The sequence below is a fragment of the Budorcas taxicolor genome, chromosome 1 (genome assembly GCF_023091745.1).
Source record: "Budorcas taxicolor isolate Tak-1 chromosome 1, Takin1.1, whole genome shotgun sequence".
Classification (NCBI taxonomy): domain Eukaryota; kingdom Metazoa; phylum Chordata; class Mammalia; order Artiodactyla; family Bovidae; genus Budorcas; species Budorcas taxicolor.
In genome coordinates, this window is record NC_068910.1 from 198757905 (window position 1) to 198902083 (window position 144179).

Genomic DNA, 144179 nt, shown 5'->3' on the forward strand with positions numbered 1-144179 from the left:
ATGACAGGCAGCAGACACAACAGAGAGGTGCAAGTACCTGACCATTGCTGGCTAAAACGTTTGCTTTGTCTATAGGATTTAATTTTAGGCCAAGGGTCCAAAATGAATGTCTTGAGATTCAGAGACAACTGGATTATTTTGTGAAGACAGATTCAGGCCTGCCATCTAGAGTGGTATCCACAGGAACATCAACTGGCTTCTCTGTTACCAACCAGAGCTCTTGGCCTCCTTAATCAGTAGAAATTGATCAGAGGCCAGAGGAGACATTCAGGAAAGGCTTTACTGTGGCCCCTGCTGCAGGAGGGAGGAGCGAGAAGTCCCCTTGCTTGTTGGAGTGGGCAGGGGTGCCCAGGGTGGGGGTTAGGGCCAGCTGGATCTTATATCCTTATACTGGGTGAGGGTAGGGCCAGATGGGTGGTTTAGGTGGTCTGCCTGCCCCTTGGTGGTGCTGTGTGGGGTTTTGGTCTTTTTGTATTTTGTTGTTAGTAATTTGCCCCAGTTGAGCATGCACACTCTTTTTTTTAGTCCTTTACAGTTTCTTTGTATTTTGGTGTTTGAGGAGACTTGTCCAGGTGCAAGCCCTGCAGCAAAGGGTCCCAGGTGTCTCACTCAGCCTGTCTCACCTGCACCAACTACCCTCCCTTTGTCCCCTGCCCCGCAGTCCCCAGGTGGCTGCACTTGAGCCACGCAATTCTCCTTGCATGCACAGAGCCGCAGCTCCCCCATGTGTCTAGGCTCCTCATCCATCCTCTGCAGCTCTGTTGGAGGAGACATCTGAGTGGTCCAGCTTCTCCTTGATCTCCCACTGGGCTTGTCACCTATAGTGACCATGGGCCGCTTGACCAAGCCTAGTTTCCCCCCAAGTAGCCCCAGGTCAGGAGCTCTGACCCTCCCAGGCTTGACCTGGCTGTCCTAAATTCTGAGGGCAGCCAAGGGCCCAGGGTCCCCCACAACTCGGGTGGAATGATCTGACCTGTTGAGTGATGACACTAGCTCTCCAAGATTCCCAAAAAGGGCTCCCCTTGCACAAGTCAGTTTGTGATCTCATTCATTTAAGGACTGAGTTCTTAGAATCACAGGTGACACTAAGCACAAATATTGCCACCACCACACAAGTGAATGTTCACAGGTAACCAGACTGACCAGGGACAAGGGGAAGCATGAGTGAACTCTAAGCCTCTAAATTCTTAACCCAGAGTCCATGGACTCCCTGCCAAGGGATCCAAGGAGAGAATTTAAGTTTCTATGAACTTGGATGGAAAAAACTTGACGTCCTTATTCTCAACTTAAGCTCTAATTGAAATTTAGTTTCCATTCTATTAGGAACCTTAGCAATAAACTACAGCAGTGTTAGCAGTACCTGCAGCTTTATTCCAAGAGAAATTAAGATACGTCCACGTCTTACAGCAATTGTTGCAGACACTCAGAATAGTGTGTTCATGCATCATTGCTTCAAAACCTAGTGGGCAATGGACCTGACCTCAGTCTCGTCATTTAATGAGTTAATAAAGAGGTGCATGTCATACCTTATCACAAATTTATTTCTTATTTGATTTTGAGAACTGAATGTCAATGTAATTGGTTTTCTTTTTAACACTATATATTTTATTTTGTGGACTTGGTCACTATTTTGAGGAATCCATAGGCTTCATCACTCTGCCAGAGAAGTCCCTGGCACACAAAGGCTAAGGACCTTAAGTGTCTAAGGCCCAGTGGCCTGGGAAGGAGAGGGGGCCCATCAAGGGACGGGAGAGCCAGCAGGCGGAAGAGAGGCTGCTCCCTCACTCCATCCCGGCACTGAGCGGATGCTATGCAGCCTTTCCCGTTCTGCTTTGGTACATGTCTAAGGAACATTTATCAACACTTTGAGGACTTTCAGATCTCTAGAAAACAGCTGGAGAAATGTGGATTTAAGGAATGACTTAACGTGGGAACACACGGGAATTGAGTGGTAGTGTTAAACCATGTGTTGGAGTTACACCTTTTGGGAATAAAATGAAGAGCTCCGTGATGCCTTCTTCGTTCACAAATGGTAGCTCATGCAGGAGGCAGCAGTTGAATACATCATCCATCTAGAACTTTCTCCACCCTTTGCTGTTGGTCCAACACTTCCTAATATGAACGGGCTGCTGCCGTGTCTCCACGCTGGGTTGAGGGGCCTGTCACCCCAGAGGGGCATCACTGGGGAAGCCACAGGGCTCCTGCCCCAGCCACCGCTGTCAGGATACACAGGGACATACACGGCTGAGCACACGCTCCTGCTGGGCGTGAGGGCTGCGCTCAACCATGGCTGAAGGGATTAACTGGTAGAAAACACTTGCTGCCTTGTTTATGGCTTTTACTTTTAGGCTGAGGATCTGAAATGCAGGCCCTAGACTACAGAAAGATTCAGACTGGTGAGCTGTTTATATTATACATCAGGGTCAAGACAGATCGAAGAGATGGTCCAGCGAGCAGCCCTCGTGGCTTCCTCAACAAGGACAGCTCTGGGGGCTGGCGGCCAGCTCGTCCACACCGGCTACCTCCCAGAGCGCAGCCAGTCCCTAAGAGCAAAGTCTTGTGGGGCAGCGTTGCCTGATCTGCTTCCCACAGCGGAAGATATGGGCGGCTGTATGTTGTGTGGCTGGCTTTTCTTACTCTGGCCACCACGCTTGTAGAGGCCCCGGGGACTGGCCTGCTTGGGGCACAGTCCCGTACTCCCACACTTCCCGTCAGTGGTCAGGAACCACAGACATTGTGGTCAGGGCCCTCAGCTCTCCTGGAAACCAGCCCCATGGTGGACAGCATGAGCCCGCGCTCCACTGCCAGGAGAGGTGCCCTGGGTGCCCCGGCTCCTGGCAAAGCCCGTACCCATGGAGGCTCAGTGAGGCTCCACCTTTCGGCCCCACCCCCCACAAGTGACTGTTCAGGCAGAGCTGGATGTCCACCCCCTAAAGAGGGGCACCACTGTTACTCCTGAGTGTGAAAGTGGAGAATATGAAATTTTAGAATAGCATGTGTTATATGTGCTGTGATGTTTTCTGAATATAAACTTGACTTTTTTTAGGTGTTGCTGTGCATCAGAGGGTTTTTTTCTGTAAGAGCTTTACTAAAATATAATTCACGTGCCATTTAAGTTACCCATTTAAAGTGTACAATTCAGTGGTTTTCAGTTGTGCTATATTCAGAATTGTGCAGCCATCACAATCAATTTTGGAACATTTTCTTAGCTCCCAAGAAATTTGTACCCTTTCGTCTTCACCCCCGGCCCCTCCACACCCCCCAGCCCTCAGCAACCACCAACTACTGTCTCTATAGATTTCCTATCATAGATTTTTCATATAAATGAATGAAGCCACACATATGTGGTCTTTTGTGACTGGCTTCTTTTGCTTAATGCTTTCAGGTTTCATCCATATTTTAGAATCATAATTCCTTTTTATTCCCAAATAGTACTCCATTGTATAGATATACCATGTTTTGTTTATCCATCTATCACTTAGAGGACCTTTAGTTTTTTTCCATTTGGGAGCCTCTTATGAATAATCCCATGAACATTCATGTACACTTCTTTATGTGGACATGTCTTCACTGAGCTTGGGTGTATACCTAGGCTTGATATTGTTGGGTAATATGGTAAATCTAACTTTTTAAGGAACTGCCAAATTGTTTTCCAAAGTAACTGAACCATTTCACATTCCCATCAGCAATGTATGAGTGTTCCAATTTCTCCATATCCTCATCAACACTTATTTTTTATCTTTTTATTACAAGCGTGTGTGAAGTGTTTTGAGTTGCATTTCCCCGACAGCTAATGATGTAGAGCATCCTTCATGTGCTCATTAGCCATTTGTATATTGTCTTTAGAGAAGTGTCCTTCAGATCCTTTGCCCACTTTTAAATTGGGTTGTCTTTTTATTATTGAAAAGCTTGAATTTTTCATGACTATTCAACTGCACTTTAAAACTCAGCCCCAATAGGAATTGGTTAGACGTCTCCAATTTTGTATCTCTCCCCAGGAAACAGAACGCCATTCTGGGAGAATTCCAGCCCCTAAAATTGTGGTTCTTAATCTCTTTTTGGCTCACAGATATCTCTGAGAGTCTGGGAGGAATTATGGATCTTCTCCCTGCATTTAATATCAGGGAGTTCCTGGACCTTCCACTATTCAAGCTTCGCCTTAACTAGTTTCTTTTCATAAGAAGAGTATAAACCTACTTCTGATTGGGTTTTCAAATCATTTGAACTTGGCCTTAATGGGCAATGTTAGTTTCCCAAATTCTAGGTTCCCACAGAAAGAAAGAGTGAACTGTTGTTCAAATGATTAAAACTGCACAGTGGAGAAATAGCTTTTTATAGGAGATTGCTTTTATAGATGATTGCAGTCCATCATGCCTCTAAATTTTCCCTTTTCATCAAGCCAGGCTACAAGAGCTTCATGCTGTCATGTTGGTGACTTCTGAAAACTGGTTCCTCAGTTGCACTCCAGCATTATGCCAACAGCCTGCACTGAAGCCCCCTGTAAGGAAGCTGTACTGATCCTCTTATTATTCAGTTACAAAAATGCTGTGGCCCACTCCCACTGCTCAGATACACATAGAGTACTTCTCTTGAACCCATGGCGTGTTTCAATTTTGTAATAATTAATAAATAATAATTTAATTATGTACTTAAGTAATAAATAATAATGTTTTCTCTTCAGCTTTGGCCTTTAAGAAGCTCAGAGGTAGTGTTGCTGCCTGCCTCTACCAACCAGGCTGGACTAGCTGTTCCTCTGTGACCAGCATTTACGGCCCTCACTTGTCCTCTGGCCCAGGCCCACCATTTGTTCCTTTTAGATGCATTTTTGTACACTATTTCAATCTGTTGCTAGAACAAGTCAACACGTTTCTTTTTCTAACCTTGCCATTCTGCACCTTATGTCGTGCACTTCATGAAGTGCTGTGCATGACAACTGTTTACTCAGTGTATGTTCTCAATGACAGAGCTGCTTCTGTAGTTATTTTTCTTACCTGTAACTTTTAGGTTTTGGTCTCAAGGGCATTTTGCAAACAGACTACCATCACCTATAGTTTGCCTGGTGTCACACGTCTGTGTATGAAAAGGAAGACAGACTTTTTTGCAGCTAAACCGACATAATCGAAATACAGAGCATGTATTGTTTCTATTCAACAAGATACTTCCATAATTTTTACTGGATCAGGCACTGTTCTAAGTGCTTCACAAACACTATGAGGTAGATATGATTTTTATCTCCCCCACTTTACAGATAAGAAAACTAAGGCCTTTGAGAGGTTATTAATTTGCTCAAGGTCATGGGGCTAGTAAGTGGCAGAGCAAGGATTCAGAACAGGGTTGTGTGCCTGCAGAGGCCACACTCTCTACCCCCAGGCGCTGTTAGAAAGCCAAGCCACTTAAATCCTTCCTGGCACATGGGGACAACGACACCCACTGCCTCCTAGACTTGTTGAAATCAAAAGAGACTCCATGGAAAGGTCATGTCCAACCCATAGTGGGAATTCATCTTTGTCTTCTTCAGCTAAAATCTGCATAGAAATCCAGACACAACTTCACTAGGATCCAGGCCAAGAAGAATAACTCACCCAAGAAAATGTCATCTGAAAACCCACAACCAGACGACAACACCCTTATCTTTTCAGCTAATTCGGGCACCCCACTCACTGGGAGGTTTTATAAAATGTATATGAAGAAACTAACTCAAATTTAATTTTGACACATTTTAATATTTGGCATATCTTTTTGAAGAATAAAGTTAAGAGATTAAATTACAATTAAATGTTCTGACAAACTCAATCAGTTAATGATTTCAACTTAAAATAACACAGTACTGTATAAATTTAAGAAAATACATAGCACCTCATGACTCCTTATTTCCAGCAACTACAGTCTGCCATCGTTTCTCCTAGTCAACAGGTTGTATGAACATTCCATAAGCTTGGGACAAGCTTAAGACTCAGGATCCCCTCATAATAGTCCATATTGGTACAGTATTTTCAGAGTCTACAAAGCCCTTTCAGAAATATCTTTTCAGTAAATCGACTCAACCCCCTGAAGTACGATTCATTTTACAATGAAACCTAGAATGGTGGTGATTTTCATCCACCTAGTACTTGCTTAGTATGTACTATGTTAGGCAACCTGCGGACTGAGGACGGCCCCTGCTTTTGAGGTTTCAGTTCAGTGGGAGACACAGAAATTGAAGAGGAAACACAGGGCGGTTTGAGCTTGGAGAGATGCACATACAGAGCACCGTGAGAAACAAGGAGGCCCCTTCCCCGGGATGTGTGTGGGAAAGCTTTGCCAAGCAAGGTACTGGGGCATGGGGCGGGAGTTATGTGGGAAGAGAGGCTGGCTGAAGGGTTGGCACCATGTACAAAGGAAAAAAAGTGTGGCATCTCAAGAAAGACATGTATTCCCTGGTTTCTGAACTACTTGAGTAGCTCCAAGTGCTGGGCTTGTGTGGAGAGGTGAGGGCCCCATCAGACAGCAAAGTCCTTCCCCTCAAGGAGCTTAATTCTAAAGGCAGAAGTGACAATAAAAACGCAAATCAAGTGACAAAAGGATTGCAGAGTGCTAAGTACTATGAAAGCAATAACTCTGGGCAGGGAGCAAGAGAAACTGGGAGAAGTGGATTTTGGAGACGGCAGTCAGGGAGGATGTGGAGAAAGCACCTATCATGGGTGAAAGAATGGGACTCCTGGTAAACAGCAAGTGCAACGACCTGCACAGGCTAAGGCTGGCAGCACTCAAGAACAGAAAGGAGGCCAGGGAGGCTGGAGCACAGGGAAGGACAGTGATAGAGTGGGTGATGGAGGTGGGCATGGAACGTTGCGGGTCTTATGGGAGATGACAAGCAACTCACATTTAAACGGTGGAATACGGGGCCTTTGCAGGATTGGAAGGGAGGTAGCAGGGACACTGTTTAATTCACATTTCTAAAGGATAACTTAGGAGGCATTACGGAGAATGAATTATTGAGTCAGGAATAGGAGTAATAGCAATTACGAGGCTACTGCTGGAATCTAGGTGAGAGACTGGGGGTCAGGCATGAGGAGAGAAATGGTTGGGTCTGAGACAGCAGGCAGAACTGACAGGACCTCCCAAAGGCTTGGATTCGGAGGTGTGGGTAAGGAAGGAATGAAGGAATAACTCCTAGCAACTGGCACACATGACGCCACCCTGACATGGAATCTAAGCAACAGGGAGATTCAAGAGCTCTCGGAAATCTTCAGCCTAAGGTTCTAATCAGACATTCAAGTGGAGATATGCTAAGGCAGGAGCTCTGAGGAGAGGTCAAAGAGGTCACTGGCCTACAGACAGAATTAAAAGCTTAAAAGCTGAATGCAATAGTCTAGGGAAAGAGCATGTTGAGTGAGAAAACTCACATCGAAGTCCTAGCGGGGTCCTTTAGCAGAGGAAAATTCAGAAGAGTAGAATCAGACGGAATGAGTAGGAGTGTCAGGTCAGGGAAACCAAGAGACGGTGAGGGGGAGACCAAGCGTGTGAAATGATGCTCAGAACTGACAAAGTCACTGGCGACCTCCAGGCCAGGAGAGCAGTTTCATGGCGGGGAGGCAGGTGGGGTTAGAGAGGATTAAGTTAAGAAAATAATGGGACACATCTATTACCTTTGACAAAGGAAGCAAGAAAATACAATGGAGAAAAGATAGCCTCTTCAATAAGTGGTGCTGGGAAAACTGGACAGCTACATGCAAAAGAATGAAATTAGATGCGCTCATTTAACATGCTAGTAAAGTTGTGTTCAAAATTCTTCAAGTGAGGCTTCAACAGTACATGAATCGAGAACTTCCAGATGTACAAGCTGGATTTAGAAAAGGCAGAGGAACCAGAGATCAAATTGCCAACATCTGTTGGATCATAGAAAAACCAAGGGAATTCCAGAAAAACATCTACTTTTGCTTCACTGACTATGCTAAAGCCTTAGATGTCTGGATTACAACAAACTGTGGAAAATTCTTCACGAGATGGGACTAACAGATCACCTTATCTGCCTCCTGAGAAACCTATATGCAGGTCAAGAAGTTAGAATCAGACATGGAACAATGGACTGGTTCCAAACTGGGAAAGGAGTACATCAAGGCTGTATATTGTCACCCTGCTTATTTAACTGATATGCAGAGTACATCATGTGAAATGCCAGGTTGGATGAAGCACAAGCTGGAATCAAAATTTCCAGGAGAAATATCAACAACCTCAGATACACAGATGGTACCACTCTAGTGGCAGAAGGTAAAGAGGAACTAATGAGCTTCCTGATGAGAGTCAAAGAGGAGTGAAAAAGCTGGCTTAAAACTCAACATTCAAACAACGAAGTTCATGGCATCCAGTCCCATCACTTCATGGTGAATAGATGGGGAAACAGTGGAAACAGTGACAAACTTTATTTTCTTGGGCTCCAAAACCACTGTAGATGATGACGCAGTCATGAAATTAAGAGATGCTTGCTCCCTGGAAGAAAAGCTATGCAAACCTAGACAGTGTATTAAAAAGCAGAAACATCACTTTGCTGACAAACGTCCATATAGTCAAAGCTATATGGAGGTGAGAACTGGACCATAAAGAAGGCTGAGCACTGAAGAATTGATGCTTTTGAATTGTTGTGCTGGAGAACTCTTGGGAGTCCCTTGGACAGCAAAGAGATCAAACCAGTCAACCCTAAAGGAAATCAACCCTGAATATTCATTGGAAGCACTGATGCTGAAGCTCCAATACCCTGGCAACCTGATGCGAAGAGTCAACTCATTGGAAGAAATGCCAATGATGGGAAAGACTGAGGACAGAAAGAGAAGGGAAAAACAGAGGATAAGATCGTTGGACGGCATCACTGACTCAATGGACACGAATCTGAGCAAATTCTGGGAGATAGTTAAAGACAGGGAAGCCTGGCATGCTGTAGTCTATGGGGTCACAAAAAGCCGGACACGACTTAAAGTCTCTGAACAACAATAACAGAACACTTCCTAATACCATATACAAAAATAAACTCAAAATGGATTAAAGACCTAAATGTAAGGCCAGAAACTATAAAACTCTTAGAGGAAAACATGGGCAGAACACTCTTTGACATAAATCACAGCAATATCCTTTTTGACCTAGAGTAATAGAAATAAAAACAAAAATAAACAAGTGGGTCCTAATTAAACTTAAAAGCTTTTGCACAGCAAAGGAAACTATAAACAAGATGAAAACAACAACCCTCAGAATGGGAGAAAATAATTGCAAATGAAAACAACTGACAAAGCATTAATCTCTAAAATCTATAAGCAGCTCATGCAGCTCAATAACAGAAAAAATAAACAACCCATGAAAAAATGGGCAGAAGACCCAAACAGACATTTCTCCACAGAAGACATACAGACGGCTAACAAATACATGAAAAGATGACCAACAGCACTCATTACTAGAGAAACGCAAATCAAAACCACAGTGAAGTTATCACCTCACACTGGTCAGAGTGGCCATCATCAAAAATGTCTACAAACAATAAATGCTGCAGAGGGTGTGGAGAAAAGGAACACTCTTGCACTGTTGGTGGGAATGCAAACTGATACAGCTACTATGGAGAACAGTATGGAGATTCCTTTAAAAACTAGGAATAAAACTACCATGCATGTATGCGTGCAAAGTCACTTCAGTCGTGTCCAACTCTGCAACCCTATGGACTGTCACCTGCCAGGCTCCTCTGTCCATGGGGATTCTCTGGGCAAGAGTACAGGAGTGGGTTGCCATGGTCGCCTCCAGGGGATCTTCCTTACCCAGGAATCAAACCCACATCTCTTATATCTCCTGCATTGGCAGGCAGGTTCTTTACAACTAGCACCACCTGGGAAGCCCAAACTACCATATGACCCAGCAATCCCACTACCTGGGCATATACCCTGAGGAAACCATAACTGAAAAATACAGGTACCCCAGTGTTCATTGCAGCACTATTTACAATAGCTAGGTAGGATAAGGAGCCAACCTAGGTGTCCACTGACAGATGAATGGATAAAGAAGTTGTGGTACATATAAACAATGGAACATTACACAGCCACAAAAAGGAACGCATTTGAGTTAGCTGCAGTGAGGTAGATGAATCTATAGCCTGCTATACAGAGTGAAGTCAGTCAGAAAGAGAAAAACAAATATAGTATATTAACACATATATATGGAACTAGAAAAATGGTGCTGATGAATCCTTTTGCAGGACAGGAACAGAGACACAGATGAAGAGAATGCACTTGAGGACACAGTTTGGGGGAGGAGAGGGTAGGATGAATTGAGAGAGTAGCACTGAAACATATGCATTACCACGTATAAAACAGGCGGCTAATGGGAAGTTGCTGTGTAACACAGGGAGCTCAGCTCTGTACTCTGCAACAGCCTAGAGGGGTGGGATGAGGTGGGGGATGGGAGAAAGGTTCAAGAGGGAGGGGACACAGGTAGACTTATGGTTGACTCACTCTGTTGTATGACAGAAACCAACACAACATTTTGAAGCCATTATCCTCCAATTAAAAATAAATTAAAAAAGATGACAGTGGCAACAGTCACTGCAGACAATTCTCGCCAGAGACATCTGTGTGAAGAGGACAAGTGTGTGGAGCAGTAGGGAGGATGCGGAACTGAGGTTTTGTTTTGCTTTAAAGAAAGGAGAAACAACAGGATGTTTGCTTGCTGATAGGAAAGATCCACAGAGAGGGCTGGATCATAGGAGCCCCATCTTGGGTGAAAGAGCCCTCCACCTCGCCTTCTGGTCTCTGGTTGCACATTCTAGCTCCTCTGCTGGATCTAACCACACAATGCTCATGTGCTGGTGTCCTTCGGGCCCCAGGTTCTGCTCTTCTCTCTCCTTGCCCTCCTCCTCCAGATTTCCACAGCTTCAAATGCCTCTGCACCTTGACATCTTTGTCTCCCCTTCAAACCTCTCCTCAGAAATGCAGATGCCGAGATATCTACTGAGTGTCCCCAGGTTCCCACGCTAGCCCAGTCCCAGGCCCTGCGCCCACCTCTTTCCCACATCTGTCTTTTGAATAGGAGAGGGCTTCCTGTCAAACTTCTCCAGCCCCTTCACATAATTCTGCCTAGCCTTGCACATTACCAGCCCAACTGGCTAATGAGAAGCAAAACCAGTACAAAACCCAGCAAAATCTGGATCACTCTGTGATCCATGCTTCCACTACAGACACTGCTCCCAAAGGAAGTTCCTACAGTTACTTTATTTCCAACATGTATCATAAAATCTTTAATTAGTCTACAGCTATTACATTTAAGTCAGCAAGAGAAAGTACTACTTTATGATAATAAATATTAATGTGAGAAAAAAGTCTAGCAAAGTGGTTTATTTACATGTTATTGCTGGAAAAAGTCCTTTAAACAAGACAGTGCAGAGAAAACACCTTAGAGCTAAGTATCAGCTTCTCAGATTCCTCACGGCAGCTTTAGTACATCTCATTTTTGTGGCTTCTATATAGTCGTATGTTCAGGTTTTCAAAGAGCTGCTGCTTCATGATGACAGTAACTCTTCAGAGTTTATTTTTATTTCCAAGTCTGTGATTTTTAAGAGGCTACTTTAGGACTGTGAATTGTTTCACTGTCTTTTCACTTTCTCGCTTTAGTTCTTCGATGTGGGCATCTAGGCGCTCTAGAATGTGATGAGACCTCAGCTCTTCCTCTTCCAAAAATCTTGTGGCTATTGAACCAAGAGGAGACAGAGGCAAGGGACACTAGAAGAGAAACAAATTTTGACATATGTAAGTTGAACAGTATATTTCTAAGACACAGTATTCATGATATTTTCTAACTACCAATATCAAAAGGGGAATGTTTTCCTCTGACAAGATATTGTCTTTATCCTAATGATAATAATAGTTTTTTTTTAAAAAAAAGTTCCACAAAAATTAACACAGATCTCTTCCTTTCTGACACAGTTATGTAAGTGTGAAGTGTCATATAAATATATTAGTTACTCGTTTAAAGACTTTCAGAGCCTTCTATACACTAGAAGAGATATACTTACTGCCTGTTTATTTCAAACTCACTTATAAAAATCTGAATGTTACTTTTTAAAGCATAGAAAATCTACCGGTAATAAATTAGATACCAGTTAAAAATCAATATTTTCTTTCCTCCAAAATTTGAGTCTACAGCCCCTTGTCTGAGATCACTGGTTTCAGAATTTAGATGTACCATATTCAGTTGATCCTTATCTGCAGTAGTTATTTTCTATAACATCATCTCAAACACTGAATTAATGAATATTGAAACACTGCTCTTATGGGAAACACAAACACATACACACAAACTTCAAAAAGATTATAATCCCAACTCCTAAAAATAACTCACCAGGTAGATTCTGTTTGCTTTATTTCACAAAAAAACAAGGTTCACAGTGTTTAGTGACTTTCCTGAGGCCACCCCATTAATGGGTGCCAAAGTTGGGGTTCAAACCCTGTTCAAGCCCAGCATCTGAGCTTCGTGCACTGTACTGCCCCTGAGTGACTCTATCTTCTGGGCCTCTCAGCACAAGAGCTGAAACAAGAGGGTAACGTACCACCTTGGCTGACCTTAGCTGTAAACGTGCAAGTCCAGTGATACATTTTGTCCAGCTCTGCCATGTTCAAGAATAACTGTGGAAGTGCTTATGAGTTCTGTTTACAGGTAACTAATAGTTTAGCAAGTAGATGAATTCACAAATATAGAATACAGGACCTATGATGAGTCTGAGGTAACATCCCATCATCAAACACATTGGTTTTTCTGACATAAAATGTTCAGTGGGATCAATCAACATTTTATCACATCATATCGGTTCAGGCCAGGTCAGGTCTTAGTGCCAAACTTAAAAAGAAAGTTAGTCATCAGGTCTTTTTTGGATTTCAGAATTACATATATAGCACATTTATTTCAACAACTAAAAGAGAACTCCTATGGACTTGTTGGCACATTAAAAAGTCAAAAATACTGAACTTTCACAGATACAGGACCATTACGGCGATGAGAATGAATGGCCAGATGTGAGTGCTTCAGCACAAAAGGCAAAAACAAGGGTGGAGAGGAGTCCTCACATCTGCAGGAACAAGGGGCCAGCCCTGTCGAAGGGCAGCGTCTGCCACCAGGGCCCCGTGGGGCGGCCCAGTCTATGGTCTATAACAGACACATCAGCTGCCATTACTTCCTCTGCCTTGACCCACTCTTTCCCTTTCCAGCCATTCCTTTTCTCCTTCACCACTGTCTACGCCCCAGGACTATCTTGGCAGGCAGAGATATTCTTTGAACCAATCATTTCCAATACAAAGGTGACCCTCTCTGAAAAAAGGCAGGAAGGGAATTTTCAATTTTGGCTAAAAATAAATGAGTCCCTATAACTTATATTTAATAAGACACATTTTGAAAAGTACTTGTGGCTGAAGTCTTCACAAGCAAAATCTTAGGACAGAAATACATGAGAATAACAAAGGGTACTTAAGAGAAAGAACCAGTAAGGAGACAAAAAGAAAAAAAAAATCCTCTGCCTTAAAATTTAAAAAAAATCAAACTACACACACTTAATAAACTAGTAAGATCAGAAAGTTTCCATACCAAAGATGTAAAGTCTTCTGGGTCATTTATACTCTCAGAGATAGTGTCAGAAAAGTTGGCTTCATTTGTATCTAGCACTGAAGGCAGAGAGTTAGTTTTGCACAGAAAGTTAGATGGCAGGGAGACAGTGGAGCAGCAAGAGCTGATCTGATGGCTCGGGGGGCTGAAGCCCCTGGACAGGGACACAGGCTCTATGCTATCCGACGCTTGTCCTTGCGGAGAATGAAGACCTGCTTTGTAGGGCTCAGCCTTCATCCCATCATGCCTGTGCTGGCCATGGGCTGAACTGGATAGCAGATTAGAAAATAAAGCAGATAAACATTGTAGCAATTTTCCTCCTTTAAAGAAACAGACTTATTGTTGGAAGTTCAATAAAAATACAGAACCAGACTAAGGAGAAGGCTATAACTTACAAAATTTCAGAAGCCCATTCATCACCCTGGCCCCAAATACCCAATCCCCATGACCACGTCCCTGCCCCCACAGACTTACACAACAGCAAGGAAGACACTTAAGCTATCTAAGTGCCCTAGTGGGGTTGGTGGTAGGAGAGAGGGAAGTACTGTGCAGAGAGAAGTCCCTTATCTTCATCTGGGGGTGAGGTGGGAGTGGCAGAGAGGGTGTCAGCAAAGGTTCCTGGTAGGAAAACATGTAAGAGCTGAAGTCGGGTGGTTCTTCATTGAATGCTGATGTTTTAGGTAACAATCTATTATTAGTTCACCAAAAATACAAAAGAAGCTTTTTATAAAAAGCTAACTTCCACTTCTTATGGGACAAGTGAAGCTAGAAAGGTGGGAAGCAGCATGACAAAACTCAGGGGAATTAGGCTGTTATTCTCACCTACATCTAGAAGTTTACTTGAAAGTAATATATAACCCCCTGTACTTTTTAACCTAACAGCTTTACTTGTACATACTGTACTTCAGAATTAAACATACGGTCCTTTGATAAGGATTTAATTTCTATAAATTGGAAATTATTCTCAAAGAAATGAGCATTACATAATAAAGATACATATTTTAAATAAACTATGAAGAAAATTTACTTGAACTCTGTATTCTTGAACTCAGGTACTCTGCTGTGTGTTGGTTTAAAGATCCTGTCCCGGTTTTTTTTGCATATCTGAGTAGAAATCTCCAGCTGACCTTTGGTATCCATCAAATCTTTTTGTAGTTGTTGATTTTCAGATACTAATTTATTTAATGCCTCAATATAATTTTCCTGGAGGTCTGCTAGTGAAATCTCTTTTGCCTAACAAAAAAGAACAGAGGCACTTAATTTGTAAAAGAATACTTGTGATCTGTGATACTTCTGGTGGAAAATTACTTTTAGCTGTGACTAGTTAATCTATGGTTTTACTTAGTAAAAAGTATAGATCTGGTTTTGGCACCTTAAAAAAAAAAAGGATGTGTTTCTTACAGTAAATGGGGTAGGAGCACAATGGGCTTCCCTGATGTGTGAAGGAATATCCAAGGAGCTGGAGGAAGGCTGGAACTAGGATGGAAGAAAGCTACAAATGAAAATCAAATACAGACAAAAAGAAAGAAAATAGTAACCATGAATTCTTTTTTAAGAAAAGAGAAAAGTTGAGCTTAGTGAAATAAATCAGACAGAGAAATACAAAGACTATATGTTATCACTTATATGTGGAAACCAAAAAATAAAACAAATGGATAATACAAAACAGAAACAGACTCACAGACACCGAATGCTTACCAATGGGGAGAGGGAAGGGGGGTGCGGCTAGACAGGGGAAGGGAATTAAGAGGCACGAACTACTATGTATAAAATAAATAAGCTACAAGGATATATTCCACAGCAGACAATATAGCCATTATTTTACAATAACTTTAAACAGTATAACCTATAAAAATATTGAATAACTATGTTGTACACTTTGATATAATATTGTAACTATGCAATTATACTACTATAGTTTAACTTAAAAAAAAAAAGAAAGAAAAGAGGGAGACAGGAGGTTGAATAGCCCCACAATACCTGTGGAAGAAAATCAAGAGACCTATTTCAAATAAAGAAATCTGTATATAAGGTTCTGAAAAGGAATTCTGACTGGCATGGACAACTTTTAAATAAATAACTCTCTGGTCTTAAAAACTTTTACATAATGTTGTACCTATTCTGGTATGTGAGATTGATTTTGACATAAGTCAGTATTCAACAAGGATAAGGTACAAATTACTACTCTGATATGGTTTGAATTCTGTAATTACAGATTTTACTGCTCTTCAATTCTAGATGTTTCCTAGTAATACAGTACCTAAACAAACAGAAGGCTGGACCATTTTTTCCTAATGACAAAATAGTTTCATTAGCATTCTGAAAAATTATGGTTATCATCTTTGGAATTTAATATGATGTTTAGCTTACCCTTTTCTATAAAGAATTTTTTGAAAATAAGTTGGTCAAGTAGTTTGACAAACACAATTTACCTAACAAAAAAATAAAGCTTAAGATACAACCATTTAACTATCTGTACTAGTAGTGACAATAAGTTATAAAATCTTTCAGCAAGTTGTTGACAGGTAAAATCTCAAAAAAAAAAAAAATGCAGGACATAGGAGTTAAAACTATGAACTACTGGAGACTTTTATTTTCACTGTGGTAAATAATTTATCAGAGCTATTGCTCTCATTACAAAGCTAATTAGATACTTTTATTAAGAGTTATTTAGCCAAAATTATTCATTTGTAAAAGTAATATCACCTTCCTAGGAAGGTAAATGCAAAATGGAACTTTCTAATAATTGTTCTTAATACATACATCATGTTTATACTGTAACTTCAAAATCAGAGGAAGTCTAAACTGCTGACACGATCCTCAACAGCCAGAGTTTGATATCTGATATCATTAAAGATATCTTTTAGAAGAAGATAATGTTTGCTTTTTCCAGGCAGGCATCATTTAAATTTTTCTCGAATTTACTATTTTATTAATAACAATTACAAACAAATGAATGTGAAAAGTAATATAAAAAGTGCATAGGAAGCACACACCTGGCTGTGTGAAGAATGGACATCACTACCACTGTTAAGAGGTTTCAGGAGAAATTGAGCTGAACAGAATCTCTGGCCATAGTCTGGGTTAAGCACCTCTGAGAGTTCCCAACTCTTAAATATGAACATTACATAAGATGGAAGTCTCAATCAGCTATTTCCAAATCCTGAGCAGTGACAGACTTTATTTTCTTGGGCTCCAAAATCACTGCAGATGGTGACTGCAGCCATGAAATTAAAAGACTTTTGAAAGAATAGTTATGACCAACCAAGACAGCATATCAAAAAGCAGAGACATTATTTTGCCAACAAAGGTTCATCTAGTCAAAGCTATGGTTTTTCCAGAAGTCATGCACAGATGTGAGAGCTGGACCATAAAGAAAGCTGAGCACCAAAGAAATGATGCTTTTGAACTGTGGTGCTGGAGACTCTTGAGAGTCCCCTGGACTGCAAGGAGATTCAATCAGTCAACCCTAAAGGAAATCAGTCCTGAATATTCACTGGAAGGACTGCTGCTGAAGCTGAAGCTCCAATACTTTGACCACCTGATGTGAAGAACTGACTCACTGGAAAAGACCCTGGGAAAGATGCTGGGAAAGATTGAAGGCAAGAGGAGAAAGGGACAACAGAGGATGAGATGGTTGGATGGCATCACCGACTCGATGGACATGACTTTGAGCAAGCTCTGGGAATTGGTGATGGACAGGGAAGACTGGTATGCTGCAGTGCATGGGATCGCACAGAATCAGCCACAACTGAACTGAACTGAAATCCTGAGCCTTTTGAAGACTCTGTGGTGCAAACCAGGTTCTTGGTTTTCTCCACCACTAGCTTAGTATTGCTTATCAAGGTGTATAAAGTTGTTTTCCTTCCTTCCGTCTATGCATCCTTCCTTCCTTCTTTCCTTCCTTCCATCCACCTTCCCCCTTACAAAATATTTAGCTGTTGTCTCCTCTCCTACTTTTTCCATCCTTGTTGGTTTGCTTTAAAAAACAAAGTCCTTTCACTTTAGTTTTAGAGGCATTTGGCGAGGGAGCATATGTTCATCTGCCACATAAATGACGGCATAACATTTTCCTAGTAAAGAAAATCAAGAAACCATCCCTCTACAGACTAACATTTACATTTTTAAAAAATTTTGGATACTGCAAACAACACTGAAATGACCGTTTTCATGCATTTGCTTCCCCGGGATGGGTTCTTTGGGAATGCAAACTGATGACAAAAGGAGAACAATTCAGCAACGACAACCAAAATCAGAAATGCACATGACTCAGGACTTTATAGACTGCATGTATTTACATTCGGTTTAATGGACATTGCTAAACTGCCCTCCAGAATAGCTGTGTCAATTTACTTTCTCATTAACAGAGCACTAAAGAGCCTGTTGCTCTATATCCCTGCCAACACTGGTTATATCAGTTTTTAAAAAATCATTGTCATGTCAATAAACCAAAGAATATTTATTTCTTTTGACTATTAAAGGGATGTAACTGCTTTTCTTCTTGCCGAATTTCTGCATTACTTCTATGATGATCTATTTATGGACTATGTAGATCACAACAAACTGTGGAAAATTCTTCAAGAGATGGGAATACCAGATCACCTTACCTGTCCCCTGAGAAATCTGTATGCAGGTCAAGAAGCAACAGTTAGAACTGGACATGGAACAACAAACTGGTTCCAAATTGGGAAAGGAGTATGTCAAGGCTACATATTGTCACCCTGCTTATTTAACTTACATGCAGAGTACATCATGAGAAATGCTGGGCTGGATGAAGCACAAGGTGGAATCAAGATTGCTGGGAGAAATATCAATAACCTCAGATATGCAGGCTTAAAATTCAACATTCAAAAAACTAAGATCATGGCATCCGGTCCCATCACTTCATGGCAAAGAGATGGGGAAACAATGGAAACAGTGAGAGATTTTATTTTTTGGGCTCCAAAATCACTGCAGATGGTGACCGCAGCCATGAAATTAAAATACACTTGCTCCTTGGGAGAAAAGCTATGACCAGCCTAAATAGTATATTAAAAAGCAGAGACATTACTTTGCTGACAAAAGTCCATGTAGTCTAAGCTACGGTATTTCCAATAGCTGTGTATGGATGTGAGAATTGGACTATAAAGAAAGCTGAGTGCCGAAGAACTGATGCTTTTGAACTGTGGTGCTGGAGAAGACTCTTGAGAGTCCCTTGGACTGCAAGGAGATCCAACCAGTCAACCCTAAAGGAAATCACTCCTGAATATTCACTGGCAGGATTGATGCTGAAGCTGAAGCTCCGATACTTTGGCCACCTGATGCGAAGAACTGACTCACTTGAAAAGACCCTGATGCTGGGAAAGATGGAAGGCAGGAAGAGAAAGGGATGACAGAGGATGAGATGGTTGGATGGCATCACAGACTCGATGCACATTAGTTTGAGCAAGCTCTGGGAATTGGTAATAGACAGGGAAGCCTGGCCTGCTGCAGTCCATGGGGTCTCAAAGAGTCGGACACGACTGAGTGACTGAACTGTACTGAACTGAACCTATTTTCCTACTAGATCCCAATGACTGTATTATCTTTATAAGGCCTTATATATTAATATTTTATATTAACCTTTTGTCTGTTAACAGATTGTTTTCCTCTAGTCTATCAGTCTTTTAAATGGGGCCTTTTGTAGTCCAAAAATTTTATATTTTTATGTTGTAGAATTCTTTATGTTGTAAAATTCTTTGTGGTTTCAAGATGCTAAGGGAGTCTCACCCTCTCAAAAGATTATAAAAATGGTTCCCTGTATTTTCCTTTAGCTGAAATAAAGTATTCATGTAGTGTTTTGCATGTTCTTACACCCCAGCCTCCACAATCCTTGAGAGTGAAACTAAAACTACTTAGGAGCCAACAGGGCCATTGTATAACCATGAATTTTCAGAGGTATAGACTCTCCAGAAAAACAGAAAAGAAGAATTTCTAAAATCTCTGGGCATTTGACCCATATCAAGAAAAGAGGGGTAAGAAACGGATGGGTCATTTTGCAAAACTAACAATTTTATAACAAAATAGTTAAAAGAGCACCCACACAGTTGGTAACTCTCTGTTAGCTAATCCTGTTCTCTGGTTTCATAGACGCTTGCTTACATTTCTTATCCTCCCTACTGGATTACCCTCAGTCTTGTAAAGACAAGAATCATTCATCCTTGTATCTATTACACCATTTACTAAATACTTAGAGCATAAAAGATTCTAGAATATTTGATTAAATGAAGTGTATTTTCTCTAGTGGCTCAGATGGTAAAGAATCTGCCTGCAATGCAGGAGATACGGGTTTGATCTCTGAGTTGGGAAGATCCCCTGGAGAAGGGAATGGCTACCCATTCCAGTATTTTTGCCTGGAGAATCCCATGGACAGAGGAGCCTGGAGGGCTATAGTCCATGGGGTCGCAGAGTCAGATACAACCGAGCAACTAAACCTTTCACTTAACACTTTTACCTTGTAGATATATATTTAAAACAAAAATACTTAAAAGATGACATACTTTATAATGAAAAGACTGTGCAAATAGTCATTACAGTAATAATAACAGCATTAAATATTTATTATATACCTACTAAATGCCAGACATTATGCTAAACCCTTTATATATATTCTCTCTATTTTACATGTATTTTTATCACACATAGTATTTTTTAAAATCTTCCAGTTGCTGGAGTGAAGAGTGATATTTTGCTCACTCCTATCACTGTCTTGACTTCTTTCTGAGAAAGTTTTTGCAGAAGGATCACATCATAGTTTGATCTTAGCTTTCTCTTTACAATATCAGTATTTACAAAGTAATTTCTTGTACAGCAGAAAAGCTATACAAGAGGCTTGTATAGCAGAAAAGCAAGTTTCTATATATGTACCTCATGTAAACCCAATTCCAATTTCATCACCATTTCAGAAAGATGACGATTTTCTAACTTCAGTGATTCCAGCTGACCCAACATCTCCTGAGAAGGGAAAAGTAGAAAAAACTAAATAAGTGTAATGAATAAATCAAATGCATCTTAAAAATTTTTTCTATATATAGTTTTCATTAGGTGAAGTTACATTCTTCATTCATATATACAAATACTTTCTAAAACATTTTTTGAAGAGGTGTTTCAATATGAATTTGTACGCATGCAATTAAGAGTATTATTCTGAACAGATCAATCCAGGCACTGGTGACGCCCTGGCACTCCTCTTCCTGGCCTCTGCCTCCAGCATCTTGTAGTCTGTACTCCTTTCAAGGGTAGTAGCTTATTCCTACTTGAAGGTTCCTGCCTTCCTTGGCTTCCTGCTTCTTTTGTGAAAACTATCTGGTTTTCTTCCTTATTGTCTCTTTCCTTTTTAGCATCATTCTGGCACTTTTTTACCCTAGTAGTTTCCTAAGTTGGGTTCAAGTCTCTCCTCTTCACACTCTATGCCTTCTCCTTACAATATCTAAGTCTCTTGGGGTTTCAAATGCCAGCTTCATGTAAAGACTTCCATGGCTAAATGTCTTACCTTGATTTTAATCTTGCACTCCAGGCCTTCTGTGGAACTATTAGATATTTCCATATGAAAGTCCAGCTTTTATCTCAAACCAGTGTCCCATCTGCCAGCTTCCCCATTTTTTTGTCCCTTTCATACAAATTCATTATCCTCCCCAAACCTGCTCCTTATCTTTTCTATATTTCATTAAAGAGCACCACTCTCTCTAATCAGTTGCCCAAGCCGGAATCCTAGTGACATTCTTCCCTAACTCTAACTCACTCTCCCTGTCCAGTCAAATACAAAGTCTAGTCAATCTTACCAAGCAAGTATCTCCAGAATGCATCCATTTCCCTGGGTCTCCCCTGCGCAGTGCTCAGGCCACCATCTCACTGCTGTGACAGCATCTGAGTGGTCCCTCTGCCTCCTTGCTTATTCTCCATGCAACCACAGAAACTTTTTACTCCTGTTTAACCCATTCTCTACAGACCCCAAGATAACATGAAAACTCCTGCACAGGGCAGGCAGGCCCTTCGGGAACTAATCCCTGCTTTCCCATTTCATCCCTTACCACCTGTCCCACCTGCCACAGTGAACAGGGTAACCGTCACCACTCACCATAGAAATAGTCTTTTCACTTGTCTGAACTACTCTTAACTCCTGCCAATCTTCACTAGACTGCTTGTTAACCAGCCTAAAGAAGAGGGTTGATAAAAATTTACTGAATTAAACACTATGGAAATTATACCTTTAATAAATTGAACCTTCAAAAACAAACTTCAAATAAAGAAAATTTTTGTTCAAGTTTCACCTTATGCTCGACTGCTTTTTCTTCCGCCTTCTGTATCTCTGCTCTGAGTCGCTTTTCCATGTCAGAGGAAGAACTTTTGGTGGAAGCAATGGTGATATCTCGCTGATGTAACTCTCGAGTTAGCTGGGAGATCTCCATCTTCATTCCTTCTAGTACAGAACTGTAACTCTGTTCAGCCTGTAAAATCTGTTCTTTCAACTGCAAAAAAACAGAAAGCATTACAAATTGAGAGAAGACATGTTAGATAGAAAAATATAATATTTATAATAGAGTAATTTTTACCTTGCCTCAAGTCATAAATTTTTCCCTAATTAAATCTGCAAAAAATTAGCAATTTACCAAGCTGCATATCTGTACTGAAGGTCAGGTAGTTATGCCCACAATTATTTATTAGATCTCCAAACAGTGAGAAATGGCTGACTCAAATGCTGAGAACCAGCATCAAAGAGCTGAAGCACACATTGTTTCAGTTCAGTTCAGTTCAGTCATTCAGTCGTGTGAGCTGTTTCAAATCCTGAAAGATGATGCTGTGAAAGTGCTGCACTCAATATGCCAGCAAGTTTGGAAAACTCAGCAGTGGCCACAGGGCTGGAAAAGGTCAGTTTTCATTCCAATTCCAAAGAAAGGCAATGCCAAAGAATGCTCAAACTACCGCACAATTGCAGTCATCTCACATGCTAGTGAAGTAATGCTCAAAATTCTCCAAGCCAGGCTTCAGCAATACGTGAACCGTGAACTCCCTGATGTTCAAGCTGGTTTTAGAAAAGGCAGAGCAACCAGAGATCAAATTGCCAACATCCTCTGGATCACGGAAAAAGCAAGAGAGTTCCAGAAAAACATCTATTTCTGCTTTACTGACTATGCCAAAGCCTTTGACTGTGTCGAACACACATTGTTTAGAGGACATTTGTTACCTTCACTCTTTCTGGTTGCAAATCTAAAAATTTTGCATATATGGTTTCCTGGTCCACAGAAGATAACAGAAAGAGAAAAAGAAAGGAGCTAGAAGTAATCTCAAAGAAGTAATAATAAAAAAAAACAAAACTGACTCAACAAATAGGACAGCTAGGGCCCACTAAAACAGAGACAAATTCCACAAATTTCAAATACCAATGAGGATATAACTACCCACAGTACAGAAGAGAATACACGTCCATCACCACCTTCCGTCAGTAAGAAAATACTAAATGCTATCTCAATTAATATGTTCATGTGTTCATGCAAGCAAGAAGGTGTGTTATCTTTTAGAAAATTTTTCATCAAGACATATTTAAAAAAAAGTTGTAGAGTTCAAAGGGAGCAGGCTTCAATTATCTTGAAAATACTTAAACGGCATCCCTGAGGATGACACAGAAAGATATTCTCCTAAGCACCTTATAGGTGCTCTACTCATGAGCATCACATGGCCTCTGGATGAGATTTTTCTCTCATTAAAATTCAGTACTATAACCTCCCAACCCACTGCTCAGTCTACAAACACAGCGGGGTTTGCATCTCTCACCTTCTTGATCTCAGCCCTGTACTCATTGTTGTGCACTTCCATCTTCTTCAGCTCTCCATATTTTTCCATTAGCTCTTGGCTCAGCTGTTTACATGTTGCACTCACAGATTCTAAGCTTTATGACAAAAATAAGGTCACATAATTAAAACAAAACAAAACCCTGAATCCCACAAGTTGAGTTATCTAACTACCCTCTTAATGTCCAAGAAATAAACATCACTTTGCACCCCAAAATAAAACTCATTTCCAATTTCCATATCAGTGGAGTCAGCAAAATCCAATCCACACTTCTGGGGAGATACTTTTGACTTCTGTGTTCACCTATATACCTTCTATCTGCTTAAAATACTACTGGTTACAAAATTCTAAATGTTATAGCAACTCAGGCAATTTTTTCTCTCTAGTCATACACGAACTGCCATCATAATGTCAGTCTTCACCACGCTTAATTACAATCCCATCCTACACACAGCTGCCAAAATAATCATGAGTTTCCAACCTGTCACCTTTATTTATCCCTCATCAGATATAAGAACCTCAGGGACACCATACCTCTCTTATCTCACAGCTCATACCCACTATAAAGTCGTTTTGCTCCTAAAGTGCTAGGCTTTACAGTCTGCCTTGTGCCATGTGCTAAGCCTGACTTCTTTCCTTTTCACATACCACCCGCTTGGCCACACAGCACCTCCCCCTACCACCTGACAATGCACAGTCAACATCCTTTCAAGAATCGAATCAGCATTTACCTGGATGGAGCCACCCAGACTCTCATTCCCCTGCTGCTGCTGCTAAGTTACTTCGGTCATGTCTGACTCTGTGTGACCCCAGAGACGGCAGCCCACCAGGCTCCCCTGTCCCTGGGATTCTCCAGGCAAGAACACTGGAGTGGGTTGCCATTTCCTTCTCCAATGCATGAAAGAAGTTGCTCAGTCATGTCTGACCCTCAGCGACCCTATGGACTGCAGCCTTCCAAGCTCCTCCGTCCATGGGATTTTCCAGGCAAGAGTACTGGAGTGGGGTGCCATTGACTTCTCCTAAATCATCTTAAAAACAGTCTACTTTCAATTGTTAGAGTTTGAATGTAGACACTTTCTAGAACTTTCACTTTAAATTGCTCTTAGGTCTTTTAATGTACATATTCTGTCTCTCAAACTACAAATTCTATAATTAAAATAATATCTTTAACTTCTCACCTCCCTTTAACCTTGTCCACCATACTCTAGGGCCCTTCATCATTCGGTTCCAGACTGTTCAATAAAGGCTTAATAACTGTTAGACTGTTCCCCCACACAGTCAATTTACCAGATAAGCTATCGTTCAAAATATCACCTTGGCAATACAATAACACAAAACAATCATGTACATTCCTCCAGTTCCTGTTTCAGGGAGTATTCTGTTCAAACTGAACAATACAAATAAGCTGTCTAAAAGGGTTCCTTTTTCTACCTGTCTTTTGCTATATAAAAATAATGTTTAAAGTCATTCAGTTTTATTACTGAACAGGGGTATTTGTATCCATTTATTCCAACCTTATTTCTAAAAATCCTAGAATGCTTATTATGTGGTACTTAGTACATGGCTATAATATGTCAAATAAAACACTGAGGTAGAGAGAGAAGAAAAATCAGAAATAATCTTGTCCTATCTAAAGATGGGAAAATTGAGGCCTAAAGAGAATAAGGTGTTCCAAGTGGGCAGTGTGTCAGAAGCAAGACACAAGTCTTCAGAGTCTGCTGAAAGCATAGCAAAACATGTAAAAGACCACTAAAAACTTAATCAATGGAAAATCTATGATAAAAAATATAAATATTAGCTCTAATATCAATAACAATTTGTCATTATTGTTTAGCCACTAAGTCGTGTCCACCTCTTTTGTGATCCCATGGATCCCCACCAGGCTCCTCTGTCTGTGGGATTTCCCAGGCAAGAATTCTAGAGTGGGTTCCCATACCTTCTCCAGGGCATCTTCCCAACTCAAGGATTTAACTGTGTCTTCTTCACTGGTACAAATAGATTCTTTACCTGCGGAGCCACTAGGGAAGCCATGTCAATAAGAATGTGCTGCGTCCAGCTCTTTGCGACCCCATGGATTGTAGCCCACCAGGCTCCTCTGTCTATCGGGATTCTCTAGCCAAGAATACCTGAGTGGGTTGCCAAGCCCTCCTCCAGGGGATCTTCCCAACCCAGGGATTGAACCCAGGTCTGCCGCACTGCAGGCGGATTCTTTACTGTCTGAGCCACCAGGGAAGCCCATCAAAAGAATGCTAAACTTTATTTTATTCAATCTACAGTGTGCAAATATACTTCAGTAATGAGAGTTAAGAATATCTTAAGTATTTCAAGGTGAGAAAGAAAGCAAAAACTCTGTGGATGCATGTCTATTTACTATGCAAAGAAAATACTTAGTGGTTTCCAAAAACAGAAATAAAAGATACATAAGTTAGAGTAGGGATAAAAGTTTGTTACTTAAAAAGGCAAAATGGAAATTTTTTGGTTGTTTGTTTCCCTCCAGGCTAACAGTTTATATATTTTTATCTACTACATGCAGAAAACATTAGCGTACAAATGACTGTGATTTATGTTTAAAATAAAATATCACACTGCTCCCAATCAAAAAGTTCTGCAGTATGACCAAAAAAAAAGTTCACTGTATTGCAATACAAGTGATCTGGGCATAGTACAGCATACATAAGGATTCAATCAACACACAAGGACATATCAACAGCATTTCAGAACAGAAGGAAGGAGCACCACATGTCCAGTGAGACCTCCCCAAGAGAAGCTACAGTGAGGTAGCTGGTAGAGGGAAAGTCAGTCTAACTGAAGGCCTTCTGCATGGGACAAATGTGAAGACATACAGAGAGTTAATGCAGACACTTCTTGAAGAATTGGGTTTTGAAGAAGAGCAGAGCTATATGGAAGTAACTTGATAGGGATGTAGGATTAAAGGAGGGTTTTCATCTTTTTCCCAAGATGAGGAATATTAAAACATATTTTATACCAGGGGAAATGATTTAGCAGATATTAAGAATTGACAATGTAAAAAAGAAAAGAAAAAACTGTAGAAACTATACATAAGTGGAATCTTAGAAGCACAGACATGTCATCCATTGATTCATCCACTCTTAACAGATTAAGGGCGCAGACAGGTGCAGGCTGACTGGTTTGTGGTCAAAGATTTGTTTGGTGGTAAAAAGATGAGGAAGTTCTACTTTAATTGAAATCAAAGTTCTCCTTTAATCTCAATGAAATCAGAAGTTAGGCCAATTTGTGAAAACTGGAGGAAAACACATGTTTTCATTTGTTATATTCGCTTACTTTATCAATACAACGATTGAAATAGTTTCTAACAATTTGAACATTGCTGAAATGCATGTAATTATCTACCTGCCTTCCAGACGCGTCACCTCTGCCTGCAGAAGCTCTTCACTAGTGTGGGTAAAATCCAGTTGGCAGAGCACGTTCTGCAAGTCCCCCTGCCCTTGAGAGGCATACCTCCTTTCCGCCAGAGGTTCCTCCAGTGATCTAAGGGAAGACACAGAAGGACTGTTAAAGGCCTGCATCTTTGCAAACAAAAACAACACAGAGGCAGTTCATATTTTCCCAACTCTTTAGTAATGAAACTCTTCAGAATTCTTTAGTCTGTTTCCTGGTTTACCAAAAAAAAAAAGTTAGCTGACTGTACAGAGCTTCTTCATCTTTGGCTGCAAAGAATATAATCAATCTGATTTCGATACTGAACATCTGGTGACGTCCATGTGTAGAGTCTTCTCTTGTGTTGTTGGAAGAGGGTGTTTGCATTCTCTTGACAAAACTGTTAGCCTCTGACCTGCTGTTTGTACTCCAAGGCCAAATTTGTCTGTTACCCCAGGGGTTTCTTGACTTCCTACTTTTGCATTCCAGTGCCCTATAATGAAAAGGACATCTTTGAGTGTTACTTCTAGAAGGTCTTGTAGGTCTTCACAGAACCGTTCAGCTTCTTCAGCATTACTGGTCGGGGCATAGACTTGGATTACTGTGATAGTGAATGGCTTGCCTTGGAAACGAACAGAGATCATTCTATTGTCTTTGAGATTACATCCAAGTACTGCATTTCAGACTCTTTCGTTGACTATGATGGCTACTCCATTTCTTCTAAGGGATTCCTGCCCACAGTAGTAAATATAATGGTCATCTGAGTTAAATTGACCCATTCCAGTCTATTTTAGTTCATTGATTCCTAAAATGTTGATGTTCACTCTTGCCATCTCCTGTTTGATCGCTTCAAATTTGCCTTGATTCATGGACTTAACATTCCAGGTTGCTATGCAATATTGCTCTTTACAGCATCAGACTTTACTTCCATCACCAGCCACAACCACAACTGGGTGCTGTTTTTGCTTTGGTTCCGTCTCTTCGTTCTTTCTGGAGTTATCTCTCCACTGATCTCCAGTAGCATATTGGACACCTACTGACCTGGGGATTGCCTTTTCATACTGTTCATGGGGTTCTCAAGGTGAGAATACTGAAGTGGTTTGCCATTCCCTTCTCCAGTGGAACATGTTTTGTTAGAACTCTCCATCATGACCCATCCATCTTGGGTGGCCCTACACAGCATGGCTCATAGTTTCATCGAGTTAGACGAGGCTGTGGTCCATGTGATCAGTTTGGTTAGTTTTCTGTGATTGTGGTTTTCAATCTGTCTGCCCTCTGATGTATAAGAGGCTTATGGAAGCTTCCTGATGGAAGAGACTGACTGAGGGGGAAACTGGGTCTTGGTCTGATGGGCGAGGCCATGTTCAATAAATCTTTAATCCAATTTTCTGTTGATGGGGGGGGGGGGCTATGTTTCCTCCCTGTTGTTTGACCTGAGGGCAAACTATGGCGGAGGTAATGAAGATAATGATGACCTCCTTCAAAAGGTTCCATGCACACACTGCTGCAGTCAGTGCCTCTGACCCTGTAGCAGGCCACTGCTGACCCATGCCTCTGCCAGAGACTCCTGGACACTCACAAGCAAGTCTGGGTCAGTCTCTTGTGGGGTCACTGCTCCTTTCTCCTGGATCCTGCTATACACAAAGTTCTGTTTGGGCCCTCCAAGAGTCCATTTCCCAGTCCTGTGTAAGTTCTGGCTGCTCTATGGTGGGGTTAATGGTGACCTCCTCAAGAGGGCTTATGCCATACCCAGGTCTACTGCACCCAGAGCCCTTGCCTCTGCGGCAGGCCACTGCTGACCCATACCTCTGCAGGAGACACTCAAACACAGTTCTGGCTCAGTCTCTGTGGGGTCTCTGGGTCCCAGTGGCACAAGGTTTGTTTGAGCCCTCCGAGCATCTCTGGCCGGTATAGGGTTTGATTCTAAAGGTGATTGTGCCCCTCCTACCATCTTGCTAGGGCTTCTTCTTTGCCCTTGGAAGTGGGGTATCTTTTTGGTGGGAGCCAACATTCTTCTGTTCATGGTTGTTCAGCAGCAAGTCATAATTTTGGAGTTCTCATAGAAGATAAGCACATGTCCTTACCAGCTACTAATCATGATTTATCTTACCAGAGAAGGTAAGCCTCCCAGGAGACATAAGACTATAATTCCTTTCACGTTTGGAGTTTCAACAAGGGTACAAATTAACAGGAGACAGAGAGAGAAGAGTCGCTAAGTCATGTCTGACTCTTTGCAACCCCATGGACTGTAGCCTGCCAGGCTCCTCTGTCCACTGGATCACCCTGGCAAGAATAATGGCGTGGGTTGTCATTTCCTCCTTCTGAGGATCTTCCCAACCCAGGGGATTGAACCCACGTCTCTTGCATTGGTAGGTGGATTCTTTACCACTGCACCACCTGGGAAGTCCATACAGATTGACAAAAGGGTTTCTAACTTTCTAAACATCAGAATTTCTTGGTTAGGGGACCCAAACTGAAGGTAGAAAAAAATAACCATACATTATTATCTAATACCCTAAAAATTTAACTCAGAAATTAAAACTAAGAAAACCTATAATATGATCAAGCACAAAATTATGAATATGTAATATTAAGTTCAGTTCAGTTCAGTCGCTCAGTCGTGTCTGACTCTTTGTGACCCCATGAATCACAGCACATCAGGCCTCCCTGTCCATCAACCAACTCCCAGAGTTCACTCAGATTCACGTCCATCGAGTCCGTGATGCCATCCAGCCATCTCATCCTCTGTCGTCCCCTTCTCCTCCTGCCCCCAATCCCTCCCAGCATCAGAGTCTTTTCAATGAGTCAACTCTTCTCATGAGATGGCCAAAGTACTGGAGCTTCAGCTTTAGCATCATTCCTTCCAAAGAAATCCCAGGGTTGATCTCCTTCAGAATGGACTGGCTGGATATCCTTGCAGTCCAAGGGACTCTCAACAGTCTTCTCCAACACCACAGTTCAAAAGCATCAACTCTTCAGCGCTCAGCCTTCTTCACAGTCCAACTCTCATATCCATACATGACCACTGGAAAAACCATAGCCTTGACTAGATGGACCTTAGTCAGCAAAGTAATGTCTCTCTCTACTTTTGAATATGTTATCTAGGTTGGTCATAACTTTTCTCCCAAGCAGTAAGCATCTTTTAATTTCATGGCTGCAGTCACCATCTGCAGTGATTTTGGAGCCCCCCAAAATAAAGTCTGACACTGTTTCCCCATCTATTTCCCATGGAGTGATGGGACCGGATGCCATGATCTTCATTTTCTGAATGTTGAGCTTTAAGCCAACTTTTTCACTCTCCTCTTTCCCTTTCATCAAGAGGCTTTTTAGTTCCTCTTCACTTTGTGCCATAAGGGTGGTGTCATCTGCATATCTGAGGTTATTGATATTTCTCCCGGCAATCTTGATTCCAGCTTGTGCCTCTTCCAGTCCAGCATTTCTCATGATGTACTCTGCATATAAGTTAAATAAGCAGGGTGACAATATACAGGCCTTGACGTACTCATGCTTAATGCCAAACCACCCTGTGGCTAAGACTAATAATATTTAAGGTTATACCTTATGGTCTCTACTGTGTGTTGAGTATCAGCTGCCTTTAATTTTGCTTGCAGCTTCTCCTTTTGTATTCTTGCATCATGGATAAAATTTTCTTGATTCTGAAGAGCTGCCTTCAATCCTCTCTTTTCTTCTTGAAGAACCTGTAAAAATACTCAGAAAAAAAGTCAGATGTTATTACACTTTTTCTATTTCACGAGAAAAGGAAGCCAGGAGTCAAACTGTAAATTATATAACAGATACAGTATTAATAGGCCCAATATCAATATCTGATCCATTGGCTAGAGAGTAGGTAAGAAACTGCAGATTTTGGAACCTAGTTGTAGGTTAATTAGTTTCTCTTAAAACAGACAGACACACATTTCCTCAGTTATAGTATATAAAAATTTAAAAATATACCTCTAGTAGTTTTTCAGATTCCCTCAATTTTTCTTCTTTCTGCCGCTGCTCTTGCATAATAGTCATATTGGTTCCAACCAAGTCATTGACTCTCATGGTGAGGCGCTCTATTTCCAACTCATTGGCACAGATAGTATCATTGGCCCGCTCCAGCTTACTGCTCAGGTGCTGAATTTCTGACTGGCTGGACAGTTCCACAGACTCTAATTTTTGTTTCCGATTGGCAAGCTGAGCCTAAAAATACACAAATTATCAATTGGTAAAAGTAAAAGAACAATCAATGAACAAGGAAGACTAAAATGAAACTGAATTTTACCTCCATAAAAACATACAGTAATAGATCATTAAAAATATATAATTCATTCACCAGTCCAGTCAAAAAATGAACAAATATTTAAGCAGACATTTCTCCAAAGAAGACATACAGATGGCCAATCAACACATGAAAAGATGCTCACATCACTCATTATTAGAGAAATAAAAATCAAAACTACAATGAGGTATCACTTCATACCAATCAGAATGGTCATCAGCAAAAAAAACTACAAACAATAAATGCTAGAGAGGATGTAGAGAAAACAGAACCCTGCTGCACTGCTGGTGGGAACGTGAACTGGTACTGCCACTACAGTATGGAGATTCACAACAAGCTAGGAATAAAACCACCATATGGTTTAGTCACTAAGTCATGTCTGGTTCTTGCGACCCCATGGACTGTAGCCCATGGGGCTAGAATATTAGAATGGGTTGCCATTTTCTTCTACAGGCGATATTCCCAATCCAGGGATCAAACCCATGTCCCTTGCGTAGAAGGTGATCTCCTGAATTGCAGGCAGATTCTTTATCACTTACCCACTAGGGAAGCCCCCAAACTATGATATGACCCAGTAATCCTACTACTGGGCATATACCCTGAGAAAGTCACAATTCAAAATGACACATGTACCCCAATGTTCATCACAGCACTATTTACAATAGCCAGGACATGGAAGGAACCTAGATGTCCATCAACAAATGAATGGATAAAGAAGTTGTAGTACAATGGAATATATTCAGTCATAAAAAGGAATAAATTTGAGTCAGTTGTAGTGAGGTAGATGAACCTAGAGCCTCTTATATAAAGTGAAGTAAGTCAGAAAAAAAAAAACAAGTATTATATATTAACACACATATATGGAATCCAGAAAAATGGTACTGATGAAACTAGGAGAGAACAAACTTGACACAGTGGGGGAAGGTGAGAGTGAGATGAATTGAGCAAGTACCACTGACATACATACACTATCATGTGTAAAACAGACAGTCAGTGGAAAGCTGCTATATAATACAGGGAGCCCAGTCTGGTGCTCTGTGATGACCTAGAGGGGTGGGATGCGGGGAGGGGAGGAAGGCTCAACACGGAGGGGATATATATAAAATTATGACTGATTCACACTGTTGTATGGCAGAAACTGATGCAACATTGTAAAGCAATTTTCACCAATTAAAAACAAATTGTATAAAGCTAGAAATAAAAATAAAGTAGTTGTGGTACATATATACAATGGAATATTACTCAGCCATAAAAAGGAATGAATTTGAGTAGTTTTAGTGAGGTGGATGAACCTAGAGCCTATTATACTGAGTGAAGTAAGCCAGAAAGAGAAAAACAAATATCATATATTAATGCATATATATGGAATCTAGAAAAATAGTACTGATGAACCTATTTACAGATAAATGGAAATGCAGATGTAAAGAACAAACTGGTAGCCATGGCGTGGGAAGGAGAGGGTAGGACAAACTGAGAAAGTAGCACTGACATATATACACTATCATGTGTAAAACAGGTAACCTTCCTAGTGGAAGCTGCTGCATAACACAGGGAGCCCAGTCTGGCATTCTATGACAACTCAGAGGAGTGGAATGCGGCAGGTAGGGAGGCTCAAGAGAGAGGTGATATATACATAATTATGACTGATTCACACTGATGTACTACAGAGACCACCACAACATTGTAAAGCAACTGTTCTCCAATTTAAAATACATATATATACATACATATATATATGTATATAATATATTCATGATAGAAAAAAAAAAACTCCATGATAAAAACTAGGAATAGAGAGGAACGTTCTCAACTTGACAAAGACTTTCTACAGAAACCATACAGCTAACATTATACTTAATATTGGGAAACTTGATAGTTTTCTACAAAGATCAGATATAAGGCAACAATCTATCCTCACGTCACTCCTTTTCAACCATCACAGTGGATGTCCTAGTTAATGCAGTAAGAAAAGGAAATAAAAGGTATACAGATCAGGAAAGAAGTCATAAAACTACCTTTATCCACAGATGATATGATCATCTATGTAGAAAATCTGAAAGAATCAATCAAAAAAAAGAAAAATCCCTAAGTTAATAATCAGCTATAGTAAGGTTGCAAGATATAAAGTTAATATATAAAAGTCAACCATTTTCCTATATGCCAAAAGTAAACATGTGGAATTTAAATTAAAAACAAAACACAGGACTTTCCCAGTAGCCCAGTGGTAAGAATCTGCCTTGCAACGCAAAGGACACAGGTTCAATCCCTGGTCAGGCAGCCAAGATCCCACATGCCCTGGAGCAACTAAGCCCGCGCACCACAACTACAGAAGCCGATATGATGCTGCAACTAAGACCCACTGCAGCCAAATGAATAAAATAAAAATTAAAAAACAAAAAAACACAGCACTATTTATATTAACACCTAAAGAAATTACTTAAGTATAAATCTAATAAAATATGTACAAGATCTATAAAAGAAGAACTACAGATCTCTGATAAACGATATCAAAGAATAAATGAAGAGATAGTCCATGTTCATGGAAAGGAAGAATCAATACTGTCAAAATGTCAGTTCTTCCCAATATTATCTATGATTCAATACAATCCTAATCAAAATATCAGCAAGTTATCAATATTTTGTGAATATCAACAAAACTGATCCTAAAGTTTATAGGGAGAGGCAAAGAATAAGAATAGCCAATACAATATCAAAAGAGAAGAACAAAGCTGGCTGTCTGATGTTACCTAACTTCAAGATTTACAATAAAGCTACAGTAATCAACAGTGTAGTATCAGCAAGAGAACAGACATATAGATTAAGGGAACAGAATACAGAGCCCAGAAATTGACCCTTATAAATGTAGTCAACTGATCTTTGATAAAAGAACAAAGGTAGTAAGATGGAGCAAAGATAGTCTCTTCAACAAATGGTGCTGGAATAACTGGACATCCATATACAAGGGAAAAAAATGACATGTCTGACAAAGGCTTTACACTCTCCACAAAAATTAATTAAAATGGATCATAGACCTAAATGTAAAATGCAAAACTTACAAAACTCTTGGAAGATAATATAGGAGAAAATGTAGCTAACTTTGGGTATAGTGGTATCTTTGTAAATACAACACCAAAGACATGATCCCTGAAAGCAATAACTGGTAAGCTGAAATTCATCAAAATTTAAAACTTTTGCTCTGTAAAAGACAATGTCAAGAGAATGAGAAGACAAGCCACTTTAGCAACTGTCTCATGGACCTGTAGTACCCAATTCCTATAGATTTGGATGATTTTTTAGGCTTTGTACCCCAGCTATACTTTTGTTTTTTATATACTGGTTTTTAGCTCCCAACTTTCTAGTTTTTCACAAGTTTAATTCCAGCATCCTGAAAGGTACTTCATCTTCACACTGAAGATAGACATAAAGCATTTGTGTAAGTAAAACTTCCCATATTCTAAGTATTTTTAAAAGGTAAAGCACACAATTTTATTTTAGAAATTTAAGTCTCTGGGAAATCTATCTGCTGCGTATTTAAAGATTTTTATTGTATATAGTACAGGGCAAAAATCCTACTATGGTCACAAAAGTAGATGTTCAATGATGCCCATAAGCCAGAGAGAGGCGGGGAGGAGAAAGGTAAAGAGGCAGAAAAACATTGTTTATATAAATTACAGACCAAGATTCCAGCATAAAGAATCAAAAACTTTTTACCAGATTCCTACAATAGTGTGAAAAAAAGAACATCAAATATGTTTAGATGCACAGGAATAACTGCCAGGATGCAACTGGCTCCAAACTTTTAAAATACCACATAAACAACCCACCTCAACAAGGGGAAACCTTACACAGAATTCTGCACAGAATTAAACACTGAAGATACTGGATGATGGTGGTAAGAGAAAGAGCCCAGCTTACTGAACCTCCCAATCCTATTTTAAATTGCACAGTAGCCCTGGGGCTTGGCAGAACACAGCTAGAAAACCACTGCTCAACTGGATGCTCAGAATGAAAGACAATACGTGATTGCAAAACATTAGCATTGTCTTTTTAACACTGTAATAGCTATTTAACATTCAGTTCAAATCTGTGATCTTAAAGTAAACTGGTGTTGAAATTAATAGTTTAACTAAGCTATAGTTTAACCAGCGAGTCTAGATTTCATACATAAAAACTAACCAACATCTTAGTCCTATAGCATCAAAAATACAGCCTTTTTTCCCTTTTATTTACATTGAAGAAAGGAGATCAGCCCTGGGATTTCTTTGGAAGGAATGATGCTAAAGCTGAAACTCCAGTACTTTGGACACCTCATGCGAAGAGTTGACTCATTGGAAAAGACTGATGCTGGGAGGGATTGGGGGCAGGAGGAGAAGGGGACAACAGAGGATGAGATGGCTGGATGGCATCACTGACTTGATGGATGTGAGTCTGAGTGAACTCCGGGAGTTGGTGATGGACAGGGAGGCCTGGCGTGCTACGATTCATGGGGTTGCAAAGAGTTGGACACGGCTGAGGGACTGGACTGAACTGAACTGACAGATGACATACAGTATGTTAGTTTCAGGTGTAAACATAGTGATTCGACACATATACATTATTACTGATCACCATGACAAGCCTAATAGCCATATGTCACTATACAAAGCTATTACAATATTATAGACTATATTTCCTATGCTGCACATCACATCCCATGACTTATTTTATAACTAGAAATTTAAATTAATTTCCTTCACCTATTTTGCCCAACTCCCCTTATCCTCTCCTCCATGACAGCTACCAGATTGTTCTCTGGATCTATGAGTCTGTTTCTGTTTTGTTTCATCTCTTAGATTCCACATGTAAGTGAAGTCATATGGAATTTGTTTTTCTCTGTCTTATTTCATTTAGCATAATATCCTCTAGGGACATCCATATTGCTGCAAATGGTAAAATTTCATTCTTTTTTATGACTCATATATCACATTTTCTTTATCCATTCATCTATCAATGGGCACTTGGGTTGCCTCTGTATCTTTATTACTGTGAATAATGATGCAAAGAACATCAGTTCAGTTCAGTCGCTCAGTCGTGTCCGACTCTTGGCGACCCCATGAATCGCAGCACGCCAGGCCTCCCTGTCCATCACCAACTCCCGGAGTTCACTCAGACTCATGTCCATCGAGTCAGTGATGCCGTCCAGCCATCTTATCCTCTGTCGTCCCCTTCACCTCCTGCCCCCAATCCCTCCAGCATCAGAGTCTTTTCCAATGAGTCAACTCTTCGCATGAGGTGTCCAAAGTACTGGAGTTTCAGCTTTAGCATCATTCCTTCCAAAGAAATCCCAGAAGGGCTGATCTCCTTCAGAATGGACTGGTTGGATCTCCTTGCAGTCCAAGGGACTCTCAAGAGTCTTCTCCAACACCACAGTTCAAAAGCATCAACTCTTCGGCGCTCAGCCTTCTTCACAGTCCAACACTCACATCCATACATGACCACAGGAAAAACCATAGCCTTGACTAGACGGACGTTAGGGGTGCACACATCCTTTTGAATTAGTCTTTTTTTGTTGTTGTTGCAAAAAATGGACAGAATTTCAATTGTTAGATCATATGATAGTTCTTTTTTTTTAATTTTTAAGGAATCTCTATGCTGTGCTCCCAATTTATATTCCCACCAACATTGCTTGGGGGCTTCCCAGATGGCACAATGATAAAGAATCCGCCTGCCAATGCAGGAGATGCAAGAGACTTAGGTTCAATTCCTGGGTCAGGAAGATCTCCCAGAGTAGGAAATGGCAACCCACTCCAGTATTGTTGCCTGGAAAATTCCACAGACAGAGGAGCCTGGTGGGCTACAATCCATGGGGTTGCAAGAGTTGGACATGACAGAGTACATACACACAACAGTGCATGAGGGTTTCCCCCCTCTCTTCATCTTCTTCAACACTTGTTACCTTTGGATAATAGCCATTCTGACACATGTGAGATGGTATCTCACCATGGTTTTGAATTGCATTTTCCTGATGATTAGTGATGCTGAATATCTTTTCTCAAGTCTGTATGTCTCCTTTGGAAAAATGTCTATTCAAGTCCTCTGCCAATTTTTAAAAATCAGGTTTTTTTTTGACCTTGACCTCTTTAAGTTCTTTGTATATTTTAGATATTAAACTCCTTACAAAATAAATCATTTGCAAATATGTTCTTCAATTCAATTTTCTTGGACACCAAAATCATTGCAGATGATGACTGCAGCCATGAAATTAAAAGATGCTTGCTCCTTGGAAGAAAAGCTATGACCAACCTAGACAGCATATTAAAAAGCAGACACATTATTTGCTGACAAAGGTTCGTCTAGTCAAAGCTATGTTTTTTCCAGTAGTCTTGTATGGATGTGAGAGTTGGACCATAAAGAAAGCTGAGTGCCCAAGAAGTGATGCTTTTGAACTGTGGTGTTGGAGAAGACTCTTGAGAGTCCCTTGGACTGCAAGGAAATGAAACCAGTCAATCATAAAGGAAATCAATCCTGAATATTCACTGGAAGGACTGATGCTGAAGCTGAAACTCCAATACTTCGGCCACCTGATGTAAAGAACTGACTCTTCTTCTGACACTGGGAACGATTGAAGGCAGGAGGAGAAACGGACGACAGAGGATGTGATGGTTGGATGGCATCGCCAACTCAATGGACATGAGTCTGAGCGAGCTCCAGAAGCTGGTGATGGACAGGGAAGCCTGGTGTGCTGCAGTCCATGGGGTTGCAGAGTTGGATACGACTGAGCGACTGAACGTAACTGATTCAGCAGTAGACCTTTTCATTTTGTTGATAGTTCCTCTGCCATCAGTTCCTGTGCAAGGCTTTTAAGTTTGATATAGTTCCACTTGTTTATTCTTGCTTTTGTTTTCCTTGCCTGAAGACACAGATCCAAATATATATAGATATAGCTAAGAACAACGCTAAAGAACATATTGCCTATGTTTTCTTCTAGGAGTTTTATGCTTTCAGGTTTCACATTTATGTGTCATCTATTTTGAGTTTATTTTTATATAAGGTATAAAAAGCTGTCGTTTCATTCTTTTTTCCCAGCACCATTTTTTTAAGAGACTGTTTTCTTCCCCATTGTATATTTTTGGCTTCCTTGTCGTAAATTAGTTCACTTCAGTTCAGCCACTCAGTCATGTCCAACTCTTTGCAACCCCATGGACTGCAGCACACCAGGCTTCCCTGTCTATCACCAACTCTCGGGGCTTGCTCAAACTCATGTCCATCGAGTTAGTGATGCATCCAACCATCTTATCCTCTATTGTCCCCTTCTCTTCCTGCCGTCAATCTTTCCTAGCATCAGGGTCTTTTTAATGAGTCAGTTCTTCGCATCAGGTGGCCAAAGTATTGGAGCCTCAGCTTCAGCATCAGTCCTTCCAATGAATATTCAAGACTGATTTCCTTTAGGATGGACTGGTTGGATCTCCTTGCAGCTCAAGAGATTCTCAAAGAGTCTTCTCCAACACCACAGTTCAAAAGCATCAATTCTTCGGTGCTCAGCTTTATGATCCAACTCTTATATCCATACATAACTACTGGAAAAACCATAGCTGTGACTAAACTGACCTTTGTCAGCAAAGTAATGTCTCTGCTTTTTAATATGCTGTCTAGGTTGGTCATAGCTTTTCTTCCAAGGAGCAAGCATCTTTTAATTTCATGGCTGCAGTCACCATCTGCAGTGATTCTGGAGCCCAAGAAAATGAAGTCTGTCACTGTTTCCATTGTTTCCCCATCTATTTCCCATGAAGTGATGGGACCAGATGCCATGATCAGATTTCTGAATGTTGAGTTTTAAGCCAACTCTTTCACTCTCCTCTTTCACTTTCATCAAGAGGCTCTTTAGTTCCTCTTCACTTTCTCCCATAAGAGTGGGGTCATCTGCATATCTGAGGTTATTAATATTTCTCCTGTCAATCTTGATTCTAGCTTGTGTTTCATCAAGCCTATCATTTCGCATGATGTACTTTGCATCTAAGTTAAATAAAGAGGGCGACAAGATACAGTCCTGACATACTCCTTTCCCAATTTATAGGGTCATAAGTTAATGACCATATAAATGTAAATTTATTTCTGGGCTCTCTATTTGGTCCATTGATCTGTGTCTGTTTTTATGCCAGCACCTTCCTTATACTTTTGATTACTATAGATCTGTACAATAGCTTGAAATCAGGGAATATGATCATTACAACTTTCTTCTTCTTTCTTAAGATCGCTTTAGCTCTTTGGGGTTTGGTTTCATGTGTGTGTGATTCTATACAAACTTTAGATTTATCTGTTCCAGTTCTGTGCCAAGTATCATTAGAATTTTGATAGGGACTGCACTGAATGTGTAAACTGCTTTAGGTAGTATGGACATTTTAACAGTATTAATTCTTCTAATCCACGAGCATGGTATATCTTTCAGTTAATTTGTGTCATCTCCATCTGCAATTTCTCTTAACATCTTAGTTTTCAAAGTACAGGTGTTTCACATTTTTTTGTATTTTAAATTTTTAAACTTTCTGATGCAGTTGTAAATGGGCTTGAAACCTTAATTTCTCTGATAGTACATGATTAGTGTACAAAAAAGCAACAAATTTCTGTGTACTGATTTTTGAAGACATCAACTTCACTGAATTCATTAGTAGCCATTTTTTGTTTTTATTATTGTAGAGGCTTTAGGGTTTTCTGTATGTAGTAACATATCACCTGCAACAGTTTTACTTCTTCCTTTCCAGTCTGGGTGCCTTTTATCTTTTTCTTGCCTGACTGCAATGGTCAGGATTCCTAATACTATGGTGAATAAAACTGGTGAGGATGGGCATCCTTGTGTGTTTCCTAATCTTAGTAGAAAAGCTTTCAGCCTTTCACAGTTGAATATTATTCTAGCTGTGGGTTTCTCATATATTGTTGTTGTTCAGTCGCTAAGTCATGTCCTGCTCTTTGCGACCCCATGAACTGCAGCATGCCAAGTTTCTCTGTCCATTACTATATCCCCAAGGTTCTTCAAACCCATGTCCATTGAGTCAGTGATGCCATCCAACCATCTCATCCTCTGTCACCCCCTTCTCTTGTTGCCCTCAATTTTCCCCAGCATCAGGGTCTTTTCCATGAGTTAGCTCTTTGCATCAGGTGGCCAAAATATTGAACCTCTGTCAGCAAAATGATGTGTGTGCTTCTTTATACACTGTCTAGGTTTGTCAAAGCTTCTCTTCCAAGGAGCGTCTTTTAATTTCACGGCTGCAGTCACCATCTGCAGTGATTTTGGGGCGTAAGAAAACAAAATGTCACTGCTTTCACTTTGTCCCCTTCTATTTGCCCTGAAGTGATGGGACTGGATGCCACGATCTTAATTTTTTGAATGTTGAGTTTTAAGTCAGATTTTTCACTCTCCTCTTCCACCTTCATCATGAGGTTTTTTAGTTCCTCTTCACTTTCTGCCATTAGATGGTGTCATCTGCATATTTGAGGTTGCTTATGTTTCTCCTGGCAATCTTGATTCCAGCTTGTGACTCACCCAGCCTGGAATTTCACATGATGTACTCTGCGTAGAAGTGAAATAAGCAGGTGACAACATACAGCCTTGACGTGCTTTCTCCCCCAATTTTGAACCAGCCCATTGTTTCGTGTCAGGTTCTGTTGCTTCTTGACCTGCATACAGGTTTCTCAGGAGGCAGGTAAGGTGGTCTAGTATGCTCATCTCTTTAAGAATCTTCCACAGTTTGTTGTTATCCACGCCATCGAAGACTTCAGTGTAGTCAATGAAGCAGAAGCGGATGTTTGGGGGAATTCCCTTGCTTTCTCTACAATCCAGCAGATGTTGGCAATTGGATCCCTAGTTCCATTGCCTTTTCTAAACCCAGCTTGTACATCTGGAAGTTCTCGGCTCATGTACTACTGAAGCCTATCTTGAAGGATTTTGAGCATTATCATGCTAACATGTGAAATGAGCACAAGTGTATGGTAGTCTGAACATTCTTTGGCCTTGTCTTTCTTTGGGATGGGAATGAAAACTGACCTTTTTCAGTCCTGTGGCCACTGCTGAGTTTTCCAAATTTGCTGGCATATTGAGTGCAGCACTTTAACAGCGTCGTCTTTAAGGACTGTGAAGAACTGAGCTAGAAGAATTCCATCACTTCCACCAGTTTTGTTCGTAGTGATGCTTCCTAAGGCCCACTTGACTTCACAGTCCAGGATGTCTGGCTCTAGAGAGTGACCACACCATCATAGTTATCTGCGTCATTAAGACCTTTTTGTACAGTTCTTGTGTATTCTTGCCACCTCTTCTTAATCTCTTCTGTGTCTGTTAGGTCCTTACCATTTCTGCCCTTTATTGTGTCCACCTTTGCAGGAAATGTTCCCTTGGTGTCTTTAAATTCCTTAAAGAGACCTCTAGTCTTTATCATTCTATTATTTTCCTCTATTTATTTGCATTGTTCACTTAAGAAGGCTTTCTTTTCTCTCCTTGCTATTCTTCAGAACTCTGCATTCAGTTGGGTTTACCTTTTCCTTTCTCCTTTGCCCTTTGTGTCTCTTCTTTTCTCAGCTATCAGAACGGCCTCCTCAGAGAACCATTTTGCCTGACTGCGTTTCTTTTTCTCTGGGATGGTTTCGGTCACTACCTCCCTCTGGGGTGGGTGCGTGGGTGGGTGGGAGTGTGTGGGAGTGTGTGTGTGTGTGTGTGTGTGTGTGTGTGTGCCACATCTTTAATTTTTAAAGTTATTTATATTTTTAACTGAAGGATAATTGCTTTACTGAATTTTGTTGGTTTCTGCCAAACATCAACAAGACTCAACCATAGATATACGTATGTCCCCTCCCTCTTTAATCTCCCTCCCGTCGCAACCCTCTAGGTTGATACAGAACCTCTGTATGAGTTCCCTGAGATATACAGCAAATTCCCATTGGCTATCTATTTTACATATGATAATATAAGTTTCCATGTTACTCTCTCCATACATCTCACCCTCTCCTCCCCCTCCCTCTCTCTTCCCTGCTCCCCGTGTCCAAAACTCTGTTCTCTATGTCTGTTTCTCTGCTGTTGCCCTGCAAATAAAATCTTTGGTACCATCTTTCTAGATTCTGTATATATGCATTAGTACAGGATATTTATCTTTCTCTTTCTGACTTATTTCACTCTGTATAATAGGCTCTAGGGTCATCCACCTCATTAGAACTGATTCAAATGTGTTCCTTTTTATGGCTGAGTAATATCCTATGTACCACAACTTTTACTCATTCATCTGGTGATGGACATCTAGGTTGTTTCCACGTTCTAGCTATTGTAAATAGTGCTGCGATGAACATTGGGGTACACTGTCTTTTTCAATTTTGGTTTCCTCAGGATATATACCTAGGCGTGGGATTGCTGGGTCATATAGTGGTTTTATTTCTAGTTTTTTAAGGAATCTCCATGTCTTCCATAGTGGCTGTATCAATTTACATTCCCACCAACAGTGCAAGAGTGCTCCCTTTTCTCCACACCCTCTCCAGCATTTATTGTTTGTAGACTTTTTGATGATGGCCATTCTGACCAGTGTGAGCTGATATCTCACTGTAGTTTTGATTTGCATTTCTCTAATAACGAGCGATGTTGAGCATCTTTTCATGTGTTTGTTAGCCATCTGTATGTCTTATCTAGAGAAATGTCTGTTTAGGTCTTTTCCCCACTTTTGTTGTTTTTCTGTTATTGAGCTGTATAAGCTGCTTGTATTTTCTGGAAATTAATCCTTTGTCAGTTGTTTCATTTGCTATTGTTTTCTCCCATTCTTAGGGTTGTCTCTTCACCTTCTTATAGCTTCCTTTATATATATATATATATATATATATATATATATATATATATATATATATGTATATATATGCCACATCTTCTTTACCCACTCATCTGCCAACGGACACTTACGTTGCTTCCATGTCTTGGCTATTGTAATCAGTGCTGTTATGAACATTGGGTGGAGGGCATGTATCTTTTAGAATTACAGCTATCTGTTGATATACGCCCAGGAACAGGATAAAGCTGAGTCATATGGTAACTCTCTTTTTAAAGAAACCTCCATACTACTTTCCATAACAGCTACACCAATTCACACTACCTGCCAACAATAGTGTAGGAAGGTCCCTATTTCTCCACATCCTCTCCAACATTTACTATTTGGAGATTTTTTAATGACGGCCATTCTGACTAGTGTGAGGTACAACCTTGTTTTGATTTGCATTTCTCTAATAATCAGTGGTGTTTAGCATCTTCTCATGTGCTTATTGGCCATCTGTATGTCTTCTTTGGAAAAATGTCTACTTGTGCCCATTTTTTATTACATTATCTTTTTGTTATTGAGTTCTATGTACTCTTTCTATATTTTAGAAATTAAGGCCTTGTCAATTACATTGTTTGCTAATATTTTCTCCCTGTTTGTAGTTGTCTTTTCATTTTGTTTATGGTTTCCTTAAAAGCATCTAAGTTTGATTAGGTCTCATTTGATTTTTTAAAAATTTTATTACTTTGGGAGGCTGACCTAAGAAAACATTGCCACAATTTATGTCACACCATGTTTTGCCTACGTTCTCCTCTAGGAGTTTTGTGTTGTTTAGTATTTTCATTACCTCCTTTTTGAACTCAGGATGTGGTAGACTGGAGAGATCTGTCTCACTGTTTATTCTTTCAGGAGACTTCTCTTGTTCTTTTAATTAGGAATGGTTCCTCTGCTTCTTTATACTTATATTTCTAACTCTATAAATTTAGGAGAAACAGTTACCTACTTGTGGCTGTTTTTGTGTAGGAGCATCTGTGTGTGGCCTGCATGTGTCTAATATTTTTGGTGCAAGGGCTTTTAGTATAGAAGCCTCCCATGTCTTTCCTCAGGGTTTGCCAGCTGTTAGCCCCTTGATACAGGGTGTGAATGGTGGTGTAACCAGAGCCTGCACTGCATGTTGAGCAGGGCCTCCTCTTTGCTCTGTGGCTGTCAAAGCCCTGCCAGGAGCAGGATCTGCTCCCCAGTTGCTGGAGCAGATGCCCCTAGGTCTGTTCATGAGCTACAGTGTGGGGTAGGTGTATGGTGCACTTCCACTGGGAGAGGAGTCGCTGATTATTCCTCCGCAGGAGCTATCCACCAGAAAGCACTCTCTTCGGTGTCAGCTTTCACCCCATGTGCATGCTCACAAAGTACACTGCTGTTACACTGCTGCTGGCACTGCTTTCAGCTGTGAAAATGTAGGAACTGGATGTCCCTCAGGCGCTGTGCTCACAAAGTCATCAGCAGAGATCCACTGGCACAGATCTACTTACGTCAGGCACTGCAACCCGCCACAGTCATGAGTAGTTGCACACCTGGACCCACTATGGGAGATACAGTATCATCCTGGCCCTGGCTCCACGTGTCCCTGCCCACAATGCCCACAGCCACTACCTCCAGACCCACCTCAACCAGTAACTGGAAATCTGCTCGGATGTCCCACCACCACTGAGCTTACAAAGACACTCCAGGTGTAAATCTGCTTAAGTTGCAAAGTCACCAGATAAAGTTCAGATTTCAGCCCTGCTTCCAAAGTCATGTGGCCCCTGGGGACCTGCTCTGATTTCAGCCTTGCTTCTGTGTTGGACAACCCTTCTGTGTTTGCATGCTCCCAAAGCTCATAGAGGCAGAGCCATACCCACTGCAAGCATGCCAAAAGTGAGGCTCCTATAGTGAGGCCCCACCTCCTCCTCTGCATGCTTGTTAACCATGCAGCTTCTATGTGGACCTCAGCTCTGTCCTGCATACACTCCCAGTTCTGGCCCACACTCCCAACTCCTTCAGGGTATCTCCATGCAGCCAACTCCAGTCCTATAGTTTGACCTCTGAAGCCCGAGTTTTAGCACCCAGCCCCTGCATGCACCATCAGATATGTATCACAGGCTGGGGAGTGCAGTGAGGTGGCCCAGATCATCTATCTGTGGTTTTGGTTTCTGTTCTGCCTGCCGTAAGATATCTTCTCCACTCTCCTCCTCTGAGTCTTTGAAGCTCCCTTTCTGTCCTGCCTGACCTCCTAGCTGATGAATGGGAGTTCCCAAGATGAGGGAATCTTTCCCCTTTCACAGCTCCCTCCCAGGGGCACTTCAGATACTTCCACCTCATTTTTTCCATCCTACTCAAGTACATGGTGATCATTCTTGCAACTATGGTTGTATGAGATCCTCTGTCACCATTCAGTAGGTATTCTACGAGAACTGTTTCACACGTTAATTATTTGTGATGTATTTATGGGAGTAGGTGAGCTCTATATCCTCTATTTCTGCCACCTTCATCGCTCCATCTTAATTATTTTAGATATAATTTTACTACTTTTATTTTTTAACCTTTATACTAGTTTTATAGGTGGATGATCTACTACCTTTACTGTATGTTTGTCTTTACCAGTAAGTTTTTTTTTCTTTCATAATTTTCTTGTTTCTAGAAATTGGCTTTTGGTTTCCACTTATAGGAGTTCCTTTAACTTTCTTTCAAGGCTAGTTTAGGGGTGGTGAACTTTAGCTTTTGCTCTCTAGAAAATTATCTTTCCCTCCTTCAATTCTAAATGATAACATTGCCAGTTAGACTACTCTTGGTTGTAAGTTTTTTTTTTCTTTCATCACTTTGAATATATCATGCCAGCAGCCTATAGTTTCTGTTGATAAAGTTGCAGAGAGATTTATGGGAATTCCTTTTTACGCAACTAGTTTCTCTGTGTGTGTGCGCGTGCATTTGTGTGTGCATGCGTGTATATTTTTAAGATCCTCTTTAACTTTTAACCTTTAATTATACTTTGTCTTTATGGGTTCATATATGTGTGTCTCTCTGGATTCATCTTGTTTGGAACTCTTTCTGTGCTTCCTGGACTTGCATGCCTACTTCCTTTGCCAGATTACAGAAGTTTTCACCCATTATTTCTTCAAATAGGTAATCTGTCCCTTCCTCTTTCTCCTTCTTCCAGGAACCCTATAATGCCAATGATAGCATGCTTAATGTTATCTTGTGCATGCCTGCCCAGTCGCTCAGTTGTGTCCAACTCTTTGCAACCCAATGGACTGTAGCATGCCAGACTTCTCTGTCCATGGGATTGGCCTGGCAAGAATACTGGGGTGGGTTGCCATTTCCTACTCAAGGGGCTCTCCCTGACCCGTGGGTCAAACCTGCATCTCCTGCATTGGCAGGTGGATTATTTACTACTGAACCACCTGGGAAGCCCCCACTCAGGAATCTCTTAAACTATCCTAACTTTTTAAAAATCTTTTTCTTTGTGCTGTTTTGCTGGAGTAATTTCTACTACCCTGTCTTCCAGATTGCTGATCGATTCTTTTACCTCCTCTAATCTGCTGTTGATTCCCTCTAGTGCATTTTCATTTCAGTTATTGTATAAACATATATATATTTATCACTTTGAGTTCTGAGTTCATCCATTCGTATGCCAAGTTTGGAGAATCTCTATGACTATTACTTTGAATCCTTTATCTGGTAAATTGCAGTATCTCTGCTTTATAGATACATTTTTTTTTCTTTTTCCTGAAGTTTGGTCTTAGCTTTCATTTGGAAGCTATTTCTTTGTCTCCTCATTTTCCTTAACTCTCATTGTTTGTTTCTATGTATGAGGTATATCAGCTACATCTCCAGCCAAGTGCTCCAGCGGTATCCCCCATGTGGGTATGTGTGCTCTCCTGTTTTTATTGAGCCATGATTACTGCAGGCACATTGGTAGATGGGACTGGTCCCCAAGCCAGCTGGCTGTAAAGCTTGGCTATGACTGCTGCAGGCAGGCATAGCCTATCTTTAATTGATTCGGTATTTCCATTACATACAAATACAGTTTTTAAGCATAGTGAAAATCTAAATTTTCATTAACCAGAATTAATTAGTCTTAGTGAAAGTCATTCAGTCGTGTCCGACTCTTTGTGACCCCATGGACTATGTATATGAACATACATATACATGAATATGTATATGTATATGTATATGAATTCTCCAGGCCACAATACTGAAGTGGGTAGCTATTCCCTTCTCCAGGGGATCTTCCTAACCTAGGAATCAAACCCAGGTCTCCTACATTGCTGGCAGATTTGTTACCAGCTGAGCCATCAGGGAAAGCCAAACCAGAATAAATACACTAGACCAATACGGCAGTCACAGCCATGCGGGGCCACTGAGCACCTGAATTGTGGCTAATTGAGATGTACTCAAGCATAATGGGTCAAAGATTCATTCTTTTTAAAATTGTGAATGCTATAATAATACTTTCATAACGTGAGATAATGCACTCAAGATGGCAGAGTAGAAGGATGTATGCTCATCTTCTCCTGTGAGAACACCAAAACTGCAACTAGCTGCTGAACAACCATTGACAGGACAATGTTGGATTCCACCAAAACAAGGCCGTTCAGGTATGACCTAAATGATTATACAGTGGAAATGACAAACAGATTCAAGGGACTAGATCTGATAGACAGTCCCTGAAGAACTATGAATGGAGGTTTGTAACACTTACAGGTGAACACTGAGGCTGAACAGTGATCAAAACCATCCCCAAGAAAAAGAAATGCAAAAAGGCAAAACGATTGTCTGAGGAGGCCTTACAAATAGCTGAGAAAAGAAGAGAAGCTAAAGGCAAATGAGAAAAGGAAAAATATACCTATCATAACAACTGCAGAGTTCCAAAGAATAGCAAGAAGAGATAAGAAGGCCTTTCTAAGTGAACAGTGCAATAGAGGAAAACAATAGAATAGGGAAAACTAGAGATCTCTTCAAGAAAATCAGAGATACCAAGGGAACATTTCATGCAAAGATGGGCTCAATAAAGGACAGAAATGGTATGGACCTAACAGAAGCAGAAGATGTTAAGAAGACATGGCAAGAATATACAGAAGAACTATACAAAAAGATCTTCATGACTCAGATAACCAAAATGGTGTGATCACTTACCTAGAGCCAGACATCTTGGACTGCAAAGTCAAGTGGGTCTTTAGGAAGCATCACTATGAACAAAACTAGTGGAGGTGATGGAAATCCAGGTGAGCTATTTCAAATCCTAAAAGATAATGCTATTCTAGTGCTGCACTCAGTAAGCAAATTTGGAAAACAGCAGTGGCCACAGGACCGGAAAAGGTCAGTTTTCATTCCAATCCCAAAGAAGGGCAATGCCAAAGAATGTTCAAACTACCGCACACTTGCACTCATTTCACATGTTGGCAAAGTAATACTCAAAATTCTCCAAGCTAGACTTCAACAGTACCTGAACCGTGAACTTCTAGATGTTCCAGCTGGATTTTAAAAAGTCAAAGGAACTGGAGATCAAATTGCCAACATCTGCTGGATCACAGAAAAATCAAAAGAATTCCAGAAAAACATCTACTTCTACTTCATTGACTATACTGTGTGGATCACAACAAACTGTGGAAAATTCTTCAAGAGATGGGAATACCAGACCACCTATCTGCCTCCTGTGAAACTTATATGCAGGTCAAGAAACAACAGTTAGAACTGGACATGGAAAAATGGACTGGTTCAAAATTGAAAAGGAGTACGTCAAGGCTGTATATTGTCACCCTGCTTATTTAACTGATATGCAGAGTGCCTCATGCAAAATCCTGGGCTGGATGAAACAAAAGCTGGAATGAAGATTACCAGAAGTATCAATAACCTCAGATATGCAGATGACACCACCCTTATGGCAGAAAGCAAAGAATAACCAAAGAGCCTCTTGATAAAAGCGAAAGAGGAGAGTGAAAATGTTGGCTTAAAACTCAACAGTCAAAAAACCAAGATCATTGCATCCAGTCCAATAACTTCAATAGATGGGGAAACAATGGAAACAGTGATTTTCTTGCCCTCCAAAGTCACTACAGATGGTAAATGCAATCACGAAATTAAAAGATGCTTGCTCCTTGGAAGAAAAGCTATGACCAACCTATACAGCATAATAAAAAGCAGAAACATCAGTTTGCTGACAAAGATCCATATAGTCAACGCTATGGTTTTTCCAGTAGTTATTTATGATGGATGTGAGAGCTGGATCATAAGGAAGGCTGAGTGATGAAGAATTGATGCTTTTGAACTGTAGTGTTGGAGAAGACTCTTGAGAATTCCTTGGGCTGCAAGGAGATCAAACCAGTCAATCCTAAAGGAAATCAATCCTAAATATTCACTGGAAGGACTGATGTTGAAGCTGAAACTCCAATCCTTTGGCCACCTGATGCAAAGATCTGACTCTTTAGAAAAGACCCTGATGCTGGGAAAGATTGAAAGCAGGAGGAGAAGGGGACGAGAGAGGATGAGATGGTTGGATGGCATCTAGACTCAATGGACATGAGTTTGAGCAAGTTATGGGAGATAGTGGGAAGCTGTAGGAGGACAGGGAAGCCTGGTGTGCTGCAGTCCATGGGGCCTCAAAGAGTCAGGCACGACTGAGCAAATGAACAACAAAACAGAGATAAATAGAATATATTATCTGTTTCTTTTTACTTTATTAATGTGACTTCCAGAAAATTTTACACATAGGTGGTTCATATAATATTTCTATGGGACAGAGCTACACTAGAATATCTTAAGACTACCTCTTCCAATATGAGAAGTCAGAAAGAAAAATATAAACTTTTATAAAATGATTACTTCTCTTAAATATCTAGTGTTAGATGTATCTTAAAGCCAATATATTTTTAAGCCTTTTTTTCCCCACTAGCCATTGCCACTAATCTTTTTGAAAACCAGAGCTTTCTCTTATTAATATAACATATAGCATTTTAACTATTCTAGTGGAGCATGTGTGTGTATTATTTGCTCAGTCGTGTCTGACTCTTTGCAACCCACCAGGCTCTTTTATTCATGAAATTCTCCAGGCAAGAACAATGGAATGGGTAGCCATTCCCTTCTCTAGGGGAATCTTCTCGACCCAGAGATCAAATATGGGTCTCTTGCATTGTAGGCAGATTCTTTACCATTCTAATAGAGTGGGTGGAATTACTTCAACAATACAAATCACAACAGAGGTGATTAAAAATAAAGAAATAATTAAGAAAGTAATTTATGTCATGGGGATAAAAATAACAGCCAAGGGTGGGCAGCTAATGTGTGAGAATAGGGAAAAGGCTGGGGATTGGGGTCTGAACTCAAATCCTCCTTTGGCTTTGTGGTATATAATCCTTGGGCTTCAAGAAAATAACTTTTCCATATAGCGAGATTACTGAGAAGAATATGATACAAAGCAACAAGTGTTCTTTTTTTAATTTTCCAAAGAACCCCAAAATGAAGTTATGCCACTGTAGGCTTCAGTTTTTACCACACTCTCCATTAGAGTAAACTCCAAACATGTCAGTGCAGACAACAGCTCTGCAGCATTTACACTAAAGAAACATCTTGAAAGACAGCCCATCAGAGGTATAGCTCCCAGTAAGACCGTATCACTACTGTGTCTCTGTCATCATAAACTTTTAAACAGTAAATCTGAGCCAATTCAATCAAGTATATGATAATTCTACCAAGACAGTAGATTAACATTTGTGTTAAGATCATCTTTTTTTCATAAGGAAAATGGTGCCTTTAAAAATATAATATATATTCAAATCTGAACAATATCACATAGCCCATCTAAATACTTCAAAAGGAAAACATATACAATGCAGGCTTTACTTTTCTCACATACCATGTATAAGCTAAATATTTTACGTTCTGAGCTGGCTTAAAATTTTAATTTTTTTCAAATGTTCTTAATGTTCTCTAAGACTTCCCTGAATGTTTCCTTTTCACTCACTGTATTATTTGGACAGGAGGGAAAGTGGCAAGTGATTATTTGCCCTCTAAACAGAAATGACCTTATGTTTTAGTGATTATTCTGATGTTTTCCTACGCTTATATAACCATCACTCTGTCTTTGCATCTAATAAAGTACTTACAACTGTTTAACAACTGTACTTTTAAATTTAATATATTTTAATGTTTGATAGAATAAACATCACCCTTATAAAAAAATGTTCCCTGGTACCATTCATTTATCCTTCCACATGAATTTTAGAATCATTCTGCAAAGTTTTCAAAATGTTAACAGACAACAAATTATATGGATAACCATTTGGAAAAAAATATAGATCTCTATCAAATTCCTTGTACCAAAAGAATTTTCAGATCAACTATATTAACAAGAAGTTATAAAGCATTAGAAGAAATCTTGGCTTATGTAAGTCTTTATGCTATGACAGCAAAGATAAAAACTTTAAAGAAAAATTAATAGACTTAACCCATTCTAAAAATTGTCTGTAAAACAACTGTATTTCCATGAAAATTACTAGGCAAAATTAAGGTAAACTGGGAAAACACACACAATTGCAACAAAACAGCAAAGAGTTAATATATTCAGTGTATATATTAAGAGCTCTTTCATAGTATAATATAAATATTCTTTAAAAATAAGCAAGGGACAGAAATAATTTACAAAAGAATGGAAAGTCATAGGTAGATAAAAAATGCTCAGCCTCATTCATAATTAAAGATGCAAATTAAAACAAATAATCAGACACCATTTTTTTCCACCTATCAGATTGGCAAAGACAAGCCTAAAAGTAGGGGAAATTAAAATAAATATTTAAATAAGTAATAGTGCTCAATAATGAGAAAGTGTGAGGAAACATACATTCTCAAACACTGCTGGTGAAAGTGTGCATCAGTACATCTTTGAAGAGTACTTTGACAATATGCATTAGAATCTTTAAGAATGTATGACTACTTTGATGCAGTAATCTTATTTCTAGGGCCATTTCCTAAGAAAATAAATGGACATAAACACCTAAATATTTAAATAAGGATGTTCACCCAAGCTCTACTTAAGAGTGAAAAAAATAAAAACCTAAAACTTCTACAACAAAATATTGGTTATATGAATTAAGGCATTTAATGGTAGACTAAGCTTCTATACAATCATTATGACTCATATTTGCTGACATGTCTTATTTAAAGAGAAAAATTTTTAACTGGTAAAAATTAAATAAAATGTTGTAAAATGCTTAGCATACTACCTGTCACATTGTAAGCAAATAATTCGCATTTTTACATTATGTTCATGGAAAATTTCATAGGTATATAAATATGGGAAAAATAAGATGAACCCTTAAACATTCATCACCTAGCTTCAACAGTTATCAACTTTTTGCTATTTTCAGTAATTTTTTAAGTTTGCAACTATTCCTCCATTCCCATACACACATATAGTTTCTCCTATCAAATGTACGTGAATGCAATGTACATTGCATACAAGAACAGAAAAAGTAAGAAATTTACATGCAAATGCTAATTATGGTAAATCTCTAAAGGATGGAATTATGAGTGATTTTATTTCATTCTCATTTTCTCAGTTTTCTAAAATGAACATGTTTTATGTCATTTTAATAGCTGACAAAAACAAAAAAACTCAAGCAAATATATGACTCAAAGGGTGAAAAGTTATTTGGAACTCCACTTTTCCTTTTATTTTTTTCACCAGGCAGCTTGTGGGATCTTAGTTATCGAACCAGGGTTGAACCCAGGCCCACAGCAGTGAAAACACTGAGTACTAGCCATTGGACTGCCAGGGAATTCCCTGAACTCCAATTTTAGATGTTAAAAAATATAAAAGAAAAAATTTTTTTTATCATTTTTTTTTTTTAATTTGCGGGTAAGTGTGGCTGTTAAGGGCTTCCCAGGTGGCGCTAGTGGTAAAGAACCTGCCTGCCAAACACAGGAGACATTAGAAACACGGGTTCAATCCCTAGGTCAGGAAGATCCCCTGGAGAAGGGCATGGCAATCCACTCCAGTATTCTTGCCTGGAGAACCCCATGGGCAGGGCAGCCTGGTGGGCTACAGTCCATAGAGTCACAACGAGTCAGACAGGACTAAAGCCACTTAGCATGCATTTGGCTATTGATACCCATTTATCCAATCTACAAAGTTTTCTACTCTTATTGTTCAATGATGATTCACTTATCAACAAAATACAATGTTTCAACCTTAAGTGGAGTTCAAAACATTATTTCACACAACTTGGGAAATTTGAAAAGATTAGATATTAAATTATTTAAGAAGTGTTTTAGTCTGTTAACATGACAGTGGTATGTTTAATTTTTTTAAGTCCTAACCTGCTGGGAAATAAGATAATATCTATAATTTGCTTTGCAATATTTCAGCCAAAAAAAGTAGAGAAGAATGAAATAAAATTGGCAAAATGAGTTGCTGTTCAATGAATATAGAGTCTTACTCTTGTAAGTTGCAAAGTTTTAGAGATTTGTTACACAAAAATGGACATATAGTTAATACTGTACTGTACTCTTTAAAATGGTTAAAACTGTATGTTTTAATACTTTTTACCACCAATTTTTAAGATTGGCAAAATGGTAACTATTAATGCTGGGTAATGGGTATATAGAAATTTCTTTTAAGAACTTTTTTTAAAATGAGGACCAGCGAGTACTGCTAAGGGAGAAAGACATAAAAGTAACAGTTCTTCCTTAATCAGAGCAGTTTTAGTTTGAACAAAACTGTCAGAAGAGCTCAAATACAGAAAACAAATGTTGGCTTTTTAAAGGCTTCTTACTCTAGCTCTAGCTGAATTAGGGTAAATAAAAATCTCATTTTTTCCAACAACGACGCCTTAATTATGTTCAGTAATCACAATAGCCAATTAAAAAAAGGATCTACGACCAACAATAAGCATACTACATAGAAGAAGAATTGAGAACTTAAAAACTAGGACTCAGTTTTCTTTTTTGCCAATCTGAAGCCTATAATATCTTATAGCTATTTATGTTTGTACAGTGCTTTAGCATTCAGGTAAAAATAAAGAAAACTCTGGTCTACACTTCCAGGGTTTTATTGGCCCACGCTGGCTGCACAGCTTGCTGCAGCCTAGTAAATAATTTTGATCCTTTAGATTGCTGTGGGCCCCTTGCGCCATTCTGAGTGGAGTCACTAGCAGCAGAGCCATTCATGGCAGTTTATTAGCCCACTGATATTTCAGGGTAGATGATTAAAAGCCAATGTATTACTAAGACTTGGAGCAGCAAATAATGCAGATTGTTTTTTACCTTTTTTAATTCGTCCCTCTAGCTCTTCTTAATTTCTCTGGTAATTCCCTCTTCTATAAAACTGAGATTTCTACCAACCTTGACAAATTATCATGATATTAAACAGACAACATATAATTACATATTCTAGATAACTACACTTAGAAGAAGCATTGAGACAGTGTCTAGCACATCGCTGCTGCTGTTCAGTCACTAAGTCATATCTGACTCTCTCTAACCCCATGGTCATAAATATTCATTACCTTCTATGTTCACTTCCCTTTTGATCTTGGTTTTTAATTGAAAAAGCAAACAAACTGAATATGCTCCAAGAAGAAAATTCCTAAATTAGGTAGCTAATTTTTTGTTTTGCTTAAGCCATCAATTCTTCATTAAAAAAGTTTCTAGTAATGTTGTAAAAAGTGTTTCTGTTCCCACAAAGATACTGCTTTTTGTTAGCGTAAATCTTTCAGCATTTGTGTTCAAACAGGCTGACTGGCCGAAGCTCCCTGGCTGAGAACCTCAGCTAAGGCACACCCAGCTATCAGAGATGGAACAAGACACAGACAGAAGTGGGGCCAAGGCAAGAGCAAGAAACAGCCAGAATAAGTCAGAGCCAGAAAGAAATGGAAAAGGAGATGGAGAGCAGAGGTAGAAAGAGAAAGGAAGGGAGAGTGAAATGAAAGCGTGGAGTGAGCAGGAAAATGCAACTCAGTGACAGACTGAGAGAACAAGAGTGAGCCCGAGTGGGGGAGGAAGGAACCAGTGAAGGAAAGCAGCGAGCAAAGAGCAGCGGGCGTGAGGATGGGGTGAGCACGGTGAGCACACGGCGCTGCATTTTTTAAGCTGGTTCAAATTTAACTGAAACCTCTCCGCCTCTCATTATTCCAAAGATGTCTTAAACTTACCTGAATTATCTCTGATTGTTCAGCTAGAGCCTTTCTTTGTGCCTCCAGAGAAGACACCTGTTGCTGATAAATCAAGCGCTGCTTCTCCCAGTCCAGTGATTTCTGACGAAATTCCTGAAGAGGCAATTAAGGTACTTAACTTCTAAGTGCTTCCCCTTGCTGTCACCACCTTCCAGATTCACTTTTACTTTAATTTTTCCCCAGGTCCCTGGGTACACATGCACCTTTCTCCACAGCAGGAGCCCCATTACTCACTTAACTGATAGAACTATAGAGTAATACTAAATTCCTTACATACTGTGCCTCTGGATATCTGTCTTTCTAAATTTAACACACTAATGGTGAAGAGTACGAAACACAGATACTAAACACTGGATTCGAGATGATTTTCAAAGATCTGCTGCCACCTAAGGGTTGTTATAATTTTTAGTGATTTTTCAGAAAACTGATGTTAAGATAATGAAAATTTCAAAATATGATTATACTTATCACTCACTACCCAAATTCTTGATATCCAAACCCAGGAACTGAACAGATTCAAACAAATGTTCATATAAATCCCTGGGGAGCCCAATTCTCATCAGAGCCTAAAACTCAGGAACCAGACAGATTCAGTTAACACAGTATCCTTTGATATCCAAATTTTTATTATCTCAACAGAGCTATAAAGACATGAATAATAAAAAAATCTGTATTAAATTTTAACAGATATCTATAACCCAAAGCCAAAGAGTTCAAAATTAATGATGGATCAATAATAACTTCAAGTTGCACGATCAAGAAAATAAGCCCAATATTCATGAAAATGAGGCATATCAAAGGGAAAGGAAACTCAGCCTTTCTATCACTGTCCTCCAAGAGTCTCAACCCCAGAAGCATGCTAGCTTAAGGTAATTACTGTTCACCAGCTGATATTCACTTACTCATTGTTTCTACCACATATAGTCCAGGTACTGTTCTAGTGCTAGGGATACAATATTTAACAAAACAAACAAAAATTCTAGCCCCACTCAACTGGAGGGAGACAGGCAACACATTATTGTACAGTAATTAGATAGCAATACGGTCATCTGTCAGTATCTGTGCAGGACTGGTTCCAGACCTCTGTGGTTACTAAATCTACAGATGTTCACGTCCCTTGTAAGAAATGGTATGTTATTCACATGTAACTAACGTGCATCCTCTCACAGACTTGAAATCATTGCTAATTACTTATAATGCCTGATACAATGTAAACGCTGTGTAAATAACTATAAATACAATATAAATGCTTGTGCATAACAAATTCAAGGTCTACTTTTTGGAACTTTCTGGAATTTGCTTTTTCCAGAATATTTTAGATCCACAGTTGGTTAAATCCACGGATGCAGAACCCATAGATACAGAGAGCCAACTGTACCCATTTTGGGGGAAATCGAGCATGGAGTACTCAGAGTTGGTTGCAGTTTGCAAAAGGAGTGATTAGATTGAGTAACATGAAAGTAAACACCAGGGAGATGGAGATGAAGTTACACTATTCTGAGAAGTACAAGGCCTTGACATGGAAGCATCTTGGCATGTTCAAGGATGAGCAAGAAGATTGGTGTGGCTGTGGGGGAGTGAGTAAAAGGGAAAAAAGGAAGGGAAAGGTCAGAGTTAACAGGCAGTAAGACTCTACAGTCATTATGATAACTTTGTCTTTTAAGAGAAACTACTGTAAATTTATGTATAGGAGAGAACATGATTTAACTTAAACTAAACAGAATCATTCTGGCTGTTTTGCTGAGAAAAGAGAAATTGTGGGTGACTCCAAGGTTTTTGGGCTTCAGCAATCTGAGGAATGGAGTTACATTAACTAAAACAGAAATGGTGCTGGAAGATGAGGAAGAAGAAAGTCAGGGCCTTTATTTTAAACATGTCAAGTTTGAGACAGCTTTAGATACTGTATGGAGATGTAAAATGGGAAGTTGGAAATTATTCTGTAGCCAAAAGTCAAGACTAGATATAGGAATATAGGAATTACCAACATGTACACAGTGCTTAAAACTATGCGACTGAATAGTATCACCAAGGGAGTAGCCTCGACAGAAAAAAGAAGAGGTACAACAGCACAGTCATAGGGTGTTCCAATGCTAAAAGGCTGGAGAGAGAAAATAATTTAGAAGGAGTGGCAAACAAGGCAGGAGAAAAGCCAGGAAAGTACAACTGTTCTCCAAGCCAAATCCAGCTGAGTCCAACGCAGCAGACAGGATACGGAAGATGAGGGTGGACACAGGCTTCAGTAATGCGAATTCACTGGTGACCTCCATGCCAATAGCTTCTGCAGAGGAGAGAAAGGCCTACTGAGTGAGTGTAAGAAAAATGGAAGGAAAGGAACTAGAGACAAATATAGGTACCTAAAGTCATTTAGTTAAATGACTAGTTAAACAACTTTAGTTAAACAACTTCATTTTTTATAAAATAAAGGAGAAAACTGAGACAGTATCCAAAGGACAAAAATAAAGGTCAACAAAGGATATTTAAGAGGGGGAAAATTTGCATGTTGGTGGAAAATATCCAGTAGGGAGAAAGAACCTAAGGACGCAGAATGGAGGAGAATTTCTGGAGTGGCGTCGTGGAAAGGGAACAGGGAGAGCATGGACAGATCCTTCAGTAGGAAGGCAAAGTATATGGAAACAGTTGCAAATAGGAAGCCAGAAAGGCTGGAAGCTGTGAAAATTATCTTTTCATTGCCTCAGTTTTCTCAATGAAATATAAAGGTCATTACCCAGCAGTGAGGATGTGGAGCAAAGTGTTAAAAATTCAAGAAAAGAGAAAGTATGAAACAGTCATTATGGGAAAATAAGGGGAGAGTGAAGAGAAATATGATTCTGGACAGCATGAGGACCCATCTGAGGTGAGTGAACACAAATTGAAAATGAGGCCAGTCAGCAAGATCATATTTTTCTCCAGCCATGATCTGCCACAAATGACAGGTAGACAGTAGGGAGAAAGCTGGATTTAACGAAAGTTAGAGGAGGAGCCTGGTGGACCATAGTCAATGGGGTCGCAAAGAGTCAGACATGACTGAAGTGAAGTCACTAACTAAGCTATGACAAACCTGGACAGTGTATTAAAAATCAGAGACATTACTTCACAAACAAAGGTCCGTACAGTCAAAGCTCTGGTTTCCATAGTAGCCGTGTATGGATGTGAGAGCTGAACCATAAAGAAGGTTGAGCACTAAAGAATTGATGCTTTTGAACTGTGGTGCTGGAGAAGACTCTTGAGAGTCTCCTGGACAGCAAGGAGATCAAACCAGTCAATCCTAAAGGAAATGAAGCCTGAATATGTGTTGGAAGGACTGATGCTGAAGCTGAAGCTCCAATACTTTGGTCACCTGATGGAACCGATTCACTGGGAAAAAACCCTGATGCTGGGAAAGACTGAGGATAGGAGAAGGGGGCAACAGAGGATGAGATGGTTGGATGGTATCACTGACTCAATGGACATGAGTTTGAGCAAACTCAGGGAGATGGTAAAGGACAGGGAAGCCCTGCAGTGCATGGGGTCACAAAGAGTCGGACACAACTGAGCCACTGAACAGCAACAACAACAAAAAAAGAGAGGGCACAGGAACGGAAGGGGAATATAAGGAGTGTAACCATGGGATAGAAGCTGGGTAAGGAATGGTAAGTGCGGACACGAGGTAGGTATGGAGCAGTGACAAGTGGCCGGATCCAAGCACTTTAAGGAATGGGGAATCAGGTGATTATCGAGCATTAGGAATAAGAGGGAGCAAGCTGAAAAGACGGGGATAGTAGTCAGAAAGAAAGAGATGCTTAAAAATGTGATTCTTGGAGGGTTGCAAGTATTGCTAGTGACAACACCTAAGGAACTGCAATGGGAAAAGGGAAAAGAGACAGGAGATCAAAATATCTCTGGAGGAAAGAACATCAGTGAACCAAAGACCACAGTATTATAAGGATCATCCTTGTGGACACCAAAATCCTCAAGAATTATGGTAAGAGCAATGTTGGAGAGAATGACAATCAACCAGGGGAGTAATCAGGGAGCAGAAGATGACTAATTTTGCCTGTATGTACACTGTTGTTGTTGTTGTTGTTTAGTCACTATGTTGCATCTGACTCTTGAGACCCCAAGGACTGCAGTCTGCCAGTCTCCTCTGTCCATGGGATTTCCCAGGCAAGAATACTGGAATGGACTGCCATTTCCTTTTCCAAGGGATCGTCCCAACCCAGGGATGGAACCTGAGTCTCCTATGTTGACTGGCAGATTCTTCACCACTGAGCCACCAGGGATGGTGGTTTATGCTGATGACATGAAAATCAAAGGTGGAGACTCTGAGGTACAAAGAAAACAGAATGGTCTGGAAGCAGTAATGGGGAATAAGAACATGAGGGGTTTTCTGCAAAAACCCAGGTACCAGTGAAGAATGCTGGACAGAAAGCAAAATCTGATTCTAAGCTCTTCAAACATAGAAAAATATTGAGATGTAAAAAAATATTAAAAGTAGAAATTAAAATTCTAGGTAGTAATAATATAACAGTATTAGTGGGTGACAGGTCACTCTGAGTAGCAACACTGTAAGTAATGATACGAAGATGCTGAACAATGTTTCTCAAATTAACATCAGCTGGGGAAGCTAGATAAAATGCAGAGTCCTAGCTCACGTGCCTTACTACTGGATCAGAATCTCTGGGAGACTAAAGACGAGCCTGGTTAACACTTAGGTACACCTGAGAACCAAGAGCAAAGGCAGAGAGGAGTGGTGGATTCAAGGGGGAGAAAGTGACAGCCCCGTGCTGTTCTTGGCGGTGTTATCTCAACTTCCTTAACTCCTCTGTGGAATCAAGATATACAGTAATCATGGAGTTACTCAAACTTAACAAAAACTTAGCCCAGAGGGAGGCAAGTGACTTATCATATCTAACTGGGAACTAAGAATAAATAATCTGATATGCAAAGTACTGTGTACAAAAAAGCCACATGCCTTTAACACTTACTAAGCCCCTCTGTTAGGTGATAAATAAAACAAAGACAATACCCACAGAGGACAGCCAGTAGCTGCTATCAATGTTCCTTAGTATTGGCATTTGGGGTACAATAGGTCTTTCCTATGTGGAATAGGCCCAGTCATGTTAGTGTCCCTGGTTCCTGTGCCCTACTCACCAGTTTCACTCCCAGTCATTCTGACAACCAAAACAATGTCTCAAATATTTCCAGTGCCCTCAAAGGATGGCACCACCCTCTTGAGAACTACTGATAGCTAGTAACCACAGGGAACCAGATGACAACAGGACACCCTCCCACCTTTGAAACAGCTCAGTGGTAGTCCTGAAGGTGAGAGGAAATTGGCTTCATGAAATAGCACTATTAGAAACAGAGTCTTCCTACATGAAGGCTGACAATCACTACAAGCCAATCAGTACTGTGAACATACCTCTATTTTTCCAGTTAACCTCTCAATTTCAGACCGATCTTCCCTGTGATTTTTGGCATTTCCTCTGAAGTCTCTTACATGTTTTTTCTGGAGCTTTTCATAGCTTCTCTTCAGTCTGCCTAACTGTAGACACAGTTATTTCTAGACTTAGAATTTAAGAATGTGTAAACAGTGCTGATAAAACAAACTGGCATTATGAAAGCACAAGTAGAGCTAACTAGCATCCCTGAAAATAGAGAGCACATTAGATAAAACACAAAACTCAAAACTACATACAAAAAGTAAACACCAAAAGTCAAAGAAAAATAAGGAGAAAAGTTTAATAAATAAATAAAACAAAGGTCTAATTTTCTATTATAATATACAATAGCCCTGCACTTAGGGGCCCCACAACCCATCTTCACAATAAAAGCAGCAAATAAACACTCTTTTTCTTTTCTCCAGGCCTGTGGTTCTTGAACCATTCCCCAGTGGAACACTGATATTCACTATGCAGGAGGGGAATGCTTCGGAATTGAACAAAAAGTATTTTTTTGCCAATCTGAAGAATACAATTCAGTTAACTGACAGAATTTTCTTACCTTTCTAATCTATCCCAAAATGCTTCTGAAACCTTTGAATCTTCCATTATTTAAAATCTACTGACTCAACTCAAAAATTAAAACATTTAACATAAGCTTTTGGTATCAGCATTTCATGGTATTATACAAAAATAGCTCTATTTCTTTCAGATACTCAACCAAGAAACATACTTTCGAATCATTGTTGTAGAGAACATCAAATATATAAAAGGCGAAATTCTGGGTTTAAGAATAGAGAAAGATTTCTACCCCAATATCTTCCATGGAATATATACATCCATTTTATAAAGTAGAAACCAGCTCATTAACAAAATCCTCAAGGTTGAAGAGACAGAACTACACAATATATAACAGAACTAAAATCTTACCTCTTCATGCAGTTTCTTTAACTCCTGCTTATACTCCATGGCCATCTCTTGCTTGACCTTTTCATGGTTTTCTACCTGCTGACGCAACATTCCAATCTAAAAGCAGAGAGGTGGTAGTATTTCTCATTATTACCATTGAAACAATTACCCTGAAACATAAAAATAGAAAATAACCTTTGTACTCATCTGTAAAGACACATTCTCAACTGTACAACTTCTCAGGAAGTCAAATACCTAATTATTTAATCATTTATAACACTTCCAAAAAATAGAAAATAAGCAATTGTTCTAAAATTTCTAGGTTTAGATGAAAATTTGCTCTGTCTCATTCATTCTTCCTAACCCTTTTTAGCAGAAAAAAAAAAAAAACTCACAAAAAATTAACAAGTTACAAGAACCCTGGAATCTAAAAATATTGAACAAAAATCTATGAGAGTTCAAGAATAAATTCTATAAAGCAAAGCACAGAATACTAACATTAGACAGAAAGACACCAGGAGGCTGAAAGCTCTTGTTATATACAGTCAATATTCATTCAGATTTACCCACAAATTTAGTGTTGTGCTAAGTCCTTCAGTCGTGTCTGACTCTCTGCAACTCTAAGGACTGTAGCCCATCAAGCTCCTCTGTGCATGGGATTCTCCAGGCAAGAATACTGGAGTGGGCTGCCATTTCCTAATCCAGGGGATCTTCCCCACTCAGGTATTAAACCCGTATCTCCTGCATTAGCAGGTGGATTCTTTACCACTGAGCCACCTGGGAAGCCCTATTAGATAAATAGCTAAGACTGAAACTTAAGAATATGCCATAAAATGTTATTTAGAAATAAGAGGAGAATGCCAAAAGGAAAAAAAAAAAAGGAGTTAAAGATAACAAGGAGTTAAAATACTTGCTTAGAGAAGCAAGAATCCTAGGTTCAGAGGAATAGGGCAGATGATCATTGTTTTTTCTTATGAGACTTAAAGAACTATTTTTCTTTTCATTTATTATAAGAGTCAAAACATTAGTATAAAATGTGAAGAAACAATTGTTAAATTTTATTTATTAACCAGAGTCCTGTTCATAATAGTCAAGCAACAATATTTAAATTTCTTTAAGAAAGTATATTTCTTACTAGTACAAACAACTCCCTCACTCTCAGCAATAGGCATTAGGCAGAGAAAAGGAGGTCATATTTTGAAAACTGTCAGTATGGATGATATCACTGTAACTACAATTTAGAGTTTTTAAAGTGGTTTCTTAAACCGTAACTCAATCTTCACAACATGGGAACATAGGAATTATATCCTCATTTTGCACAGGATGAAACAGGCTCAGAGACATTAAATTATTTTGTCCACCACCATTCAGGTGAAAAAATGCACAGCCAGGACTCCAAACCCCTTACTTGTTTCATTAGGTCTACCTGCTCTGTAGGGCATTGGAAGGTAACAGCAGCGGCAAGGTCCATTAAAACCAATCCAATCCAAACAGTGTAATCAGAAAACAGATAAAGCATTCACTTATGAAATGAGCTGTTTATACTAGTACTGCTCCAAGTATGAGCTGCAGATGGGCTGGACCTGGTCACAACAGCAATCCAACTGAGCTAAGAACCTTGAAGCAGAATGTAAATCAATTATGTTACAAAAAACACTGTTTGGTGCAACTGACATTTTTATACAGCAAAACTTTCTGTGATGTGAAGGATGCAACGCACTGATTTACATTCTGATGCAAGTGTTACCTCACCGTGAACCTGTCATTTGAGTAGCACTGGTTTATACCATGGGGCTAACTGCTCCTAGGCCTGAAACTTACAATCAAAAATGACAAAAACTTAAAGGCCTATATTCTAGTTCTTCTATCATATGCTGTTCAAGTAGATTAATAAATATATTACTACCAATAACAGTGAAATTACAATTTCACAGATCAACTCTATGGAACAGATTCTTATCATTAGTATTTGGTAAATGCACTTTACCTCTAGAAACTTAATCAAGTTCCAGCAACCCAATCAATGAAGCAGCAAATCACTGACAGCTACATTTCTAAATATCCTTTACGTCTTGATGCCCAAACTTGTAATCTTCAAATCCTTACAAAGGAGCCCATCTGCTCAATCCCGTCAGTTTATCTTTTTAAGTGTTAAGTATGGAGATACCTCAGAAATACTGCAGGTTCCTTCCAGATCACCACAATAAAGCAAATTTTGTGATAAAATGAGTCATACAAATATTTTTGGTTTCCCAGCACATATAAATGTTATGTTTGCACTGTCCTATAGTCGACTAAATGTGCAAGAACATTATGTCTAAAAAGCAATGCATATATCTATCTTAATTTAAAAAACATTGTATTGCTAAAAAAAAAAAAAATGCTAACAATCATCAGAATAGAGGATTTAAAAATATTGCAAGAATCAAGTCTCCCTGGGGCCTCAGTGGTAAAGAATCCTCCTGCCAATGCAGGAAACACAGGTTTAATCCCATCCTGTGCACAGTACAACTAAGCCCATGGGCCACAACTATTAAGACTACCATAAGAACTGTACCAAAAAAGGTTTTAATGACCCAGATAACCCAATGGTGTGGTCACTCACTTAGAGCCAGACATCCTGGAGTGTGAAGTCAAGTGGGCCTTAGGAAGTATCACTACAAAGTTAGTGGAGGTGATGGAATTACAGCAAAGCTATTTCAAATCCTAAAAGATTATATTGTTAAGTGCAGCACTCAATATGTCAGCAAATTAGAATACCCAGCAATGGCCACAGGACTGGAAAATGTCAGTTTTCATTCCAATCCCAAAGAAAGGCAATGCCAAAGAATGTTCAAATTACTGTACAATTACACTTATTTCACAGGCTAGCAAGATTACACTCAAAATTCTTCAAGTTAGACTTCAGCAGTATGTGAACCAAGAACTTCCGGATGTTCAAGCTGGATTTAGAAAAGGCAGAATCAGAGATAAAACTGCCAACATATGCTGGATTATAGAAAAAGTAAGGGAATTTCAAAAAACATCTACTTCTGCTTCATTGACTATGCTAAAGCCTTTGACTGTATGGATCACAACAAACTGGAAAATTCTTAAAGAGATGAGAATACCAGACTACCTGACGTGTCCCCTAAGAAACCTGTGTACAGGTCAAGAAGCAACAGTTAAAACTGGACATGGAACAACAGAGGGTTCAACATTGGGAAAGGAGTATGTCAAGGCTGTATATTGTCACCTGCTTTATTTAACTTATATGCAGAGTACATCATGAGAAATGCTGGGTGATTCATGAGAAATGAATCACATATCGAATCAAGATTGCCGGGACAAATATCAACAACCTCAGATATGCAGATTACACCACCCTTATGGCAGAAAGCAAAGAAGAATTAAAGAGCCTCTTAATGAAAGTGAAAGAAAACAGTGAAAAAGCTGGCTTAAAACTCAACATTAAAAAACTAAGATCATGGCATCTTGTCCCATCACTTCATGGTAAATAGATGAAGAAAAAGTGGAAACAGTGACAGATTTCATTCTCTTGCGCTCAAAAATTACTGCAGATGGTAATTACTGCAGCCATGAAATTAAAAGATGCTTGCTCCTTGGAAGAAAAGCTATGACAAACCCAGACAGCAAATAAAAAGCAGAGACATCATTTGCTAACAAAGCTATGGCTTTTCCAGTAGTCATGTATAGTTGTGAGAGTTGGACCATAAAGATGGCTGAGCACTGAAGAATTGATGCTTTTGTACTGTGGTGCTGGACAAGACTCTTGAGGATCCCTTGGAAAGTAAGGAGATCAAACCAGTCAATCCTACAGGAAATCAACCATGAATATTTACTGGAAGGACTGATGCTGAAGCTGAAGCTCCAACACTTTGGCCACCTGATGCAACTGACTCACTGGAAAAGACTGATGCTGGGAAAGACTGAAGGCAGAAGGAGAAGGAGGCGACAGAAGATGAAATGGCTGGATGGCATCACTGACTCAATGGACATGAACAAACTCAGGGAAACAGTGAAGGACAGGGAAGCCTGGCGTGCTGCAGACCATGATGTTGCAAAGACTCAGACATGACTGAGCAACTAAACAACCACCACCACCAGAGACCAGGAGCCACAGTTACTGAGCCCATGTGCCACAACTCTTGAAGCCCATGTGCTCTGGAGCCCATGTGCTCTGGAGCCCATGCTCTGCAACAAGAGAAGTCACAACAAAGAGAAGCCATGCATTGCAACTAGAGTAGCCCTTGCTCCCTGCAACTAAAGGAAAGCAACAAAAACCCAGCACAGCCGAAAATAAATAATTTGTTTAAAAAAAGAAATACTTAAGAATTACCAAAATTAGACACAGAGACATCAAGTGAGCAAATGCTGTTAGAAAAAAGATGCCTACACACTTGAGTTCAACTCAAGGTGGCCACAAACCTTCAATCTGTAAAAAACACAGTATCTGCAAAGTGCAATAAAGTGAAGCACAATAAAATGAAGTCTGCCTGTAGTGCGGTAGTGCCTGTGACATCAAAACTGACCTACAGGAATAAATTTAAACAGCTCAGGAGTGACAAAACAGTCTCACGATTACACACAAGGGAATTTCTTTAATTCACAGAAACATACATGGGAGTTTCTAACAAAATAAACAACTTAGACATCTACATATATAGATATGACCCTTGAACAACATAGGTCTAAGCTGCACAGATCCACCTATATGGGAATTTTTTTCAATAAACATGTGTTACATACTGCACTATCCAAAGTTGATTGAATCCACAGATTCAGAACTACAGATACAAGTTACAATGTTAGTCGCTTAATCGTGCCTGACTCCTTGTGACCCCATGGACTGTAGCCTGACAGGTTCCTGTGTCCATGGGATTTTCCATGTAAGACTACTGGAGTGGGTTGCCATTCCCTTCTCCAGAGGATCATCCTGACCCAGGGACTGAACTCGGGTCTCCTGCACTGCAGGCAGATTCTTTACTATCTGAGGCACCAAGAAAGCCCCAAGATAAAAGAGTCAACTGTAAAATTGTACACAGATTTTCCACTGCATGGGGGATTGGTGCCCCCTGACTCCCAGGTTGTTCAAAGGTCAACAGTACAGTGTTTAACTAGGAAACCACTATCACCTTAACTTACTAAATGGAACTACCTGTGTTTTGCCCCAGAAGAAATAAATAAGTGGTAACTAAAGTAACTTACCAAGGAGCACTGACTCTACCTAAATTACAAAAAATATATATATATATGATTATCATTCCATGTACTTTTTCAATAACTTCAGTATCTTTTCATGAGATATAACTTTAAAATACATTCTCAAAAGTCTACCCAAATTTTAAAATAAATTCCAGTTTAGCAGGTGGCATCTCAGAACACAATCTAACACAGCCAATGTAACTATGTACAGTTGATCCTTAAACAACATGGTTGAACTTCATGGGTGCACTTATATATAGATTTTTTTTCAATAAATACTGCAGAGCTACACGAATTCATGAATGTGGACTCTCAGATAAAGAGGAAGAAAGTAAAAGTGAAAGTAGCTCAATTGTGTGGGACTCTTTGCAACCCCATGGACTGGAATTCTCCAGGCCATAATACTGGAGTGAGTAGCCTTTCCCTTCTCCAGGGGATCTTCCCAACCCAGGGATCGACCCAGATCTACTGCACTGCAGACAGATTCATTATCATTTGAGCCACCAGATAAAGAAGGCTGACTATAAAGAAGGCTGACTATACAGTTCTATGTGGATTTTTGAGTGCATTGGAGTCAATGCATCTAACGCCCACATTGTACAAGAGTCAACTGTACTGCTATGACCCAAACTGCAAAAGGCCAACCCACTGACAGATTCTCTTGACAAGGAAAAAAACACTTTATGAAGCCTAACACTTTCCTTGTGACATGAAACATTTCTAAGATATTCTTGATAAATGCAGTACCATCAACAAAATCAAAATCTCAGTGTATCACTCACAGCAGTGCCCTTAAGAACCAGAACAGCAGCACTAATGAGTGGTGATCCTACTGGTAGGAAAGCCCATCCAAGTGGGGCTTGGGACCAGTTTTACCTACAGTCCTTCCAATCCTTCTGAGATTAGTATTTATGCCAGAAATTTAGGGGACGTTCTTGCACTTATATATGCTTTCTTCTTCTCTTCCAATATTCAATGTTCTTTTTATTGTACCAGCTAAATTAAGAGAAATCAATTAGCAAATGTTATTAAACTTTTTCCAAAAATCATCAATAACACTGGGTGGTGAGATCATAAATAATATTTATTTTCTTCTTTTCTTTCTTTTCCCCTTTTCCTTTTAATTTTTATTTTAACTTTATTTTACTTTGCAATACTGTATTGGTTTTGCCATACATTGACATGAATCCACCACGGGTGTACATGCGTTCCCAAATATGAACCCCCCTCCCACCTGCCTCCCCATAACATCTCTCTGGGTCATCCCCGTGCACCAGCCCCAAGCATCCTGTATCCTGCATCGGACATAGGCTGGTTTTGGGAGAATGGCATTGAAACATGTATACTATCATATAAGAAACGAATCGCCAGTCTATGTCCCCTTTTCTTTTCAACAAGTGTAAATATACATTTTTTTTAAGTTTTCTGAATTTTATTTTAAACCTAACCAAAAGAAGCAAATTGAATTTTGTTGAATCTGGGCTTAACTTTTTACACTAATCACACAATGTGGCCAAAAACAACATTCACTAAACTCAGTGATTATTAACATGGGCATGTAATAGAATGATCATGTGACTCCCTTTACATTTTCTTAAAGAAGTTACATATGTACTACATGTGACCAAGGTAACATGATCTCTGAAATATTAAAAACATTAACATTCTTATGCATTTTCACCAATGAATTTTTCTTCTGAAAAAAAAAAAAAACAAAACACCAGAATTTGACATACAAATACTTTCTATGCATTATAAAAAAGAGCATTAACAATTCAAGATAGCGATGTAGGAAGATTCTGAACTCACCTCCCTCCTCAGATTCACTGGATCTACAGCTAAACATGGAACAGTTTCTTCTCAGAAAAAAACTTAAAGCTTGGTTGAGGGACAACTACATGTTGGACAAAAGAAAAGAAAACCATACAAAAACCTGTAGAGGAGATGGAGACACAATCTCACCATAAATCTCACCCCTAGTGTAGCAACCATAACCAGAAGGGAACTCAAAACTCAGAGCTTCTCCTTGAGGAGCAAAGGGTTCAAACCTCACCTTGGGCACCCCAACTTTTAAGACATGCACTTGAGAGGTGAGCCCCCAAACATCTAATTTTTGAAAACCAATGGGTCTTGTGTCCCAAGATCCACAAAATGATAGCAACCTGAGAAACACCTCTTAGAGGGCTCATATGCTTGGACTTACCCATCCCAGAGTCCAGCTCAGAGGCAGCCAATTGGGGCTAGACTTAAAGTGAGTAAGGTCCACCATTAAAACCTTAGCTAAAGGGACAGGGGTCTTATTCAACACACACAGCTAGGATCCTGCTGGAACACTCTGGAAACAAAGACTGGAAGGTACCACCTTTGTCATGCTCCAGATCACCACTATCTCCTGGAAGAGAAGCTTTCTCTGATGTCCTGATTTTTACAGCTCCTGCCCAGGATATGATTCTAGATTACCTGGCTCTAGAGACCAAGGAAGCTTCGTGTTCTGGGTCCTAAGGAACTGTTATAATCAGTGTCACCCAGAAAGGAGCTGATGCTCTAGTCAGGTGCCAGGATTTTTGTGACTGCTGCTACAGAACACGTCTACATTAACTGGCTCTGGTGGTAAGTGGGGTCTTCCCTGGTGGATTTGCAAGAATCCACCTGCAATGCAGGAGACCCTGGTTCAATTCCTGGGTTGGGAAGATCCCCTGGAGAAGGGATAGGTTACCCTCTCCAGTATTCTTGGGCTTCCCTGGTGGTTCAGACAGTAAAGAATCCGCCTGCAATGAGGAAAAGACCTAGGTTCAATCCCTGGGTTGGGAAGATTCCCTGGAGGAGGGCATGGCTACCCACTCCAGTATCTTTGCCTGGAGAATCCCCACTGGTAGGCTACTGTCCATGGGGTCACAAAGAGTTGGACATGACTGAGCGACTAAGCAAAGGTGGTCAGTGGGGCTTATACTCGTGGGTCTTACAGGACTGCAACCCAAGGAGAAAGAGTTCTTAAACAGCTACTATCACAAAGGCACAGCAAAAGGCAACAGACCCTGGAGTTTCATTCTTTCTGTGAAGGGAGACTATTAAAGGATCATCATGATTGCTAAGGGACAAGCTTCTGATTAGGCATGCATCTTGGCGTTGACTGCAATCCTTTCCACCCCACTCCAGTACTCTTGCCTGGAAAATCCCATGGACGGAAGAGCCTGGTGGGCTGCAGTCCATGGGGTTGCTAAGAGTTGGACACGACTGAGTGACTTCACTTTCACTTTTCACTTTCATGCATTGGAGAAGGAAATGGCAACCCACTCCAGTGTTCTTGGCTGGAGAATCCCAGGGACGGCGCAGCCTGGTGGGCTGCCGTCTATGGGGTCACACAGAGTCAGACACAACTGAAGCAACTTAACAGCATCTCCAGCGCACAGATGGCATGGCTGTACACATGGGTTGTGCCCAGGGGCCTCCCTTTGATTACCTAGCTCTAGGTGGGAGGACCTGCATTCCGGGATCCCACAGGACTATGGCAATCAGAGGGATAGTTCTTAGCAGGCTACTACCCTTAAGGCACTGTACAGAAAGTAGAATGAGGCACACTCCCCAGGCTTTCTGTGAAAGAGTCCCCTTTACTTGTCTCGGACCTTTGTCCTAAGGAGTAGGCTTCAAGTTTGGCTCACATTTAGTGGCCTATGGAGTTGCTCTCAAAGAACATAGGCTGTGACACCTTCTTGGCATTCTCCCTCTGCCTTGCTCTAGCCCAGAAGTATTACCCAGAAAACAGCTCACATGGAGCCCACATGATGGCCTCCAAATCGCCCGGCTCGGAGGACCAGTGTGGCTTACTCCTGCAGCCCTTCAGAACTATATATATTTGCATACTTTAAATGCTGCTGCCCCAGCTTCCAGTCAGTCTGAATCTAGGTGCTGAGATTCTCCACTTTGGGACAATGACAGGTCTTGGCACATCCTCAACTACTAGGTGCTACTAAAAATACAATAGGCTGCCTAGACAAGCACAGATGTTTGAGAAACAACCAGAAGCTGAGGCAGGGTTGAACTACAAGGTTCATCTCTTATACAAGGCCACTCCTTCAACACTGGAAGAGGTGGTTGTTTCATTTACTATACAGAAACAAATGGAGAGTCAAGGAACAGAGGAATATGTTCCAAATGAAAATAAACCTCAGAAGAAACCTTAATGAAATGGAGGTAAGTAATTTGGGATTACCTGATAAGAGTTCAAAGTAATGGTCACAAAAATGCTCACTGAACTGGGGAGAAGAATGGAAGAACACAATGAGAACTTCAACAAAGAGACAAGAAAAATATAAGAAAGTACCAAGTAGAAATCATAGAACCAAAGAATACAATAGCTGAACTGAAGAACACACTAAAGGGGTTCAACGGCAGACTGCTGCTGCTGCGGCTGCTAAGTCACTTCAGTCGTGTCCGACTCTGTGCGACCCCATAGACGGGAGCCCACCAGGCTCCTCCATCCATGGGATTTTCCAGACAAGAGTACTGGAGTGGGGTGCCACTGCCTTCTCCACAATGGCAGACTAGATGAAGTCAACTCACAGACAAGGCAATGGAATACGCCCAATTAGAGCAGCAAACTGAAAAAAAGAATGAATACTGTGAAGATGGCTTCAGGAGCTTATGGGACAACACCAAACAGACTTTTACTTTATAGGGTTCCTAAAAGAGGAAGAGAGAAAGGAGTAGAAATCTTAGTTTGAAAAAATTATGGCTGAAAACGTCCTTAACTTGGGCAAGAAAACAAGCATCCAGATCCAAGAAGTCCTGAGCATTGCAAACAAGAGGCTACCAGGGTTTCCCTGGTGGCTCAGTGGTAAGGAATCTGCCTGCCAGTGCAGGAGACATGGGTTCAATCCCTGATCTGGGAAGATGCCACATGCCTCAGAGAAACTAAGCCCATGGGCCACAACTCTCTACTTAGCCTGTGCTCTAGAGCCCAGGAGCCGCAACTACTGAGCGCTGGTGCTGCAGTGACTGAAGCCTGCATGCCCTAGAGCTTGCGCTCTGCAACAAGAGAACCCACTCTAAGGGGAAGCCTGCGCACCACACCCAGAGAGCAGCCCCTGCTCGCCACAACCAGAGGAAAGCTCACGCAGCAACAAAGACCCAGCACAGCCAAAGGTAAATGATAAATAACTAAAATTATACTTAAAAAGAAGCTGTCAAAGAGACCCATACCAAGACACATTATAACTAGAATGTCAAAAGTTAAAGATAAGGAGATCATCTAAAAAGCTGTGAGAGAAAAACTAGTTCTGTACAAGGGAACTCTCACAAAGCTATCAGCTGATCTTTTAGCACAAACATTGTAAGCCAGAAAGCATGATACATTCAAAGTACCGGAAGAAGAAAATGTCCAATCAAGAATACTCTGCCTGGCAAAGTTTTCATTCAGAATCAAAGGAGAGATAAAGGTTTTCAGACAAGCAAAAGTTAAAGGAGTTCACCACCACTAAATTGGCCAAATAAGAAATTTTAAAGGGACTCCTTTAAGCTGACAGAAAGGATGCTAATTATAATTAGTAACAAGAACACAAATGAAAGGATAATTATCATTGGAAAAGTGAATATATAGTGAAGGTAGTGGGTTAATCGGAGAAGGCAATGGCACCCCACTCCAGTACTCTTGCCTGGAAAATCCCATGGACGGAAGAGCCTGGTAGGCTGCAGTCCATGGGGTCGCTAAGAGTCGGACACGACTGAGCGACTTCACTTTGACTTTTCACTTTCATGCATTGGAGAAGGAAATGGCAACCCACTCCAGTATTCTTGCCTAGAGAATCCCAGGGATGGGGTAGCCTGGTGGGCTGCCATCTATGGGGTCACACAGAGTTGGATACAACTGAAGCAACTTAGCAGCAGCAGCAGCAGCAGCAGCAGCAGGTTAATTACTAATAAAGCTAATATAATGGTTAAATGAAAAAACTATTATGATAATTAGCTAAAAATGCACAAGATAAAAATATATAAAATGTGACATTAAGACATACAACATGAGAATAAATGTTGAGTTTCAGAATGGGATCAAACTTCAGATATTATCAACTTAAAATAGACTATTACAGATATAAGTTGTTAAATGTAAGTCTCATGGTAACCACAAAGCAAAAACCTACAATAAATAAAAGAGAAAGAGAAACAGATATAAGAATACCACTAAAGAAAGTCATCAAATCACAAAGGAAGAGAGCAAAAGAAACGAACAGAGAAAAACTACAAAAGCTGCTAGGAAACAATTAACACAATGGCAATAAGCACATACTTATTAATAATTACTTTATCTGTAAATGGACTAAATTATCCAACCAAAAGCCATAGAAAGGCTGAAGAAATAAAAAGCAACACACTCCTATATATGCTGCCTACAAGAGATACACTTTAGATATAAGGACACACTGAAAGTAAAGGGGTGGAAAAAGAGATTCCATGCAAATGAAAACCAAAAAAGAAAGATGGATTAGCTATATCTGTATTAAAAACAAACAAAAAACAAACCTATAAAACATACTTTTTAATAAGAGACAAAGAAGGGCATTACATCAAGGGGTCAATCCAATGAGAGGATATAACATTTGTAAATATTTATGTACCCAAAATAGAAGCACCCAAATATGTCTCACAATTATTAACAGACCTAAATGGAGACATAGGCAGCAATACAATAATAACAGGGGACTTTCATATCCCACTTACATCAATGAAAAGATCATCCAGACAGAAAGTCAGTAAGGAGCTATCAGCCTGAAACAACATATTATACTATACGGACTTAACAGATATTTATAGAACACTCCATCCAAAAACAACAGAATACACATTCTTCTCAAGTATATACTGAACATCTTTAATAGATAGATAAATCATATGTTAGGCCAGAGATCAAGTCCTAATAAATTTAAGAATATTTAAATCGCATCAAGCATCTTTTCCAATCACAATGGCATGAAATGAGAAATTACATGACAAAAAATGGAAAATATACAACTATGTGGAGATTAAACAATGTGCTACTGAATAACCAATTGGCCAAAGAAGAAATCAAAAGAGAAATAAAAAATACCTTCAGAAAAACAAAAATGTAAACATTAACATGCTTTATAAAATACAGTAAAAACAGTTCTGTGAAGGAAGTTTACAGTGATAAATACCTACTTCAAGAAGCAAAAAAAATCTCACACAATCTAACTTCACCTTAATGAACTGGAAAAAGAAAACACAAAGCCCAAAGTTAGTACGAGAAGAAATAAGGATTCAGTTCAGTTCAGTCACTCAGTTGTGTCCGAATCTTTGCAATCCCATGGACTGCAGCACGCCAGGCCTCCCTGTCTATCACCAACTCCAGGAGTTTACTCAAACTCATGTCCATTGAGGTGGTGATGCCATCCAACCATCTCACCCTCTGTCATCCTTTAGAACAGAAATAAATGAAATAGAGACTAAAAAGACAACAAAGATCAGTGAAATTAAGAGCTAGTTTTTAGAAGGCAAATTAAATTGACAAAATCTTAGCTAGACTAAGAAAAAAAAGAGAAAGGACTCAAATAAGTCATAAATGAAAGAGGAGATATTACAAGTGATACCACAGAAATACAAAGGATCATTCAGACTACTGTGAACAATCATACGCCAACAAATTAGACAAACCAGAAGAAATGGATAAACTCCTACAAACGTATGTGCTCAAAGACTAAATGACGATGAAACGGAAAGTCTGAACAGACCAATCACTAGCAAGCAGATTGAATCAGTAATCAAAAACTCTCAACAAACAAAAGTCCAGGACCAAACGGCTTCACTGGTGAATTCTATGAAACATTCAAAGAAGAATCAATATCAATCTTCTTGAAACTCTTCCAAAAAAATATAAGAGGGGGATCATTTCAAAACACAACTTATGAGGGTGGTATTACCCTGCACCAAAACCAGACAAGAGTACTATAAAAAAAAAAAAGACTTTTTTTTACAGGCTAATATCCCTGATGAACATAGATGCAAAAATTCTCAACAAAATATTCAGCAATACATTAAAAGGATCACATACCATTATCAAGTGAAATTTATTTCAGAGATGCAGGAATGGTCCAACATCTGTAAATCAGTCAATGTGATACACTATATAACAAAATGAAGACAAAAATGCTATGATCATCTTAATAGATGCATAAAAAATATTTGACAAAACTCAAATACACTCATTTATGATAAAAATCTCAAATCTCTCAACAAAGCAAGTATGGAGGAAACATACCTTAACATAATTAATGGCACACATGACAAGCATACAGCTAACGTACTCAATGTTGAAAATCTCGAAGCTTTTCCTCTAAGATCAGGTATAATACAAGGATGTTCACTTCACCACTTTTATTCAACACAGTATTGGAAGCTGCAGCCAGAATAGTTAGGCAAAAAAAAGAAATAAAAGGCATTCAAATTGGAAAGGAAGACGCAATACTGTCACTGTTTGCAGATGACACGAACATAGCTAGGAAACCGGAGACTCCATCACAAACTAACAGAACTAATAAATGACTTCAATAACACTACAGGATACAAAATCAATTTAAAAATCTATTGTGTTTAAAAATAAGCTATCAAAAAGAGAAATCGAAGACAATAATCCCATTTACAACTGCATAAAAATAGTAAAATACCTAGGAGTAAATTTAACCAACAAGGTGAAATATGTGTATACTGAAAACTATAAAACGTTAGAGAAGAAATTGAAGACACAAATAAATGGAAAGATGAAAGACTGAAAGAATCACTATTGTTAAAATGGCAATACTATCCAAAGCAAAATACAACTTCAGTGAAGCAGATATCAAAATTCTAATGGCATTTCTCACATAAATAAAGCAAAAAAATCCTAACATTTGTATGGACCTGAACAGTCAAAGCAATCTTGAGAAAGAACAAAGCTGAAGGCACCATGCTCCCTAACTGCCAAGTATATTATAAAGCTATTATTACATGCAAACAGTAAAGTTTTATTGGCATAAAATCAGAGACTTAGATCCATAGAACAGAATAAAGAGCCCAGAAATAAACCCACATATATATGGCCAATTAATTTAGGACAAACCAAGAATATACAATGGGGAAAGACAGTTTCTTCAATAAATGATGTTGGGTAAACTGGACAGTCACATGCAAGAGAATGAAGCTAAACCACTATCTTACACCATTCACAAAGTTAACTCAAAATGGATTAAAGACTTGAACATTAAGACCTGAAACCATAAAACTCCTAGAAGAAAACATAAGCAGTAAGCTCCTTGATATAGGTCTTAGTGATAATATTTTGAAACTGCACCAAAAGCAAAAGTAAAAAAATTAAAAGCAGCAAAAGGGAAAATACACAACTGTGACTGCATCAAACTAAAAAGCTTCTGCACAGCAAAGGAAACTATCAACGACATGAAAAAGGCAACCTACCGAACGGGAGAAAATATTTGCACATTAGTAACTGATAGAGGGTTGATACCCAAAACACACAAGGAACTTACACAATTCAAAAGCAAAAAACCACAAATCATCCAATGAAAAAATGGGCAAAAGATCCAAATAGACATTTTTCCAAAAGAGACATACAGATAAATAACAGGGACATGAAAAGATGGTCAACATCACTAATCATCAGGGAAATGAAAATCAAAACCACAATGAGAGAGCAACTCAAACCTTGCAGAATGGCTAGTATCAAAAAGACAACAAATAACAAGTATTGGCAAGGATGCAGACAAAAAGGGAAACCTTGTGCACTGTTTGCAAACACTTAAGTTAGTGTAACCATTATGGAAAATAATACAGAGATTCCTCAAAAAACTAAAAACAGAACTACCATACAATCTAGTAATTTCACCTCTGAGTATTTTTCTAAAGAAAACTAAAAAACACTAATTCAAAAAGATACATGCATCCTCATGCTCACTGCAGAAGTATTTATAATACAAAGATGTGGAAACAACCTCAGTATTTATTGATGAATGAATGGATAAAGAGATCATGGGGTATGTGTATATATAAAGAGTATTGCTCAGCAATAAAAAACAAAAAAGTTGCCACTTGCCACAGCATAGGTAGACCTTGAGGGCATTACACTAAATGAAGTAATTCAGACAAAGAAAAACAGATACTCAAATACTGTCTGATCTCTCTTACATGTAGAATCTACAAAAACAAATAAAAAATAAGCTCATAGATAAAGAAAACACATTGGTGGCTACAAGAGGCAAAACTTGGATCAGATGGTGGAAGAAATGAGTGATCGGTGTTTTGTTTTAATAAACGGAGTTTTAAAAAAATTTTAATGCTTTCTTCAACAAATATATGAGAAACATATTAGGTTGGTGCAAAAGTAATTGCGGTTTTGCATTCTTGAACTCTGCCATTTGATATTGGAATGCATTCTTAAATGTGATGGTTATACATCGTTTTAATGCACATTTCTCACTTTATATTTCTTTGCTAATGACTTATTACTTGCTATTTATTTTACCTTTATTTTAGTCTATGGAAATGATGCTAGACAAAAAGCAAATTTGAACAATTTTCTTATTTGAGTTCCAAATGGGTTGTAAAGCCATGGAGACAATTTGCAACATCAACAACACATTTGGTCCAGTAATTGCTAATGTACTTACAATGCAGTGGCGGTTCAAGAAGTTTTGCAAAGAAGATAAGAACTTTAAAGATGAGAAGCACAGTGACCAGCAATAAGAAGCTAACAACGACCAACTGAGAGGATCGTCGAAGCTGATCCTCTTAGAACTAGATGAGAAGCTGCCAAAGAACTCGATGTTGACCATTCTACAGTCATCTGGCATTGAAGCAAACTGGAAAGGTGAAAAAGTTTGATAAGTGGGTACCTTGTGAGCTGACCATAAATCAAAAAAATCCCAACAACAATGAACTATTTCTTGATCTGATTGTAACGTGCAACAAAAAGTGGATTTCACACGCCAACCAGAGACAACCAGCTGAGTGACTGGACCACAAAGAAGCCCCAAGCACTTTCCAAGGCCAGACACACCAAAAAAAAAGGGTCATGGTCACTGTATGTTGGTCTGCAGCCCGTCTGATCCACTACAGCTTTCTGAATCCTGGCAAAACCATTCCATCTACAAGTATGCTCTGCAAATTGAGGAGATGCACCAAAAACTGCCACATCTGCAGCCAACACTGGTCAACAGAAAGGCCCCAATTTTTCTCCATGACAATGCCCCACCGCACATTACACAACCAACACTTCAAAATTTGAATGAATTGGGCTACGAAGTTTTGTCTCATCTGTGATATTCAGCTGACCTCTCACCAACTACCACTTTTTCAAGCATCTTGACAACTTTTTTCAGTGAAAACGCTTTCACAACTAGCAGGAGGCAGAAAATGCTTTCCAAGAGTTCATGTAATCCCAAGGCATGGATTTTTATGCTACAGGAATAAACTTCCTATTGGCAAAAATGTGCTGAATATAATGGCTCCCATTTTGATTAATAAAGATGTGTTTGAGCATAGTTATAATAAAAAGCAGAGACATTACTTTGCCAACAAAGGACCATCTAGTCAAGGCTATGGTTTTTCCAGTGGTCATGTATGGATTTGAGAGTTGGACTTAAAGAAAGCTGAATGCAGAAGAATTGATGCTTTTGAACTGTGGTGTTGGAGAAGACTCTTGAGAGTCCCTTGGATGGCAAGGAAACCCAACCAGTCCATCCTAAAGGAAATCAGTCCTGAATGTTCATTGGAAGGACTGACATTGAAGCTGAAACTCCAATACTTTGGCCACCTGATGCGAAGAGTTGACTCATTTGAAAAGACCCTGATGCTGGGAAAGATTGAGGGCAGGAGGAGAAGGGGACAACAGAGGATGAGATGGTTGGATGGCATCACCGACTCAATGGACATGGGTTTGGGTGAACTCTGGGAGTTGGTGATGGACAGGGAGGCCTGGCGTGCTGCAGTTTACGGGGTCGCAAAGAGTCGGACACGACTGAGTGAGTGAAATGAATGAATAAAGATTTAAAATTCACGGTCTGAAACCACAGTTACATTTGTACCAACCTAATAAAAGGCAAAGTGAAAATATCAGTAAGAGCAGCAAATTGTCTGCATTACCTCTTTGTGTTTCAAATCCAACTGACTCCTGAGAGCCTTAAGTTCCCGTTCACGGATGTCCAAGCAAGTTTCTAGAGCGTGTGTCTGTCCTTCCCATTCAGATTTCTTATGAGCTACCATTATGTCAATCTGTTTCATGAGCTCCTGCAGTTCTGCTTCACAGGATGTCAAAAATCCCCTATAAATAAGAACAGACCCTTAAGAACATAGAACATATCTCCAAGTGGCTTTTCATCTTTCACATGTAAAAACAGAGCAAATGTAAACCTACCTAAGGTGGAACAATGTCAACAAATAATCAGAAGTAAAAAACAGGATCTCTGAGCTTTTCCCTTTAAGGCACATAAGGTGATCACCTATTCCACAGAACAGTCTTCCTCCAGCAGCCGACCTAAAGCCTACATCATGTGGGCAAACACAGACTGGTGGAAGTCTGGTTTGGGAGTGAGACTTCCACAACCAACAACTATCTCATCTTTAACATTTTAGGGAAGCTTTCCGAAGAATCCCGGCAAGCATATGTCATATTCTCAGCTAGCCAAGCAAATAAAAAGCTTTGGAAACAAGTAGGAAAATGACAATATAACTTTAAGAACTGTCTTAAGAAATTCATCCTTGAGCCAAATTTATTTCAACTACTTCTTTCCAACTTATTATTAACAACTTACTACAATCTATCTTCCTGTAAACTTACTGATGTCCTTCAGTATTTCAGGAGATGTCAGATATTACAAAGGTAAAAACACAAGTGGACACAAATGTATTGGATTCAACGAGGTTTCCAGGAATGGCCACAGAGAGCTTCTCTGCCGGGAGCCAGCACGGGAGATCCCACCCATGACAAGGTCATGCGGAGAGGCCTGATGGGCAAGGCGAGTCAGGTCTCAAGGGGTCCTCTGTCTGAGCATCTACCCCGAAACCAAAATCTGTTTACTGTCTGCTATACTATACTCTTCTGACATTACTACCTTTTCTCTGGAAAGAGTTAATTCAGAGCTCCAGTTAACAGTCTCCTGCATATAAAAAGAATGTCTCAGCTTAAACCCCTTTTGATGGCTTCCTAACTTATCTGACCGGACCTTACAACTTATGGATTGTTTACAGCCCCCAACTGTGAGAGGCATGAAGCTCAAAACATCTTAAAGATACAGAGCCTTTTAGAGTTAAGAATTAGTTTGGTGAAGAGTTTGTTGAGTTAATGTTTGCCGCCAGGCCTCCATAACCTTTATCTTTTAGACACCTGGGAGGATATTAATCAATGTAATTGGGATGCAGAAATAGAAATATAGTAGTTTTGATGTTAGCAACACTAGACTTTTGAGTTAACTACTTTTCTCTTTGTTATAAATCACTTTACTTCTTTCATTGTTATAAATTGTTGTATCCTTGCTAGGTAAGAATGTAACTTTATTTAGTGCTTTCTGAGAGTTGCACCAGACTTTGGGAAGAACAACATTTTTAAGACAAATAAATCTTCTGGTTGACAAACCCTTATCAGAAAAGGGCCGTAAAATGTTAATTGGCCTTCTGGCCAGAAGATGATGTAAATCACCTAAGACTTGTGTATACAACTAGGTATGCAGAGAGAAAGCCTGGTCTCGGTAAGAGTCAGGGCTGCTGACGCTGCATAATTATATATTATCCATTGATCTCTATGTACAAAAAAAAGGTATAAAAAGCCTTTACAACAATAGAGGAGGGGCCAGTCACTGGACTGGTTTCCCCCACGTCTTCTTTACTCTATTTTCTGGCTGAATTCCCATCTGGAGCGGGGAGGCTCACCACGTCTACTTACTTGCCCCGGCTTCTAAGATCCATGAGAGAGGGAGCCCAAAGCGGGGCACCCTCCGCTATTCAAATGGGCGCTGGTGGCCCAACGTAGATGGTGCAAATCTCTTGTCCTGAGATTTTATTACTTCTCCACGTAAACCAAGTTATTCAGCCTCTTTTCTCCACTAAAATTTCCTACTATACTATTTCTTCTTAATTTCTTTTATATTTCTAAATAAATAAGTTTTCCTCGCCTACGCCATCTCCCCTTCAAATTCCCTGGATCCACCAGGGCAGTACCCCAGCACTTCTCTGTCCATGGGATTTTCCAGGCAAGAGTACTGGAGTGGGCTGCCATTTCCTTCTCCAAGAGAGATAACTACTAAGACCTAAATACTTACAAAAAAAATCATTTGCTCTTAGTGTCACAAAATCCTTTTGTTTTTTAAAAGTCAAAAATTTAAAGTGGGTTGACAGAAAGTATCCAGTTTCACACTGCTGAGATGAGGGAAACACCCCACGGAGAGATGCTGACCAGAAACATGACATGGATCAGCCTAGATTTTGTTCACATTTCTGCTTCTGTACCCAAAGCACAAAATGTTCAGAGGTGTAACTCAGACATGTTTTTTAAACTCAGTGAGAAACTTAGGGTCAAAAGCAAACTTACCCATCATGCCCCCGATTTTGTATTCCTTCCAACAAAGCCTCCATCGCCAAATCTCCTTTCTTTTGGCAACTGGGAAAGCAAAAATGTCAGTCAGAAGAAAACTCATTTTTTATGTTGTAACATTCCAACTTACAAACTTAAGAATGTGCATGAAAGCATACAAATTAACGATGAGAAAATGTAGCACTCCTTAGGATAACTGTAGAAGAGTCAAGGAATATCCCTTCAAGAAATAGCACAAATGAACACACTTCAAAATAACTTACAATGATCTGTGCTGCCAGTGACACTCCCTGCATGACTGAAGTCAAATACCTTATTGTGGCATCCCTACTGTCTCATATAAGAGCAGGTCTGGGTGGAAGTGGGGTGCTAGCAGCAGAGGGACACAGACACTAACAAAACAAGAGGTCAGAGGAAAAGTGAGTTTTTTTAAAGAGACAGTGTTAAAAGGTAAACGTTCTGTGCTTGAACTTACTGGTCCATCATGGGAGCTCCTATTCAACTCTAGATGACAGGCCCATGAAGCTCCTAGAACAGCTTCCATCCCCTAAGAGGTGACTACTGACCTCCTTCCTCTGCACTTCATTGTTCTTAGTCCTTAACAGGTCATTTCACTACAGTTACATCACACTGGAAATGTCTTTTCTCACACCTTTTTCCCTTACTATTCCACCCTCAAGGGCAGAAAACCAGTTTTATTTATACCTGCAGCCCCAGGGCTTAGTGTGGCATTTCAACCTGATCTGCGCTGAATGCTTTCGGCTGGCTTATCTCAATTCCCCTCCCTTTTTTACCTAGCCCCCTGTATAAACTGGTCTGTAGCTGGAGAACTGCAGAGAAGAATCTAGCAGAGAAAGAAGGGAAGGGAGACAGAACAGACTGTCACAGAAAGAGAAAGACACACCATAAAGAAAGGTAGATGAGACGAGAAAGACCGCCCTTAAATTTGGATATGCCAATGAACGCTAACTGCTGTAGGTTTCTCACTTATCAGAAATCTTCAGAATGTTCCTGTGTTAAACCACTACTCATTCCTGAAGAACTGCTTTCTTCCTTCAAAATTCAGAGGCTCAACTCTGAATCCTCTTCAAATTATATTGCTCTAAGAGGACTTGACCTGCCTCTTGAGAAACCTGTATGCAGGTCAGGAAGCAACAAACAGAACTGGACATGGAACAACAGACTGATTCCAAATAGGAAAAGGAGTACGTCACGGCTGTATATTGTCACCCTGCTTATTTAACTTACATGCAGAGTACATCATGAGAAACGCTGGGCTGGAAGAAGCACAAGCTGGAATCAAGATTGCTGGGAGAAATATCAATAACCTCAGATATGCAGATGACACCATCCTTATGGGAGAAAGTGAAGAAGAACTAAAGAGCCTCTTGATGAAAGTGAAAGTGGAGAGTGAAAAAGTTGGCTTAAAGCTCAACATTTAGAAAACTAAGAGTATGGCATCTGGTCCCATCACTTCATGGCAAATAGATGGGGAAACAGTGGAAACAGTGGCTGACTTTATTTTACTGGGCTCCAAAATCACTGTGGATGGTGATTGCAGCCATGAAATTAAAAGACGCTTGCTCCTTGGAAGGAAAGTTATGACCAACCTAGATAGCATATTGAAGAGCAGAGACATTACTTTGCCAACAAAGGTCCATCTAGTCAAGGCTATGGTTTTTCCAGTGGTCATATATGGATGTGAGATTTGGACTATAAAGCAAGCTCAATGCAGAATTGATGCTTTTGAACTGTGGTGTTGGAGAAGACTCTTGAGAGTCCCTTGGACTGCAAGGAAATCCATCCAGTCCATCCTAAAGGAGATCAGTCCTGGGTGTTCACTGGAAGGACTGATGTTGAAGCTGAAACTCCAATACTTTGGCCACCTGATGCGAAGAGTTGACTCATTTGAAAAGACCCTGATGCTGGGAAAGATTGAGGGCAGGAGAAGGGGACGACAGAGGATGAGATGGTTGGATGGCATCACTGACACAATGGACAAGGGTTTGGGTGGACTCCAGGAGTTGGTGATGGACAGGGAGACCTGGCATGCTGCGGTTCATGGGGTCTCAAAGAGTCGGACACGATTGAGCAACTGAACTGAACGGAACTGAACAAACCACTAGATGTACAGTATTGAAACTGAAATAGCCCCTTTCAAGGAATTAATAGTCCAGTACGGGAAAGAAAAAAAATTTACTAAAATGTTCCCCTAAAGTGATAAATACAGTGATAGAGACATGCATAGGGTATCCTGCAAACACAGGAGAATAAGAAGACTGGAAAATACAACCACGGCACATTATCTGCACCTATTTCTAAAGTTACTATCCGGAGTATTAAATAACTATTCATGCATAAATATGGCAGAGAGGATTTCTTTCTAGTTGGTTTATCATTTTTATTATACCAAAATAAGATAAAATAAAAAGTTAAAGGTTTTCATGTTCTATTCCACTGTCTTTCAAACAATGATACAGTCAATTACAACAAGACAAAGATTCTGCTTTGCTCCACTGCAAGGAACTGAATGGCAGTACACAGTTCAGACAGTACTATGCAGATGAAGATACAGGACAGAGTCTTACTCTGCAACTAACTAGTTTTGTGTCCTTGGACTTCACTTTCTTTCTTTATGAAGGGGCATGACCTATATAGTCTTCAAAATTTTTTCCCGTTTTTAAAGGGATTCTAATGGTCAAACACCTACATACTGTAAGTACCATGCTCTTGACAACTCTATGTGGATATTTAGATTTAGTAACATAATATACAATATATTTTCTGGATGGCATTATTTAGTAACTAGCAATATTTATTTTGTTGTTGTTCAGTTGCTAAGTTGTGTCTGACATCATGGACTATAGCATGCCAAGCTCCTCTGTCCTCCATTAGTTTCAGGAGTTACTCAAATTCATGCCCAGTGAGAAGCGAAAAGTCACTGAATGCTCAATTGTTCTACCTTGTCTATACTGTCTAATTCAATCTTCGTAACAATCATACAAGATACATACTATCATTTTGAGGAAACTGAGGCTTGAAAGTTTAACTTGATTATGGTAAACTACAAACCACAGTCCCAGGACTCAAACCTAGGCAGTGTGGCTCCTAAGCTCCAGCCAATAGGTGATCTTTATATATTTTACAGTATTCCAGATCTTAAAATTTATCAGCATATCTTCTTTTGATTTAATAATATCTTCCTGATATAAACAAAATGAAACCAAACTGAAAAGTCTGGACACAGGAAGAAATACAGATTGAACTATGACACCACCTCCATGGACACCAGAGGGCAGTAGCACAACAGTGAACATGGCCCATTTCAGAAATTAAAACCATGGTCTAAGTCTAAGACAATGAGCTCTGTTTCAAACAAAAGGCGGGGGTGATGTAGGGAAGGTAAGTAACAAATGCTATAGAAAATAATCTAATATATAATGTTTTTTTAAAAATACTTTCACCATCATCTTGAGCAGCTAACAAACACCATCCCTTCTCCTTCCTGAGGATCAGGTAAATAGAAAGAACTCAGAGTTTCTATGGACTTTTCTGAGTTTCTCCAGCAGCTGTATCACGGAACCTTTTCTAAACAATCTGACCCTCATTCAGCTGCATGCAGTACATTACTTTGCTTTCCTTTTTGGCCTGTTCCATGCAATAATTATGTGAAGTTTATTCTTTGTCCAAAATAAATACAATTTTAAGTATTACGTTGGTGCAAAAGTTTTTGCACTGTCAAACTTTGCCCTTTGATGTTGGAATACATTTTTGTACAAATGCGGTTATGTTATACATCATTTTAATGCAATTTCTCACTTTATATTTTTTTGCTAATGACTTATTACTTGCTATTTATTTTATATTTACTTTAGACTAGGGAAATGATGTTAGACAAAAAGTAAATTTGAACAATTTTCTTGAGTTCAAAATGGGTCATAAAGTAGCAGAGAAAACTCATAACATCAACAATGTATTTGGCCCAGGAACTGCTAATGAATGTACAGTGCAATGGTGGTTCAAGAAGTTTTGCAAAGGAGACGAGAGGCCTGAAAATGAGAAGCATAGTGGCCAGCCATCGGAAGTTGACAACAAGCAAGTGAAAGGATCACTGAAGCTGATCCTCTTACAACTGCAGAAGAAGTTGTTGAAGAACTCAACATCAACCATTCTATAGCTGTTTGGCATTTGAAGCAAATTGGAAAGGTGAAAAAGCTCAGTAAGTGCCGCATGAGCTGACTGCAAATCAAAAAAAAAAAAAAGTCATTCTGAAATGTCATCTTCCCTTATTGTACACAACAACAATGAACCATTTCTCAATCAGACTGTGATATGCAATGAAAAGTGGATGTTGTAGGATAAATGGCAACCCCCACCTCAGGGGTTGTACTGAAAAGAAACTCCAAAGCACTTCCCAAAGCCAAATTTGCACCAAAAACAGGTTATGATCACTGTTTGATGGTCCGCTGCCTGTCTGATCCACTACAGCTTTCTGAATCCCAGTGAAACCATTATATGTGAGAAGAACGCTCAGCAAATTGATGAGATGCACCAAAAACTGCAATGCCTGCAGCTGGCACTAGTCAGCAGAAAGGGCCCAATTCCTCTCCACAACAACGCCTGACCACATGTCACACAACCAACACTTCAAAAGTTTAACTAATTGGGCTACAAAGTTTTGCCTCATCCCCCATATTCACCTGACTCAACGGACTACCACATCTTCAAGCATCTTAACAATTTTTTGCAGGGAAAATGCTTCCACAACCAGCGCGGTGACAGAAAATGCTTTCCATGAGCTCATGGAATCCCAAGGCATGAATTTTTATGCTACAGGAATAAACAAACTTATTTGTTGTTGGCAAAAATATGTTGACTGTAATGGTTCCTATTTTGATTGGGCTTCCCAGGTGGCACTAGTGGTAAAAAAACTGCCTGCCAATGGAGGAGACATAAGAGACATGGGTTCGATCCTAGGGTGGGGAAGATCCTCTGGAGAAGGGAATGGCAATCCACTCCAATGGACTGGAGAATCCCAAAGACAGAGGAGCATGGCAGGCTATAGTCCCTGGGGTCGCAAAGAATCGAACATGACTGAGCAACTTAACACACTATTTTGATTAATAAAGATGCACTTGAGCCTAGTTATAATGATTTAAAATTCACAGTCTGAAACCACAATTGTGTTTGCACCAACCTGTTAGTTTGATAATCTGTTATTCCTTGCCATTAACATAAAATGTTAAAGTAGTTAAATGGAAACTTTGTAGCTCTATAATTGGTACAGGACAAGCTTAGTCATTTCAGCATTTAGACCAAGACATCAACAAACAAAAGTTATAATTAAAAATCTCCACTGGAATGAAGACTGTTTTAAATCAGTGAAATCTAGAATAAGGTGGTTAAAAGAAATATAGGCTTTTTCATCAAGTCTGGAAAGCTGGGAAAACATACTTTAAATCTTAGAGAAAAAGAATCTAAAGAGGGTATCTAATAATGGGCAAATCTTTGAAATTCATTAACATATTGGAATTTAAGAGCTAGAAAGGACCGGAAGGCCTCCAATTTAGCTTCTTCACTTTATAGGTCAGGAAAAATAGCCAGAGGTATGTGCCTGAGATCAAAATATTCACAAAATGGGACACAGAAACAAAATAAATCTAGTTGGAATTATTAATTAATCCTAAGAGAAAGAATATGTCTATTCATCAAGTCTCATTTTAAAGGAGGATTACAATGTTTTGTCCCTTAACTGCCTTGGTGTTACTGTGATTACAAAGATCTATCGCTGTGTCAGATATACTATGACTGAAAAACTGTACCTGCTCCAATAAATAATCAGTATCATTTACAAATGCCCAGAAGGGTTCCTACTTAAACTTAAGGGAGAAAATTATCAGATAAAAGATCAAAGAAATCTCCCAAAATAAAAGTGAAATTTTAAAACATGGTCTAAATTATGACTCCAAATTCAAAAAAATAAGGGCAAAGACTAAGAAATCTTTAGTAAATAAAAATACAGTCTTACATGGTAAAAATGCTAAGCAAAGCTGAAAGATAAATGACAACAATACTTAAAGTTTTATCACAAGGGTTAATTATCCAAATGCATAAAGAGCTTCTAAAAACTGAAGGGAAAAAAGAAATCTATAGAAAAATGGACAGAAGATATGAACAAAGAGTTCACAGAAAGAGAAATCCAAATGAACTTAAACATATGAAAAGATCCTCAACCCTGTTCACAGTAGAGAAATATAAACTACATGTTATGCATGATTGTCAAAATACATTAAGCATATAAAATTATATACAGATATATAACATATAGTGCATTTGTTCTTACGTAAGGACAAGCCCCAAGCTAGTAAATATGATACCTATAAGAAAGGGAAATAGTCAGGGTGGAGAAAAAAGGAAGCTAAACTTGTCAGGAAGGACCTTAACAGGTACTTGTTTTATAGGCACTATGCCAATGTTTTACTTATAATGAAACAAATCCAAATGAAGAAAGAAAAAAGCAGTATTGAAAATTACTAGAAATGAAATAAACTATCAACTAGATACCAAGTTGGCAGCCTTACCATGTAACAAATTGCTTCATATGCTTTGAAAACACAACAACTTTACTGTACATATTTCAAGTGGGGTAGGTACTAAGGACAAAAAAGTACTACAAAGAAATCCTACACACCATTCAGGAAACAGTTAACAGTAAATCTGGTATCCTTAATTTGAAAGAATTACATACAGGAAAAAAGTAACTATGTTAATAAGCAAAAGAGAAAAAGATATAAAAAATATAAAATCAAGTGTTTTTAAAAAGCTATGAAATTAAACTGGCAATATCAATGTGAATTCTGTATGGTTCTTGTTTTTAAAATGTACCTATTTCCTAACTTTGGCTACTGTAAATCCTAAAACCAATGACCAACCTAGTAGCAAGAGGACCTCTGGCACCCAGACTTCTCTCTCAAATCACCTCAAGGAACCAGGGCTTCTTGGTGGCCAGAAATGTATAAGTGAGCCAGGAACATGTTTTAAAAGAAAATAAGGAAACTCTCAAAGACTACCACTGGTCATATCAAAGTGGACAGGAGCCAACGTAAACAGGCTGCCACTTGCCAACAACTTAAGTATGCAAAAAAAAAAAAAAGACTGCAATAGGTTGAGACAGTTAAAATATATTCAAATCTATAAGTTCATGATGATTAAAAAAAAAAAGAAAATCCTCATGGTTACCTTTGAAGGTTGCTAGGCCACCAACTCATTACTGTGCTCTGAAAATAGAGGGAAAAAATTAAGCATTTTTCTTGCTTTTCCTATACAAACTGTATTTCAAATAGCTGGTGGGTAATCAAACAGCTGGTGAGTTAAAAAGTTCTTCATAAAAAATTTCCAGCTAATAAATACTAACGAATGATGGAATCAGAAAATCACTATATTGCAGCCCCTAATGCAATGGATATAAGCAATTTAAATCCATGAAAGGATCTCACCATTAAGTGAATGGTTCATGGATAATTTCATGATGAATGGATTGGGCTGACAATACCTGAACCCACACTGCTCAATCTTAACATTAAGAAAGAGAGAAACTCAGAAATAACATGCCTCACTTAAGTATTTTGCACCAACAATGAAATCTTCCTCTGCTTCCTCCCCCAAAAAAGTCAAGGTTGAATCTGATCAAGCTTCTAGATCAGTGCTGTTCAACAGAATTTTATGCAATTATGAAGACACTTTATATATGCAGCATTTGGCATATGTGACTATTAGACACTTGAAATGTGGCCAATGCAACTAGAAAACTGAAATTTTTAGTTTTATTTAATTTTAATTCATTTAAATAGCCACAGGTGGCTGACACCTACTATATGGGCTGTGCCTCACTACCAGTTTATTCCCTTTAAAGGAAATAAAGGGAACAGGTGTATAAGTTAAAAGATGGCATCTGGATGCAATGAACTAAATCTAGAATGTTAAGGGAAAAAAGGGAGGTAACAAAATTTTAACATTAAATAAGACTGCGGGACTTCCCTGGAGGTCCAGTGGTTAAGACTCAGCCTTCTAGTGCAGTGGGTTGCTGGTTCCATCCCTGGTCGGAGAGCTAAACTCCCACATGCCAAGTGGCCAAAAAACCAAAATATAAAACAGAAGCAATATTGTAATAAATTCAATAAAAGACTTTTAAAATGATCTTCATCAAAATAAACCAAAAAAATCTTAGCAACACATGGATCTCTATGGGATTTTAATCCTAACAAGCTGATTTTAAAAACACATATATGGGACAGGTGGGAAAATCTGAACCCAGACTGAATACTGACAATGTTGTTCAGTCGCTAAGTCATATCCAACTCTTTCCAACCCCATGGACTACAGCACGCTAGGCTTCCCTATCCTTCACTATCTCCTGGAGTTGGCTCAAACTTATGTCCAATGAGTCAGTGATGCCATCCAACCATCTCATCCTCTTCCACTGCCCCTTTCTCTTCCTGCCCTCAATCTTTCCCAGCATCAGTCTATAGGATTTTTACTAATTTTCATAGATGTGATGACAAAACTGGTTTTGTAAAGCTGAAAACACAATCTGAGTTCTTAAAGAAAAATATTTAAAGTAACACAGAAACCAAAAATTCAATTCCTGAAACCCAGGTCAGTGTCGGTTTTAGCTGAATTTCAAACAAGCTTCCTAAAAGTAGGAAGCTCTAATAAAGCTGACTAGTGATGCTGTTACCATCCAATACCACTACTACGTTAACTGAGAACGGGAAGGGCCGAAGTTGTTCTACCTTTTAACGCGAGACAAGTGGCATCAATACAATTAATACATACAACAACTACAATAACTGTTAAAACCTGAATCTATATCCATTTTAAAGAGTAGTGTAACTGAATGTTTATAAATATCTAGCCCATTTTAATTTCAGTTGTTCTTACTATACTGATCACTGATGGTATAGTCAAAAGGCAAGAAGCTCAAGATAAAAAGCTAATGATACTACATTTCAAATAAGAAAATACATACCCTTTATTATATCATTAAGCTACAGCTATGATCAGTATAGAAAATTTTGAAGGTAACATGTAGTTAATGATCCTTATGGTTTCCTCTTCGTATCTAGAAAATAGTTAAATGCAAGCATGTGGGGAACTGTATAACTACAGGGCACAAATCCTACAGTACTGTTTTATTAAAGGAAGGAAAAAAATGTTAACACTGGTTTAAGGAACCGTTTGTAAGGCCTAAGGAAAACTACTCTGCGCAATACGTGTGCTTTAACTAGACGCCGTAAATGAACACGAGTCGCAGACAGCAAGCTCACTTTTACTCTCTGATGTTGTAAAAACTACATTAGGAGCCTAGGTTTACTGCTTTCAAATATGTTCATGATTATAGTGTTTTATGGGCCCATCCCTTTTTTTCTCACTTTATTTCGCATCCCTGATTTCTATGGAGCAATAAGTTCAGGGCTCCCCAAGTTCTGTCCTTCATGATTTCTGCCACATTACCATACCTCTGGAACTAACATTATGGTTTTTAAGTCAATTATTTTTAAAAACTTGCTAAATTTCCCACCCATAAATGAACCACTATCACCTGCCGTCAGTAACCTAAGCCGCAACAAGGCTAGGAAGGAAGCTAGCCAGATGAGGCAGCCCAGGCGGGAGGGCTGGGCCGGGGGTACCTCCCTAGAAGTGGCAGACTGACTCGCTGCCGACTCCGCTGGGAGAAGCGGAGCAGCTCGCCCACCCCGCCGCCCTCCCGCCGGCCGGCCTCAGGGGAAGGGCTGACCACCTGGCTGGCCCGGACTGCGCGCCGTGGGAGGCCATATCTTGCTTCGCGGCTCTGCGAAGCGTTTGCGGCGAGGAGGCGCGGGGCGCCGGGGCGGAGCCGGGCCGGCGGAGGCGAGCCTGGAGGCCAGCGGGCGCCGGAGGAAGTCGGCCCCCGGCCATTCGGCCGCTCAGTCTGCGGCCCCACTGCAGCCAGGGCGGCCTCCGGTTCCGGACACCGGCACCCGTCGCCTGTTGGACTTGCACACATGCGGTTACAGGCCTGCCACGAGCGCGCCCCCGAGTCTTCCCGCCGTTACCTCCGGACGGGGGCGCGCACGCACGCGCGTCACCGCCAACCTGACGTCCAGTCACGGTCTTCGGAACATTCGTTCCGCCTACGCTCCCTGACTTTTGATTGAAGCAACGTCCTCCTTGACCCCCCCTCCGCCCCGCCAAATGGGCTCACCGACATCCGGGGATGGGAGAGCAGGGCGCCTCGGTCACATGACCGCTGGGGGCGTGGTTCTGGCCGCGCTGGGCCAGTGCTGGTAAAGGTTTCCCGCGCCCTAGCGTAGGTAGTGTAGGAGAGGCACATGTTCGGGTTTCGGCCGATCCTATCGACAGAAGTCATTGTCCTCACCTCATCCTCATAACTACCTCCCTTACCCCTCGTCGGGAGGGTAGAAAGGGACTTACACGACGGCCCTGGACTTCCCCCGCTTCCGCATTTGGTAGAGCCCGCCTTGGGCCGGAAGCCGAGGCTACGGGGCGGGATCCCACGCCTGTACGGACGGTGGTGGCCCGAGAGGGTCATATTTAGCGGGTGGAAAAGGCATTCCAGATTTGTTCTTTTAACTATAAGTTTACGGAACTCTAAAACAGAGGTGAATAAAACTGCCCCTGTCCCGAAGAAACGCACGCACCGCTTGTCTGGGAAGACCCTGTAACGGGCAATGTAACAAGCCCCTGATGGAGCCCATTCACTGCGCCCAGGGAAATATGGAACCTGCGGAGGGGCGGATACCGCGTTCTTCTTGGAGCCTAGAGAAAGCTTCCTGCAGGAGGCAACCTGGGAGCTAAGTTGTTTACAGTGACTGGGGGTTAGCTGAGGAAAAAAGGAAGAAGACAGAGCATTCCAAGCTTTGGGACAGTCACGTGTGTAAGATTTTGTTCAGGAAAGTGGTTAACAGTTAATTATGGGGACTGGCAAGTGCCTGGGACGCTGGCTGTGACCTGGTCATTGCCCGCCTTGTACTTTCCACGCTTCCAGCCCCTGAAGAGTGACGGCACCTTAGCGCCTAACTCTGGAAATGAGATGTTAGCCCCGATGAGCTGACACCCAACTTTGAGTTTGGAATGAAAAATAGGTGTTCGTGATGGGGCAAAGAGACCTTTTTAGGTGCAAAGGCTGGAAAGTGCGACAAGTTAGATATATTCTAAAGAAGAATAGGTGAAAAACTATTTGAGGCCAAATTGGGGGAAAACATGCTGAATCATTAATAAAAAATTTACGCACAGCAATTGAAAACAATAATGCTTGAACCATCAGTCATAAAGCCAACTTAACTTGCCTAGTGAATCATAAAAACAAGGAACCACTCAAGGGCAGAATGCATGCTGACGCTGAGTGATCTGAGAAAACTTTACCAAAAGATGGAATCTATGTGTGACTAGGAAGATCAGCTGGGAGGTACTATGATGTTATAAAGAAACTGTAATCTAATCCAGGTGAGATGAGTCTCCCTGGATGATCCAATGCCAAAACATCCGCACTAGAAAGCCTAGAGAACCCTAATGGCTGGATTACATCATCTTTTCATTCTTCATGTTTAAGAAATAACCTCTTTGGTTTACAGGTCCCATCCGACAAGATCAAAGCTGCAAGAGAATGGACAGTGAAGTACAGAGAGATGGAAGGATCTTGGATTTGATTGACGATGCTTGGCGAGAAGACAAGCTGCCTTATGAGGATGTTGCAATACCACTGGTAGGCTGTAATGTGTGCTGAGGGTGATGGGTTAAAGGTCTGATCTGGTAGACCCTAGTAGCTGTAGGTTATCAATGGACAAATAAACTAAAGTCAAAGAAATCAAAACTATGGAGTCCTCTGACTCTAGAAACCTCTGGAGAGTATTTAGCTCAACTTTGTATTTGAAGAGAAATGTGGTTCAGATTGCTGAGGTGACTAGCTCAATTAGAGGTCATATGAGAACTAGAACTGAGGTCCTCTGAGCCATGTTCTGTCCACCACACCAAAGGGAGTAAAGAATTTAATGCACACCATGAGGAGGAACAGGAAGCATTGGTATATGCACTTAATTTCGCTACCTGTGGCCTGTCATTTTTAGAAACTCACAGTTTTGGAAACATATATTCTAGGTTCCCTGGAAAATATTCAGAAGAGACCTGGCTTTTCGTCTTTTACATTTAGATCATCAGGCTCTTTTCTTTCCTAATCTCTGGAAAATTCTTCTGCAGGGAGTTTGTTAAGCCTCACGTCATAAGATCTAAACGTTTTACTCGAATAAATGCTTACTAAAAATTCTGTCATAGAATTTTTGTCATAGAAGCCTAACAAGAAGAATAAGGACTGTTTTTCTTTAGAGCCTGCCAAGAGTTGTCGATTAAATAGAATTTGCGAGCAGGTGGTCTGCTGTGGCCATACATGTTTTCATTTAAGAATAAGAGGTAATGTGTTCAAGGAATAATACACGTAACAGATAATAAATGACAGGTTAGTTCAAGTTTAGAAAAATAATCAAAAGAGCATAATAAGAATTATAGCTCCACTTTCATTGAATACCTGTTTTGTGCCATGGGCTGAGGTTGAAACCTGACTTATTTTATCTATATCCTTAAAAGAACCTTCAGGGGTGATGATGATGTCCCCACTGCACAGGAAGAAAATAGGATCAAAGAGGAGATCTTGCCCAAAGGTTGGTAGCTAATAAGCTAGACTTTGCACTGAGGTCTGTGAGGCTCCAGATCCTGTCCTGTGGACTTTTGTTGGTTCTTTCATTCCACAAGCAGTTCTTTGAAGCCTACTGTGTGCCTTAAGACTAGGTAAACATAAGGATGTTTCTTGCCGCTCTGAGTCTAGAAAGGCAACATACATCAAAAAATAATTGTAATAGTAAATGTTCTGAGTGGAGGTCATGAACAGCTATGTAGTCTAAAAAGTGACTGCTTGCCTGGTGGGCATTAGAAAGGGCTTCAAGAGGAAAATCACATTTAAGCTGGTCAGAGGGGAGGAACAGAGGGTTAGTGAGGGTAGGCAAGCAGTGGGAACAGATGTGCAAATGTTTTGAATGGCTTTGGGAGATGCTAAGGTATTCAGTGTGGATGGAGAATATAATTGTTTTAAGTAAGAAGAAAAATTGGTCTTGGACCTTATTTTGAGAGGAGCATTTGATACCAAGCTTACCCCTCATCCTGAGAAGTGAGGATCCTCAAAGTAGACATGTGCTATATTCAAAAATACTCGAAGATCAGTTCAGCAGCATTATTAGAGAATGTCTGCCAAGGAGAAAGGAGCCGGTGACAGAGCAGAGAGGCCAGTTAGGAAGCTAGTGCAGTGTCTAGACAAAGGAGGAGGGCCTAAACAAAGGCAAGAAAGTGCAGAGGAATTGCTGAATTCTGGACGTGCTAACAGCAAGATTTGGGGACCATTTGTGTGGATGGGGTTGAGGGAGAGGGAAATTTCTATGCTGACTTCCAAGCTGTAGCCTGGCCCTGTTGCTAATCCATGTCTTTTCCCCAGGCAATGTCTTTTCCCCTAAGGCAATGTTTGTGCCAGTTAGCTTTTGCTGCTGCCTAACAAATATCCCCAAAATATGGTGGCTTAAAACAATAGCTATTTATGTCATGATTTTGTCACTCAGCTGAGTCTTCTTGTCTTTGCCAGCATGGTTGATCCCTGCTGGACTTGGTCGTGTTTTACAGTGGGCCAGCAGACTGGCTGGTGGCTAAGTAATTCTGGAGGCTTTGACATGTCTCACAGTTAGCAGGCTGTCAGCTGGAATGATGAGCTAACTAGGCCAAAGTCTCATTATCCAGCAGATTAGCCCAGACTTCACATAGTCATTTTCAGATTCTAAGAAAAGTATGAGAAGAAACTGCAAGGCTTCCTGAAGCCTAGACCCAGAAGTCACATGACCAACCCCAGCTGAGGGTTGGGGAAATAAACTCTGACTTTTCATAGGAGTAGCTGCAAAGAACTGTGGCCATTTTTTGATACTTTGTGTTTGTTTTCCAGGCACATAGGCAATTTTATATGTTGGCATTTGTTGCAAGAGACAATAGTGACCAAATTAAAGACATGCTTATTTTAGAATGAGATGAAATTAAATAATTGATTAACCAAGGACATGTGTATGCTTTGTCAGCTATAAGTAGTAATTGAAACCAAATTTTCTCTTTGAGTGCATTATTGCTTTACAGTAAATGATCATTCCTTTAAATTTGTACAAGTATGTTTGAATCTGAGTTTTACCTTTGTAGAGCAAAATGTATGTGATTCAGATATACTTGTACATCTTACAATTAAATCATTTTATTCATATTGAATGTCATTTTGAAGTAAAAAGTTATTATATTCATATACTGCAAGTTGGAGTCCAGTGGAAAATCCTGTCTAGATATTGAGTAACAGTTTGCTGCCCTTAAAAATAAAGTCTAAATTAAGATAAATGAAAAGAAATATATTGGTATCAGAGAATTCTAGTACTAAGCAGAGTTCTGGTAGTAACAAATTTAAATACAAGGAAACTATCAAAAAATTCTCACCACACTACAAAAAACTGATGAACTATGCGAGTTGATGGACGTGTTACCTAGCCTTACTGCAATAATCATTTCACAATATATACGTGTATCAAATCATGTTGTACACCTTAAACTTACACAATGTTACATGTAAATTAAATCTCAGTAAACCTGGAAATACATAAGGACACTACCCCAGATTCTACCCTAAGTGTGGCCCATGGCTTACCATTTTCAGACAATTGTAGGTAAGCTGTGTTGCTTTCTGTTGCCCTGCTCCAGCACTAGAGGGAAGTCTCTTCTATCGCCTTATGTTTCCATGCTCCCCACTTACCTCCATTATGTAACAGAGGCACGTTGGATACCTTTGAATTGTTTTGAATTGGATTGTTTTGAATACCTTTCTCGTGCGTAAGGAATATGCCAGCAGATGTGGCATTCTATAAAGCAGCTTCCCCACTCCACCCGCTCCAAAGGATTTAGTGCTGGCTGATTTCATTGTTCCTAGCCACTAGTGCGGAGAAGGCAATGGCACCCCACTCCAGTACTCTCGCCTGGAAACTCCTATGGATGGAGGAGCCTGGTGGCTGCAGCCCATGGAGTCACTGAGAGTTGGACACAACTCAGTGACTTCACTTCCACTTTTCACTTTCATGCTTTGGAGAAGGAAATGGCAACCCACTCCAGTGTTCTTGCCTGGAGAATCCCAGGGATGGGGGAGCCTGGTGGGCAGCTGTCTGTGGGGTCGTACAGAGTCGGACACGACTGAAGCGACATAGCAGCAGGAGCAGCAGCAGCCACTAGTGAGGATGGCTAGTAGTTCATGCCCTGCCCATGCAATGCTGGGCACCTGACCTGCGTTACCTCACTTAGCCCTCACAGCAGTCCTGTGAGGCGAGGACTACTTTTTACTCATTGCTGAAAAGGAATCAGAGCCTCCAAAGGTCTGAATACCTCACCTTAGTACCCCAGGAAATGGTGGCGTCATGGGCTAGGATCCCAGTGGTCCAGGAATCCTGTGTCTTTAGCCTTCTGCCACAGTGCCTCCCATACAGGCCCCAGAGTCATGATGCGGTTGTTCTGACTGGAGGTGGATGGGGCACGTTTGATCAAAGTTGCGATGTTTTTTCCTCACTTTTTTTGATTCTTGCTCTTTCTGTAGGATATATTTCTATACTACCTGTTTCAGGAACTCACAGGTTTTCATTCTAAGTGTTCTTGAGTTTTAAGGGGTTTGTTAATGCAAAGTAAGCCATCGTCCTGAATGTCCTTTGTACCTTTTCAGAATGAGCTTCCTGAACCTGAACAGGACAATGGAGGCACCACAGAATCTGTTAAAGAACAAGAGATGAAGTGGACCGACTTGGCCTTACAGTACCTCCATGAGAACGTTCCCCCCATAGGAAACTGACTCCTGGCTCCTTGTTCATCAACAGATTTTTTTTTTAAATACAGATACAAAACATTTTCTTTCTGTCTCCAACTTAAATCTTTTAGTGATAGATTAACACTCAAAAATGTGCAACTAATTTTGTGGCAGCGAGATACAATGTGAAAATACTCCATCAGGTTGAGAAGCTGATTGCAGTTTCTTAGGGATGGAGAACATCTGGCCCTTTGAACCTGAAGTTCTTCATTGACTAGCTTGTGTTTGAACATGATTCATTAAACATTTGCCTTTAATTCTGGTTTTGCTTTACTGTCAGAGTTCATCACTTCCCAACTACTTATATGTGTCCTGTGACACAGGTGACTGGGGATATGAGAGGGAAAGGTGAAGAAAGATGAAGTCAGACGTGAGAATGAACTCCCATTCTGAGACTCATCTGAGTGGGTATATGTGGAGTCTGTAGATGTTGTGGATACCTAGCCTGGTCACTGACTACAGGGATTCCTAAAATTCCCCATGAAATTTTCAAAACTTTGGAATAAATTTACAAATTAAAAGCTATCTTGACAATTAACTTCTCTTCTCCCTACAGCTTTCTCTGGTGCCTCAGGAAAGGTGAGATGGACCACTAGTTTTACCCAGTAACAGGATTCTTTATTTTCTCAAAGCCCTTTAAGGTGTAACTGAAGCACTGTAGAGTCAATATTTGGTTACACATTTGAGTAAGAACTTGTATTTTGAATAACACATTGATGGACATTTATTTCCCAGAATTATTTGCCTCTGTTACGTGGTATCACTCTTGTTCGCTCCCCAGATTGTAAACTCTGCAGGGAGAGGCCCTGGTTTTTACATCTGTACCCCTCATCATAAGACTGGAAACACTGAATAATTGAAATCTCTCTTGTCATTTTTAACTGGGTCATTTTATTTACATACCTTTTAGGAATAAGAAATATACCACAAAACAAATGGGCTGATTTTAGGCTTTCAATCAGAAACATGGTTGTAACAACTCACCTGTCATCCAGACACACCCAGGCTGATGGGGTCCCTGGGTATCAGTGACTTGCCCAGAAGTCATTCATCTCAGAATAAAGGGCTCAATTCACCAGTCCCTCAGTAACCAAAGACAGCTCAGTAAAAAAGAAAATTACGATGTTCAGAAAAAACATACCAAGAGAAAACAAAGTTTTTCAAAAAATTACCTAAAATTCCACAGTTCTTCCATATTCTAGGTAACTGAGAGCTTTACTACAGCTTTACTTGTGTGCAATACCCAAGACACTAACATCTGGAAATCCAGCCTTGCTTGTGGGCCCAACCTTTCCCAGGAGTATTGGTAGACCAGTCTCACAGTATGAGACTTGTAAACTAGACCGTTGTTGGTTTATCTGCTTGGTTGTGACCCTCACCTGAGAACTGCTCCCACAACACATTTGTGACCCATGATAGGGTGGCAGAACAGTAGCTCACTGCAAGGAATTAGGTGACCAATTCTAGGCCAAATTGTCAACTGCAGCTTTAGAATCTGCCCACCTAGGCCTGGCTGGATGATGGGCACAAGAGATGCTAGGCTGCCCTTGTAGGGTGCCTCCCTAACCACAGGAGCTGAAATACCCGCGGAGGAAGGTGTCTGCAGGGGGGCTGAAGGGCTGTGTCCACGTGGCCCTCCTGTGGTTCCTATGCCTTGGCTGCTGTGCTTTCCAGTTCAGCGCATGTGTGCTGCTCTCTGTGGGAGGCACCCCACTAGGTACTAGTAATGGCAGTGAACAAAATGTACGGCTTCTGCCTTCATTTAGTGGGGAACAGTATTAAACCAATAGGCATATGAATCTATGGTTTTAAATTGTGACACATACTAGGGAGAAAAAGGATCCCTTAGGTTCCTAGAAGCAAAATCAGAAGCGGTTTCTTCTGCAAGGAGTTTATTGAGATTAAGCTCCCTGGAGAAGCCTGTGAGGGAAGCAGGGTGGAGTCGAGGAAAAACCTGAGCAAAGTAGGGCTTCAGCTGGAGTCTGGCCTGTGCCTCATTCCTGGGAGCTACAGAGCATGATGTCACGAGAGTTTCCCCACCTTGAGGCAGGGTCCTAGGCCTTTGAGCCCAGTATCTGGTGGTCAGTCACCAGCTCTGCCCTCTTGGGCCTCCCTGGCGGCTCAGATGGTAAGGAATCTACCTGCGATGCAGGAGACACACTTTTGATCCCTGGGTAGGGAAGATCCCCTGAAAAAGGGAATGGCAACCCACTCCAGTGTTCTTGCCTGGAGAATTTCACGGGCAGAGGAGCCTGTCAGGCTGCAGTCCTGACATGGGGTCGCAAAGAGTCCGACATGACTGAGGGACTAACCAAGGAGGGCATAACCAGGCATTGCTAGGGGACAGGACTCTCCAAGGAATAGTGTAGCTCTTGACAGTCAACAGTGAGGGAGTAGGTGCCCAGACAGACCAAGCAGAGGGGATCTGGGCCCCAACAGTGACAATTGCAGGGTATAGAAAGTAGAGAGTGTGACTGGGGACCTGATTTAGATTAGATGATCACAGTGAAACCCTTTTGGTAAGTAGATATTATAGCACATATTTTGTTTCTGAATTTTTCCCATTCTCCAGTGAAGTGGCCAGATCCTTAGTGCTTCCTGTTCACAGCAGACAGCACATGCTCAAAACCAACCCTCATCCTTGTTTGAGGAGCAGGGAAGGGATGAAGAGGAGGAGCCTCTTAGGAGCAGTGGAAGTCTGTGCCCCAGTGGCTGGTGGTACCCAGCGAGATGGTGATCTTCAGAGGCTTGAGGTTTGGGGGTCCCCCAAAGGAAATCTGAAGTCAACCTGAATCTCCCTGCCAGAGCAAAGACCCCTGAGGACTGGAACCACCTCCTTCAAGGGCCCTCAGAGTTGTCAGTGAGGATAGGAGCAAGCATGCAGATGGACCGGAGGTCCTTGCCCATTTTTGAGCATACGAAATGCTTGTGAGACCCTCAAAGAGGAAAGGATGCCTCAGTGACCAGAGATCTAATTGCTGCTGCAGCACAACAGAATGGAGCCAAAAATACTTAATTTGCTCTGAAAAAATCAGAAAACGTGGTATTTCTTGTACCCTCCTTGAGTTTGTGAGCCAACACCTGACAGATGGGTAGGAGTAGCCAGGGGAAGAATTGGAGGGTGAGGGTTGATGGCTGAGAGCAAATTGCGTAAAGCCCAGAGGTGAAACTGGCATCACAAGCAAGGTGGGCGGGGAGGCAGGAGAAGGTAGGGGAAGGCCTGATCAGATTTCATTTTATTTTTTAAACATAGATCACTCTGGGTTTGAGTTGGTAAGAACAGAAACAGAAAGAAGAGGTTTTGCCTTGGCTCAGGTGAGGAATGGTGATGGCTTGAAGCAGCAAGATGGAGGGTGCCAGTAGAGGGACCTGTCCTCACATGCTGAGTGAGAGGTGTCTATCAGGCAGCAAGCACCCTAGGTGGTGGCTGTGTGGTTCAAAAGAGACTTGGGTGTCCAGTGTGAGCACTAATCTGTGACCAGGAGGCAATTCTCTGAGCCAGACCCAGGGCTCTGGATGCAGCCTCTGTCCTCTAGAAACGGAGGATCTAGTCCCGGAGTTACCCATCCTTTGAAGTCCAACTTAAACCCAATTCTTAATACTATAGTAAAAATAATACTGTTAACTGAGCACTTATTCATGTTCTAAACACATGACCAAGAGATGGAGGCTTAACATTGAACAGCTTCTTCCAAGATAAAGTCACTTAAATAGTAAATGGGTTCCAACCTAAGTTTACTGATCCTAAAACCCACATCCTCTCCCTGGACCATGTTATGCCCCCTGAAAAACTTTTGACCACTCTGCTCTGAACTGGGAAGAAAATCCTATCCGATCATTTAGAACTTCCAAACGTTTACCTTCCTTTATAATTGAGAGAAAGAACTGAAAAAATAATTTTTATTAAGATCCCAGGAGTCATGAAGCAGGAGACCACAGGTTGACCCCTGGGTTGGGAAGATCCCCTGGAGAAGGGATAGGCTACCCACTCCAGTATTCGTGGGCTTCCCTGGTGGCTCAGCTGGCTAAGAACCCACCTGCAGTGTGGGAGACCTGGGTCCAATCCCTGGGTTGGGTGTATCCCCTGGAGGAGAGCATGACGACCTACTCCAATATTCTTGTCTGGAAAATCCCCATGGACAGAGGAGCCTGGAAGGCTACAGTTTATGGGGTTGCAAAGAGTTGAACACAAGTGAGCTACTAAGCACAGGAGTCATGAAACATTTACAAATACAACCTATTACCAAACCCATATATAATTCATATAACTCTTAATTTTACCATTATGAGTTATATTGTTATCATTGTTATATTCTTATACAGTTTTGTATACAAGGTCAAATCCCTTGGAGAAGGAAATGGCAACCCACTCAAGTACTCTTGCCTGGAAAATTCCATGGATGGAGAAACCCGATGGTCTACAGTCCATGGGATCGCCAAGAGTCGGACAGGACTGAGCAACTTCACTGGTTCACTGGTTTAGCCCTTCAGATGTGTTTTCAGATTTTGGTGCTTTGACAGCTTCATGTCAATGCTACCTGGTCCCCAGCAGGGGGCACTCAGTTTCTTTAAGAAAGTCTGAATTGCTGGTGGACCTGTAAACTCTAAACTCAAGGTCCTGAATAAATGTGGTGTTTTGCTTGGGAGTGATTCTGCATATCTGGGTTCCAGTGTGCTGGGTATGGGTTTCTGTGAATCCCTGGAATTTCGACCAGCCACACGCGGCCTGGGCAGCTCACCTAGTGGGCTCCACACTCCCGTTTTGTAAGGATCCAAGAAGGCACGTGGAAATTGTGGGCAGTTCAGAACTTGGGCTACAGTGAAAAAGAGCCAGAATCAGGGTTTTGCCCACCTGAGACTCAAGCTCATACTCACAGTCAGGCCTGGAGACTCCTTACTATGCTGTTCTCCAGCTCTTTGTGTTATTTGGAGATGCTATTCACCATCATAAAATGAACCATTAGGCTCTAGAAAGACTATTTCCCAAAGTTTCCTTTCTTGACTTAACCCCGCTTCACCCATAGTTAAATTCATCCCCCAGTCCCTTGCCACGCTTCCCCCCATCTGTGGGCTCCTGTGGAAAGTGGCGGGGGGTGGGCAGTTAGGGACTGGCAGGCGAGGGCAACTGCATGGTCACTTGAGAAGACACCCATCTGTGGCCTTCCTGGCCTTGACCTCTGCACCTGTACCAACCAGGACTGGCTTCATGGGCGCACAGCCTGTGCAGACGCACCGGCCCTACATGCAGCAGGCCCCCACTGTGGCTGTCTTGAAAACTTGAATCATTTTTGAACAAGCGGCTCACGTTTTCATTTTGTTCTAGGTTCCCGAAATTATGTAGCTGGTTCTTGGCACCCATCTGTGGGGTTCCATGATGGACGGTGCCCTCACCTTGGGGTGACAATTTAAGACACCATGAGCATTGGCCTTAGGGGTGATAGAAGAGCAGGCAGGAAAGTCAAGAGAAAACCTGAGGCCAACCTTCAGGCTTCCTATGGAGTCCTGAAAGTTATTCCGGTTCCTCACAAAATCGTACAGTGCGTTACTGAAAGTGTTTCCTTAGCTCCTATGTCATTCTTGTTGCCTGAAAGTGGCCCCTGGGGTGAGGGGTATGTAGAGAAATGCTAGAAATGCTGGAAGTGCAACAAGGTGGTTTTGTGGACGGCTAAGCAAACCTCAAGAGAGGTGTTCACCCAATCCTAGGTATGCTTTTGCCCAAATTTCATCTGGAGCTCAGCCAGCTGCTACATGGATGTGTACCCTGTGGCCCTGAGTTCAGCAGTGCAGCTGGCTCAGAAAAGGGCCTCTGACTAAGAGGAGGGGCACAGCTGCAGAGCTGGGAACTTCAGTCCGTGCATTCCTTCAGGACGGTTCTACCCAGGTTTTTCTTTAGTTTACCTTCTGTGTTGGGCCATATGAAAAAGCTATTTTTATAGGTCAAAATAGTCACCGTTTCCTCTGTTTTTAGCTAATATTATTCTTTCCTAGAGCCAACTGTGCATGAACACACCCAAAGACACAGCATACACAAGGCACAGAAACCAGACCTGATGAGGGAGGCAAGGATCTGGCAAAGGGTGGAGAATTTGAAAATAGCCAAATGACTGGAAAGGAAGTGAGAGAGGTTGATGTGTAAACCCATCCCCGTGATTCCATGCCTAGCCTGTGACTCAGCTCCCCTTTATCGTGGCCACCACCCAAGGACAAGGGGGTTTTTCTCCGCCCACACCATGGTCTTGCTGCCCCTCTCCAGGCACCGCTCCTGGTGCCGCCTCCTCCTCTGTCAGCTCAGTCTCAAGCCTTGCCCCCGACCCCCTTGCCATGCTGGCAGATTGGTATCCACTTTAACTGGCAGGCAGTCTAACTGTCCGAACTTCTTGAGGAAGAGGGAGGTCACTAGTGGGAACACCCTTGTATCTGTCATCCAATAAGACACCCCCCCCCCCCACCTCATCCTCCCTCAGCGCAGCCCAGACAGATGCGCCTGGTGAGGCCCTTCTCTCCTGGCCCATCTTTTTGTTTTATTAATTTAAGATAATTGCTTTACAGAATTTTGTTGGCTTCTGCCAAACAGCAACAAGAATCAACAACCATAGGTATACATATATCCCCTCCCTTTTAAAACTCCCTCCCATCTCCCGCCTCATCTCACCCCTTCAGATTGTCAGACTTTCAGATTGTCACAAAGGCCATGTTTGAGTTCCCTGAGTCACAGAGCAAATTCCCATTGGCTATCTATTTTACATATGGTAATGTAAGTTTCCCTGTTACTCCCTTTCCATGCATTTCACCCTCTCCTTCCTCCCCGCTACCCATGTCCATAATTCTGTTCTCTATGTCTGTGTCTCCGTTACTGCCCTGCAGATAATTTCATCAGTACCATCTTTCTAGATTCCATATAAGTCAGAAAGAGAAAGATACGTTTTGTATACTGGCCCGTCTTCCTGGCTTTGCTCGTCCAGCTGCTCTTCTCCCGCCCAGGCTCTCAACTCTCACGGCTCTGTGAGTGTTGAAAGATACTCTTTCTGCTCCATTCACAGCTCCTGCTCACCCGGGGCTGCCCTCTAGGAGATTCAGTCCTCACAAGTCCAAGTTCTTAGCCCTGGAGGACAGGCAGTAGTGGTTCCAGGAGTATAAGAGAAATGAGTCCCAGGCCAAGCTGGAGGATTCCAGGTAGACTGGACTCAAGACAGGAGTGGAAGGGTTGTGCCTCTGGTCCCCCTCCTCCTATTGACTGCTTCCTGCCTCTTTCACCCAATTACTTTCTCTAAGATCAATAAAGGAATCAGTCTTTCTCTGTGTATGTTCCTATTTCTGTTCTTGCTTATCTCCCTTTCACTTATTTACCTAAATATCTTTCTCTATACATTAGACTTATCTTTCTTCTTTCATGTTGTAAATTCCTTTAATAGAACCCACATCACCTTTACATCTTGTTTTATTTTACATAAAAGTTACTTATGTGAAATTACATAGAAGTAAAATATATACAACCCACTGCACTATTTTCGCCTGGAGAATCCCGTGGACAAAGGAGCCTGGCAGGCTACATTACATAGGGTCGCAAAATTGGACACGACTGAAGTGGGAAATAGATGGGGAAACAGTGGAAACAGTGTCAGACTTTATTTGGGGGGGCTCCAAAATCACTGCAGATGGTGACTGCAGTCATGAAATTAAAAGATGCTTACTCCTTGGAAGGAAAGTTATGACCAACCTAGACAGCATATTCAAAAGCAGAGACATTACTTTGCCAACAAAGGTCCATCTAGTCAAGGCTATGGTTTTTCCAGTGGTCATGTATGGTTGTGAGAGTTGGACTGTGAGGAAAGCTGAGCGCTGAAGAACTGATGCTTTTGAACTGTGGTGTTGGAGAAGACTCTTGAGAGTCCCTTGGACTGCAAGGAGATCCAACCAGTCCATTCTGAATGAGATCAGCCCTGGGATTTCTTTGGAACGAATGATGCTAAAGCTGAAACTCCAATACTTTGGCCACCTCATACAAAGAGTTGACTCATTGGAAAAGACTCTGATGCTGGGAGGGATTGGAGGCAGGAGGAGAAGGGGATGACAGAGGATGAGATGGCTGGATGGCATCACGGACTCGGTGGACATGAGTCTGAGTGAACTCCAGGAGTTGGTGATGGACAGGGAGGCCTGAAGTGCTGCGATTCATGGGGTCGCAAAGAGTCGGACATGACTGAGCGACTGAACTGAACTGAACTGAAGTGATTTAGCATGCACACATGCAAAACATATATAGGCTGCTGCAAAATATAGTGGCTAAAAGTACAGACTTTGGAGGCAGAAAGACCTAGGTTCAAAACCCAGAGCAGAAAAAAAAAGCACATCAGGTGCCCACCCCCAAACAAGTTACCTTTCTGAACCTGAGTTTCCACATTGATAATTGAGTTGACAATACTGCTTACATGATGGCTTACTGGAAGATTGAATGAGACAATGCAAGTGAAGCACTTAGAAATGTTTCTGGCACGTGGGAAGCACTTGATAAATATTAGCTGTTATTTGTTTTCAGTATAATAAAATAAGCATTTCCAAAAATTTTCTACACTGACCATCTGAAGTCAAACAAAGGATAATTAATTTTCTTATATAAATAATCATTTCTAAATAATCCTTGGGGATTATTTTATATAGTAGAAACAGCAATGAATTAGAAGGCAAAACATCTGGGTTCAAATCCTAGACCACTATTTACCAGCTGCGTGACCAGGAACCTGCCTGTCAACCTCTCTGAGCCTACATCACAGACTTAGTGAATAAAATGTGTACAATAAATTCAAAACTGTTTTGTAGTTATAAAGAACTGTATACACTTGTGTTAAACATTGTAATTTATTTGCTTCATAAGTTGAAATTTATTCTAAAATTCATATTTCATATAGCTCTTAACATATGTGCTAATTTAAACACAGAAAATGTACATGTAGGTAAATCTATATACAAATTATGTATGTAGGTAAACATGCTTTTACAAATCTGGAAGGAAAGACAACAAATTCTTGGTAATTGTTACCTCTAGGAACAAAGTTAGACCAGCCAAGAAAGAAATTGGCACCTCTTAACTCTAGCTCCTTCTAGAAAAGAGTAGTGCTGAGGTTATGGGTAACCTTTGAAAATAAGAATGTAGATATTGTGAAAGTCAGAATGGCATTGCTTTTTAAAAAGTGCTCTTGCTGCCTTTGAATAAAGATTTGGAAAGTACATTAAAACTTGCATCAGATTTTGATAACTCACTCTACTGACATTCAGCAGAACACCAGCTTGGTGTGAAGCACTCTGGGGGATGCAAAAGTAGATCAGATGTGGGATTTTACCTGAGATTACAACATGTCAGATCAGATAAGACACTGAGGCAAAGGGTCATAATCTAAAAATACAGTGGTCAGTGTGCCTGGGGTACTGTAAATATTTACTGGATAGATGGACACAGAGGTGGGTGGATGGATGGATAAATGGATGGATGAGTGGATGGATGAACAGATGAAGATAACGCCATGAAAGCAGGAAATCAGAAGAGAAAGAGATCTAGAGTTGAGAGAATTTAGAAAAGCTTTGTAGGAAAGACAGCCTCTGAAACCCAGGCTAGATTTCGACATCTAGAGATTAGAAGGGGAGTTAGGAAGATGGGAAGGTCCCTTAGTGACGGTATCCTGTCATTTCTGATTCAATCCCAGCTTTTCCTTCCCTCTCTCACTTCCTTCCAGTTAAGAGACAGAGCTAGTGTGTTTGGAAACAAGCTATTTTGGTTGTTAGTAACTGGGATGGTGGGGAAGGGAGATGTCAAAAGTTACTACTGCATTTAGTGGTATGTTGGCCAGAGTTGTTAAATATACTGCAGTAAAGAATTGGTCTAAAATATTAATGGTGACCACGCTGAGAAATACCAGGTAGTGAGAGAAGCATCATAAATAGATTTTTACAGTGTCATTAAGAAAGTGCTGACAGATACATGCTCATTTTCTGCTTTTGTCAGCCAAATCGAATGTTGTGACGTTTCTTCCAGGCAAAGGAGAAGGAAATAAGATTGGAAAGTACCATGGTGGGTGTTGAGCAGGCAGATGGCTAGTCCACAGTGATTAAACCTAGGTCTTGAAGAAAAGGGGGCACAATCAAGGTCTTTGATTAGGGGAATGATCTTGTCATACCTCCACTTTCAGTTCAGTTCAGTTGGTCAGTCGTGTCCGACTCTTTGCGACCCCATGAATTACAGCACGCCAGGCCTCCCTGTCCATCACCATCTCCCAGAGTTCACTCAGACTCATGTCCATTGAGTCAGTGATGCCATCCAGCCATCTCATCCTTTGTCGTCCCCTTCTCCTCCTGCCCCCAATTCCTCCCAGCATCAGGGTCTTTTCCAATGAGTCAACTCTTCGCATGAGGTGGCCAAAGTATTGGAGTTTCAGCTTTAGCATCATTCCTTCCAAAGAACACCCAGGGCTAATCTCCTTTAGAATGGACTGGTTGGATCTCCTTGCAGTCCAAGGGACTCTCAAGAGTCTTCTCCAAAACCACAGTTCAAAAGCATCAATTCTTTGGTGCTCAGCTTTCTTCACAGTCCAACCCTCACATCCATACATGACTACTGGAAAAACCATAGCCTTGACTGGACGGACCTTTGTTGGTAAATAATGTCTCTGCTTTTGAATATGCTGTCTAGGTTGGTCATAACTTTCCTTCCAAGGAGTAAGCATCTTTTAATTTCGTGGCTGCAATCACCATCTCCAGTGATTTTGGAGCCCCAAAAAATTAAGTCTGACACTGTTTCCACTGTCTCCTCATTTATTTCCCATGAAACCTCCACTTTAAGAAATGCCAAATCTTTATCTTAAAGAGAACCAGAATATGAAGTGATAAGCTAAACTTTTTCAGCTTTACCCTGGTTTTGCATCAGCCAATGCTAGGTAGTCTTCCTATATTTTTTAAACTTCTGCAAATTTGAAGTATAATAAAGTAAATTCATTCAACAAGGAAAACAAAACCTAGGTTAGATCCATACCTCACAGCACATGTTCAAGATGGTTTAAAGAATTCAGCATAAAATATTTTAAAGATGTTGGGAGAAAATGTAGTTGAATACTTTAGGAAACTTAAGATAGGAGAGGCCTTCTTAAATCTATAAACCCCAGGAATCAGAAAGTACAAAAATAGGTGAGCTTAAGATTTCTACATGCAAAAGGTATAACATTGAAAGAATGGAAGTTGGTTTTAACTTATATAACAAAGATCATTTCCCAGATAACCCATAACGCTTCTATAAATTAATAAGAAAAAAAAAAACCCAAATAGAAAAATAGGCAATAGGTCTAGTCAGGCTATTCACAGAAAGAAAACAAAGGTACAAAACATGAAAATATGATTATGGCAAACTCTTCAGATTGAGTCACTCAACTCTGCCTACCACTCTGTAGCTTGCCTCGCCACATGCTGGAGCTTGAAAAGTTAATGCCGACAATTTTCCAGTTTCTTTAGGGCTGAGCTTCTGCATGTGCCCTGGCTTTCCCTGGGCAGATGCACCCTCCAGGAGATCTACTGACTCTGCTGGTACACAGAGTTAAGGATTTCTTTTTTTTTCCTTCCCTTAACAGAGTTAAGGATACACAGAGTTTCTTATTTTTCGTGACTAGTTTGATTTTTTTTTTTTTTGGTTCATCAGTATAGTAGAGATCTGTGTCTAGATGCAATCTCCAGCTTCATGGGTGCTGTGGACAGGGTGCAGGGCATTTATTAGGCAGCTGAGGCAGTGTGGTCCTGGAGACCAGGCCTGGCTGAGGTTTCCTGGTTTACAGATTGCTGCGTCAGCAGTTTGTACACAGCTTTCCCAACCCCCAAGTTTCCTGGTCATGGCAGGAGAGACTCCTTTGCTAGATCTGTTTTGAGCTGGAATTCCAGGAGTCAGTCCTATAAGACCAAACTAGAACCTGCTTTTCCAGCTAATCCGACAAAACTATAAGCACCCAATTCCCTATTTTAATTCAAGGAGTTACCCTACCCCACTATCTTTCTACATAAACTGGTAGAGTGGTTTCTGTTATCTGTAGTTGAACGTTGATACAATGATCAACCTTACAAATAATCAAAGAAATGCAACTTACACCAAAAATGAAATAATTTCTCATTCATCAGAATGTGAACACTTAAAGTGAAAGTCACTCAGTCGTGTCCAACTCTTTATGCCCCCATGGACTATACACAATCCATGGAATTCTCCAGGCTAGAATACTGGAGTGGGTAACCTTTCCCTTCTCCAGGGGATCTTCCCAACCCAGGGATTGAACCCTGGTCTCCCACATTGCAGGCAGATTTTTTACCAGCTGAGCCACAAGGGAAGCCCATTAACACTTAGAAACATTGGTAAAATTCATCATTGGTGAGAATGAGAAGAAATGGGCGCTCTCTTGGTGGCTGTTGGAGCCGCCTTTTGAAAAGCAGTTTGGCAGTATTTATCCAAACGTAAAATATGCATCTCATTCAACCCAGCATTCCACCTCTAAGCATCTATCAAAGAGAAATGCTACCACCTATCCTGAAGGAAACCTCTTCCAAGGATATTAATCGCATCGTTGTGAGAAATGGAAAAATAACAATAGCTGAAACATCCATCAAGAGGAAATAGTTGAGAAAATTAATGCACAACTATCCTTTGGAACTTCTCCACAGTAGTTAAAGAATAAGACAGAGCTCCAAGTACTGATATAGAAAGTCTTTCAAATGAAGAACAAATTGCAAGAACATGTGTCGTATAGTCTCATTTATGTTTAAAAATACATAGAACAGAAGTGTAAGTTTCTATTTGAATATGCTTATGTCTGCAAAAAATCAGACAAAGGTCAGTTCAGTTCAGTCACTCAGTCATGTCTGACTCTTTGCAACCCCATGGACTACAGCACCCCAGGCTTCCCTGTCCATCACCAACTCCTGGATCTTGCTCAAACCCATGTCCATTGAGTCGGTAATGGCATCCAGCCATCTCATCCTTTGTCGTCCCCTCCTCCTCCTGCCTTCAATCTTTCCCAGCATCCGGGTCTTTTCCAATGGGTCAGTTCTTCACATCAGGTGGCCACAGTACTGGAGCTTCAGCTTCAGCATCAGTCCTTCCAGTGAATATTCAGGATTGATTTCTTTTAGACAGAGGTCAAGAAGAACCCAAATCAAAGTACCCTGAAGACTGAGGAGGGACCAGTGCAGGGTTTTACTTTCACTCTCTAATCTGTATTATTTGAACATATGAATATTTTACAATAAGAATGCACTCATATATATTAAATTATTATAATACATGAATTGAAAGTTTATAAAATACTACAAGGGCAAGATCCCAACTTCCAAATGCCTAGACATTAGATACAGAGATGGATCTATCTATTATCCCTCCATCTATCTAGAAAGACAAGGAGAGAGAAAGCAAATATGTCAAAATTTGTTGAACCTAGGTGGAGGGATATGGGTTTTCACTGTATTATTTTTTCAACTTTTCTGTATTTTAAAATTTGTCTCATGAAGTCGGAAATAAAAACATATCCAAAACACACACACACTTTTCCTGCGCAAGCAAATTTTTCCAGATGTGGGAGCAAAGCCTGTGGCTTGCCCAGATGCAATTAGGGCCAAAAAGCATTGGCCATCCTTCCCTCTGGCTTCTTAGAGCCAGTGCATCTCACTCCTGTGTCCTGAGTAGCCTGCAGAGACCTCAGTGTGCATTAATGGAGAGGTCAGAAGCCCCTTCCCCAGTTTCCCTGCAGACAGATTCCAGGTCAGTCCCTACTGGGGAGCAGAGACCTAACTGAGTCTCTGCCCCTCTTCCTAGAGAGGCAGAGTCCACTTGCGGTTTTATGTTTAGCCGCTTCAGTCATGTTGGACTCTCTGCGACCCCATGGACTGTAGCCTGCCAGGATCCTCTATCCATGGGGATTCACCAGACAAGAATACTAGAGTGGGTTGCCATGTCCTCCTCCAGGGGATCTTCTCAACCCAGGCATGAAACCCAGGTCTCCTGCATTGTAGGCAGATTCTTTACTGTCTGAGCCACCAGGGAAGCCCAAGAATACTGGAGTGGGTAGCCTATCCCTTTCTTCACCACCCAGGAATCAAACTGGGGTCTCTTGCATTGCAGGCAGATTCTTTACCAGCTGAGCTACCAGAGAAGCCCTAGAGAGGCTGTATTTAACTTGAATATATCCCACCCCAGTGCCTATTTATGCCAGCCAACCCCAGGAAGGGCAGAGGTGGCCACTGGTAGGAAGAGGACCTGGGACTCCTTCATTGCCACAGGACCCTTCATCTGTTCTCCACCTGGTGTTTATTTTTGAGATAGAAGGGTGAGGAGAATGGGGGTAAAGGAATTGCAAAAATAAAAAAAGGAATTTTAATGAGAACCATCTGGAGTGCTTGCCAAGGGTGTAATGTTGGGTCTAAGAAAGTAATTCTTAGTTTAAATGAGGAAAAGAGAAGTGGAGGAAACTATTACATCGTGCTTACCCCCCAAAACTGACTCTGAAGAGAATCACCTAGAACACGCACATCACACACGATGGGGGTGAGGCAGAGCTGAGGGCTGGAGGAGAGCGCCTCTCTTCGCCCTGGCGTGCGGCAGAGGAGGAATGTCTCTCCTCTGCCAAGGAGACTTTGAGGGATGCATTGTGGCGGGCCCGGGGCCAGCGCAGGAATCTGGAATCTGGGTAACCGTGGAAACGGGCCCGCGGGTGACAACAAACACGGGCTGGAATTTCAGCATTCGCAGCCAGGCCACGGAGGAATGGGAAAATTCGGGAAAGTTTTTCTGTTTGTTTTTAAGCCTAGGATGGGGAGGGGGCGGGGAGGGAAGCGCTGGAGGGAGCCACAGTGCTCCGAATAAACGCTCCCTGCCGGCACCGCGGCGGAATCACAGGGAGCCAGACTCTCGAAGTCTCCATTTTCACCTTATTCTCTTTATTTATAGCCCGCCGCATTCCACCAAGCATTCCACCAGGTCTAAAGCCGCTCCTGAGGGGTGTCGGTGCACAGTCGGATCCCTGTCCTTCCCCAGCAGCAGGAAAATCACAGATCCCGAGGACGCCCCCTTCTACGTCGTCTCAATTCAGCCTCACAATAACCCACAATGACCAGGGTGGCCAGGTCCCCACTTTACACATGGGCGAAGGAAATTCAGAAAGCCAAGATTCGAGGGCAGTCTGCCCAACCCAGGCCCATCCTCCTCGCACCAGAATATCCCACCCTTAATCTTAATTCTGAAATGAATGAATAATTATGGTAGTCAACATTCAAGAAGGAGAGAGGCTATACTGCTTGGATCAGCATACATATGCCAGCTATCCTTGTGGCTAAAGATGTGGGTCTTGATTGAATGGGAAAAGATCTATGTGATAGAAGGAAGAAATTTTTAGAGTTAATAGGCAGAAAAAGAACTCATGAAATAGATAAGCAACAAGGTCCTACTGTATAGCACAGAGACTATAGTCCCTGTAATAACCTACAATGGAAAAGAATCTGGAAAAGATGTATATATAAATATATACATATATATATTTACCTGAATGATTTTGCTGTACACCTGAAACATTGTAAATCAACTGTACTTCCAAAAAAAACAAAGAAAAAACAACCTATGGACCCTAGAATTTTCTTCTCTTGAAACCTTTAGAAATAGAATGCCTGGCAGAGTACCTGGACAGAAGCAGGCCTGCTGCTGCTAAGTCACTTCAGTCGTGTCCGACTCTGTGCGACCCCATAGACGGCAGCCCGCCAGGCTCCCCTGTCCCTGGGATTCTCCAGGCAAGAACACTGGAGTGGGTTGCCATTTCCTTCTCCAATGCATGAAAGTGAAAAGTGAAGGTGAAGTGGCTCAGTCGTGCCGACTCTTAGCAACCCCGTGGACTGCAGCCCTCTGTCCATGGGATTTTCCAGGCTCCTCCGTCCATGGGATTTTCCAGGCAAGAGTACTGGAGTGGGGTGCCATTGGTACCATTACTTTAAGGCAGTCATTGCGGGTTTGAACCAATGTAGAGTCGGGCTGGGCCCCACGTCCTAGGGCCAAGTACAAGGTTCTCTTCTGGACAGCATGTCCCCAGAACCTCTGGAAACAAGCCCATAGTTGACCTTGGAGTCCAAAATGGGTTTTGATGAAACAGATGAATCAGCAGGGTTAAAATAGGAGGTCGTAGAACGAGTACAGAGCAGAGGATGGTTACAGAGAAGGAGGGGAAAGTGCTTAGCTTTGCATTCTTCGAAACTGAGATCAATATGGTGTACAGTCCTTCCTAATTTCACTGTTATGACCATCGATAGTTAAGAAGGTGTGTCTGTTCTGAAAAAAAGAGACTCAATTCTTTGCTAAATTCTTTCGAAAAGAAGATAGTTTTAAATCACCAGAGTTACATAACTTTATAACAGTTTCAAGAAATCATCTTGAAACATCATTAGTAAAAAAATGCTCCTGAAGAAGCCAACAGGAAATAAAGAATTGCAAGGAATTTTTGGAAATAAGAAGATGTTTTCTTTTGTTTGTTTTCGAAGTGGGAAAAAAAAGTTTTTAAGGAAAAAGGAAGCCCTGACCCACATAAAGATAGGGTTTCAGTGAAACTAATTTGAGCCCAAGAGGGAAAGTGTTGGCTGCTTAGGAGTGTGAGTGCCCAGGCCATAGCAGGTCTATGTGGGCTGTGGAGAGCATCAGCTTTCCCTGAAAAAAGGACTCCAGAACAGAGCCAGTTTTACACTAAAAGTGAAATTTCATTCACAGAAAAATAACAAATCTGCCTGAGAGTGTCCGCAGCCATGTTGAAATTTATACAGAAACTTAAAAATTGTTTTAGTTCGTAATTCAGGAATAGCTGCTATTTATCCTGAAGTCACTGGTTTTTCCCAAAAGCTCTGCCCTATACTTTTTAATCCTGAAACCCCCATTTCCTTTATTTTGTTGTTAAAAATGGGGGGAAGTGTCATTCATTTTCTCAGCAAATCTTTTTTTGAAGATTTTTTTTTTTTTGATGTGAACGATTTTCAAAGTCTTCATTGAATTTGCTACAACATTGCTTCTGTTGTTTATGGTCTGGTTTTTTGGCCGTAGGACATGTGGGATCCTAGTTCCCCCACCAAGGATGAAACCCACACCCCTTTAAGGGGAAGGCAAAGTCCCAACCAATGGACCACCAGGGAAGTCCCTCAGCAAATATTTTTAACAACATACTCTATGCCAGGCTCTGAATAAAGTGGGGCTATGGTATCAGATTATTGCCTCTTGGGTTTCACACCATATCTGAGTTTTTAATATTAAAATGCAGTGTCTGTTGTGAATCTCTGAGCCTCCCACAAAGTGTTGAGAGTACATAATACTGTAAGCACTATGCAAGCTTAAAGAGGCCACTGCCCATTCTTAATGAGAAACTTCTGTTTATGATTCATGGATTAAACCCCCATAAATGGCTTCATGTACATGCCCAAAATATGTGGATCCACAAGAGGTCTGAGTGTATTCATGTAAGTATGTGTCTGCTCGTGAGAAAGTGTGTGTGGGAGGGAGGGAAGGGGTAGAAACTGTTTTAATTTTTAAAACCTAGAGGGGCAAGTAAAAACTATTTATATACATCATTAAGGAAGTGAATGTATAAGACATAAAGATGGGAGAAGCCAATGCGTTTCCAAATTATCATTCCTTTAGCCCTTGAAAAGATGACTCCTTAATGGGAAACCATGGACTAGTGTTTATTTTCTCAGTGATAATTGCACTGTTGTTGTTTTTTAATCTCAGTGACTCTAAGAAGGGAGTTTAAATAGGATTTAAACAATCACTTTTTTTATTCTTTTATAAAAAGCCTTTGATCCTTTCATAAAAATCTTATTTAAAAAATCTTTATCGCCCAACTTTTCATTATCTCAGTTATATTTACACTGAAAGGACCCCACAGCTGTTGGCATGGTGGCCTCCACCCCATTATAGCACGCAGCACTACATTTGAAGGGGTCTTAGACGAGATCATCTCAGCCCAGGGTGCTCAGTTATTTGTCATGAGAACGTGTTCTCCAGGCAAGTTGGCCCTTTCTGACCAACTCCAGACTGTACCCATTGGATGAGCCTAAGTAGTGGATGTGCTCTGACTGAGGACACCCTGCAGACCCTTTCCTGTCCCCTCCCCCAGGCCTATAACCAATGTGTGCTCCTAGCCTTCATGGGAAGAAGTAACCAGGAACACTGGAGGTACTACTTAGATGTTCTTTCTACATTGTGTGAAGTTGAGGAGCATCACTTCCATTTTTGCCAAAACATCAATGTGAAACTGGATTTTTCAAAAATAACTTTGATTAAAAAAAACCATGAATCAGAATATTTTGAACTCCAGTTTGTATCATGCTGTCAAATGTAAGCCCCCAAACAAGCCTGTATCAAACAAGGTAATATCTTATATCCAACAAGGAAACAAGCACTATGTTTGTGTCAGTTAGGATGCTTTTGGTTGCAAGTAATATGAGACTCAACTAACAGAAGCTAAAGCAAGGGGATTTATTATTTCATATAACCAGGCCACATCCAGGGTTGGTTAATTCTGCAGCCAAATGACATCATCCAGAACTCAAGTTCCTGTCCATTTTTAAGGTTCTTTTGTCTTCCTCACCTGTCATATTCACAAGATGGTGGTCACAACTCTGGGCAACATATCCTCACTTCAGAAGCAGAAAACCATTTATATTTCCCACCTGGTTCAAGGATAGGCAGATGGCAGAATCAGAGCCAAAAAAAGCATAGCTGGGAAGGTGGAACAGAGGTGAGTATCACACACACACACTGGATGGATACAGCCATATGCCCTGCTGTCTTATAACTATGTGGTAAGTGCATATCTGAGAATGATCTGACTGTTCAGAGAAGAATCAAGAGGCAGAAATGGATACAAATGCCATTCTGAAGCCACATATGCCCTTGGCCTTTTAGCTTCTTGAGCCAATAAATCCCTTGTGTGACAGGATGGTTCAGGGTTGGTTTTCTGTCACTTGCAACACAGAGACCTCCTTTATGTAACTTTTCCAGCCCTAGACTGGTCCTCCAATTTTGCTTCCTGAAAACTTTGGGGTGTCTTACATATAGCTGGCCAGTACTCAATAAAACCGACGAGGCATAATAAACAAAGACCGAGAAATGGTCTCAGATTGCAGGAGACTAAGGACGCGTGAAAACTAAATACAAAGTGGGATCCTGGATTGGATCCTGGACCAGGGAAAGGATAGTAGTGAAAGAAACTAGGAAAATCCAAGTAAAGTCTGTAGCTTAGTCCATTATATTGCATCTATGTTAATTTCTTAGTTTTCACAAATGTGCCGCGGTGTGTGTTAACATTAGGGGAAGCTGAGTAAAAGGTATGTGGAATCTCTCTTTATCAGCTTTACAACTTCTCTATCTAGAAATATCTAGAATTCTTCCAAAATAAAAGCTTTAGAAATATATATTACCAGTCGCTAATACTCCAAAGTCAGAACACTGCACTTGTCTGACTTCTTCAAGTCAGAGATAAGCACATTAAGTCCCAAAGAGGTTAAGGGACTTGCCCATCACTTGGTGATTCATGTCAGAGCTGAGCCTGGAATCCAGATCGTATCACCTGGATGCACAAATCACAGGGGAACCAGGGACCTTGCTCAAAGGAATTAGTTTCCATGGAAACAGCTCTTCTCAAAGCATACTAAATTCCTTTGCTGCTCTCCCTGTTACCTCTGGACTATTATATTTCAAAGTCCATTTTTCACATTGATAAATTACATAATTATAGCAGTCCAGGAATGAGCTACAACATCATGGAAAAGGAATTTGTACCAGAAATTTAAACTACCATATGGTCAATGGATTAACATCAGTCATAAATAGAAACCATCACATTCTGTGGTGCCTGCCAATTACATTCGTATGAATTAAGCATTTTCTGAAAAGCAATACACACCAAAAAATGTTAATGCAGGATAAATCCAAGCCACAACATTTCCAAAGACAGATTTTTAAAGGGACTGTATCTCTAACTTAGGTGGGAGAGAACATGGAATTCAGAATAAAGCTATATTACATGACTCAAAAAGTGACTACAGTTATGACAGACACTGATGTCAAAGACTCATTTGTAAAGTTTGGATAAAGTGTATTTCATAAAATGTGAAGGAACAAGCAGAATAAGCCCCAACCACCCCCCCACCCCCAGAATAATCTCCTCTGTCATGCTGAGTTCCTCCATAGAAATGAACAAATACAGCCTCAAGATGACACTGTGAGTAAAAGGAGCCACGTCTGGTCTCCCCACAAACCACCAATCCTATCCTCCAGGATACCCTCCTGTAATGCTCTGTCGGTCACACCCTGGTGCCCGGAGCTGGGCATGAACACATAGTTGGTCACGGATGTCAGTTCCCTCCTCCTGTCTTTTTCCTCCTCTCTTCACCCAGTTATTACTCTTCTTCCATCTTGCGAGCACTGGCCCTTGGGCAGAGCCCAGCACTTGCATGTCGATCACAGAAGGTCATAACCCATGGGACCCCCGAGAAACATGGTTACTAGCACCCTACCCTCTAATTGCTGGTGACTGTCGGAATTATCTGATAAAAGTTATGACAATATTTCCTCTTCGTTGGCACAGAGATGATTTGGGAAGCACATCTCGATAGAGGGAAAAACCACAATTTCTGATGTTGGCTACAGTGTCCCTCATTAGCTAATGGTTTATATGACAGAAGATAAAATATGAGCTTGACAGGCAGGAATAATGGGCCCCAAATGACAAAATGTCATTTAGAAAGAATGTAGGCAGTGCCCGGCAGTTAGGTTGCTGGAAGCGCCTTGCAGAGGCCCAGGAAGGCAGTGTGTGGTGACAGCGAGAGCAGAGGCCTGGCCTGGGAGCCTTGGGCCAGCTGGCCATCCTTGGACAAGTTGCTAGCTTCAGGGAATGCAGGTTTCTCATCTGGAAAACAAGAAACTCAATGGGGTGATCTTTCCTGTACTTCCCAGATTTGAATCAATTCTTTGCCAACAAAAGGAAGATGACTCAGTGAATAATGGTGTGTCTTCATGATAGGGAATCGTGCAGCTGTTACCAGCCCTTTGTTTCCCAAGAATATTTAAAGTGAGAAAGTGCTTGTGACATGATGGTAAGCTAAAATTAAAAGTAGGATGAGAAAATTAAATATAGATTATGGTTCTAATGGTGCAAAATGGAATAGATACTTCAGAGAAATAAAAGACTAGAAGGAACCACACAAAAAAAATTAGCATTGTTTACCATGGGTGCTTTAGTTTTTACTATTCAGAGCACTTAAAATTGTATTTATTAATTGAATAAATACTCAATAGTCCATTCCTTTTAGCCAATTTTCTATCAAATAAACTCCAATGGGTAAAATTATATTCTACAAAGGTAGTAAATTCTTGATTAAAAACTCCAACAATATATAACTATATAGAGTAAAATTTAAAGTTTCTCCTCTTTTTCTTCTCACTGACACTCCCCAGACATAACCTATATTAACACTGTGAAGTAAATGAGACTTCACCAAGTTTGAAGCTGAATTTGCTGGAAGCATCTTTTGTTACAAGCAGTCTACATTGAGAAAGCACAGATGGTTTTTATTTAAAAAAAAACAAAACCTTTACAATCATTGCAAATCCTAGGAAGAAAGTTTCAGTGAGATATAAGAATAAAGAATTAGGATAAACACTAGCATAATAAATAAATTCAGGTGCTAGCATTTTTGTAAATGATTTTAATAGAAATCTAATAATCAGTTTTATAATGACTGTGATATTTGAAGTTTGTTTATTAAGGTATTTGAAGCATTAAGAAAGTCTAATATAATGGATTTATAATTTTAGAATATGATTTAGAGTATGATAAATGCTTAGAAAATTATTTTCCCATCAGTGGAAAAATGACTGGGAAAATTTAATTTGTAAGACAATGAGTTTTGATTTACAACTGTGTAAGTATTAATGAATATGTAGAGAAATATGGAACATTTAAAATTAATGGAATGCTTATCATTTGATTAAACTTGAAACATCAGTGAGTGAACCATAAACAAAGTACAGGAGTAGTAGTCCTTCTTCATCCTCAAAAACTCTCAAGAATTGTTTATGTGCATGCTTAAAGCTTGGGCCATTCTTTGTTGAGGATCCTAAAGTATGCGTCTCAGCATGAGGATGTGGGAAGGGGAGAAGGGGGAAGTCAGCCTCCATCCTAACCTACAGACCCTCTGCTGAAGCTGTCCCTGAAGAGAAGACTCAGTCCCAGCTGACCACTGATTTTCACCTGTGACCAGTGGTGTGACATCCTTCCGTGAGGAGTACCCCAGTGGCAAGCAGAGGTCTCTAGGGACACTAGAGACATCCACTGTCATGCTTGATTGTTGGCTTCTGGGATAAGTATGAGTTCTTCTCCACCATGAGGCAGGATAAAATAAGTAAATACAAGTTAACAACTTGCATGCTTCTTGGTTTATCTGGCAGGGTAGACCCCAGGAAGAAAGGAAAGGTGAGTTCAGATTGGGACCTTGAGATCTTTAATTGGAATATTGCACAGAGAGACGACCTCAACTGTATCCCAAGCAGATAAAGTGGAACATATTGGTTACTTTTAAATCGGTGGTCTAAATCATCTATTCACTCTTTTCTCCAGGTATCTGTACCTTACTTCTTTTCTGTGGGAACCACCTCTCCTTCATGGTCAATGTCTCTGTTCCTAGTGCCATGGATTCCTACCCCTTCTCTACCCACTAGAAGGTGATCAGGACCAGGCAGTCAGAGTATCACTGGTAAACTCTGGAGTCTGGAGCTCTGAGGGCCATCACATCGGGTGCTAGAATGAACCAAACACAAAGGAAGGCTGTCTGTCAGTTAGACAGGGAGAAACCAGGCCCTGGACATTGACAGTCCCGGAGCATTTCCTGGACTTTTCAGTTACTTGGGCCAATAATTTATCTTTGGAGTTTAAATCTTTTTGATTTGGAGTTTCAGTCATTTGTTACCAAAAGGGTAACAAACTTGTGTCCTAACTGATAATAAGTGTATCTGAGTACTTAGAAGGATCTGGAAATTTCACCAAGGAGAGGAGCTGAAGGACTGGTGATATAATCCAGAGAAGAGAAGATTCCAAGACTACACAATAACTCTTCAGATACCATATCAAGGGATGTTACTGTGTCCACTCAGCAGGTAGATGAGTTTGCTAGTAATTAAAGTTGTACAACCAGCTCCTTCAGATGAAGGTGACCTCCTTATCAGAGGAACAATCCAGTCAAGGATAGATGGCCTCCTGACAAAGATGTTGGCACTGAGATCCCTTCACTGGGTGGGAAAGGTGAATTTTAAATGACTCTTCTGGCCCTAGCAGTCAACATAAAGTAGAAGATATAATCTCTAGGGAAGGTGCTCAAAACTCTGCAATGCCTAGGCATGATCAGTGAGCAGCTTTGGTGTAAGTTCTTTGAATTAGCTTTGGTCTGTAACCTGATGCTTCATGGTAAGAGAGTTTAGGTGGAAGTCAGAGGCACCACCAGAAAGCATAGAGTAGTAACCACTTCCTTCTCAAAGAACGCAAATTGTTTAAATGGGAATGCTGTAGTTGGTTTATAATGCTTGTTTGCAAAGCCACTTCTGTTGACTTGATCAAAATGAGAGTGAAATATGGAAAAGACCAGCCAGAAGCTTGGTAGGAGCGAAGGATTCTACATACACCTGCATATATATGTGACTGTGGTAGTAACCAAAGTCAGCTCCCTATACCACTGGCACCTGGAGATTGAGATGAGCATGGAACAGTTAATGTTTTCCTTAGCATGGCAGGTTGGCTATTTTCACCTCATCATCCACATCTCTGACCTCTTCCTTTTCCCCAAGGCCATTGCACTGAGTCACTTGGTCTTTATTTTGATTCCTCAGGTACATCCGGCTCAGTCCCATCTTGGAGCCTTCATCCATGCTCTTCCGTGTGCCCAGCCCTGCTCTAGGTCTTTGAATGGCTGTCTTTGGGGGAATGTTTATATGTCAGCTCAGATAGTACCTCCTTAGTGAGTTCTTTCCTGACTACCAACTTGAATTAGCAATTCGGTCCTCAACATGTGCCCAAAGAGCACCATTCTCTTCTTCACTTCATCCATTTCATTGTCTCTCACTATTGGAAATTGTCCTGCCCATTTATTTCCTGCCTGTTTCAGACTTACCTCTCCATGAAAGCATAAGGTCTGTGGGAGCAGGAACCCTGCTTGGTCACTGCAACAATTCCCGGCACATGGTACCCATGTCAGGAACATTTGTTGAATGAGTAAATGATTAAATGAACCTGCTCTTTCCCACCCTGATCTTGGAGAAATTTCCTTCTATATGATATAATGTTTTCTGGAAGACTGAGACTCAGATAAAAGAGACTCATTTGTTGAAAGGACTCATCCCTGGTACAGCAACTTGCACTTTAATTGGCTTCACGTCCTGAGGTGAGCAAGGAGGAAAGTAACAGAAGACTTTATCCAGAGCACATTTGGTTACACATACACTCTCATACGGATGTGAGCGTATCTAAGATACTCCGCAAGAGCACATCTAACGTACTCTGCAGGAGCAAGCTGGCCTTATTTGTTAAAGGAGCTCTGGCTCAGCAACGCCCAGCCCAAGGGATGTGTACTGCCTTTTCCATCCATCAGGTCTCCTCTGGTTCTCCGTAAAGAGAGACATGAACAGAGCCCTCTCTCCTCTGCTGTAAAAGCCCAGAGTCTTGAGTTCAACACTCGAGTGTGGCCACTGTTTTTCCTCTCAGTAGAGACAGATAATGTTGCCCAGTGCCTGAGACGGTTGACAGAGGATGGCTTGTGAAGTATGGGTGCACATCAACAAAGCCACTTGGATCACCTTCCTAGGATTTTACCCCACAGGGAACTTCTTTCAGGACCTTGGGAGGAAGAGGCTTGTAATTATTAAAATGAAAGAAGATGCGAGGAGTGCTCTTTGGAATGTAGTCTCACAGGCCTTCCTGAGTTAGGAGTAATTTCTGGGCACTCTAAACACGTTAGCCAACACAGAGGTGACTTTAGCCTCTCAGGAAAGTCTGGGCACAGGAGGTGGGGCAACAGGCTTCCCACAAGGAATTAAAAATATATATATCTGAAATACAGGAATGGCATCTCTAGGGCAGGTGCAGATATTCCGGAGGGAAGGATTGCTCCATGATGGTGTGAGAGGGTAACTAGACATACCACAGGGACCATCCCATTAGAAAGGTGGCCATGGGGTGCATTATTTTGGCTAGAATACTAAACCATTGGGAAGCCTTTTATTTCTTGATTTGCTTTTGTAGCTGCTGGAAGTACAATACTGTCCATCCTGCATTCAGCCACTTATATCCATCAGTCACTATTGAGTCACTGTTACATTTCAGAGACCACTTTTGGTTCTAAGAAATCAGCTCTGAACAGGACAGACAGGGCCCCTTTGCTAACAGTGCTGACATGGTAGAGGGGAAGATGGACATTTAAGAGATATTTGGACCAGTAATTAATACAGATAGGACTTCATATGGAAGTAAGTTTGCCAGATGAAAAGACAGTCTTGCAGCCAGTTTCTTCCCTGTGACACTCCAACTGTTAAAAAAAAAAAAGAACACTGCAAGGAGTTGGGGAGGAATGGGAGCAAATAACAGTCAGCAGCAGACGGTGAGCAGCAGCCCTGGACCCTAGGAAAGGGGAGATCTCGGGAGGCACAGAAACCAAGAGCCTGCAGCTTTCCCCCACTTCACTTGCTGCTCAGGCTCTGGGCAGGGCGTTGTTGACTTGCCCTGCCCTCAACCATATTCCCCTCTCTGCCGACAGCTGAAAAGTCACGTGTGCTATTTCTCACACAGACTTCCTCACAAGTTGCATCAGTTCAGGTCCTCCAGGTGGCAGAAACCAAGATGGAGTTAGGAGAGCGAGGGATTTCCTGGAGGAGATGACTGAGAAGAAGGCGGAGAGGAAGAAGCAATGGGAGGCAGGGAGAGCCTTCAGATCACAATACCGTTCTCATCCCTTGAAAGGAGAGAGGGAAGGAAATAGAATTAAGTAGGAAGAACCTCAGAGCAGTACAGTTCAGTTCAGTCGCTCAGTCGTGTCCAACTCTTTGTGACCCCATGGACTGCAACATGCCAGGTTTCCCTATCAGTACAGTACACAGCAGTACAGCCCCCAGGAAATCTTGGTCAGCCCAACTGGGAGCCCTGGAACAAGGATTGCCTGTGAGAGGGGTCCTGTCATGACCGGACACCCCTGCTGTATGCGGTCATTTCCTGTCGCTGCCCAGGAGAGTGTGGCCTCGGCTCTAACACAGCAACGGATCCTGCAGGCATGGCAGTGGAGCCTGTGAGCTCTCCTGGACAGGTTCTCTCTTGAAGGGAGAGCAGCATGGCTCACTCCCGTAGCTGCCTCACCACAGTTCCAGTCTCCCCTGCCGTCCTGGATACCAAGGAAGTCTTTCCATAGCAGAGCCTTTGTCCTCCAGGGCAGACAATAGCAGTAAGATGGGGGTGGTGGGCACAGAGGACACAGTTCCTGGGTTTTAAGGAGACACCAGAAGTATTGCCAAGGCTTCAACAGTGCCGGCTGAAATGGCTGAATGATAGTTGTGGGTGGTCACAAGAATGGGAAAGCCAGCGAGAGCCAGGGCCACAGGAAGTGGCTGATCGCCAGGAGTGACCACATGGACTAACCAGTAATGCGGATGCAGGACACGATCCTCACAGCCAGGCAGCCCAGCCCCCAAGTTTAGCACCTCTTCCTGGGTTCCCTATATGCTCCTCAGGGCAAATCTGAACATCTACCTCTATAAACATCCATCTACACCCAGTGGGGTTCACCCTCCAATTCTCAGGAGCTTAGTGTGTGCATGCTCAGTCATCGAGTCCTGTTCAACTCTTTGGGGCCACGTGGACTGCAGCCCACCAGGCTTCCTTGCCCATGCAGTTTTCCAGGCAAGAATACTGGAGTGGGTTGCCATTCCCTTTTCCAGGGGGTCGTCCCTTCTCAGGGTTAGAACCCATGCCTCCTGCATTTCCTGCACTGCACCACTTGGGAAGCTCCAGGAACTTAGTAACATGAGTTACTACATCATAGAAAACCCCTGAAAATTGTTTTGATTTAAAAAAATCCAAGAATTAAGCCAAATTTATACTAAACACATTCTAAATCATATTTCTCAAAATAGAAAAGAATATCTTAGCAGTACATGTAGTCTAATTTAGTAATTCTCTGAAAAAAACTCATCCTGAATATTACATCCCACATTAAGAGGCCCTTGGACATACCAAGGATTATATTGTATTGTGAAATAGGGAGTATTCCAGGCTAAAATCTCTATGGCTGAGCTCCAAAGAGAAAACAAGATGAAATAAAACAATGTTGATCCAGCAAGAGGGGCCCCATGCGTTTGAGCACCTCACATATTACAAACACAAAACCTAAACATCCACTCTCATGATGAGCACCACCGAGATCCCGAGAAACCCTATGCCCAGACCTTTTGTCCTCAATCCTCAAAACAAAGTAACTGATTGTTGTGAAGGTACAGCCGCAGAGAGATACAGTGTACTTAAGTGGAGATGGAGTGCTCAGATCAAGAAAGACAAATTAACCTGCCTGATCCTTTCCTGGAAAAGATCATTTTTCATTCCAATCCCAAAGAAAGAAAATGCCAAATAATGTTCAAACTACTGCACAATTGCACTCATCTCACACGCTAGCAAAGTAATGCTGAAAATTCTCCTAGCCAGGCTTCGACAGTACATGAACCGAAAACTTCCAGATGTTCAAATTGGATTTAGAAAAGGCAGAGGAACCAGAGATCAAACTGCAAACATTCATTGGATCATAGAAAAAGCAAGAGAATTCCTGAAAAAACATCTACTTCTGCTTCATTGACTATGCTAAAACCTTTGACTGTGCGGAGCACAACAAACTGTGGAAAGTTCTTAAAGAGATGAGAATACCTGACCACATTACCTGCCTTCTGAGAAATCTGTATGCAGGTCAGGAAGCAGCAGTTAGAACTGGACATGGAACAACAGACTGGTTCCAAATTGGGAAAGGAGTACGTCAAGGCTGTATATTGTCACCCTGCTTATCATTATTATGTCACCCTGCAGAGTACATCATGTGAAATACAGGGCTAGATGAAGCACAAGATGGAATCAAGATATATCAAAATATCAATAACCTCAGATATGCAGATGACACCACCCTTATGGCAGAAAGCAAAGAGTAACTAAAGAGCCTCTTGATGAAAGTGAAAGCAGAGAGGGAAAAAACTAGCTTAAAACTCAACGTTCAAAAAAGTAAGATCATGACATCCAATCCATCTCTTCATGGCAAATAGATGAGGAAACAATGGAAACAGTGACACACTTTATTTTGGGGGGCTCCAAAATCATTGCAGATGGTGACTGCAGCCATGAAATTAAAAGATGACTGCTCCCTGGAAGAAAAGTTGTGACCAATCTAGACCACATATTAAAATGCAGAGACATTATTTTGCTGACAAAGGTCTGTCTAGTCAAAGCTATGGTTTTTCCAGTGGTCATGTATGGATGTGAGAGCTGGACCATAAGGAAAGCTGAGCATAGAAGAATTGATGCTTTTGAACTGTGGTGTTGGAGAAGACTCTTGAGAGTCCCTCGGACTACAGGGAAATCCAACCAGTCAATCCTAAAGGAAATCAGTCCTGAATGTTCATTGGAAGAACTGATGCGGAAGCTGAAGTGCCAACAGTTTGGCCACCTGATGTGAAGAACTGCCTCATTGGAAAAGACCCTGATGCTGGGAAAGATTGAAGGCAGGAGAAGAAGGGGACAGAGGATGAGATGGATGGACGGCATCACTGACTCGATGGACATGAGTTTGAGCAAGCTCCAGGAGTTGGTGATGGACAGGGAAGCGTGGTGTGATGAAGTCCATGGGGTCAAAAAGAGTCGGACACGACTGAGTGGCTGAAGTGAACTGAACTGATCCTTCCCTGAGAGTATGAACACAATAGATCCTTGTATAACAGAATATAATTTCTCAGTTGTACTGAGCACTCAATTTCCTGCTCTCTTCCTATTCCAGTGTTTGCTTCTAGATGTTCTCCATTAATTAGGGCCATATTCACAGCAGTTGTGTATATATGGCAGCTAAGGAACGTTTTGCAATTTTATCACATCATTCCCATTGCTATTAAATTTGGCCATCAGTGGGATCTGTAATGTTTCAGTACGTAAACCTCCATTCACACTCTTGGCCTGGGCTCCGCAAATGTGAGAAACAGACCTGGACAGTGGTACCCTGGTTATTGAGCAGAAGTCAACAAAAAGGTCCACATGAATTGGGCCACAGTTCATGAAAACATTCCCATGAGAGATCACTTGTGATGACAACCACAGCCGCAGGTCTATAAACTTGCCTAAAGGCCTTGGGTCCTACACTCTCAGCTCTCCTAATCAGCTGTTTGCCCTGTTCTGAGTGGATCTCTGGGTATTTAGCATAAGTGCTGTGAGGAGCATCCCTCACACCCCGGCTTGTAAAGGAAGGACACCTTCTTGTTCTATGTCAGCCCTCGCCTCCCGGTCAGGGAATCCAGGCTGTCTGAAATCTGATCCCGGGGGCGCTCTGCAGACTTGCTTCCAGTCTCCCCACTCGTCCTCAGCCCCAGCACTGCTGCTTCTTCTGCCTAACATCCGCGTGAAGGTGTGTCTCTGCTGCTGGCTGGTCTGAGCCCCACCAGTGCCTTGCTGCGAGGCCAGCCTGGAGACCCAACTCTCCCAGGAACAGAAATCCCTCCTCCCCTGATGCTCCATGCATCTCCTCAGAGAGTGCCAGTCCCTGTATGGCTGGCTGGCTTCTCCCAGCTCCCAGACATCCTCTGAGGACCTCCTGTGGCATGCTCCATATGGCCCTCCAGCCTTGCCAACCTAATCCCCAGGCATCTCCATTGCACCCGCTCAGCCATGAGAGAGCAGGTCTCTCTCTCCCTGAACCATGTGGCAGTACTGCGTGGTTCCTTTAAAAATAAATATTTAGTCTGTCTCTAATATGACCCTTTCAAAGTAATCATTTTTCTCAGTTAAAAAAAAACAAAACAGAAAAGACCATGCTCTGATCCAGTTCTACTGCTTAATTTGTCACACATCCAATAATCCACCTGACAGCTTCTCAGCTGCCAAAGATTTCCATTTCAACCTGTTTCTCAGAGCTGGGCACATTCAGGAGGGGAGGTCAGAACCACACCCACCAGACACCACACATCTCAGGAGACATTCTGGAGCCTTCCCACTGGAACAGAGGCTGCCTGCACGTGTCCAAACTGTCAGAGATGGAAGACAGGCAGCATGAGCCCCTAATTTTACAGGTGGAGAAACGGGCATGGAGGAGAAGTGAGCCAGGTCACTGTGGAGTCAACAAATGCAGGCGCTCTGACCTAGGGCTGTTTTCATCACAGAAGTATGTGGACACTGTTCCCAGGAAACGAGCCCACACTTCTTCGGTAAATAGGAAGGGACTTCCAGGGCTCTTTCATCACTCCAAAAGGGGAATTGTGGCCAGGGAGTATGGGTAGAAGACCTTGGACAATCGCCAATGGAGCTGCCCAGCTCTGAACTCATTTGGGCCTGGAGCAGAGGAAGGAAGGGAGAGAGCAGAAGGGGAAGGGAGAAGACGTTCAGGAAAGTAAAGGAAGGGGGTGTTATGTAGGCGAAATGCACATCTGATACAGTGATACAGAGAGAGCATTTGACACAGCTCCTTGAGGAGAAAGATCTACAGCCCCAATGCAGGCTGTGGAGCATCTCAGGGCAGTTGCCTCAACCTTGGCAACACACTGGAATTAACTAAGACACTTTAAAAAATGCAGATAACTAGACCCACCTAGAGACTGAATTGTTTTTTTCAGTGCTTCTGAGCAGCAGGATTTGTAAATGTTCCCCTGATGATTCTAATATGTACCCAATGTTGAGATCCAGTTCTTAGAAGAAAAGGCTTCAGTCCATCTCATATTGGGTTCCCTGCTTCAAGAAGAAGCAAATAATATTCAGATAAAAAATACTCAAATCTTTTTTCTATCATGTTCTTAGCCCGCACACCAGAAATTATAATTGTTCTAGCCTTAACTGTCAGGTTTTCTGCTGAGAGCCTTCTCCCGGCATCCTGGCCTCTGCTCTGATTGTCAAATCTCCATATCTCAGATTCTCCAAAGTCCTTTCCAGTTCCCAAAGTCCCTTGGTATGTGACTCTATAAAAAAATGTTTAGAATCACCACTGCTGTGGATGTGATCTTTTAAAAAACTCCATCTTTCTTTTCTAGGCATGACAGAGCAACTGGTACCAGGCTTGACCTCCCACTATTAAAAAAAACTGTAAAATTGGACCAAATATATGAAACTGCTGTTTCCAAATACCAGACAATGGGCAGTGCAGGACAATGGTCAAGGAGGGCTAGGAAACACAGTGAGCCTTATGATTGCCCTGGCTTTCTGCCAGGAGCCGCTTTTCCAGATGGTGGTACAGAATAGCTTTACAGTTTTGCCAAGTCAAGCAAACAGAGATCAGAGTTCAGAGAGGCAGAAATGACTGGAATTTATGGGGCTGAGAGAGGAGAGAACTATGTGAAGAAGGAGCTCCTGGATTTGCAGAGTAGCTCCTTGAGTCTATTGCTGAAAACCAAGCTATGAATACTTCGGGTGCAACACCAAGAGGCTATGCAAAGAAGTATTGGGAATCTGTGGTGAGCAGCCCCAGAGCTTACACAGAGACACAAGATGGTATAGATCCAGCTGGGGAATTGATTTCACTGGACACCCAGGGCACTCTAGAGGCCCTAGAAGGGTTATATCTTAGTAGCAGAGCTAAAATAGACCTAAAGTAAAGACTGCTCTAGACCTGCCTCAACAAATTTAAAAGCAAACCTTCAAAAAATTGAGTTGATCCTAAATTCCCCACGTGCATACTGAAACAAAATTCAATATTCTTTAAAGAGAAAAACAAACAGAAAAGTCTACTCAGAAAGGCAACTATGACAATGGCTACGTGCTGTGTTGTGCAAAGTTGCTTCAGTAATGTCCGACTTTGCGACGCTATGGATTTTAGCCCACCGGGCTGCTCTGTCCATGGGATTCTCCAGGCAAGAATACTGGAGTGGGTTGCCATGCCCTCCTCTAGGGAATCTTCCCGACCCAGGACTCAAACCTGCATCTCATGTAACTCTTGCATTGACAGGCAGGTTCTTTACCACTAGCGCCACCTGGGAAGCCCTATAACAGTACTGGAGTGGGCAGCCACTCCTTTCTCCAGGGGAATCTTCCCAACCCAGGGATCGAACCCAAGTCTCCCACATTACAGATGGTTCCTTTACCAGCTGAGCCACCAGGGAAGCCCATAACAATACCTAGCATCCCCTAAAAATGTACTAGACATACAAGATGCAGGAAAATGTGACCCATAACTAGAAAAAAATCAATAATAGAAGCATCTCTAGAAAAGGAATTTTGGAATAAGCAAACAGTCATATTAAAATGGATATTATAAATGTTAAAATAAATAGGCTCATGAAAAAGATACAAGATTTTAAAAAGAACAAATAGAAAAATTCTAGGGATAAAAAATACAATATCTGAAATGAAAAGTTTAGTGGATGGAATTATCATCAGATAAAATACTGCAGAAGAAAATGCAAGTGAATTCTGAGATGGAATAGAAATTCTAAAACTAACACATTAAGATGATAAAAAAAACTGATAAAAAATCAGCAGAGCCTGTGAACCATGAAACATGTCATGTGGTTGAACGTATTTCTTCCTATATATAAATAATACCTGAAACATTTCCAAATTTGATACATGTTTTCAAATCATAGATCTAATTAGCTCAACTAACCTCACAGAAGGGCATACATAAATAAAACAACACAAAGGCATATTGCTAAAACCAAGGATAAGGAGTAAATCTTAAAGGCACACAGGGGGGAAAAAATCACATACAACATTTAAAAAAAAAGAGAGAGAATTCCCATAAATTTATCTTCAGGAAAAATGTGAACCAGAAGACAATGAAATGGCATTTTTTAACTGCTGAAATTAAAAAACAAATCAATCCAGAATTCTATAAGATGTGAAAATATACTTCAAAACTAAAAGTGGAGGACTTCCCTGGTGATTCAGTGGTTGAGAATCCGCCTGCCAGTACAGGGGGCATGGATTTGATCCCTGGTTGGGAAAGATCCCATAGGCTACAGAGCAACTAAGCCTGTGCGCTTCCGCTACTGAGCCTGTACTCCAGAACCTGTGCTTTGCAACAAAAGATGCTGCTGCAGCGGAGGCCTGGGCACTGTGACTGAGGGGTGGCTCGGCTCTCTGCAACTAGAGGAAGCCTGTGTGCAGCAACAAAGACACAGTGTAGCCAAAATAAATTTCTAAAAAATTTTAAGTGAAATAAAGATATTTTCAGGCAAACAAAAATTGAGGGAATTCATTGTCCACAGACCTGCTTTGCAAAATAATATTTTTATAAATAGAAATAGAATTTTTTTATAAATATAAATAGAACCTTTTTAGACAGAAGGAAAATGACTCTGATGGAAACTTGTACCTACACAAATGAATGAAAGTTCCCAAAATAGCAAATAAGTGGGTAAATATAAAATACTTTTACCACATTAAAAAATTTATTTAAAAGATAGCTGTTCAAAGGAACAATAATATATTGTAACAGAAGTGAAATATATGATAACAACAGTACAAAAGATTAAGGTCTAAAATATATATTGTTGTAAAGTTCTATCTTATACCCAAAGTGATTAATATTATTTAAATGTAAACTGTTATAAGTTAAACACATAGCAATATATTATAAATCCTGTTGTAATTATTAAAAATAAAACAAAGACATATAGCTAAAAATTAAAAGTGGAGATAAAGTGAACACCAACAGGGTTTTTTTTTTAAGTCCCAAGTATATGTTGTCTGTAAGAATACTACCTTAATCATAAAGACACATAAAAGTCAAAAGTAAAAAGAGAGTTTAGAGAAAAAGATATAAAATACAAATACTAACTATAAGAAAGCTAACAATACTATATTAATATTAAATGAAGTAGGCTTTAGTTCAAAGAATATAATCAAAGATAAAAATGGACATTTCACAATGATAAAAGGGTCAATTTCCCAAGAAGACATAACAACCCTAAATGCTTATGTACTCAAAAATAAAACTTCAAGCAGCTTGAAGCAAAACTAACAAAACTGAAAAGAGAACTAGAATTTATCTTTAATTACAGTTGGATATTCAACATTCTCTATTAATTTATAGAACAAGTAGACAGAAAACCAGCTAGTATTTAGAAGATTTGAACAGTAATTAACCAATTTGATATAATAACATTTGCAGAACACTCACACCAAAAACAACAGAAAACACATTCTTTTCCAGTACACATGAAATGTTCACTAGGATAGACCATATTCTGGGCCACAAAACAAGTCTCAATAAATATAAATATATTGAAGTATATATTCTCTGCCCACTCAGAATTAAATTAGAAATCAGTAACAAATATATCTAGGAGAAAAATTCCCCAAATATTTGGAAATTTAAAAATAAACTTTTTAATACACTATGGGTCAAAGAAGAAACCATGAATATATTTTAGAGTGAATGAAAATGAATATACAACATACCAAAATTAGCACAATATAGCTGGAGCAGTAGTTGGAGAAAAATTAATAGTTTTATATGCTTATATTTGAAAAAGTCTAAAATCAATTATCTAAGCTTCCACTTTGAGAAGCTAAAAAATGAAGATCAAATTAAACCCAAAGTCAAAAGAGTGAAAATCAATGAAAATGGACAAACAATAAGAACATCAATTTTTAACCTCTAGTTTCTTTAAAAAAAAAAAATCAATAAAATTGACAAGCTAGATTGACCAAGAAGAGAGGAGACACAAATTGCTAATATCAGGAATGAAAGAGGACACATCATTACAGATGCTATAGATATTAAAGGATGAAAGGAAATATTAAGAACAACCCTATGCCAATAAATCTGACAACCTAAAGAGACAAATTATTTGAAAAATACAATTTACCAAACAGAAAAAGAAATAAAGAGTCTAAATAGTCATATGCTTACTAAAATAAAGTTAATTTATAAATAAATATCTTTCCATAAGGAAAACTGTAGTCCTAGATAGCATCACTGATGGAAAATCCCATGGACAGAGAAGCCTGGTTACAGTCTATAGGGTTGAAAAAGAAGCCTGGCTACAGTCTATAGGGTTGAAAAAGAAGCCTGGCTACAGTCTATAGGGTTGAAAAGAGACAGACACAACTGAATGACTAAGCATGCATGCATACACAGAAAAATCTAATGAGTCTACAAAATGTTACTAGAATTAATAAGTTCTAGAACTCAGAATACAAAGCCAATATGCAAAAATCAATCAAAAGTATTTCTATATAGTATCAATACAAATTAGAAAAGAAATGTTATATTCCATTTATAAAATACCATGAAAAAGCATGATGTGTTTAAGAATAAAGTTAACAAAAAATGTGTAGACATGTATTCAAAACTATAAAACATCACTAAAGCAAGTTAAAGAAGAACTAAATAAATGGAGAGAGAGTACATGAATTGGAAGACTCAATATGATTAAGAAACCAAATCTACCCAAACTGATCATGTGATGTTCATGAGTGGAATCTAAAATTTATAAGGAAGTACAAAGGATCCAGATTAGTTAAAAATACTTTTATGAACAACAAATTTGGAGTATTTACCTACCTGATTCCAACACTTGCTAAATACTATGATTATCAAGACAATATGGTATTAACATATCATATTAAGGATACATATCAGTCAGTGGCACAAAACAGGGAATCCAGAAATGGAATGTGTGGCCATTGCTTTTCTGATACAAGTGCAAAGGTAATTTAATGATGAGAGAGAAGTTTTTGGGAAAAGGGTGCTGGAACAACTGAATATAGAATATTTAAAAAAGAAGAAGAAGAAAAAGAGCCTTTACTCTTATTTCATACCATGCACAAAAATTTACTCAAAAAACAGCATCATTGACATAAAGATAAAGAATAAACTATAAAATTTCTAAGAGAAAACTTAGAGCAAATTTGTGTAATCTTGGGGTAGGCAAAATTTCTTAGGATACCAAAAAGCACAAACCATAAAAGACAAGATTATTAAATTGGAGTCCATCAAAGTTAAAAATACTTCTACTTTTAAAAGACATTATTAAGAATACAACAAGGTAATACACACGGCAGAAAATATATCTGATAAATACACACATTTGACAAAAAAAAAATGTAGATCTAAAACATATAAAGAACTCAATAATAAGAAAACAAATAAGGACAAAAGATTTGGACAGAAACCACAAAAGGAGATGTACAAATTATCAAAAACACATGAAATGATGCTTAACATCATTAATTGCCAAGTAGATGCAAAGTAAAACCACAATAAGAGGTATAACCTACCCATTAGAATGGCTAAAATTAAAAAGATGGGCAAAGTACTAGCAAAAATGTGGAGCAACCAGAACTCTCACATATCTCTTGTGAGCTTACCAAATGGTACGAACACTTTGGAGAATAATTTGGCACTTTCTGAAAAGTTGGTCATACACTTATCCTTGTTGTTTTTGTTGTTGAGTTCCTAAGTTGTGTCTGACTCTTTGCAACCCTGTGGACTGCAGCATGCTGGGCTTCTATGACCTCCTCTATCTCCTGGAGTTTGCTCAAGTTCACATCCATTGAGTTGGTGATGCTATCAAACCATCTTATCCTCTGCTGCCCTTTTCTCCTTTTGCCGTCAATCATTCCCAGAATCAGGTTTGCCGTTCCCTCCTCCAGTGGACCATATTTTGTCAGAACTCTCCACTATGACCCATCTGTCTTGGGTGGCCCTGCACAGAATGGCTTATAGCTTTACTGAGTTACTTAAGCCCCTTCGTCATGACAAGGCTGTGATCCATGAAGGGGTACACTTATCCTACAACAGCAGTCCCATGCCCAGGTATTTGCTCAAGAGAAATTAAAACCTACTTCCACACAAAGGCTTTATTCATAATATGCAAACTGTCAACAACCTACAAGTGAAAGGATAGGCTTATTATGGCATATCCATAAAATAGGACACAAGAGTCAACAATAAAAAAGGAACAAACTACTGCTAATCACAAAAAAAGGATAAACCTCAAGAGCTTTGAGTAAAAGAAGCCTGACACAAAGTGCATAGTTTATAAGTCCATTTGTATGAAACTGAAACTGAGTGGGATTCTGTGAGGCCTTCCCAGATACACACTCCATGAGCCACAGCTCTAGTTTATAGAAAAGCTAATTTAGCTTCCTAGGACTTCTCCAAGTTCCAAAGAGCAAATTTAACCAGAGAAGTGAGAAAATACAGAAACAAAGGAAAACACTTGAGCAAGACAAAATAACAATAATTTAGCCATAAAACAAAATCAAGGACATTTATTTCCTCCTCAAGCGGTAGATAATATCCTGAGCCATATCCTTGAGTTGTTCTGCAGATACTAAAACCCCCACCAAGTGGATGAAGCTAATTGCATAATAACCCCCAGATGAACCCCCTATTTGGCCACCTGATGCAAAGAACTAATTCACTGGAAAAGACCCTGATGCTGTGAAAGATTGAAGACAGGAGGAGAATGGGATGACAGGATGAGATGGTTGGATGGCATCACCAACTCTATGGACATGAGTTTGAGCAGGCTCCAGAGTTGGTGATGGATAGAGAAGCCTGGTGTGCTGCAGTTCATGGGATCCCAAAGAGTCAGACATGACTGAGCAACCGATCTGAACTAAACTGAACTGAACTGAACCCCCATGAGCTGATTGGAGCCTGAAAACTGATAACAGTAACTGATAACTGTAATCCTCTGTGACCTTCCCAAATACCTCACCACCCACCAATCAGAAAATTGTGCATGAGCTGATCATATACCCTGTGACCCTCTCCCTCACACTGTCTTTAAAAATCCTTTCCTAAAAGTCACTGGGGAGTTCTGGTCTTTTGAGCACGAACTGCCCATTCTCCCTCCTTGGTCCCATAATAAACACTGTACTTTCCTTTACCACAACTGGTATCAGTACATTGGCTTTGCTGCACACCAGATGAGCAAACCCAAGATTTGGTTCAGTAGCAAAACTCTAAAAAAGACAAATTTGACCCAGAGCAACAAAAACTGATCAGTGATTACCTGAGGTTGGGGTGGTTGAAGGGGATCAGTTTTGAAGGGGGACTAACAGTTCAGTTCAGTTCAGTCGCTCAGTCGTGTCCGACTCTTTGCGACCCCATGAATCGCAGCATGCCAGGCCTCCCTGTCCATCACCAACTCCCGGAGTTCACTCAGACTCATGTCCATCGAGTCAGTGAGGCGCTACATAATCTGTGGGGGCCCAGTGTAAAATGAAAACATGGGGCCCCCTATTAAAAAATTATTAAGAATGTCAAGGCAGGGGCAGCAGAGCATTAAACCAAGTGTGTGGTCCTTCTGAATGTGAAGAGTGCAGTCACTCAGTCGTGTACAACTCTTTGCGACCCCATGGACACCAGGCTCCTCCATCCATGGGATTTTCTAGGCAGGAGTACTGGAGTGGGTTGCCATTTCCTTCTTCAGGGAACTTCCCAACCCAGGGATCAAACCCAGGTCTCCCACATTGTAGACAGACGCTTTACCATCTGAGCCACCAGTGAGCCCCCATATAAACACACAAGTCACACACCCAGGAAACTAACCCTGAGTACAAGAGGGCTTTTGTGGGGATGAAATGCTCTGTATCTTGATTTTGGTGGTGATTATACATTTGTGTACAATATGGTTGTCTGGAAGAGGCCTTACAAATAGCTGTGAAACAAAGAGAAGTGAAAGGCAAAGGTGAAAAGGAAAAATATACCCCTTTGAATGCAGAGTTCCAAAGAATACCAAGGAGAGATAAGAAAGCCTTCCTCAGTGATTAATGCAAAGAGATAGAGGAAAACAATAGAATGGGAAAGACTAGAGATCTCTTCAAGAAAATTAGAGATACCAAGGAAACACTGCATGCAAAGATGGGCTCGATAAAGGACAGAAAAGTTATGGACCTAACAGAAGCAGAAGATATTAAGAAGAAGTGGCAAGAATACACAGAAGAATGAAACAAAAAAGATCTTCATGGCCAGATAATACCAATGGTGTGATCACTCACCTAGAGCCAGACATCCTGGAATGCCAAGCCAAGCGGGCCTTAGGAAGCATCACTATGAACAAAGCTGGTGAGGGTAATGGAATTCCAGATGAGCTATTTCAAATCCTAAAAGATGATGCTGTAAAAGTGCTGCACTCAATATGCCAGCAAATTTGGAAAACTCAGCAGTGGCCACAGGACTGGAAAAGGTCAGTTTCATTCTCATCCCAAAGAAAGGCAATGCCAAACAATGCTCAAACTACCACACAATTGCACTCATCACACACTAGCAAACTAACTCTCAAAATCCTCCAAGACAGGCTTCAACAGTACGTGAACCGTGAACTTCCAGATGTTCAGGCTGGTTTTAGAAAAGGCAGAGGAACCAGAGATCAAATTGCTAACACCCGCTGGATCATCAAAAAAGCAAGAAAGTTTCAGAAAAACATCTACTTCTGCTTTATTGACTGTGCCAAAGCCTTTGACTGTGTGGATCACAACAAACTGGAAAATTCTTCAAGAGATGGGAATACCAGACCACCTGACTTGCCTCTTGAGAAATCTGTATGCAGGTCAAGAAGCAACAGTTAACATGGAACCACAGACTGGTTCCAAATCAGGAAAGGAGTACGTCAAGGCTGTATATTGTCACCCTGCTTATTTAACTTATATGCGGAGTACACCATGAGAAATGCTGGGCTGGATGAAGCACAAGATGGAATCAAGATTGCTGGGAGAAATATCAATAACCTCAGATATGCAGATGACACGACCCTTATAGCAGAAAGCAAAGAAGAACTAAAGAGCCTCTTGATGAAAGTGAAAGAGGAGAGTGAAAAAGTTGGCTTAATACTCAGCATTTAGAAAACTAAGATCATGGCATCCAGTCCCATCACTTCATGGCAAATAGATGGGGAAACAATGGAAACAGAGACAGACTATTTGGGGGGGCTCCAAAATCACTGTGGATGGTGATTGCAGCCATGAAATTAAAAGATGTTTGCTCTTTGGAAGAAAAGTTGTGACCAACCTAGACAGCATATTAAAAAGCAGAGACATTACTTTGCCAACAAAGGTTCGTCTAGTCAAAGCTATGGTTTTTTCAGTAGTCATGTATGGATGTTAGAGGTGGACTATAAAGAAAGCTGAGCACCGAAGAATTAATGCTTTTGAACTGTGGTGTCAGAAAAGACTCTTGAGAGTCCCTTGAACTGCAAGGTGATCCAACTAGTTCATCCTAAAGGAAATCAGTCCTGAATAGTCATTGGAAGGACTGATGCTGAAGCTGAAATTCCAATACTTTGGCCACCTGATACAAAGAACTGACTCATTTGAAAAGATCCTGATGGTTGGAAAGAATGAAGGCAGGAGAAGGAGACAACAAAGGATGAGATGGCTGGATGGCATCACCAACTCGATTGTCATGAGTCTGAGTGAACTCCAGGAGTTGATGATGGACAGGGAGGCCTGGCGGGCTGCAGTCCATGGAGTCACAAAGAGTCAGACAAGACTGAGCGACTGAACTGAACTGACACATTTGTGTACATTTGTCAAAGCACAGTGAACTAGGGTTTAAATGGTAGCAATTTCCAAAGCCAGTGATGAGAACAAAACTGCAGCAAACCAGCCAACAAACTCCATTGATTCGCTTTCTATATTAATGCTTGGGCTTTCAGATTCTAACCATGCCCTCTCCAGAAAACTCCCAGAAGGTCCTCACTTTCATTTACTATCTGTTTATAGAATACTTACTTAGTGGTATTATCCAAGGAGTTGGAGATAGAAAGATTGTTTTAAAACACAAATTCTGCTCTCAGAGAATAAATATAATTGTCCCTCGATATCCATATGGGATTGGTTCCAGGACCTCCTGGGATACTAAAATCCGAGGATACTCAAGTCTTTTATATAAAATGGCATGCTAATCACATGTAACCTATGCACATCCTCCTGTATACTTTAAATTATTTTAATGCCTAACACAATGTAAATGTTATATGAATAGTTGCAATTTCAAGTTCTGCTTTGGGGAACTTTCTGGAATTTTTTTTTCTGAATAGTTTTGATCTGAGGTTGGTTGAATCTATGAACAAAGAACCCACAAATAAGATACTCTAGCAGCGTGCTGTCTGGTATAATAGACAATGAAAGTGAAAGTATTAGTTGCTCAGTCATGTCCAACTCTTTGCCACCCCATGGACTGTTGCCCACCAATCTCCTCTGTCCATGGAATTCACCAGGCAAGAATACTGGTGTAGGTAGCCATTTCCTTCTCCAGGGAATTCTCCTGACCGAGGGATTGAACCTGGATCTGCCGCATTGCAGGCATATTCTTTACCAACCGAATGACTTAGGCAGCATTTAAATTACATCTATGAAGATTAAGGAAACTAAAATTTCAGTCCCTCATTCACACTAGCCACATTCCAAGCGCTCAGTGGCCACCTGTGGTGGTGGCTGTCATACTGGATCAGAAAACATTTCCATTATTGCGAAGAGTTCCATTGGATGGTGCTTAGAGTAGGGACAGGCAGTGGGTACTAGACATAAATTAGATAGCGCCACATTTCCCCTGCTTTTAAGTATTAGCAGATATCCATCTTTTATATTCAATCACCCACAAACCAGAAGCAGCCCCTTGCCAGGCCAATGGCTGCAGTGGGGTTTGGGGGGTCCCGGCTTACATGGGGAAGAAGCCACTCCCTAGAAAGTCTGCTTGTTGTCAAATGTGAGATGAGCTTCCCTTCCTGGACTGAAATACTCCTAGGAAGCTCTTACTCAGTATTTGTCTTTAGTTATCCAGGTACTTGTTGCTCCAAGTCCCTCAGGGGAGATCAGCAGCCCAGAGGTCCTCAACCTCTCCTCCCCAGCAGCTGAGGGACACAGTGCCTACCCACTGGCTTCAGAAACTCAAAATCTGAGATTTGAGGAAGGACCGATCAGTGGCTCCAAAGATAACTTTAAATCCTAACCCCCTACACCCATGGATTCCGAAATCCTCTGTCTTTCAATAACTTGTATATTTTAATCCCCGACCTGACACGTGAATCCCCTCTGCAGCCCATCTATTAAGGAGTTGCCAATCTCTGTTTCACCACCTCTGATGATGAGGAGCCCATCTCTTCTCCCCAGAGCCCACCCCATCAAAGGACTCTTCCTTCAACAGAGGCAGACAGAAGGTGACTCAACAGAGGCAGACAGAAGGTGACTATGAAGACTCCTTCCATTGGTCCTGGTTCCCTGATTCCTCCTCCTTTTGGAAGTTCTTCAGTCTGTGAAGAGGACTCCAGGTTCCCACCCAGAGCCTTAGCCTCTCCTGGCAATAAGCCCTGCCCCAGAGCATCTCTTCCTGCACCCTGTGCAGGGACCTCCCAGACGCTGCCCTGCTGCCTTTGTAACAGGAGTGTTTATGCTGCACGTTTACAGTGACCCCCGAAGAATCACTGGTCTGGAGCCTCATTCAGGTCATCCATTACTGATCATGTCAACAAGAAATCATTAAGAATTTACCTTTGTATCAGTGGCAAAACCGCTCTTAAAGATGCAAGTCACTCAGCGTTCTCTGCACAAACACCACACAGAATATTCCTTTTTGAGTTACACTCTGTGTTTTAAAAGTTGTCCAAGAAATGGGTAAGCTTTCTCCTTTATTATGAGAGCTCTCTGGATGTTCACTTGTTTACTTGTTTAGCCTTTCTCATCAGTTGCTCTGGAGCTTCCAGCCAGCAGGACCCCTCTGACTCCACCCTCCTTTGCAGCCACCCGCTCTTACCTGATGCTGGGTCCTGGGTAACACAACACTTCTGTGGCTGTGGCTGCAGCTTCTGCTATTGTTGGGGCAGCTCAGGATGCCTCAGTGAGAAGAATGAGAAAGGTGGAATCTATTTATGATTCCTTGGCTCTGCTTGCTCCCTCCCACCTCCACCTTCCTCCTCACTGCCCTGGAAGGGACACTGCAGGGACACAGGACTGGGACCCACCTGATGGAGACAAAAAGGCAAGTCAGGGAATAGAAAAAACACATCCTAGACTGCTGAAAGGTGTTGTAAAAGGAGTGGGGATGGCTTGGCAGGTGGACATTTGTTAAAGAGTCTGTTAAAAAGAAAACTGCCATCAAAATACTTTGCTAGTGCTATTTCAAAGTGTACTATCACTTCATACAGGAAGACAGCTTTCCTAAGGGCTTCTCTCCTTTCTTAATGCCACATCCTTGAGTCAGCAGAACCAGCCTGGGCATGCACCAACCCCCAGCTCCCCCAACCCGAATGTATGCCCATTTCCCACCCCCAGTATACCCCTGGTCCCCCTTCCCAAGTATCCCTCCACCCCCTCCCAAATGTCCCCCACCCCTCCCCAAGTGTCCCCCACCCCTCCCTGTCCCCCACCCCTTCATAAGTGTCCCCCACTGCTGCTGCTAAGTCGCTTCAGTCATGTCCGACTTTGTGCGACCCCATAGACGGCAGCTCACCAGGCTCCCCCATCCCTGGGATTCTCCAGGTAAGAACACTGGAGTGGGTTGCCATTTCCTTCTCTAATCCTCCTCAAATGGCCCCATCCCCTCCCCAAGTGTCCCCCACCCGCTCAACAAAGAGTTGCAGCCTTTTCTTGAAGCCTCTCCTCCACTGTCTTTCACCTGGGCATCCCAGGCTGAGACCCACCACTAGGCAGACCACCCAGCCTGGACCTACGTGCTTACATTTCTGTTGTGTTTATGATTCAGAAGTTGGTCACCTGAATAGCCCTCCAGCCATAGAAACGACTCCAATCCCCATCTCCCAGAGGCCTCAGGCCCCTTCCCTTTGTACTGGTCAGCAGGTTCTCATTTTCTCATCTCAGTCTTGAAGTAGCTGGGACCCATCCACAAACCCCTGGGTCCAAATGTGTTTCAGAATCCAGAACTTTGGGAATTTTAGAAAGTTAATGTAATATATTTTACTTATATTATGTAAAACCCCAGCGGAACCTTGGCAGGACTCAGTAGTCAAATGCATCAGTATTTCAGCACCAAACGTTCGCACTACATGGGATAAAGAGAATGAAGAGCTGCAGGTCAGTTCAGGTCAGGTCGTGCTGCCAAATGAGTTTTTAAAAAACTTGCAGTTTTCAGAACTGTTTTACATTTTGAAATTGCAGAGAAGGGATGCTAGGCCTGCCTCGTTTCTCCTTTCTCTTCTTTTTATTGTTTCTTTCCCAAATTAACATGCCATAGAGAGATTCCTCCTGCATTTGTGGGCAAAGTTTGAAAGGCAGTTAATAAACAGTGATGAAATCCTTGTGCTTAGCCCCAATTTAAACGAAAAAAAAAAAAACCTTTGTTTCACCTGGGCAAAACTCTTTCACAACACCTGCTCATCTGTCATCTTCCATATTCCCTAATTTGTCTTCAGAAAACCAAACCATCTGCCACCTTCCAGCCCAGCCCTTGCACCTGCAGCAGCCAGATGGCCACCTTTTGTTCAAAAGTGCCTAACCCCCCCTTTAATCCTCCCTGACATCCAGAGTCAGTGCGTGTTAATCACAGATTACGGGGGCGGGGGAGGGGGGAGGACTTCATCCTTGAAAGAAAAAAATGATAGGGACTAATTATTCACCCACAGACTCCTTTTAAATGTAAGTAGTGTGGGATCATGGTAAATCATTTGGTGAACTGAGAGAAGGTTCCTAGAGGAGCCCTTCATGTCTAACCCTCTTTCAGGTCGACTGACCTCAATGCAGTATCCCCGTCTGTCCCACACTCACCTTTCACAGAGCTTCCTCTTACTAAACCCTCACAATCCCCACACCCTCCCTCCACCCTTAGCAGCTGGGGATATTGTTTTTGTGAGAGTTGGGCCTATGTGCTTGCTTACATTTCTGCTGTGTTTATGATTCAGAAGTTGGTCACCTGAATAGCCCTCCAGCCATAGAAATGACTCCAATCCCCATCTCCCAGAGGCCTCAGGCCCCTTCCCTTTGTACTGGTCAGCAGGTTCTAATTTCCTCATCTCAGTCTTGAAGAGTGGCCTATCCTGCAGTAACTCAGATGGGGACGCAGCCCGCTCTCTTGGATCATCTCGAAACACCTGTCACACCAGATGCTGCTGGCAATACAGCTTCCACTGAAGGGGCAGAGGCTAAGGTGGGGGCTACACAGCAGGCCCAACTGTGAGCTAAAAGCAAACTAACTGACTAACTGACCTCTTGAAAGAAGCTTTGATGTCTCAGGCCCAGCCCTCGGACCCTCCTCACACCATTCTCTCCCTGGTCTCCCTCCACACTCTGTCTCAAAATTCTGCTCGTTAGAAGTTGCCAGGCAAATTCTTTTCTCATTCTTTTTTCTTCCTGCCGTCTGACTGAGACAGAGCGGGCCTCACTGGGCCAAGGCCAAACCAGATGAGCCCCACCACACTGGCTACCAGTGGGCTTCTCTCAGATGGGCCCCTGCACCTGTGTCTGTGGCCAGACCTGGGAAATGTGTATACCTGTGATTGGCTGGAAGAAGCACAAGCTGGAATCAAGATTGCCAGGAAAAATATCGATAACCTCAGATACTCAGATGACACCACCCTTATGGCAGAAAGTGAAGAGGAACTAAAAAGCCTCTTGATGAAAGTGAAAGAGGAGAGTGGAAAAGTTGGCTTAAAGCTCAACATTCAGAACACTAAGATCATGGCATCTGGTCCCATCACTTCATGGCAAATAAATGGGGAAACTGTGGCTGACTTTATTTTTGGGGGCTCCAAAATCACTGCAGATGGTGACTGCAGCCATGAAATTAAAGGGCGCTTACTCCTTGGAAGGAAAGTTATGACCAACCTAGATAGCATATTCAAAAGCAGAGACATTACTTTGCCAACAAAGGTCCATCTAGTCAAGGCTATGGTTTTTCCAGTGGTCATGTATGGATGTGAGAGTTGGACTGTGAAGAAAGCTGAGCACCGAAGAATTGATGCTTTTGAACTGTGGTGTTGGAGAAGACTCTTGAGAGTCCCTTGGACTGCAAGGAGATCCAACCAGTCCATTCTAAAGGAAATCAGTCCTGGGTGTTCATTGGAAGGACTGATGCTGAAGCTGAAACTCCAATACTTTGGCCACCTCATGAGAAGAGTTGAGTCATTGGAAAAGACTCTGATGCTGGGAAAGATTGAGGGCAGGAGCAGAAGGGGACGACAGAGGATAAGATGGCTGGATGGCATCACCAACTCAATGGACATGAGTTTGGGTGAACTCTGGGAGTTGGTGATGGATAGGGAGGCCTGGCGTGCTGGGATTCATGGGGTAGCAAAGAGCTGGACATGATTGAGCGACTGAACTGAACCGAACTGTGATCCGATCCCACGGGCCTGGTGTCCTGGTGTTCCCATGTCTGTTTGTGTCCTAGGAGGGTTTCTAGCTGTAATGAATCACAGCTAAGGAACACTTGAGCATCCACTCTGAGCCCTGCTGGGTTCCATGTACCTTATGTGTGACCTTAACCACATTACCCTCTTACTACCATCCCTGTTCACAGACAGGAGATCTGAGATCTGGAAAAGTTAGGTAACATTTTCATGGACTGAATTATTTGGGAGGTCTCTAGGTTCTGGGTCCCCTGACACATCTTTGTGTGTGTTACACAATTATGTGTTCAGTTCATGGACTGAATTATCTGGGGGGGTTTCTAGGTTCTGGGTCCCCTGACACATATTTATATGTGTTATGCAATTATGTGTGTCCATGTTGGTGCATATGTCTGTGTGTGTTTGCAGCCCCAGAAACCCCATATCCTCATCCTGGCCCCCTGCTCATCTCAGGGTGGGTCTCTCCTGTGCTGGTCCTGGGAAGGCTTAGAGCTGCAGGCGTAGGTGT

General features: G+C 41.0%; 2 protein-coding genes across 4 annotated transcripts; one reads left to right on the forward strand and one right to left on the reverse strand.

Annotated features, from left to right (window-relative positions):
• Positions 1-11348: 11348 nt before the first annotated feature.
• On the reverse strand, positions 11349-91055 carry CEP63 (centrosomal protein 63). The gene is made up of 15 exons (XM_052642347.1): positions 90952-91055; positions 81150-81218; positions 78710-78887; positions 61385-61480; positions 60436-60558; positions 55014-55127; positions 30763-30996; positions 30367-30506; positions 26782-26919; positions 23392-23506; positions 21891-22088; positions 20488-20574; positions 14630-14835; positions 13585-13870; positions 11349-11729 (listed from the first exon to the last, which is right to left on the reverse strand). The coding sequence occupies exons 1-15, from the start codon at positions 90984-90986 to the stop codon at positions 11571-11573; spliced, it is 2178 nt and encodes a 725-aa protein (XP_052498307.1). The 5' UTR covers positions 90987-91055; the 3' UTR covers positions 11349-11570.
• Positions 91056-91706: 651 nt separating this feature from the next.
• ANAPC13 (anaphase promoting complex subunit 13) lies at positions 91707-97381 on the forward strand. Of its 3 annotated transcripts, none has more exons than XM_052643180.1 (3): positions 91707-91813; positions 92786-92916; positions 96979-97381. In XM_052643180.1, the coding sequence occupies exons 2-3, from the start codon at positions 92818-92820 to the stop codon at positions 97102-97104; spliced, it is 225 nt and encodes a 74-aa protein (XP_052499140.1). In that variant the 5' UTR covers positions 91707-91813; positions 92786-92817; the 3' UTR covers positions 97105-97381. The 3 variants fall into 3 exon arrangements, with proteins under 3 accessions (XP_052499140.1, XP_052499130.1, XP_052499120.1); XM_052643170.1 differs by lacking the exon at positions 91707-91813 and adding an exon at positions 91935-92084; XM_052643160.1 differs by lacking the exon at positions 91707-91813 and adding an exon at positions 91938-92088.
• Positions 97382-144179: the final 46798 nt, after the last annotated feature.

Bases quoted from the DNA above. Each gene is read 5' to 3' on its own strand.
- CEP63 (XM_052642347.1), bottom strand. From the start codon at position 90,986: ATGGCCTCCCACGGCGCGCAGTCCGGGCCAGCCAG. The intron at 78,888-81,149 runs GTAAGTTTGCTT...TCTTATTTATAG, and splicing joins CAAAATCGGGGGCATGATGG to GGGATTTTTGACATCCTGTG. The intron at 13,871-14,629 runs GTAAATTTTCTT...TCTGCTATCCAG, and splicing joins TTCAAGAATACAGAGTTCAA to TTCAGCCCATGGCCAGCACA.
- ANAPC13 (XM_052643180.1), top strand. From the start codon at position 92,818: ATGGACAGTGAAGTACAGAGAGATGGAAGGATCTTGGATTTGATTGAC. The intron at 92,917-96,978 runs GTAGGCTGTAAT...GTACCTTTTCAG, and splicing joins AGGATGTTGCAATACCACTG to AATGAGCTTCCTGAACCTGA.